Source organism: Branchiostoma belcheri, unplaced genomic scaffold (assembly GCF_001625305.1).
Source record: "Branchiostoma belcheri isolate BF01 breed outbred unplaced genomic scaffold, Haploidv18h27 scaffold17, whole genome shotgun sequence".
In the NCBI taxonomy this organism is placed as follows: Eukaryota; Metazoa; Chordata; class Leptocardii; order Amphioxiformes; family Branchiostomatidae; genus Branchiostoma; species Branchiostoma belcheri.
The window spans coordinates 3,065,677-3,199,212 of record NW_017803157.1 but is presented as its reverse complement, the minus strand read 5'-3'; the positions used below and the strand labels follow the sequence as shown (position 1 = coordinate 3,199,212).

The following is a 133,536-nucleotide window of genomic DNA, read 5'->3' as shown; positions in this document are numbered from 1 at the left end:
GCTACGGGGCATGCTACTGTTAGAGAGTTTATTCCACAAAACAGGCCCGTGAAACTGCAAACTGACTCTGAACGACTGCCTTTCTTCTGCAAACGGCGTTAACCTTCGATCACAGGAAAGAGGACACCGTCCTACCACAGCTTACACCATCAGTGGGATCAATACAGTCATGAGTCCAGCCTGCAGCAGCCCCGGATCCGGTCATGAAACATGCATACCGGCAAACCGTGGGGTACAGGGGTGGCTGACGAGTCTTACTGGAGGTGAGGAGGCGTAGGAACGAGCGTAGGAACGTCAGGAAGCGGACTGTGGACTTAAGTAACCTTTGTTTCGTCCCAGATTAGCTTCAGCGTGACGTAAGGAACGGTAGAGAAAGACGGAGAGAGTGCGTGCCGCGCGTACGTAGATGTGAGGAGGCGACCCGCGCCTGATGCCGGCTAGTGCCGCGGCTGAGTCAACCATATGGTGGGTTGAGACGTAAAATATCTATGATTTCGCTGGCTGTGTTCAGTGGGCTCAAACGCTTTCATGCTTCACAGAATATGTGGATTGTAGTGATGTGTCTTGCTGTTCTGCTGTCATATGACACTAGTGCTATTTCAAATGGGATTTTACTAAAATATATCAGAAAATTTGAAAGTTGCAAAGTCGAATTTCATCTTGAAGACATCACCTACGTTCTATTATTTCACTGGCTGTGTTTTGTGGACTCAAATGCTTTCATGCTTCACATAAGACGTCGATTGTAGTGCTTTCCTGTTGTTCTGTTATTGTACCATACTTATAATACGTCAAATGACATGTTGAAAGCAACACCCACATTCACGTATGCGAGAATTACATTAAATGGAGGTTATGAGACGTAAAATATCTATGACTTCGCTGGCTGTGGCTTGGGTTCTTTCATGCTTCACAGAATATGACAGAGTGCAATGCTGTCTTTTACTGTCCTGCTTTCGTATACGTAGCATACTAATACTACTATACGCTCAATGGGATTTGACTTAAGTATATTGCAAAATATTTGAAAGTTGCGAGGTCAAATGACATGTTGAAGGCATCACCCACATTCACGGTTGCGAGAATTACATTGAACGGAGGTTATGAGACGTAAAATATCTATATAAATATTTCGCTGGATGTGGCTTGGGTTCTTTCATGCTTCACAGAATATGACGAGTGTAGTGCTGTCTTTTCTTTTTCTGCTTTCGTAGCATACTATTACTACGTCAAATGGAGAAATTTGAAAGCTAAGAAGTCAAATGCCATGTTGAAGCCATCACCCACATCCACGTTTGCGAGAATTACATTGAATGGAGGTTATGAGATGACCTGACCTGTACATAGAGCCGCTGCAATTCTGGATAAGTTGACCCCACAAAAGGTCGTCCATCATCTCAGTACCGTAAAAGGCCCGTCGGGGGATACAAATAAGCACTTGGAAAACCCTTCGAACTATCGGCGTATTACTCTCCAAGCAGAGGTTTGGGTTTTGGCTTATTTTTGGCGTGTTTTTAGGCTTTATTATCGGGGTGTCTTTTTTGCACTGGACTCTTTTTTTCACGTTGGGTTTCCAAAAAAGAAACCCAGATAGCACACAAGCCTAAACCTCTGCTTGGTATCGGCCTATATCTGTCACGATGCTGGTAGCTACGACATTTAAAGTGGAACATATATAGCCGAGGCTTATAACAGTTGACACGGCAAGGGATTTTTTCTGTTTTGAATGTTCCAATTCCAGAGCGTTTTTAAGATGATATGTTTACCTTAGCACCGTAAAAGACCCGTTGGGGGATACACATATTAAGCACTTCAGAAACCCTTCTAACTATCGGCCTGTATCTGTACATGTTAAGCTGCTGGTTATCAAGACATTAAGTGGGACATAGTCGAGGCTTGAAATCGTTCACAAGCCCAGGGATAGGATTAGCACCTTAATCCCATGTTACAGCCATGTTAATGCTTTCGGAGATAATCATATAAGATGGCCCAAAATACTAGTATTAGGTTTTCAGATATATCAATAATATTATTTGGTCCAGGGCTAGTTAAGTACATGTGACGCTGCGCATGTTATGCTGAGGTCACATTTCCAAACCGGGGCCCGGAAAATATATAAAAGGAAACACAGAAACACAGACAAGGAAACACAGAAACGTTTTCGATAATAATCATGGGCACTATTTCTGTATATTCTTGATGTGAATTGTTAGTTTTTCGTTCATACAAACAGCCCGGCCGGGCCCCGGTTTGGAAATGTGACCTAGGCATTACCACATTTAAAGTGGGACATAGCCGAGGCTTAAGACCGTTGACATGCCGAAGGATAAGCTTAGCGCCGTAATCCAATGTTACAGCCTGAGCTTTCCTTTACTAAACGATTCTTCAGGTCACAAATCTCGTCAATATTTAGTTTTGCTTCGGTTTCTTCAACGGAATTGTGAATGAGCAGTAATATTTTTCTCTTATGAATGTTCCAATGCCAGGGTGAGATGTACTAAAAGGCCCGTGTGGGGGGTACAAATAAACACTTCAAAAACCCTGTTAACTATCAGCCTGTATCTGTACTGTACATGTCACGCTACTGGTAACCACGACATTTAAAGTGGTACATAGGCCTTGATAGCCGAGGCCTAAAACAGTTGACACGCTGAGGGATAGGATTAGCGCCGTAATCCCATTTTATAGCCTTATTTATCCTTTATTAATCGATTCTTCAGGTCACAAATCTCGTCAATATTTGAATTTGCTTCGGTTTCTTCAAAGGAATTCTGAATGAGCAGTAAATACTTTTCTCTTATGAATGTTCCAATGCCAGGGTGTATTTAAGATGTACTAAAAGGCCCGTTGGGGGGTACAAATGAACACTTCGAAAACCCTGTTAACTATCAGCCTGTATCTGTACTGTACATGTCACGCAACTGGTAACCACGATATTTAAAGTGGGACATAGGCCCAGATAGCCGAGGCTCAGAACAGTTGACACGCCGAAGGATAGACTTAGCGCCTTAAGCCCGTGTTACAGCCTGAGCTTTACTTTATTAAACGATTCGTCAGGTACCAAATCTCGTCAATATTTGGTTTTGCTTCGGTTTCTTCAAAGGGATTGTGAATGAACAGTAATATTTTTCTCTTATGAATGTTCCAATGCCAGAGCGTATTTAAGATGTACTAAAAGGCCCGTTGGGGGGGGGGGTACAAATAAACACTTCAAAAACCATTTTAACTATCAGGCTGTATCTGTATTGTACATGTGACCCTACTGGTAACCACGACATTTAAAGTGGGACATAGGCCTAGATAGTCGAGGCTTAAAGAGTTGACACGCCGAAGGATAGGCTTAGCACCGTAATCCCATGTTACAGTCTGGGATTTCCTTTATTAAACGATCCTTCAGGTCACGAATGATCGGTCACAAATCTCCCCGTCGATGCTTCGTTTTTTTCAAAGGAATAGAGATGCCTGCAACGTTTTTTTTCTCTTGAATGTTCCAGCGTCATGGCGTTTTTAAGATATGTTTTTGGTTAGCGCCTTTCGTGTATTTGTAACAGGTTGTGCGATTTTAAAATTGTCAAACGATTAAACGAGAAGCAGATAAGATGGCTATAATTCAGGGTTTTCAGGGAGATCAATAATGTTATTTGGTCCAGGGCTAGTTAAGTGTCGGCGTCTATTGAAACATCATTTTTCATGTTTCAACCCATGCCTCGATCTGCTGCTTTCAAGATGTCAAACGTTTTTTTATAGATAGTCATGTCAAATGACTATACACTTAAGGTTTTTGGGTATGTTAGCTGGCCCAAAATATTAGGTTTTCATGTATATCAATAATATTATTTGGTCCAGGGGTACTTTAAGCGTCTTTTAAAACATCCTTTTCATGTTTCAACCCATGTCTCAATCGAGCCACTTCCAAGATACCGAACGTTTCATAGGCAAGTGTATTACATGGACAAAAATATTAGGTTTTCAGGTATATCAGTAATATTATTTAGTTCAGGGCTAAAGTTAGATATCAGCGTCTTTTAAAACAACCTTTTCATGTATGTATTAAGCAACGTACAAGACACAGTGATGAGCAAATTGATGATATTAGCTATAGTCTCACCACTGACAAAAAAGACAATGGCAAATAATAATAACAAAACAGCAAATAACAAAATGTTTCAACCCCATGTCTCTGTCTGCAACATCGAGCCGTTTCCAAGATGGAAGAGCCATTAATTCTCACCCCCGCAGTCTCCCATTGTACCCATTGATTTCTGCAAGACTAGATTATTGTGTATTTGCTGCCTAATGCTTTGTTAGCACGACTTCCATTAAGGCATCCCCAATGAGATCGTGCTTTCCTAGAATTGTATACACGTACAATAGCGGGGGGGGGGGGTGCATGAGAGGCGGTTATATCTGTAAATAGTTTCATCAGGTTAGGCCACACCAAGTAAATTTTATGGATGACGTCCTTTGGAGACCCTAAATCTAATGCAAGAGGGCGAAAAAAACACAAGAAAGGCCCTAAAAAACAAGATGCCTAGATTAGAAATATACTAAGAGACGACAAATGTTAGGACACAAATTGAATGAGGTGACACAGTGTAACAAGCAAGAAGTCTTTTATTCATCATCAAAACAGCAATAAATCAGGTGGAACAGCAATTGTTGTCCTGTCCTGTTCTCGCGTTACGGGTTTCACGTCAATCTGACGATTTGTGGCACTGTCGTGACTCTTTGGTCATAGTTACAGGAAGCGGAATTTCTTGCTTTTTTTTCTAGGAACAGGCCAAAATCAATGCGCGCACGGACGTCATCCATAAAATTTACTTGGTGTGGCCTTAGTAAGTTACTGAGTAAAGAGACTCTTTTTACACAACCAAGTCTTTTATTCACAGCCAACGTTTCAGTGACCATCTGTCATCTTCCTCAGGGCAATTCTGACATTGCCTGTGGGTTTGGGACCGTGTAGATACAGTTCCCTGTACCCACGTATATGTGTAGATATGTAAATATTGTACGTTTGGGAATGCTTCTATAGCAGCATTACCTGTGCTGCTGTGCAATGTGAACCAGTCAGAATTGCCCTGAGGAAGGTGACAGACGGTCACTGAAATGTCGACTGTGAATAAAACATTTGGTTGTGTAAAAAGAATCTCTTTACTCGGCGGTTACATCCTCAGGGTAGGACTCACCAAATGTCAGAAAAATAACATATGGTTATAGAAGTAGCCATAATGCCTGAGTACTTCTTATTGATTTCTTGAGAAGAATGTCTTCGACTGTTGAGTTCTCATCCAGGTCGGCTGCCAAAAAGCGGGTTGTTTCACGTCCAAGAGGAAAATGAGCGTCAACGTTTGGGGTTTGACGTTTCAAAATGACCGTGTGAAAATGTCATCATTAGATATCTGTATCTGTACCTGTATACCCAGTATAACTGCCATTTGGTGTAACGCACCAGCTTTGCAAGCACGGTGGCAGCTGTTTACATTACATCGAACAACTTGTCACATCTAAACTTTAAACATATAAACCTAAACATCGTTTAAAGCTATCTAGTGAGGATTTCCCTACTGTGCTTGGTGACAGCGAGTTCCACTCTACGATAGTTCTAGGGAAAATGAGCTTTTGAACACCTCAATCCTTGGTTGATACATCCGTACATGAAGGCATGACAATTTCTTGTTCTTTTTTTTTGAGCTGGTATTAGGTAGTCAGTACTTGGTACATCCACCAGTAGTTGGTTCTTCTATTTCTGTGTATGGTACAACGTGAGCTCCATGCACCACGTTGTTAGATTTAATAACAGAACGTGCCCAGTAGATTGTAACCACCTCTGCCCTTCCACACAACACTTTTGCCGAAGAACAGATCGCGAGGATACGGCAGAATACCAGTAGCGAGACTCTGCGCGATCGCGAACTGTTGTTGCTTGAAATTAGGTCCACTTTAATGAAAAGGCGATGTGGCGGGAGGTCACGTTCTGGCTCCGCCGGGTCTTGGTACGCTGAGCGCGGGGCCCCACTTCAATCCGCCTGCCGTGCCCGCGATTGGAATTTGATAACTCCTTTATATCAGTGTCACGTCTTCAGGTCTGGAGTTTCACGGCGTTTCCTAGGCCCTGGAAGGAAATTCGTTGTTGATACGGGCGATTTCTTCCTCGTCGGCCGTTGGGGGATACAAATAAGCGTTTCAAAAACCTTTCTAACAATCGGCCTGCATCTCTCCAAGTAGAGGTTTGAGTTTTGGCTTATTTTTGACGAGTTTTTAGGCTTTTTTATCGGGGTTTCTTTTTTACTGGAATTTGCGTTAGGTTTGTGTGAAAAAAGATTCAAGTTCAAAAAAGAAACCCCGATAAAAAGCCTAAAATTGGAGGACCCGCGATTGGAATTTGATAACTCCTTTCTATCAGTGTCACGTCTTCAGGTCTGGAGTTTCACGGCGTTTCCCAGGAAGGAAATGCGTTGTTGATTTCTTCCTCGTCGGCCGTTGGGGGATACAAATAAACGTTTCAAAAACCTTTCTAACAATCGGCCTGTATCTCTCCAAGTAGAGGTTTGAGTTTTGGCTTATTTTTGACGTGTTTTTAGGCTTTTTTTTATCGGGGTTTCTTTTTTACTGGAATTTGCGTTAGGTTTGTGTGAAAAAAGATTCAAGTTCAAAAGAGAAACCCCGATAAATAGCCTAAAATTGCAGGACCCGCGATTGGAATTTGATAACTCCTTTATATCAACGTCACGTTTTCAGGTCTGGCGTTTCACGGCGTTTCCCAGGAAGGAAATGTATTGCTACGTCGACAGGTTAGACATCCAGGTAATACGATACGCCAAAAAGCTGCATTTCTCCTCTGGTCTCTCAGTCAATGAAGAAAGCTAGTGGATACTAGCTGAAACGTCTGACCGCTTCCAAAATCATATCCAGTTGCTTGAGTAACTGTTTTTTTGGCGAAATGCGTTATTGATACGGCCGATTTCTTCCTGAGAGGAGGACATTTGAAACATGGTTCGAGTCCTGACATGTCACCGATCTTGTGGCCTTAGGAAAGACACTTTACACGACTTTCCCCACTTCGCTCAGGTGAAAATAAGTATTGTATCGTCTCCTGTGTTGGTGGCGGCATTAATATAAGTTGAAAAAACTTGAGTGTGCCGTCACCACGTCTTGTGATTACATGATAGAATATAAAAAACCTGGAAGTGATGAGTTGGAACATTCCGTCTTTGAGGCAGGCGGAAGTGCGTACACATCCGGACATTGCTCACTTTAAGGCGGCAATGACAACACCAATATGGAAGAGAAAAAGTGCCGAAGGCAGTGAGAATTTTAAAGATTTCTTGATCTACAGTTACATGACTTATGTTCAGAAGTAAGACGTATCATTTGATGTGATGTCAGTGTTATACAAGCTTGAAGAGAATACAATATTGAAGAGAAAAGTGCCGAAGCAGTAAGAATTTCAAAGATTTCCTGATCTAGAGTTACATGACTTATGTTCAGAAGCAAGACGTATCATTTGATGCGACGCCAGTGTTATACAATTACAAGCTTATTGGATGTTGTTTCCTATAATTTTCAACAAAATGTGACGCTGTGCATGTAGGAGATATGTCAAAACCATACTGGTGTTGCCAAAAGCGTAAAAATATTAAAATATGGACGTGATAAATTAACACTTCGAAAATCTGCACCCTGTAGGCTTCGAAGTAGACTTTTTCCAGACAAATTCGGTATCTATCTAACACTGCATGAAGAGTTTAATTTACCAATGGTAGTAATGTCGGGTAATGCTTACTGTACAGGACTTTACTATGGTAGTAAATTAAAGTCAAGTTCGGTAAATTCGGACTCAACAACTGTAGTAAAGTGAAATTACCAATCTTGATTTTTGTTTACTACCATTGTTACGTCCGGTACTACTTTACAAAATATGCAATACCTATTGGTATTCACTGCTATTGGTAAATCAAGCTTTTCGTGCAGTGCAGTGCAAGGTGTTCACATATTGTTTGTTTATAGAATTCTTTTATGATTCTTTCAATAATTATTTGCAAATGTTGATATGATAAATAGGAAGCCTTCGGGGCTTGTACAGGGCCCCCTCCTTGCTAACTTAATTAACAAATGATAGTCATAAAATTAATATGATAATTGAAAATAATTAAAGGATATATAAAAATATAATTACAAAAACTAATACAAATAAATGAATATCATGAGAATATCATATAATAGTAGTTGAAAATGAATTAACAGAAACAAAAATATTGCACAGGAAACTAATACAATGTATGAATGAATGAATGAATACATTTAGATATTTAGATATTCCCTTTGGTGGGAAGTTTTCTAGTTCGGAGACACACTTGATAAACGCCCGAGGTCGCGGCAGGATAAAAAGGATTTCCTCTGATCGATTTCTTGTACAGCAGCACTCACGAGGGTCGATCTAATTTATTTGCTGTTTTGATGACACGGATTTTCTGGCAATTGATGCCCTTAATGGCGCGCTTCGCTTTCCTTACGGATTTGGAATTTCTTTCACGTGAAATTCTTCATGACCACAAGACGGGTCAAGGCATCCCAAAGCGACTTCAGGGCTTCAAAACTAGGTTTCCATAGTCTATTTATGTTTACCGAAGGAAAACATATTGTTTTTGCTCTGTTTCCCCTTTTTCTCAATGACCTGAACCAGACGTCTATCACCATGGTAACTAGTGTTGGGTTACATCATGTTGCAATTTTATGGCAGGAGGATTTAGACTCTTGTCACCATATGAGTGAATGTGGTTGAAGGTAAACCTATGGAATTGCTTCGCAAATGTTACATTTCTAGTTTCTGATACTTTTAAATGTGGTGAGTCGAATTAACCATATACCATAGAATACTACTATCTGTGAGGGAAAAATGCGATCATACTGTCGGAAAACGGTTGCTTATTTAGTATCATAGGCTGGTTCTAGCTATTTATTGGTGGTACCCCAAAATAAGAGAGCTTGTTCGTGGTCTATTGCAAGTATGAAATGGTGGCAAAAATGAACAGCTGAGAAATGGCAGTAAATGTCAATATCAGACAGATTTTCTCGTCCAGAATATTTTTGTTGTTTTGCCACCCTGAAATATTGCATTGAAATTGCCTATAAATCTAAGGATGTTACATTATGTGGGTGGTTAGAGCACGTCGGCAGAACGTACTGCGCCTGCGCAGAACCCCACATTTTCACGCTTTTCGGTGGATTTTTGGTCAACGTTGCATCAGAATTTTGCCTGTTGCAGAGGACATCTTTTCCAACATAACATTTGGAAACTACAGACAGGATGTTAACCTTATATGCGCTATTACGACCTTATATGAGACGTTCTGCCGAAGTGCTATGTATAATACATTACGGGTTTCGTGCAGGTGGTTAGCTGGTTACAGATGTATACGTTAGGGCACAGTCACATTTCCAAGCCGGGGCCCGGCCGGGTTGTTTGCGTGAACAAAAAAAATAACCGTTTGTACTAAGAGTATACACAAATAGTGCTCGTTGTTAATTTTCTAAATTTTGTGTGTGTGTTTTGCTGTCTTATATCATAATTTTCTTTCCATACAACTTCCCACCCGGGCCCCGGGTTGGGAAATGTGACCGCGCCTTTAGATCATGTTGACGTCATGACTGAATTTTCCCTGCACTATAGAAAGACTGCTTGGCAACTTCCAGTCTGATGCTGTACAAAACTTAATTCTTCACGTAATACTATTAAGCCCGAAGGAAGAGAAATGGATTATACTCTGTTTAATTGTGTTAACGGGGGGAGGCCGGCATAATCAATCAGCTATAACATTAGGAAGTGTGTCTTGACCGAAGGCACTGCACAGATCTATTACGTGTTCTGCATACAGACCTCTCTCTAAATAACAAAGGGATAGGAACTTATCTAAGAATAGCGAAAAACTATGAGAGCTAAGGCTGATTGCAGAGGACAAGACACAGAGGAGCGAACTGAAGAAATTCCGATAACAGCCAGTAAGGTTAATATGGAAATACTAGTAAGTGAAGACAATTTTTTGAGGCCCAAAAGGAAATAAAAGTTAAAAGTCAAGACAAGGATCATGCGAATTAGTCAAATAGCTCCTGTTGCTCTTCACTTATGTGCATATCAATCAATCAATAGTTCGTGCTTATAAACCTGCCTTAAGCTTTCTCCTGCAAGTCTCTAGTGTCACTGACGAGTAGTGGATGCTACCTGAAACGTCTGATCGTTTCCAAAATCATATCCAGTTACTTGAGTTACTGCTTTTTGGCGTATCTTATTATTTACCTGGATGTCTAACCTTCACTGACAGAACACATCGCATCATCGTTCTGACGGAACTCCCCCCCCCCCTAGAAGTCGAATCTCTGTATTAGAGTATTTTGGAGCTAAAGTGGTTATATTAGTATCAGTAGTCCTGTCTGTACTACAAACATGTATATACCTTTGCATCTGTTTACCTGTGCTTAGTCCGATAGGGCATGAATATTACGACCAGTGGGAGATTATGCTGAGGTCACATTTCCAAGCCGGAGCCCGGCCGGGCTGTTTCGATTAACACAAAATCAACAATTTTTATGAAGCATATAGGCAAATAGTTCCATTAGTATTTTTTTCAACTTTTTGGGGCGTTGTTGTCTTTTATACCATATTTTCGTTCCATAAGACTACCACACGGTTTGGAAATGTGACCTCAGCATAAGCTATTCAGTGAAAAAACTGGTCCGAGTTCACTTTCTTTCTTTACAATAAAGGTTATCTGTATCGTCCTGACAGAGTTCCCCCCTCCCTCTCGCACAATGAGATGTAAAATCGACAAATGGCCTGGGCAGCACGCCCGCGGGGGTTAGCACTCATGGGAAACTGGACATGAAATCAAATGAAAAATCTATAGTGGAAATATAGAGGCGGGCGGGACGGCCCTCCAGAAATAGCGGTCCTGTCAAGCCGCGTTCTGGGGAGGATTCGTCTTTCCTATCTCTGTTGGAGCAAGAAATCGTAGATTCCATACCTCCAGGAAATGTTGAAAGTTTTGGTTACATTCTTGTTATGTTTACCGAAGGAAAACATGATAGGATTCAAACGTTTGACATCTGAGTTTTATATTTTTCTTGTTATGTTTTACTGTTTCTTCTTCATCGACTCAATTCTTCTTCTCCAAGTAGGGTCAACGACCTGAACCAGGCGTAATCACCATGGTAACTATTGTTGGGTTACATCATGTTGTAATTTTATAGCAGGAGGGATTTAGACTTGTCACCATATATATGAATGTGTTTGAGTAACAGAGCAGACCATATGCGAGGGTGAACATTATGCATTTGCTTTGCAAATGTTACCTTTCTAGTTTCTGTTTCAAGTTTCAAGGAAATATTTTTCAGTACCAGACGCAATGTCCATTTCATTACAGACGCCAAGGAGAGAGATTATCCAGACCACACCAAGGTCAACGCAATTTCTTTACGCAAATAGAATCGAATTTTAATCCTGCTTTCCCCGATGTGAAAAGAACGATACGCCTGGGTGCCACGAGTGCACAAAACATAAAGCCTTTACTTCAATGTCATCATATCCATATCGGAGCTTTGGTTTGCTGCAAACATCAATCCTGCAACACCAATTCTTATCACTTTACGCACATATCTCACTCCGTATACTCCGCTCTATAGTACAGCAGGGCTCGAAATTCATTTTTGGCGACGTCTCAGGGAGGAGCCTAATGGTACAGTATTGTGTGCAATTCGCAAGAATTCTAGGAATTGTACAGGCATTTTGTCCACAGTCATGCGGAATGTCCACAGGCATTCTCTGACCCACATCTATGCCCACATTCCTGGAAACCCTTGGGAAGACCTGTCTACCACGGATGGCCCTACTTTCTTTGACCCCGGGGCTCGTTCACTATACACTCAGGGGAGGAGTGCACTGTATCTGTCTTGCTCAAAATCATGAAATGATGGCAGTGCCATGCAAACAATAACCCTAACAGCAACCACCGTCGCCATGGCAATGTATGTTTTCATTGCCAGTCTTATTGGGAATAGGTACACTGGTGCACCTAACCTAAAAAAATGGGTGCACAAAAAATTTTGTGTGCACCATGTAAGATAAATTAAGAATTAAAAACTATTTATGTTTTATTTCTTAAGAAATTGTCATAACAATGATTTTGTTATTTTTCTAACACTTAGATGTTACGAATATGCTGTATACTACAATACATTTAACATTATAATACGTAAACCAACGAAAATATTTGGGTGCACTGGTGGTGCACCCACAGAAAAAAAATTGGGTGCACAGCTCCAAATTTGGGTGCACTAAGGTGCACATGCACCCAGTATTTCCAGCCCTGTACAGGGTTAATATTGATTACAAACGGACGTGCTTCTCCATATTTGATATTCCAGAGGGCATTCCAGAGTCAATACTCCTACTTTAGCATTCCGCGCGTTGACGTTGCCGTTGGCCTTGACAATGATCCTATTCGATTGTAAACCCTCTTTACGGGCGTTTTTCTATAGAGGAGGTTGTCGCATGTGCGCTCACTGTGGTGGTACACGCTTCTTAATAGATCTATAAAATCTGAATCTAACATTGCAACCTTAGAGTAACTGGTAATGGCCACGGTGACAATGGTTTTGAACGGATGGATGTTAGAGAGGAGGGTAATCAGATGCAACTTCCGTTACAAAAAAATGGCTGATCAAATAACCGAACCGGAAATCGGAGAGGTTTGATCCTGATACCAACGTAATCGGTGTAACAAGTCGTTCGGTGTGATACAGCCAGCTGGTGTGACCTAACTGCATTGACCCATGTCAGACAGAATACTCTCGTGGGGGGTACAACGCTCTCTTTTTGGGTTCATCCATCCAAAACGAACAGTTAAACGAACAGTTAAACGTTAGATTGTATTGTTTACCTTTGCAGAAGGAAACATATGGCTTTGCCCAGTTTCCTCCTCCTCTTCTTCTTCTCCAAACAAATAATGTCAATGACCTGGAACAGACGTCTGTCACCATGGTAACTGGCGTTGTAGCACACACCCTGTGGTGTAGGGTTACATTTTGTAACTGGAGAGAGTTTGAGGGGCTGCTCACAATATATGTATGTGTGTTTGCGTGTGTAAATGTGTTTTAAAATAACAGAAATAAAACAGAGCAGTAGTTTTTTTTTTACTTATTTTAGGCTAGACCATGTAAATGTTAACATTGTGCATTTGCTCTGCAAATGTTACTTTTCTACTAGTATTGATAAGTTGTATTTCTTTGTATTCTAGTCATTCGCATAGAATAGCTGATGAAGGAAAATTGTGATTCATCAAAGTAGGGTCGTTACACATAATTTGGGAAAGGGTCTGTTGACCTATTAATCAGCGGGGCTCTTTGAATGATTAATTAGCTTCCTTGATTGGCCCCTGATTTCCCTCGACCATTGACCTGTGTGTTTACGACACAAATCCTTTGAACCCCCGTGAACCGACATGTGTTTTATGGCTTACGTTGTATGTGGTGACTCGCGACTGATACTTTTTGGACAAACATAAAAGCCTGAAACAGATCAATGATTTAAATCGTTGCATTGAAGTGCAATAATTCCATTGCAATGGCTTATCTTCCTTTTTTTATATTCCAACATGTAATCACAAGACATGGTGACGGCACACTCAAGTTTTTTTCAACTTATAGTTATGCCGCCACCAACTCAGGGGACAACACAATACTCATTTTGTAGTGGAATACCGTGTAAAGTGCCTTTCCCAATTAAGGGCATGCACAAGATCGGTGGCATGTCAGGAGTCAGGAGTGGAACCCGGGGCCTCTGGTTCCGAGTCGAGAACGCTGCCGCTGCGCCACACGACCCCACGATACTTTTCTCCATGTGTAACTGCACCATTGTTCTTAGGTCAGGTAGAATTAGCTTAAAACTCTGTTACAGTGTTCTTTCCTTTTCCTTGATCCATCGGATATGTGTTGTCCTCTCTGTCTGTTACCATGGCCCCCTTCTAGTCTACTACACAGTTGTTCCAGGCTATGTGGTTCGTCACTGCTTATTTTTTTTCCTTTTTCTACAGTGCGTGACGTTTTAATTCTGAGATTTTGTGCTTTTTTGTGTTCTTCCATCCAACCATTGACGAAAGGTCCTTCCAGTTACCCCAATGTACACTTCCTCTGCACACAACGGTTAAGTCGAATGATAACATACATCAAAAAGCGACAAAAAGGTCGTTGCCCTGATTACTGTTATAGATATTACATACTTTTTATACCAGTGGGACAATAAAAGACGCATTCCGGAGACAGACTCGGGCATTAACCCTATATCTAATCAAACTAAAAAATAATGTATGATCTCGTTAATTAGTTATTGCCAATAGACATTGCCTTGATGCCTTCAGTCTCATCAAACTGATGATCGTAACGTTCTAAAGTGTCACTTTAAATGGCAGTTTTCTTTATCAGTGGCAGTCGCGTCGGCAGTTTAGTATAGCCTCCATTGCAGGCTTTCCTGGTGAGTTTTTTTTTTGGGGGGGGGCGGGCATTGATGATGTTTTATGTAACAAGCTGTTCACATTTCTCGAATCAGAATCAAGTACCACAGATTTCAAGAGACTCGATGCTGCAGACGGAGTTGAATGTATCTTTAAATTCCACAATGCAAAAATAGGTAATTATCTGTTTGTGGCTAGAAAACATATCGAAACAAATTATTATATTATACATATACTAGGCCTTCCTGTCTTAGTAATTAGGATGCTTTATACCTTTGGCTTTTTGCTATGTTCAATAGTTGCTGTGTACCTTGTACAATTGCCTTGCAATTAAGGTGTTCTTCTTCTAATTTGCACTATTTTCTGATTGACCAAGTTTTTTCACCTGACAGCCTCCCCTGGAACGTTTCAGAGAAGCGCATCCGTTTCAGAAAACCTGGCCAATCAGAAAATAATGCAAATTAGAAATCAGCCCCCCCCCCCCCAAATCTCCCACCACACCATGAACGCCTGCGGAGGAGGCTATTGAAGTTTAGTACTGGCCTATGGGCATACTGGCGTCATGTGACGCCGTCATCACTTGGATTGTTGATTTTCACGGCTCCAGGGTGTCGCTTGTAACGCACATATAAGGCTGTGTTGATTTAATTATATGGATGACATCCACGCGCTCTTGAATTTTTGTTCGTTTCAAAAGAAAAAAAAGTTTTTCGACCATACTGTAAATTGTACAAAGCAGCAGCAAAATGAGCAAAAATATGCGGTCAAATAGAAAAGTAAATAAAGTTTCAAATGATAACGATACTAATGTCATAGAATGCCAAAATCAATTCCAAAGGAAAAGAAGAAAATGTTAAGAAATGGAGACAACTTTATTGCCAAACGTTTTTATTCGCACGCTCGCATCAGTTTTGGGGTTGGTTCCCAGAGGAATAATATCCAACTGGTAGTGACAGAGAAGACAGACGCTATGTACAGCATTCGAACTCCCAGCCTCTTGGTCCAGAGACAGGGTCCCTAACCACTGGACTATGTACGCTAATGAAAGTCAGGTGAGCGACAATAGCCAGAGGATGGCATCCACATAGTCAAATCAGCATGGCCCTATGGTAATGGCATGTTGCTACAGCTGGGTGTTTGTTTACGCTCGAGGGGAACATGCCGCTATCGCAGCACGCCCAGGAGTAGTTATCACTTCAAACTTTGCGGGTGAATAATAATGATAGTTTTTTTTCCAACATCACCCGGAGGCGAACTGCTTGTATGGTGTCAAAGAAAGTAATGTAAAGCAATAGGAGACATAGATTATGTAACGTTTCTGCACTAAAAACTGAAATATTTTACTTAAATTATCCTCGTGTGATTGCAGTATACTTCAATTGTTCAACATGTTTGTGCAATTATTTCACATATATGGCAGTTATGGTTTGCGCTAAAACAGCCCACATTTGGTGCACTCGGTTTGCGGTACCACCAGAAGGTAAACAAACATGGCTACTGCTGTGTTTCAAGCTATTAAATGCATTCGTAGGGCGTCATATTTTGGCACCTCCACTTTCTGAATAATAGCACATAATATACGCAATGGAGTAGGGTTGACTCAACTTATATACTTTGTAGACCAGAAAGTGGTGTCTTACTCGTTGTGTTGGAATAAAGTTCAAGATTTTACCTTGATTACTACCAACACAGATAATAAATGACGAGAAAATGTACCTTTTGCATAGTCTTAATGTTACATATTGTAGTAAAAAGTTTTTTCCAACACACAGTTTACAGAGAGATCAAATTTTTAGCGACCACTGTCGCCTTCATCAGGATAATTAATGACCAATATCTTCACAGCGTGATGAAGGCGACAGTGGTCGCTGAAAATTTGATCTCTCTGTAAACTGTGTGTTGGAATAAAGTTAAACTTTTTACTATGATTACTACCAACACAGATGAATTTTCATGGATACATATTGTAGCTTAAAGTCGTAAAAATGTACACCCACTTGGTTCATGTTTCATCACAATTTTCGTGACAAACATCCCAGAGAGCCAATTAGACATGCTTGATGCACGTTTTTACGGCCATTTCTTTCATTACGTTTTTGTAGGTTTCCGATGTCGTATGGGCGTATCTACAGGTGGCCATATCAGCCCACTGATACTGTAATATCGTACTGGGTATATATTTTCCTGTCATAAATCGTAAAACCCTGTTAACGTGAGAGCTAAAGTGGATGTGGTCGTCACTTTAGTTTGTCCCATAAAGTTTAATACGTCTCTCTCCCTCCTCACGTGGGTGTGCATTATTATAGAGGCGACAAAATATAACCAAAATTGTGGTCTATAAAAGTTCTATGTCCATGCAAAGATGAATGACGTTTTGTAAAAGACAGTCGCAACATGTGGAATACAGATGGATTTGCTGTGTCCAACTGCGTGTCGAAGTTTGCTAAGTTTTTTTATACAGTCCCTGCCACACATTCAGAACCTTGTAAGCGAATGCATCACTGGATATTTCCCAACATAGAATAACACCATAGGAGGCACAACATTTCTAGCCTATATCAATTCTATGCCGTTTTATACAAGAGCTTCTTCAAGGCAATGCGGTACGTATTTCCTCAAACACCATCCGACCAAGGTTGGATGAAATTCGGGAGGAGTCTGACCGGATTTATAGCCTCCACCAGGCCATTCTACGGGAATACGGATCGTAGAATTCGACAAAAAAGGAGAGTAAAATTGGCCAAAGAAGTCCGGCCGAAGCCAGTCAAAACTACAAGGCGGCCAAACTCCCTGGCAAATATTCTCCCTATGTATAGCCAGCGTAGTTAGTCTGGTAGAGACTACCGGATTTAGGCCATGCCTACCCTTTTATACGAATCGAATCAATTTGAATTGAAAGATCACGTCCCGATCCACTTTCAAACCTCAGCCAACCACCAGCCAACCACCAGCCAACCATGGCCGAACCTCCCATCCACACCCGGTTGATGGAAACATTTAGAAACATTCGGCTGGCGCAGCAAAACAGTTGCCGACCACCAGCCGACCTTGCCCCCAACCTACTCCTAACCATGGTTGGGGGGAGTTCGGCAGTGTTGGGGAGGCCATATTTGGCTATATGTGACAGAGGCTTAAAGATATCTGTCATTATTGCAACACACATACAGCACTACTCATTGGTAGTAGCGTTACTACTGTCTGTACATGTATGTGTAAATGTTATGGCATGTAACACTTATGTACACCATAGAGTATGGCGCCATTGAAAATGCTACGGATCGTTACACATGCCTCTCTACCCTACCCTTGTCATTGATGCAGTGACGGCAGGATAGAGTTAGGTATAAAAACCTATACGCTGTGCCAGATGGCTTAACGTTACTTTCAACAAGTCTAGCGTTACAAATGCTAGCCAAATAGGATAGATAGCGACACAGCGATTTACTGTTGAGGTGGCGGCGCGGTATTATTCGGCTGTCACCGTATTCTGCTCTTCCACAGCCTGATACAGCCCACGTAATCCGTACTAATGTCAGATAGGGCAGAATGTATGACGCTGCATATCGTGATGAATTGGTCATACATTAAACATGAGGGGTAAGGTAAGGCGAGCGGGCGGGCACACGGTAGCTTGCGCGGCGGCTGTACTGATACTAGTGATAGCCGAACTCCCCTTACACCTAGCCAGAAAGGACGTTCAGAACACATGAATCTTTACCAGATAGACTTCTCTTCCAACAGACATGCCTGTCTGGAACACTGGTGAGTACGTATTAAGTTTTCCACAGATTCCTCTGTTTCTCGAATAGTGAGAAAATATGGTGGGTTACGAAATAGCTCGATAGGAGGAAGAAAATCGCTACAAGCAAGCTGCTATGTATGTAGAGTAAAACAAACATCATGATTCCAAGGGGAAATGCTGTATTGCCTTCAGCAATTTTTATACGAAATGCCTTAGAATTGATATAGGCTGGAAAACGCAGTATGATGAAGGTATTTGGTAATGCGTATTTCATGTTGGGATATACCCAGTGATGCTTTCGCTTGCTGAATATGCCTCTAAGTACCCAGGTTGGATGCCATCCAATTATTCGCCTTGTTAATGAACGTAAATCGTATGAAATGGCCCGCGCTCCCTTCGTTAGTTAAATAACGCGTGTATTAATTTAATGGCTTGGAATTAATGACAAGTGAATGCGCGAATATGCAAGGTAAACATCGTTACCCTATTCTCAGTCCAAACACGTTGTATAGTACTTTCGCGGCAGCATTTATCGTAGATTGGTACCTTTTGTTGAATTGAAAATCATCGTCTCTTGTGGGAATTTTTATGGGGCGAAGATTGCGGGGTTGGGATGGGTACAGGGTGTTATTTGTTTGCTTACAAAAATTGCAGTGAAAAAAGTATCAAGAGAAAAAAATGGCCCGTCATTCGATGCTGTTTTCTCCAGTGCACAGCAGCTACCGTTCTATGTGAAATCCAGTGCCTCGAAAGAAGAAGTCAAACCCAGCAAATCTAGTAACATGTATATTGTAGAATGTAGTATAATGTTAGACGCAGTCTCTCTTACCATTGTATTTTCTTTTGTTCCTACATGTTCTTTGTACTGGCAATTAGCCATTGGCTATGTATTTGCAATAAAGTTTTTATCATTATTAATTCTAAAAAGATAGTTTGCATGTTCTAGAGTCACAATAGACAAGTGGCTATCAATCTATCAATTTATTCCATCATCTACTCCAATGACGAATGGTTTTAATTTAAGTTTTACTCCAATTTCGCTGATTGCTTCATAATGGTAAGGTTGTTGACTCCCGTGCATGTTATTACTAGGACGTAATTAATGAGCATTTTCTGTTAATGTTCAGAAATATTGATAACAAGGTTTCCCTGAAGTCTCACAGGGCCATATTCTCGGAGAAATTAGATTTTATGACCGTAGCATTCATCAATATTAAGAGTAGTCTAATGAGTCAGCGATACGGCCCCGGGCGTTTTTATACGGGGGATACATTACAGCTTTCATAGTTCCCATCTATGGGTTTTTATAGGTCTTGCCTTTTTACTGGGTTTGTTTGTTTGTTTATTGTTTGTTTATTAGATCTCCATTAGATTTACATGAAATCTATTCTTCCTGGAGTCACAAAATTACACTGAAACAAATGTACAGAACAGAACAAAACAAATGTACATGAAAGTAAAACCAACATAACAAAAGGTGTGAGTCTTAATCAAAAAAATAACATAACGCACACAACATTAACTGAAATCTGAACTTAAGTGAAAGGGGAGAGGTGTCGTTTTTCGAGCGTGCATAACTTGACAGCCTTTGTAAAGCACCAAAGCTTCGCCAAATTCTGTTAGGGATGAAACATCGCATTGCCTCCGGCTTATCAGTCATTTCCACATGTGGTTCCTAATGCAGTGTGGAAAATTAATGTTCACACAGCGAGCCGCGAGGCTTCGGTGGTAGGAACCTCCGACTCCTCACATAATCTCTGCTGTAAGGCTGTGTGTGTTTTTAAAAGTTTACCGAAGGAAAATATATTGTTTTTGCTATTTTTCCTCTTCTTCTTCTCTAAACCAATAAGGTCAATGACCTGAACCAGACGTCTGTCACCATGGTAACTAGTGTTGGGTTACATCATGTTGCAATTTTATAGCAGGAGGGATTTAGCCTCTTGTCACCATATATATGAATGTGTTTGAGTAAGAATTAATAGAGCAGGCCATCTGTGAAGGTAAACAGTATTGTAAACAGATTGTGCTACGCTTACTGTCAACTATAACAGCATCCATTTGTCACCGAAAAATAAACAATGAATCAGAGCCTTGTCTCCCCTTTTCATATTTATCTGCCATCAACGTTCCGGCATGGCAACAGACGTCTTTGTCCAATATCGGCATGTTGATCACTGTCAGAGGGCAACAAAATATTTTTTTTTTCCAAATCAGGTGAAAATTAATGCGCGCGCTGATGCCATCCATAAAAATTACTTGCTGTGGCCTAATCTCCGCTGTTAAGGCTGCGTGTTTTTATTTTATTTTATGGTCCAGACACAGAAGCCTGTCCGCCTCTGACAGCGTTTCCGAACTCGGACTTGTAAATGGCGTTGATCTCGTAAACGACTCGTCCCAAATTACGGCGATAATTACCGTGGCAGGACTCAATGGAGGTAATAATGTGAACCTCTCGTTTCGGCCCGATAAACAACGTTGGTAAGTAAGGCCTAGGAAAAAAAACGTTGTGTTTCCTGTTTCAGTCCTGAGGGATTATCTTTTTTTTCCTTTTTTTTTTAGACTTCAGTGATATCTGTATAGGAGTCAGGGGTCCAACTTATACAGTACAGTTTAACAAAGTAAAACTTGCATGCGGACACTTTTTATTTTCAATATCAATGTTAGAAAACCAACTGTACAACGCTTTGTCAGTAGCACTAGTATAGCATGGAGCGTCATGGAGCTAGAAAAGGTTAACCAGCTCGAAAAATGTATATCCCTTGCAGGCGTCCACCCCCCCCCCCAAATAGAAGTCTAGGGTAGGCAGGTTTTTCTAGGGTCGGTCGGGAAACAGGAAACACAACATTTTTTCCTAGGCCCATATGCCACACGCTGATTGATTTTTGACCTCCGTGAGATATTGACATTTGATACTGCAGTATGAATCTTTCTAAGGCATTGAGCTTGAGGAAATATTAGGTAATAAATGTACCTCACATGCTGAAGCTGATTCATGCACAGTGGCAATGATATATTGGCCTGCCATTACAATGTGGCTTGCCATTGCAACCTACAGGGGGTGTCGCTGGAAGACAGACGGAAAATGTCCAGACTGTGCATGATGTACAAAATGACAACAAACTGGTGGACGTACCAATAACTAATCCAGTCCAGAACACCAGCCGACCAAGATTGGCTGAAGTTCGGGAGCAGTCTGACCAGATTAAGACCTCACCTACCTTTCTATATGAATCAAATCGAATTTGAGTCAAATTTGACTTCAGGAATATCCTCTCTTTCCCCCCGCAGATAGAGCTATCATGTGATCGACGATGCACCGAGACCCCCTGATGTTTAATCATCACGTGACCGAGCACGTCACCGAGCACCCGGATGTGTCATGGCCGCCACCCCTGGCCACGACCTTGGCCACAGTAGAGAGGCCCAGTCGTCCGACCTTGGACATCTTTGGGGGAAGATGTCAGCCTCTTAACCCCAGGAGCCTCATCATAAGGTTTGTTGGTCAGGTTTTGATGACTATCAAAATGCAAAAATAAGTAAACAAATAAGGAAGTTTATTTTGCACTAACTTCATGCCCGGAGGCTAATTGCAACATGACAATTGATTATTCTATTCAGAATACAATCTTAACTTTTTTGGTTTGACTTTTTGGAAGCTGTGGCAGCCGACGTGTCCCACAAGCGAAATATTAGGAAGATTCAAATGTATCTGGAACTCAATGGTGAGTTAACTGTATCATAAATGTAGCGAGGAAGGCTCTGGGTGAGGGAATTCCCTAACCACAAACCACAAAACGTCAGACACAGGAAGTAAGGTCCTAGAAAAATCAAAACGTTAACGTTGGTCGTGACTCTAGCCAAAGGGAAAATACATATTATATAGACGTAAAAAAGAAACATTAGGTATGTAGTTTCAAGTGCTACCAACTGACTAGTCCAATGGGTCACGAACCTTTTAGCCTAGTGGCTGTATGTCCGCCAGGAATTTTCGTGTTTCTACCCGCCCGTAGTGTTGCAGTATGTGAAAATTTCCGATTTCTTGTTGGATGTTTCAATACTGTTATTCTTCTGATCGTTCCAGCACCCCGGAGACAGAGGACGTGCCGTTGACCAACATCGGCAGCCTGACACCTCTGAAGGAACAGAACGAGCGGGACAGCGGGTTCCCCTCCGAGTCCGACATCTCTCTGTCGTCCTGCGCCACTCCGCTGTACCCTGGCATCTCTCCATCCTCCAGCACTGCTCCTCTTCTCGGGGACTTCTCAAGGTCATCCACCTGTCAATCACTGGGAGAATGCCTCTCAAGGTCGTCCAGTTCCACGCCTCTGATTGGCGGAGAGAGCGCGTCGAGAGTCGCGCCGCTATTGGGAGAGGTCGCGCCTCGGTCGGCGAACTCCGACTGCGACATCGCGACGACCGCGCAGGACAAGTCGTGTTTGCTGCCGAAGTCGTCTAGTACGACTCCCCTGTTGACGGATCTAGATCGGGACGATTCGGGATACTCTCTTGACTGCCAGCAGACATATCACAGCCAAACGTCTTCGTGTAAAGGTGCACAGGTGAACCTCGGACAGTCGGCGTCCTGCGACGCCATAGAGGAAACCTGCGGGAAGGAAGAGCCGACAGACTTCACAATACCTCCAGGTAAGATACAGATGTGCCTGAAGCCCCTGTTTATACACATAGCCAAATGTGGCCTCCCAAACTCCCCGTTGTCTAATCTCCGAGCAGATCTTTCGGTGAGGGTAAGACAGTGTCAAATTGGCCAGTCTGTATCCATTTGCCAGACAGTATCCATTTTCCCACCGAAGCTAATGGACACTCCTCTGGCCAATGGATACTGTCTGCCACCGTATGATCTGCTTGGAGATTACCGTTGTCCGGTTCGCCAAATAGATACAGGTTTCCTTTTGTTTCTGATATTCACGATAGCCACTTTAGAGGCTTAAGTACCCTGCCATTCATGTCTAAAACTCAGATGACTTTTGATACTTTTTTCTGGCATAATTCCATGTTATAAGATGCCAAGGCAACCAAGCCGCCCTATTACTAGTACTGTCCTTTGCTATACACACCATCTGTTTCTGCCCCCCCTCCCCCAGACTTCGAGCGAGTGTACGAGGAGTGGCAGGGCTCTGGAGGCGCCCCCCAGCGGGAGTACGTCAACAACGGCTTCGACAAGGTTTACGACCAGGTATATGACATCAGCAGTATCGTCACGGTTAGTGAGGACGTCATATACTGTAATTCCTGATTTTTTCACTGCACTGTTATGTTGACTGTTTTCACTGTCACTTCTGTACCGTGATCTTATCATTACAGTTACCAACTTTTCTTTTTCCTGCACCTGTCGCCACCGTGAATATATAGTTCCGTGGTCAGCATGAAAGTTCATCTGAGTTGGTCAGCATGAAAGTTCATCCGAGTGCTGCATATACGTATACAAGGCCAGGGCGAGTAGGATATTATTGTGAAAGAGACAACCTACTATCATCTTATTTTTCCGATTGTACCAAGAATATTTCTGTTTAATAGCGTGTACCATTGAATCCGAAATGTTCGTTGTCATTCTGGCCCATTTATTCATTTCTTGGGCCCTTTTCAATTTGCTCTGAGGCGTATAGAAACACATTAGTACTGTTTCGTCCTTCCCGTCCGCCCATGCACATAATTTATCTCCCAGATGCAGAAGTATGTAAGTTATAAGTTGTAAGACTGGGGGCTAATTCTGTTGGATACGTGAAAAGAAGCAGACATTCATCATATATTAGCCTGCAGGGTTTGGAACGAAGAAAACGGTGGTTGATGAATGTAGCGTATCTTCGGTAGTCCCGCCTGGGGCGAATACTGACTTTTACCCTTTCCTGGCATCTTATCACAAAATAAAAGCTGACATTTACTCAGTATGGCTTCATTTCCAAAGGAAAAAGGTGCGACGTACAATCCTACATCGCTGTCTCATAATTCACTGCGCTACTCGGATATGTTCCGAATTTCTATGAAAGGGGTGCAAGTGTTACGGGAATGATAACAAACCTACGGTAAATGTCGCTGGAAGACAGACGTAGAATGTCCAGACTGTGCATGATGTCCAAAATTACTTAATATAAACTGGTGGACATACTACTAAGTATGTAATACCAGCCCAGAACATGAAACAGCCATGCCTTCAAGATTTCAGGTGATAAAAAAAATCGTATTTTCCAAGAACTATTTGAAATCGTAGAGTGGAACTTGTTGTCACCACTGCACGAAATGTCGAATTCACCAATGGTAGTAATTGCCAGTAAAGTCTGGTGATATTTACTCTGTAGACCGTACTGGAACTAACATTAGTACCGTAGTAAATGAAACTACCGGACTTGAACTACCAGGATGGTTAAGTTTGGTACTATGTACCAAAGTAAGAATTACCCCACTTCACTGGCATTGACTACCATTGGTAAATTCTAATCTCCAAAGCAGATCCCTCTCGGTGGCAAAAAGACAGTATCAAATTGGCCAGGCAGTATCCATTAGCCAGAGAAGCTCCGCGGCCACCGACGGGTGGTGGGGATCAGGACAAAAAAACGGCCAGAAATAAAAAGGTAACGATTATTCCCCCACAACCTCTGCTTGGAGAGTAGTAAATTCGACTTTTCGAGCAGAGCACCAAGTTCAGATTTTCCATGCCGAACGAATTTTTCTGACGCGCGCCCGCTCCTCTAATTCCCCACAGCGTACATATACTTGACACAGGCATTGACACATGATCAAGTACGCTAGAAATCCTATGAATAACTTGTGGCGTCTGGAAAGAGTGATCTCGCCACGAGAGGTGCATTTTGCCTGTAAGGCCACACCAAGTAAATTTTATGGATGACGTCCACGCGCGCATTGATTTTGGCATGTTCCTTGAAAAAAAACAAGAAATTCCGCTTCCTGTAACTATGACCAAAGAGTCACGACAGTGCCCCAAATCGTCAGATTGACGAGAAACCCGTAACGCGAAAACAGGACAGGGCGACAACTGCTGTTCCACCTGATTTATTACTGTTTTGATGATGAATAAAAGACTTCTTGCTTGTTACACTGTGTCACCTCATTCAATTTGTGTCCTAACATTTGTCGTCTCTTAGTATATTTCTAATTTAGGCATCTTGTTTTTAGGGCCCTTCTTGTTTTTTTTTCGCCCACTCGCATTAGATTTAGGGTCTCCAAAGGACGTCATCCATAAAATTTACTTGGTGTGGCCTAAAGAGCGCCGCGTATCTTGATGTGAGAATTGCCGGGTTGATGGATTTGTTGCTGGCCGAGAGGGGATTAGCGTTTGATCTCGCGCCTCTGATCAGATACATCCTTGAAAGCCCGCTAAAATTGCATACATCTATCACGACACACCACGCAAATACAGTAATAAGAAGAACTTTATTGCACGACAATTGCACATGGTACAATGTATGGCAAACTACATAAAGAGAGTAACAACAATAAAATAAGTGTGTTGAATAAGACCTAATGTCGAATAAAACCTAACATATCTATATCATAATCATTCAAATAATAAGGGATATAGTCTTTGATAAAGTGTTACAGTCGAGTGGGCTAATCACAAGTTTCGGTATTTTTTCTAATAGCAAAGCATTCCTTTATATATATATACTTTTTTTGCGTTGTGGGGACCATTACATGTAAAGATATATTCAAATCTGTCTCCAACATCGAGACTCTTAAAATCTTATATATTAGTGTCCTCTCACATCGCCTCTTTAGTGTGTAAAGGCTCAATGCATCTTGTTGGTGCAAATTTGGAAAACGATACCCCCAGAGTGAATACGATTTGTTTACTCTCCTAGCAGAGACTTAGGTATCGGCTTATTTTTGACGTATTCTTGGCATTTGTATCAGCAATTACAGCTTTATGTTGTATCATTAGTGTCCTCAGATCGCCTGTTTAGTGTGTAAAAGGCTCAGTTCAAAATCTTGTTATTGCTTCCCTGTCACAAACTTAGCAAATAATACAAACGATGACCCCAGGTACAGTGAATACAAGCAGAGGTTTAGGTTTCGGCTTGTTTTTGACCTGTTGTCAGCCATTTTTATCACACTTTCTTTTTTGTACCGGTCTTTTTTTCGCTAGGTAACTGCCTGGCAAATGGATTTTAATTTGCTGTTTTGACGATAAATACTCATGAAGTATAAAGGAAATAATAGAATAAAGTTTCCAGTATGATCTTAAATATTCTTAGTGCAGGTAGAATTTGTCTGGTGCAGGATATGTATGCAGAAAGAGTGTTTGAGGCCCGGATGAATGACTTTTATCTTCTATACCCGCTAGAAGAAGCGAGATGAAAAACATCATCCCAAGTCCAATAATCCACCCGTCAAGTGTGGGTTTGCTGCCGACACTAACCTTTACCTTTCCCGTTTCGAAATAACACCGCCTCAGACATTTAGAGATTGGCACACTCGAGTATATAAGGACACAGCAAGTAAATGTAATGGATGACACCCTCTGCAGACTCCAAATCTAATGCGATAGGAAGAAAAAACAAACAAGGTGGGTCAAAAAACAAGGTTCCTACATTTTCAAATTTTGACATCATAAACCTTGTTAAACAAGAAATGATACCTATATTGTGCTAAGTTTACTGCCAACTATTACAAAATCCATTTCTCACGGAAAAACTATGAAAAATAATTTCAATCATTGTACAAATGGTTTTGATTCAGTCGGAAGATCACATATACACAGCCAACAAATATCTTTCTCCACTTTCGGCATGTTGTCCACTGTCAGAGGGCGACAAATTTCTTGTTTTTTTTTCCCCAAAATCAGGCGAAAATTAATGCATGCGCTGATGTCATCCATAAAATTACTTGCTGTGGCCTTAAGGTGAAGCTAACGCGGCGCGCACAGGTAAAATGTGTCTGTGAAAGTTTGATTGCACAGCTCGCAGCTAGAGCTAAGCTCCGTATCCACCTCAAATGTCAATTCGTGTCCTGCATGCAATACAGTAATTCTGAGGCTTAATTCAAACACCACTACAATAGATGACACTTGGCAGGGCACTACAGCTACTGTGTACAAGATAGCGGTGCTGGAATAAACTAATTTGCTGAAGTACTGTACTGTACTTTACCTTTATGGATTAGGCCTTTGTAACTTGTATAACACATATATCTGCAACCAAACCACGTACGGTTGACCTGATTAGTTTGGTTACAGGCACAGGCCATACATGTATCAAGACTAAAATACACCTTGGATTTGGAATGTCAGTACAGACATCAAATACGGCATTGTATCTTAGCCCTTGTCCTGCTGTGCGCAACATATGTTGCGCGGCACATTCAGTACCATCTATATAACACCCTGCATAGGTACGATTTGGGGCTACTTCTCGTGCAACGGATTACACCGCTGCGAAACGCAACGAATACGGAAGTAACTATGCCACTGCAGGGCAAAAAAAAATTGTTTTTTTTTATCTAATTAAGACATGAAAATATTGAAAAATATTGTGCCAGGAATGCCAGCAGGACAAGGGTTAGGCTGTATGTTGAAAACAACTGTGTTTTTAAAAATTCACGATTGGCGATCAAAGATGGTGGTTAGCTTGAATATGTATGGCATCATTTTATGGCATGGTCGAGCGTGGTTGGCAGTGAAATTTGACTCAAATTTAACTCAAATTCTATTCTAGTCGAAATGTATGCCTGTTTTAAATCTGGACAGACTGCTCCCGAACTTCAGCCAACCTTAGTTGTTTTTTTGGTTGCTAGTCGGGGGAAGGTTCTGAATGTGTGACAGGGGCTTAAGGTTCCCCATTGTTGACTGCTGTCTGTGACTGTATATGTCCACGTCACCCAGGCTAGTGTTCACCGTTATCGTGGCGATAGTAAAACTAGCGTTACTAGCGTTTCTCTCAGGATGTGGAGAGGACATCTCAGCCCGGTAGATACTGACTAACGCTGAACAGAGTTATCTATTTCAGCATGAAAGTTCATCTGAGTTGGTAAATTACATTATTAAAAATTTAAACTGTTCTCCAACTCATAAATTTCACCTACCGAAATTTTCGACTGCATCACTCAGTCTTCCTCAGCTATCTATTAACTACTGTATAAACGCTGTGTGTATCGTGTGTGTCCATACAGGTTGAGAGAGGCGGCACGTTACCCCGATGGTAAACTGTTACTAGTGTTTCTCTCAGGATGTGGAGAGGACATCTCAGTCCAGTAAATACTGACTAACGCTGAACATAGTTACGTTTATCAACTACTGTAAACGCTGTGTGTATCGTCTGTGTCCCCACAGGTGGAGAGAGGCGGCACGTTACCCCGAGACCCTAGCACAGTCTTCCACCAGGGCCTTCCCCCGGACTACATGGGCATGTCCGTCTTCTCCACCATTTGTTGTTTCGCACCTCTCGGAATAGCGGCGCTCTACTTTTCTCTCGAAGTGAGTATCAAAGGCATGCTCATAAATCTGAATTTCTACACAAGCTCTCTAGTGGCACTGATGAAAGGTAGCGGATGCTACCTGAAACGTCTGACCGTTTCCAACATCATATCCCATTGCTTGATTAACTGTTTTTAGCGTATCTTATTACCTGCACCGACGTACCAAAGGCATGCTATGCAGTTTCAGGGTGGCAAAACAAAATATTCTGGATGAGGAAGTCCGTCTGATATCGACATTTATTGCCATTTCCTAGGACATTTTTTGCCACCCTTTCATACTTGAAGCGTTTGAAATAACCTCCAAAAAAACTACGTGAGTAGTGCCAATTAAGTCACTAAAAGTCTAAATACTTCCTAGAGCATTGAAATCACCGAAGTTTCCCGCCTAGCACGGAGTCGTTTACGTTTTACAATAACTAGTGAGAGGGATTGTTGTTACCGACGATTGACGGCGGGACGCTTCGTTTTATAGACTCGAAAGAACATCGAACATAAATGTTTACGGTTGTTTCCCATTTCCTCTGCGTGTGCAAGATACGGTTAGCTTGAGGAATGAATCCCCTCTACTATATACTGCATACTTCTCAATGGATGGATCCTCTACTGTAGTATCTTCTAAGGGACGACTGCGTATGCGAGATGTTGGTTAGCTTTGGAACGAATCCTCTGTACTATATATATAGTGAGAACATTGTTGTTAGCTACGATTGACGGCTGGACGCTTCGTTTTATAGACTCGAAAAAACATCGAACATGAAGGTTTACGGTTGTTTCCCATTTTCTCGATCATACACGACTTCTCCCATTGGCACCCAGCCCGCCCACACAGGCAGAAACACGTAACATTAACGCGAGAAAGGCGATTAGCGAGATAGGATGTCTTTTGATGAGGAAGCAGAAACGAGTCAATGAAGCCCTGTCGTCAATTAGGTGCCGGTAAAGGTCATTAACTAAAACACCTCGTCTATTTATAACAGGCTGTTGAATTCATCAACAGATCATCCTGTCAAAGCACGTACCGTGCAGAATACTGATGAACAGCGCTTTTTCTTATCACACTGTAGTTCTGAGTTTACTGGCAACGTTGTCAGGGTGTTTTGTGGAGATACATTGCATCCATACTAAACACTTTATCAAAAGAAGCACAAAGTTCGTGCTTTTAATAGTCCCTGGCAAAATAATCTTAAAGCGTTTGATAGCTTGAGCATGCTTCTATATCATTTTCAGAGAATGACATAATCTCCAAGCAAATCTTTTGGTGGCTGTGACAGTATCAAATGGGCCAGGCAGTATCCATTTACCATGCAGATACCATTTGGCCGGCGTAAAAGATACCGGTACAAAAAGGAAAGTATAAAAACGCATAAAACACATACGAGTAAACAAAAGAAAGTCCGATATAAATGTCTAACAACACGTAAGAAAAATAAGCCAAAGCCAAAACCTCTGCTTGGAGAGTAAGAATGATGTGATATGTTTGTGTTTGCTTAGATATAGTTTTTGCCATAGTTACTAGATTGCACGCCGATAAAGGTTAGACCTCCGGGTATTAAGATACGCCAAAAAGCAGTTACTCAAGCAAGTGGACACATCACACATCCTTGAGTAACTGCTTTGTTGGCGTAACTAGATTACAGATTACGGTTTTGTTAAGAATGTTTTATTAACAAAAGTTGAACTAAGATTCTACTAATAATTTTGATGCTGTTTTATTTTTTGCCAGACGAGCAGCTCAATAATACTGGGTGACTACCACATGGCGAGCAAGACTTCCCGTCGTGCCCAGCTCCTGTCAATCATGGCCATCATCCTCGGAACGCTGGCCTACACGGTAGCCTTGGTTGTCGTGGCAACGCACATGACCTGACCAATGGCAGCACATGTAACAAAGTTATCTTATGACCTGACCAATGGCAACACATATAACAAAGTTATCTTATAAACTGACCAATGGCAACACATATTACCTGACCAATGGCAACACATGTAACCTGACCAATGGCAACACATATAACCTGACCAATGACAACACACATGACCTGACCAATGGCAACACATATAACCTGACCAATGGCAACACATATAACCTGACCAATGGCAACACATTTAACCTGACCAATGGCAACACACATGACCTGACCTATGGCAACTCTCATGACCAGTGACCAATGGCAACACGAATATAACCTGCCCAATGGCAGCACACCTGACCTGACCAATGGCAACACACTTGACCTGACCAATGACAACACACATGACCTGCACCTGACCAATGTCAACACATATAACCTGACCAATGACAACACAGATGACATGACGAATGGCAACCCACATAACTTGACCAATGGCAACACACATGACCTGCACCTGACCAATGGCAACACATATAACCTGACCAATGACAACACAGATGACCTGACCAATGACAACACACATGACCTGGCCAATGGCAACACAATATCTGACCAATGGCAACACATATAACCTGACCAATGACAACACACATATTACCTGACCAATGGCAACAACATTACATACAGATCGGCCCTTGGTAGACAGGAGTAACTTTGACAATTGTGTTGTAAGCATGACCAAACCCTAAATGGTGCATGCAGACATTTTCAGGCAGCACGTCATTTGGATACGTGATTCTTGACTCTTGAGAATACTGAATCATCTTCATCACAAGAAATCATATTGCGGAAGTCGTCCTGGCTATTGAAAGAAGATAAAGAACTGAACAATGGTTTTACTTCAACAAATGAGATACTTGAAACTCTTATCTGAAGTGAGGACAATGTGTACATATCTGCATGTGTACAGACTCTTATAATTATTATCGTAACTAAAAATAAGCGTCGCTCCAGGCTGTCGTATCATTGCTGTTGTATATGCGATAAACTGGTAGGTAGCATATATTACACGTTTATCCATGACATGATACGACATGAATAACAGATCATAGATCCTTTTAATTCAGTCTTGAGAGAAAAATATGTGATACTTGTAGCGTGCATGTGTCTCTATCTTCAGCTTTGAAAGAAGCAACTTTTACTGCTCTAACTCTGACTATATCACTGCCCAAATGTACAAGTATCAGTTTTATCAAGCTCAGTTAATATGTAAATAATGTATAAACAGGTTCTTAAGAAGATTACAAGAAATTTATAATTACGATAAGCGGTCCAATTATTAAAAGTACGTACTATACATAACTCTACTACACGTAATTGGGAACAAAATTCCACAGGGAAAGTGAAGAATATGGTGATATAACGTAAAAACTAGCATGCGACATGGGACTATAGTTGTACAGTTGTATGTTTTACACAGACTTAGTGCATTATACATTCATTTGTTAATAAGTGGTTCGTATGGATTCATATTGATTGTCTTCTACTCCGTACATCTAATCTACTTTTCAGTAATATTAATTTCTATTCTAAGCTTATATTAAAACTATTACGCAAGGATACTTAAGCACTATGGCCCGAGAACACAAGGAAAATACTCAATCATGCTCGATAATCAAAATACCTGACCATGAAAGCATGTTAAGTCGGTGTGGGTACACTTTGCTTTTGTTTTCCTACATCTAGAATGTACATACATGTTAAAAAATTCATTTGCTATCGCGTAGATGCCTCGAGCGTTTATATGATGATTTCGTAAATTTAAGTGTCGATCAATAAAGGATGTCAAATGTACCTCTCACTTTTCTCTTGCGTCCTCGGCTAATCAGTCACCATCATCTTTCCTTCAACAGCTTTTCTTTACAAATACTTCTTATCGACCATTCATCTAAACCGTTGGTGTAAGTTGCCTGGAGTTGATTGATACACGAGTCCGGTGTTGTGAGTAGGTTCATCAGAGGTGTAATGACTTTCGTATCGATTTCCGTAAAGTCAGATACAATATAAGGCATGAATAGGCCGACATCATGTGTCTGGGATGTAGGATGGATGTACAGTGATCATTCATTGTATGTTACATGTCTGTTACATGTGTAGGGAGGTATTGTTTTGTGTGTGTGTGTGTGTGTGTGTGTGTGTGTGTGTGTGTGTGTGTGTGTGAGTGAGTGAGTGAGTGAGTGAGTGAGTGAGTGAGTGTATGTGTGTATGTGTGTGTAGGTGCGTGCGTGTGCGTGTGCGTGTGTGTGTGTGTGTGTTTGTGTTGTATGTATGTGTGTGTGTGTGTGTGTGTGTGTGTGTGTGTGTTTGTGTTGTATGTAGTGTGTATGTGTGTGTGTGTGTGTGTGTGTGCTTGTGTGCTCGTGTGTGTGAAACTCTTAAAAGTAATCTGTTTCTATCGGCCTAGTAGTGAATACATTGACGGAATAACATTCACGACATAGGCGAAATATGCATGGAATAGTAGAAATATTGCATGAAATAAGCGAAATATGCATGGAATAAGCGAAATATTGCATGAAATAAGCTAAATATGCATGGAATAAGCGAAATATGCATAGAATAAGCGAAATATGATAAGCGAAATATGCATGGAATAAGCGAAATATGCATGGAATAAGCCAAATATGCATGGAATGAGCGAAATACGCATGGAATAAGCAAAATATGCATAGAATACGCGAAATATGCATGAAATAAGCCAAATATGCATGGAATAAGCGAAATATGCATGGAATAAGCGAAATATGCATGGAATAAGCGAAATATGCATGGAATAAGCGAAATATTCATGGAATAAGCGAAATAGGCATGGAATAAGCGAAATAGGTATGGAATAAGCGAAATATGCATGGAATAAGTGAAATATGCATGGAATAAGCGATATATGCATGGAATAAGCGAAATATACATGGAATATCGAAGCGAAATCGGCCGGCTTGTTTTCCGTTTTAGCCCTGATCTTGTAAAAGCAAATGGTTCATTATTTACAGCCTGCTGCTTGCTACGTCTCCACGCGTCCTGCGGTGTTGGCGCCCTCTTCAGTACATTGGGCCCGCGAAGGGTCCCGCTAAAGACCAGGGGTTAACAGCTTTTCACGGCAACACGGCGTTCATAATTGAAAAGTCGAGTTCCCGCACCACTTCGGGGCAAAATATGCATGTCGGGCTATCTATCAACATAAGCCATAACGTTACATGGGGTGAGGTTGTGAACATTAAAACGGACAGGTTGCACCTGTGCCGAAGTTGCGCCCTGGCGAGGCAGGAAAACGACGGCAAAATTCAGGAAGTTAAACAACACATGATTAAGGTGCACAGACAGTAGCTAGCAAAATAGGGGAGCACATTTGGAGACAAGAGTCATTTTCAAGAATTATGACTTTTATTTCATAAGATATGCACAATTTTGATCGTTGAAGTTTACTTAGTATTTGGACCGGTGAAGTTTGTATCCCTCTCGCCACAAAAGCGCCACCTACATCGGCTACGTTTAACGGCAAGAAGCAGTACTCCAGTCAGAAGCTCTGAGAAGGTGTCTGATAGACATCAAAACGTAATTAACGAGGTAGGAAGAAGCCCTGCTTGTGTATAAGAAAATCCCAATATCCCATGTTCACCAACCCAGTACCTGATGAAATTATTTTTGGAAATCAGTCTGCAATATTTTCAAGAGGCCTGTACTTTGATTTCTGAGTCCGTCGTCCAATAACCCCAGCCACTGCAATCCCCACTGCTATCACCAACAGCACAACTCCGACAACTACGATCAGTATTTCATCCTTGCCGCCTTTGGAGTCACCTACACATTCCTCTGCCTGGGAAAAGTTTCCGGATTGCACGTCAAACGGCTGGACCTGAACTTGGTAGAACGCTACGGAAACGTTTTTGGTAAGAGCGACACTGATGACTTTAGAACACTTGTAAGAATGTCGGGCGTTTGTTGGGAAGAGATTGAGAGTCGTGTTTGAGATCTCTCGGGGTTTGTTCGGCGTTAGCGTGTCTGAGAAAATGGCGGGAACTTCCTCGAAGGAAAGGCGAGCGGCAGTCCCGCGATACGTGGTCACGTGGTCGTCGCCGCGTTCTCGCGAGAACGAGAGCGTCAGATTAAACATGGCGTCGTAGAACGTCAGGGTCAAGGTCGAATGCGAGTTTCCGCAAACTCCTGATACCTGGGCGTTTGGAGGCACGTCAAAAATGGCAGTCCCAAGCATATCACTCTCTTTGGTGTAGTTGATATGAAACCGTATGCCCATATTTGCCAGTAAACATTTCTCGCCTGACGTATTGTAAACAACGAAATGACCTTGTGTTACGGGAGGGTACACAGGCGATGAATATGGCGGCATCATTGAAGTAGTAATGACTGGTCTGGTGGTGTGGTTAGTAGGAAGTACTGTAGAGGCTGGACCAATAGAAGAGTAGTTACCGACAGTAGCTGGTGTAGTAACAGTACTAGTCACCGTGGTAGCATTTTCGATAGGGTACATGGTCACTGTCGTGGTGAGTGGCGGTTCGGTCGTACTGTGATGATCTCGCGAACACTCTCTAGCTTCCGAAAACTTCCCAAAACGGACTTCGAACGGCTGTACTTGGATGTAGTGAACGGTTAGGTTCGCAACTGTGCCGCCAGGATTCTGATTCAGAAAAAGGTTAAAGTCAGTCTTGCACAGATATGAATGGGGAAGCAGGACTCCAGACGATGTGTTCAGCCGCACGCCCATGCTGTAAGGGTACGCCGTCCCGTAGGCGTATTTTGCATCTGGGAAGATTTCAGGAGTTAGGGTATGGCTTGACATGATCTCCCACAGGTGAAAATGCTTCATAACGAGAGAATCCCGTCCGAAAGTCATGCCAAGTCCAAAGTTTCCACGGAAGACCCGACCTCTAGATTCGCAATTGGTGAAGTTCAGGTGAATGAACGAGTCAGGTCCAATACTAGGGCACTCACCGGTTACTCGACTTGTGGTAGGCAAGTCGTAGGACACGGTTGCGGTACTGTTGTCAGTCTTGGTGTACTGAACATGAAACGTGGCTGACAGGTCCAACAGAAGGCATGTTCTACCGTGGCCGTGTTTTTTCACCGCAAAGCGTCCTATTGCTGTTGACCCCGTGTTGTCAACTGGCGCTCCGTAACAACATTTGAAGATAACAAGGACTATCAAACGACCCACAGACATCGTCGGGTACTTTTTTGCTGTCTAACGCCGAAGTTCTATTGTCCTGCTTGCTATTAGTCCAGAAAGCCACAAGTAACTCTCCCTGTGTCCTCAAATACTTTCACTAGAACCTCGTGACGCAATAAGCATAGTCTCCAACGGACGTCTTTGCAGGCTGTAGAAATAGTAGAAATCTGCTTAAAAAGTATGTAGCTGGCCAGGAGAGTTAGTCGGCCATGGGGGGCCCAATTTGCAAATCGGATCCTCTATGGCCGACCAACTCCCCTGGCCAGTTACAATGTTCTTTTAAGCCGATTTATATTATTTATTTAGCCTGCAAAGGGGCCTGGTGGAGACTATAATCAGGGGACGATCATATGGATTACAAAGTCCGCGGAGATGGCAAACACATTTAAAGCAAGGGTCACTCGTACTGTACACTCTATCGGGTCAAAGTACGTCTTCGAAGGTTGGTCCAAAAGCGACCATGGCTTCTTTATTTTGCCCTGTATCCGTTCAGTGGTTTACCATAATGATCTTTATTGCTGTACTCTGTGTGGTTAACTCAACTGTGTCTGCTGACTCGTCGACCCACATAGGGCACTTCTCACTCAAGGAAAACGACAAGCCATGCTTCCTGCTCGACCTGTCGGCCACCTGTCACGTACAGGTACGTTCAACACGTAATTCCCTGTAACTGGACATTCCACTATATGTAGGACGAACAGATACAAAACTCTCCTATCCCTTACTTGGTATACGAGTTAGACGAGTGATTAGCCCATTGAACTGATGGCATGTAAATGTATTCACAGTAAGACAGAATGTATTTGCATTATGCCCTAATAATGATTAGTACATGCGTTTCTAGAAAATGAAGCAGTTATTATAAGTGTATTTTAATGTGTATAATTGATAATGTTTCTACTACTTTGTATGCAAATTAAAAAAAAACTGCTTGTAAATCCAACAACATTCAGGCTATTTGTAAGACTGCTGGATTGATAAAGTTTCATTCATTCATTCATTCATTCATTCATTCATTCATTCATTCATTCATTCATTCATTCATTTCCTTTCCTTTCTTTATTCCTCCACGTTGGGAGAGCCATGGTCGTTAAAATACAGGGATATTACAGTTTAAAAATAGTTTGTTTTTTCACACAGACACATGATTAAATATAAATAATGGATATCGTCTATTCTATGGCGATCTGTCCATTTCTATTTCGTCTTTCTTAGGCATTACAGTTCTTTACTATTCCTGAGTGTTTAACACTCGACCGCTCTCTTTCTCTAAGTCCTAAATGTAAACACATACTGTCCACTCCTCCACAGGTGTTTCACTCTGTACTCTCTGTCTCTTTCTGTCTCTTTATCTCTTGTAAACGCACTGTCCACTCTTTCACAGGTGCTTTACTCTGTATCACTTCTGTCTTCTGTCTCCTTCTGTCTCTGCATCTCTTGTAAACACTATACACTCTTCCACAGGTGTTTCACTCTGCATCACTTCTGTCTTCTGTCTCTTCATTCATTCATTCATTCATTCATTCATTCATTCATTCATTCATTCATTCATTCATTCATTCATTCATTCATTCATTCATTCATTCATTCATTCATTCATTCATTCATTCATTCATTCATTCATTCATTCATTCATTCATTCATTCATTCATTCATTCATTCATTCCATACAGTACGAGAAGACAGACGGGAGTGTTGCCACAGTGTCCTACCCTGTCCCTACCTACAGCCAGGCTACCGGATTCTGCGCAACTGACGACCAATTCGACGAACTATCCCAGATTGAACTGAACTTCGGCGACCGCGTTCCAGGTAGCCCAATTTATACACAATTCGCTGACAAAACGAGAAAATGTAATACATTCCTGATGATACTACTATCAATAGAGTTAGATTAGTATACTAATTATTAGTATCTTTTACTATCATGAAAGTTCATCTATGTTGGAAGTTACATGTTTAATTTTTTGTGTTGGACCAAAAGTTTTAACTTTAAACATATTAGTATCTTTATTGTTATATATGAAAGTAGATCAGCTTCCTAGAACAGTTAGAATTGTCACCTCTTAGAACTGTTAGATATTGTTAACATCACCAACTATGTATGTACATTTTGCCATACGTAAACGTTGTACCCGTTTCTGTATCTGTATCAGTATAGCCCTTCGGCGTAACACACCAGCTTCGCAGGCACGCGGCGCGGCGGCAGCTAGCTATATCGCACCGAACGACTTGTTACACCCGTTACATCTGTTGTGCAATAAAGCTCTTCTTTTTCTTCTATGTTCTAGGGCACGGATTTGAAGGGACGTTTGCGTTGATACTAAAGTTTCAGCGGGACATCCCCCTTATGACACACTTCTGGCTAAACGAAGTGGTCAGCGTCCATACTCTGTTTCCCGGGCTGTTTCCTGATGCTAAGTTTGCCAACCAGGTAGTGACGACGTACAGACTTGCAAACCATCTCAACACCAGCGCCTTTCTGTCTCCACGTTCCTACCTGTGCAAGAAAGACGAGCTTTTCCCCTTGGATCAGTACGTTGAAGAGCTGCCGACAAATGTCACAATACACTACATTCATGTTCAACCGTTTAAGGTTCGTGTTGGAGGCAAGTTTGCAGAAACAGAGGAATGCCCGCAGGACTTTCTAACTACAACAACAGAACCACCCTACCCGGTTACTACCGAATCACCGGTTATCCCGGTCGGCCATTTTGTTTTGCAAGACGACAAAGGTCAGACCTGTTTGTTAGCGAACTTTGGCGCCATGTTTCGCGTGGAGTACGACCTGACGTCACAGGGCATGATCCGCAACGCCATCTACGTTCTGCCAGCAAACTGCAGCGTGTCCGGCTTTTGCGGAGAAGAAGCTGTTCACGTAACATTGAGTTTTGACACAGCTTTTAATCTTAGCGCTTCTTTTTCGTCCGACGGTAAGGTGTTTAAGCTGGTGTCTTTGTCAGTAGGATACGTGAGAAGTCCCGACCACTTTCCAGATGCTATGTACCCAGATACAGGCGACATTGAAGAATTAACGAACTTAACGTTAGTGACAACCGATGTTGGGAAGTCGTATCTTTGCAAGGAGGCAGGAGTGATCAAGGTTGGTGCTAGTGTTGTGCTCGAAGTCTTGGAGTTACAAATCCAGCCTTTCGACGTGAAGAACGGGCGTTTTGGTGAAGCGAGCGAGTGTAACAATGACATTCCAACCACCAATGCAAGTTACACCGTTGTGCCAGCGTCCTCCGTTCTCCCGACCAACCCTACAACAAACATGCCGACACTACCGCCCCCTAGCGGCCCCACCGAGCCACTGCAGGGCAACTACACAGTGCACGATGCGGAGGGGAAAGTCTGCCTTCTCGCAGACTTTGGCCTTCAGCTCAGAATCAACTACACCCGACAGAACGGAAAGATTGCCACGGGTGTTGTCAATGTTCCAGTCAACGCTGAAGTTTCTGGTACATGTTCTAACACCCACTCGTCGCTGACTCTTTTATTCTACGACGAAACGTTCAATCTGACCATCTCCTTCGCGATGAGCAAGAACAAAGCTGGCTCAAAAACTTCTCACTGGACAGGCCTTCACCTCTCGTTTGAAGAAGCGCCCTCTATCTTCCCCGGAACGAAACGCATCAACGACCCTAGGCTCATATCTAACACTAGTCTCGATCTACTTACAACCAGTGCGGGTAAGTCGTACAAATGTAACGCAGACGTGAACACGACAATAACCAAGGACATGGCGATACTAGTACGACTCGTTCACGTGCAAGCTTTCGACGTAGAGTCTGGGCAGTTTTCAGCCTCAGAAGAATGTGTCCAAGATTCTAAGGGTTCGGTGGATAAAACTGCGATAACTGTTGTTGGGGTTATTCTGTTTATCATAGCCCTGTCTATAGCTGTCGTTGGTGTTGTCGGTAAGAGGAAAGCGCAAAAGATGTACGTTCGTCTGCCATCATTATTGGACTGATATGTTTACCTTGTAATCTTGCCTTTGTCTTGTAGCAAGTTACCATATTACAAACATAATAGATCACACACGGGCATTTAGTGGTTGACAAGCATAGATATGATACACCAAATAAAAGTTCACTGGGATACTTCATATACATGTACAAGTCTGCGTCGTCCTTTTTTTGTTGAGATACCTAGGTACAATATATAATAATAGCAGCATTATACATTGTTGTTTGTACATATACATGTAACGCACATGGATATCATGTACTCGTAGTTTATATGAATAAACTGATGATGAAAAAAAAAAAGAATAATTGATTCAGCAGACAGTAACAATTTGTCCAGGCCATACATGTATGTATAGTACCAGCATTAGCAGCCTTAGAACTTCGTCGTCTTGTATACGATTGAGTACTATCACCTTAGCCTCTACCAGGCTTCGGGAGGCGACTAGAAATGGTACAAACTGGTCAAATAGAGAGATAATATGCCAGGGGAGTTTATCTAACTACACTCACTAGCCGACCAACTAGTTATCTCTCTATTTGGCCAGTTTCTTCTATTTCCAGACGCCTCCTGAAGCCTGGTAGAGGCTACTATCACTCTAGAGTGACGCAGTCAAACTGTAATTTAGAGCATCAAGTTGTCGTTCCCAGTCCTCCAAATCCTCGTCATCATAATCATCATCATCATCCGCTCTCGTTCCCTGCTTTTCGAAATACGTCACCAGCCTGAGCGTGTCTCGTTCCCGCTCCTCCTCCTCCTGTGCCACGTACTTGTACCGCGAGGCCACGCCGCAGAACGCCACAAAGTTCACCAGGCCCAGGGCGGCCAGCAGGAACAGATACGCCTCCAGATAGCCCTCGTTCGGTTCGTCAGGGTACCACTGTGTGCCTGGGAGGGAAAATGTACTACGTAATAGTCAACGTACAGTGCATGGATTTGATTTGATTTACTAGACTGTATAAACAGATATATACAGCCAGGACTGCCCAACTAGCCGGAGGCTATTATAAGGGGCTAGCTCTTACGACAAGAAATAAACAATTAGTAACAGGTATAACAGTTAATAGTACCAATAATGCGGAAATTTGATAAATATGATTCGTTCGATAATAGGACTATAAAACACTTTTGATATCAGCAGACATCGATTATGTAAATGAATTACTAATTTGCATAATTAATAAAACATTGCTATAATCTAATAATGGTAACTGCCGGAAATTCAAAATTTGCCCCATTTGGAAGTTAAGGGAAGGTGAACATCATTCAGCATATTTAAATCCACATGGATAAACAGTCGGCTGCAGTACCGTAGGGAAACGCTAGGTGAACCATTTTTGAACTTGACCTTCATTTTTACAACCGCTACTCACCTACCAATTAATGTTCATCTACATCTTCTCGAGTTATGCTGTTGACATACATAACGTTATAGACCCAGACCACAGCCGCCCCACCATGGCAAAACCGAAACCATAACCTTCTTGTCGAAGGTAATAATACAACGTCTGTTAAACATGTTAGCCTGGATCTGGCAGGCTCCTGAGGCTCACCTGGCGTAGCAGCGTTCACCAGGTTGATGAGGACTGCGCCTGTGAGGCTACCCAGCCCCATGGTGATGCCCACCAGCCCCATAACCACTGTACTCAGCGGGGCGGGCGCCTCCGTGTAGGCAAACTCTATACCTGGGGAGGGGACATCAATCAATCAATCAATCAATCAATCAATCAATCAATCAATCAATCAATCAATCGAGCGATCAATCAATGAATCAATCAATGAATCAATCAATGAATCAATCAATGAATCAATCAATGAATCAATCAATGAATCAATCAATGAATCAATCAATGAATCAATCAATGAATCAATCAATGAATCAATCAATGATTTTGTTGATTGAATAATAAACTAATGAATCAATCAGTCAATCAATCAGATTTGAAAACGTAAGATTTCTAAAATACCTTTAGAACTATAAAAGTAACATTTGCAGAGCAAGTGTATAATGTTTACCTTCACCTGGTTTAACTCAACAAACTACTGCTATGTTTATTCTTACTCAAAGTCAGATACATTCATATGTATGGTGAGCAGGCTCTGTCTTGCTACATAAGGCCACACCAAGTAAATTTTATGGATGACGTCCTTTGGAGACCCTAAATCTAATGCGAGAGGGCGAAAAAAAAAACAAGAAGGGCCCTAAAAAACAAGATGCCTAGATAAGAAATATTGCACTGCTGACAGGACCATCCTGTCTGTTAATAGTTCCAAAAACGGCACTGTTTTGGAACTATTGACAGGATTTTTTTCAGTGCCATTTTTTTTTCATTTTTTAACCAGGCACAGGCTTTCGGCGTTACGGGTTTCACGTCAATCTGACGATTTGCGGCACTGTCGTGACTCTTTGGTCATAGTTACAGGAAGCGGAATTTCTTGTTTTTTTTCTAGGAACAGGCCAAAATCAATGCGCGCGCGGACGTCATCCATAAAATTTACTTGGTGTGGCCTAATGTAACCCAACACCACAGGGTGTTGCTACAGCACAAGTTACCATGGTGACAGACGTCTGGTCCAGTCATTGAATTGATTTGTTTGGAGAAGAAGAGGAAGAAGAAGAAACTGAGCAAAAACAATACGTTTCCCTTCTGCGAATGTAAACCTGGAACACCTTACCTGATGACATGACGAACACCTCTCCCGTGCCCACCAGCATGTACTGCGGACCCAGCCAGAGAGCGTTGACGGAGGAGGCGTTGAAGGGAAGACCGCCCAGCCACTGTCTAACAAAGTAAGCATTACCCGACTATTTTACTACCATTGGTAAATAATACAATTTTCTGTCCTTACCTGACGACATGACGAACACCTCTCCCGTGCCCACCAGCGTGTACTGCCGGCCCAGCCACAGAGCGTTGACTGAGGAGGCGTTGAAGGGAAGACCGCCCAGCCACTGTCTCACAAAGTAAGCATTACCCGACTATTTTACTACCATTGGTAAATAATACAATTTTCCGTCCTTACCTGACGACATGACGAACACTTCTCCCGTGCCCACCAGCATGTACTGCGGACCCAGCCAAAGCGCGTTGACGGAGGAGGCGTTGAAGGGAAGACCGCCCAGCCACTGTCTCACCAAGTAAGCATTACCCGACTATATTTACTATATAATTTTTAATACAAATTTCTGTCCTTACCTGACGACATGACGAACACCTCGCCCGTGCCCACCAGCATGTACTGCGGACCCAGCCACAGTGCGTTGACGGAGGAGGCGTTGAACGGAAGGCCGCCCAGCCACTGCCTCACCACGCCGCCATCTTCGATCACGTTCTTACGCGCGATCTCCGCTCCAGCCGCCACCAAGATGGCCAGCAATCCGAGGAAGTGGCCAGTACCTTTTAGGGGAACGTGAAATTGTATTATATTTCATACACTTAAGCAATGTAGAAAATTTGATATTCCTACTGCAACTTGACAAATCTTCAACATCGAACTGCTCGGCCAGGCCCCGGCTTTGAAATGTGACTCCATCCAGCCGCGACCAAGATGGCCATCAGTCCGAGGAAGTGGCCAGTACCTTCAGGAGAATGGGAAATTGTAGTACATGTCCCGTCAGCAAGGAGCCTATATTTGTCAGACACAGTGTGTGGGAATGGTGTATGTCTGTGTTAGTGGACAGTGTTCAGCACCAAGGACAGGGATATGTATGTGTTAGTGAATAGTGTTCAGCACCAAGGACAGGGATATGTATGTGTTAGTGGATAGTGTTCAGCACCAAGGACAGGGATATGTATGTGTTAGTGAACAGTGTTCAGCACCAAGGACAGGGATGTGTATGTGTTAGTGGATAGTGTTCAGCACCAAGGACAGGGATGTGTATGTGTTAGTGAACAGTGTTCAGCACCAAGGACAGGGATGTGTATGTGTCAGTGGATAGCGTTCAGCACCAAGGACAGGGATATGTATGTGTTAGTGAATAGTATTCAGCACCAAGGACAGGGATGTTGATTACAGATCAGAAAAGCTATACCATAGTCGAAACCTGGAAGATAGCAGGTTTCGACTATGGTACAGCTTTTGACATAGGGTATATTTTTTTTAATCCCTCTTGCTTTCATATAGCTTTTGATTTTGGTATCTGGTACAAATTATGCAGAAAAATCTAACTTTGTCAACGTAGCTTTGTCAACATTTGTTCCATGCGGAATCATAATTTTATAAGATAAGGACCTACCCATTCTCTTGAGTGGACTCGGCCGAACATTGCACATTTCCAGCATGGGATATACCACTCTGTCCATGAGGGGGACCAGCAGCAGGATGGGGATGATAGCGAACAGGTTAAGAGCGGCGATGGGCAGGACTATGCCGGTGGAGCCCACGTCCAGGTTCAGCCGCATGGCCTGTAGGAAGAACGTCGTCGGCATCTGTGGAGGAGTGTTAGGTGTTAGATCGTCGCATTTTACATGGTTGTCATCATGAGAAGTAAACGTACACAGCAATGCCTTTAAGGAGTAAGATACAGCATTCCTTCCTTGTGGGTTATGGATAGTAGAAGACGGTAAGTCACAGTAAGGACAACATTTTCGTTTTGTAGACCTGTGTAATGTCTCTAGGAAACCGTCGGAAAGATTTAAATTCACTACTAGTATTTTCCCTTGGCGAATTTCCTCTCAAATCGAGTTCCCATTACGTGGGCAGCAATGCCTTTAAAACTATTAAATAAAATACAGTTGAGTTAGCCTCCGGGCCTTCTCGAGGTTTTATGGATAGTAGAATTCGGCAAGGGTAGAGTCAAGAATTTGCGAACGAGCCACGGTAAGGGAAACATTTTCGTTTTATAGACCTGTGTAATGCCTCGTTGTTGTTATTGTTTGAAGTCCCTAGCAAGTAACTCTCCCTATAGCCAGCATAGTTAGTTTAGCACAGACTAGTAGGCTCTTAAGACCATGAAGAAGGATCTTCTTCTACACCATGTATTCTTTGTTTTACGCTTAGAGCGTCTGAGTTCTGATGCAGAGACTACAGTCAGATTATACTAGTTACCTATAATTGTGTTGATGGATATCCTACCTGATAGAAGACTGTTCTGTTCAAAATTTGTACCAGGAACACGGGGACGATTCTCTCCAGTTTCTTGACCATCTCCACGTGCGTGTCTGAGTAAGACCCCCCGCAGCTTTCCTTGGCTCTGTCCAGCCAGGAGTCCACGTGACCGCCCAGGCGCCCTCGCCATCTAACGGTGTTCTTGGTCGCTTGGAAGACGATTCGAAGTGTCGTGGCGAGGGGGCTCACTGTAAAAAAAAAAAAATAAAAGATAAGAAATCGAACAAAACTAGAAAGGTGACATTTGCAAATGCAAATGCATTATGTTTATATTCACATGGCCCAGCTTAGCAAACTACTGCTTTGTTTATACTCAAACACATTCATATATATGATGACCATGCAGCCTCTCTTGAAGTCAGTTCTGCATGGCACTTGCAACATGATGTAACCCAACAACAGTTACCATGGTGGCAGGCGTCTGGTCCAGGTCATTGACCTTATTTGTTTGGAGAAGAAGAAGAAGATGAAAAAGACGAAACAGAGCAAAAACAGTATGCTTCTGCCTTCCCCTGGCATGTAATCTCTCTATTTGACCAATTTCTACTCTTTCCAGTCTGCTACCAAAGCCAGGTAGTCTGGTAGAGGCTATTTTTACTGTGTACCACTGACCTTTACTGGGCGGCAGGTGGACGAAAGACTTCCTCCCCAGGTACAGGGCCAGCAGGGCCAGTAACATGGCGACTGTGGGGATCAGGTAGCCGATGTAGAAGTCCACCTCCTGCTGGATGTAGCAGATCGCCAGACACGCCATGGCCGACGCCACGTTCATCAACCAGATCCACCTGCACGTGCGGAAAGTATGGTGAATTCTTTTCTCCCCAACTTTATTGAGGTATACACCAGCCTGGTTACACAATCCTGGCTAATACATAGCTAGCGTAGTAGTAGAAGTAGACGTTTTTTCCCAGACAGTTGTTACCTGTCTCCTGTTACTGTGTAATGAGTATTATACTTGTATTATAATTATACTAGTATCGTAAAAGCAATTAGCCTTCGGGCATGATTTTGAAAGTTTCTATAATACATATACACTGGTCAGAACTAGTACACAGTGTATTAAACATAAGTCTTTTTTACCTTAACATTATTGTTCAATGCTATTACATCGAGACAGTGAGCAAAAGAAACCTTTTTCTGTACCATTTTGTTCACATTTTATTTATCGAAGATAACGCAAAAATGCTTACAAGAACTCCTCCACAAAAACACAATTATAACCAAACTACGTATTTACATTTCATAGGAACACATTTAAACAAAATTGTGCATACATTTTCTGTCTATCACTCACCAGTTGAAAAAAGACTGCAACTCTTGCTCCCCCAGATCTCTGAGTTGGTACGCTCCAAAGGCACTAACGTTAGCTTTAATGCCGCCGATACCAACTGAGATTAGGAGGAGTGCCAAGAGGAAGATCCCCTCCTTCTGAGGGTCCGTCAGGGTGTAGGGCGGGCTTCGGTGGTGTTCCAACAACTCGTCAAATGGGAACGCCATCACGGGAAGGAGGGCGGAACCTGGTAAGTCATGAAAAACGTAAATAAATTCCTTCTTTATCTATGAAATTCATTGAGCCACCTGTCAAATGTTTGGCCGGTGTGACCTGTCGCTGTCAGTTCGAAGCTTTGACTGTAATCATTCATTCATTCATTCATTCATTCATTCATTCATTCATTCATTCATTCATTCATCCATTCATTCATTCATTCATTCATTCATTCATTCATCCATTCATTCTCTTTGTAAATCATAATCACGAACTAAATTTATAACAAAGATACATCTTTAAAACACTGATTGTCAGAGGTATTATAGACATTATAGTGATATGACGATATTGATGTCTTATTACAGCTGACAAATTATTTCTGAGCAATATTGACTGTCTTACGTTTCTTCCTGTGTGGTGTTAAACTGACACAGTCAGTCCCGTGACAAGTGTGTCTATAGGGACAAGTGTAATCTTACACCAACACCAGTAAGGCCGAGCAATCCTAAATATAGTATACTCTTTATTCTTAGCTACTTAAGAATATTAACCTAAGACATGTCGAACAAGGATAGTCATCCAGTAATGAGATACACAAGAAAATTGTTACTCAAGAAACTGGCTAGGCTTTGAAAACTGTCAGACTGATAGCTTTAAACAATATTTAGAGTTTGAAGTCGATCCGGTGTATAGTCAGCTGCCGCCGCGCCGCGTGCCTGTGAAGCTGGTGTGTTACACGAAGGGCGGTTATACCGGCAGTACCGATACAGATACAGAAGCTGGTGTGTTACACGAAGGGTGGTTATACCGGCTATACAGATACACATCATACAGAAGCTAGTATGTTACGCCGAAGGGTGGTTACAGATACAGAAGCTGGTGTGTTACGCCTAAGGGTGGTTATACCGGCTATACAGATACAGATACGGAAGCTGGTGTGCTACGCCGAATGGCTGTTTTACCTCCTATATACATGTAGATACAGGTAGTCATACAAATACAGGTAACTTACCTAAGAAGTGAATTATTGCACTTATGACGATAACCTTCCACTTGCCCAGGTAGGAGTCTGCGACCCAGATCCCCAGCAGAGGCACGATCAGACTCATGCCGATAAACACATGACTAATGCTGACAGCCGTGGCACTAGTGTAGTCAAGTTCAACCGTACAGAACAACACCATGTTGGCAATGACACTGAAGAACGTGATCCTCTCCGCTAGTTCTACAAGTAGGATACAGATCGTCACTTGAAGCTTTGACGGTGTTGCCCCTGTTGTTGAGAGAGATCGGTCTAATTTTTTCGTCGCCCCTCCCCAAGGAAGGAGGGGTATTTCCTCTAGTGCTGAGCCTTCGCGTTCTCTTGTCGTGGTCGTCATGTCTAGAGACTGGCGATATTTTCGGTAAGTTTCGCCGCTCGCAAGAAATCCTGCCGACAAGCCGGACCGAGCCATGTTTTCTGCGACCCGTGAACAGTTTTTTAAACCAAGGATTAGCGGTTAATTCTCTTGCTCCTGTGGCCTACATCCTACATGCAGAGTGCGTACATGTTATGTAGGGAACGTTCACAGAAAAGAGGACAATAACAGCTAAATACTAGTAGTAACCTATGAATGGTCTTCCTGTATGTCAAAGTCGCTGGTGGACAGTCACGTTTTCCGCTGCACCTGTTCCGTCGAGGATCGAGGATAGCTGCAGAGCTTTGCGTTCAACCATGTCCACGGCTAGCACAGCTCACCACGCCATGAGTCCACCCAACATTCCTGCACGGGAGACTAGAGACCAGCCGAATCACAACAACAGGCGACATCCGCTCTTAGAAAAGGCAAGAAAACCGCAAAAAACGTCCAGGTTTCCTCTTGCTGCTACCTTTCAGTCTTTTCTGAAGCGGTAAAGTGTCGGTCAACAGCGTATTTGGCGGAGAAACATGGCTATCTCAGTATATGTATCCGCGACACAAGCGTACGTGTAACAGACGAGCCAGTATGTAGCGCGAAGACGTGTTAGGTTTTCCCAGGGAGGGTAGGAAGGATCAAGTTGGTGTTTTCTTCGCACTCAGCCGATGTTTGCCTAAGCCGGGACACGCGGTGTATGTAGTAAACCGTGCACGCCTAGCTTTTACAGGGGGCGTGAGGCTCAGTGGAGGGTCTGTACCTTGCAGTATCACTTCGTTTTAGCTACAAGAATAAGAAAGAAATACAGTACTAGATAGCACAAAAGATAGCTTGTATATCGCTAGTGTGTGTGTGTGTTATGAGTAAAGTTTGCCTAAGCTGGGGACACGCCTGGCAGTAAACCTTACACGCCTAGCTTTTACAGGGGGTGTGGGGCTCAGTATAGGGGTCTGTACCTTGGAGTATAACTTCGTTTTAGCGAAGAAAGGAAAGAAATACAGTAGATATCACGAACGGTAGCTTGTATATCGCTGGTGTGAGTGTGAGTGTGCCTCCCGGTGCCTCCCGGCGCGACGCTCCAGTGGTAAGGCCTGTGTACACTTCCTGTGTCCGCTCGCGTTACGCACAGGTCGGGTTTCTGTCGCACAAACCGGCATTGTACTACTCTCAAAGCAGAGGTTTGGGCTTTCGCTTATTTTTAGCGTGTTTTAGGCTTTTTTTGTCGGGCTTTCTTTTTCTTTAGAATGGTTTGTTTTTTGTGCCAGCAACACGCAAATAGACACCAGTACATAAAAGAAAGCCTGATAAAAAAAAGCCTAAAACACGCCAAAAATGAGCCAATAAGCCCAAACCTCTGCTTGGAGAGTAGCATTGTACCGGTTCCGAACTAATCTCCAAGCAGATATGCGGTGGTTGGGTCTTGGTTGTCCGTCGGCGTCTTTGTCAGCGTTTTGAACACAACATTATTGTATGTACACAAAGTTTAAAAGATTTTTCAGTAGCATCGCCTCTCCTAATAAAAGAACAACTGTCACAACAATTTATTGCAACAAGTCGGCATTTAATACCCCGTGGGTTGTGTTCAACCTAGTGTGATATAAATACAACGATGCAAGTACATACACACCAGGTCCTACATTTACTGCGTTTCGGCGTTTCTCTCTAAGAACATTTACGTACGAGTAACTTTGATTTTTGGCGCATAAACCAAGCCTTGCAACAAAATTCTCGTAAACTGTGCAACTTTCCAGAAGGAAAGTAGTCGACATGTAAGCCATGCCGATGTTTTTCTGCTGTGTCGCCAAGCTGACAATAGGCCAGACAGCGATATAGCTTTCTTCTTAACTCCTTATAGAATAAAACCTCTATAACACGACCATTGTACACGGTACAATATATAGCAACAACTATTGAACAAGTACAAAAATATTAGCCTCTACCAGGATTCACAGTTTGTTTGCGGAAAACTGTACTTTGTATTTGGCAAATTTCTACTCTTTCCAACCGCCCGCCCCCCACGAAGCCTGGTAGAGGCTAAAAAAATAAAATCAGGTCTGCTCCGCTGCAGTTCCGATATCGGCCAATAGGCATCGCTATTTGTATGATATAGCTTTCTTCTTAACCTCCTTACACTTAGTTATAGACGAACTTTATAGCATGACAATTGTACACAGTATAATGTATATCAACAATAACTTAATATAGTACAACCATTATAATCAGGTCTGCTCAGCTGCAGCTCCGATCTCGGCCAAAAGGCGTCGCGATTTGTATGTCTTGCAATATAGCTTTCTTCTAAACCTCCTTATACTTAGTTATAGTTACAGAAGAACTTTATAGATTTATTTATTTATTTCTGTTTTATTTAAACAGGGTAGAGACCTCAGTGCTATTTAAAAACACTGCTTTTCAGGAATGCCCTGTGACAACAAGTTACGAAAACAATGAAACCAACACATTAAACAATACATACCGTTACAAAACAACCAAGCGTCAAAACAAAATCATTAACCGTAAATCAGTGTCGTTAAGCCAGGCCAAGGTCAGGAGGTTAGAGGTCAGCAGTGTTGTTTCAGGTCTGCTCAGCTGCAGTTCCGATGTCGGACAGTAGGCGGCGCCTTTTGTACGTCTTGTACTTGTACCGCTGTGCGAGGAAGACGAAGAACAGGGTGTTGAGGAGCATGAACACGGCCAGGAAGAGGAAGAACCATTCCGCACGGCCGTCATTCAGTTCCACCGGGAACCACCGCTTTCCGGTCATCCTGTCTGCAAATACAGAAACAAGAATATATATATTTTTTTATATATCAACATTTCATGACTAGACAGGGTGGCGGCACACTCAAGTTATATCAACTTATTTTATGCCGTCACCAACGCAAATAGAGGACAAATACCCAACAGGACAATCCTCATTTTCACTTAAGAAAAGCCGTGTAAAGTGCCTTTCCCAAGGGCACAAGATCGCATGTCATGTCAGGACTCGAACCCGGGACCTCTTGGTTCCGAGTCAAGCACTCTGCCGCTACGCCACACGACCCCACGAACAAGCATATTTCCTAAGAGGGCTGAAAGAGGCTATTTACATCAGGGCCCACCACCCTTCACTCAACCGCGACGGGGGCCGACATCGTCTACCAGATACCTTTGACCCAATGTTGACGTCACACATCAAAGAAGCCACGTGACAAGTCTCACTGGGTCATACTACTGAGGGAGACCAGAGTGACTGGTCAAAAGCTCTAGGTGAGAGAACTTTCTTGTGTTGGATCTAAAATTTCAACTTTAAACAAGACTTCATTAAGCTTACAGTTTATAATTGGACACACATTATAATACATAATATAAACTGAAATAAATAAGTAAAATGTGCTATACATAGCTACTCACAACTGATGGCGTTGAAGAGAGAGGACAGTCCCAGGCTGACGTAACTTCCCAGTCCCCACATAAGTAGCAGTAGTCCCATCACAGTACCTCTGGCCCGCAAAGGAGCCTGGGTATAGGCGAAGTAGTACCCTGTAGAGAAAACGAAGAACTTCAGAAGAACAAAGATGTACAGTATCATTTTATAGCTACTAATAATGAACTACTACAAAATGTAACCCAACACTACAGGCTGTCTGCTACAATGCTAATTACCATGGTGACAGACGTCTAGGCCAGGTCATTGACTTTGTTTGGAGAAGAAGAAGAGGAAGAAACAGAGCAAAAACAATATGTTTTCCTTCTATACCTGAAGTCAAACAAAGCAAAAGGTGAATAAATGAAAAAAGTGAATAGACAAAAAACAAGTACCTGTAACCATAGTCATGACTTCGCTCATGCCGCTGAGTAAAAACTGCGGGATCTGTACGAACACAGTCATGTCTGCAGCCTGTATGGTGTGTCTGCTGATGTGCTGGGTCACGCAGTTCCCTTCCTGCACCTGGACATATCAACTTCTATACGTTAATCAAATAGATATATTTTTGTTAGTAAAATGTTGAACTTTATACCAACACAAATAGTACACAGAAATCAAATTTTCAACGACCACTGTCGCCTTCATCAGGATAATGAATGACTAGATATTTTGTTGTATCGCTTGTTGTTTATTTGACTTCAATTATTTTGATTATTGAGTTCCGTTTACGTTAGTCTTATGTTAATTCTATTGATAGTGCATTCCGTTGTTGTATTTAATTGATATAGCGATAGTTCACTTTCTTTTTGTATCTGTTAACTGTATCCGTTCATCTTGTTTTGATGTGACCTGTACTTAGCCCAGTGTGGCATGTGCTAAAAATGTGCAATAATGGTCATTCGTCATTCATTCATATATTTTGTATTTTTTGTGTGGACTCCAGGAAGTATAGTGAATGTATTCACTAATGGAGATCTCAATAAAAACAAACAAACAAACAAACAAACAAACCTGCTGACGGCGGTAGACTTCCACCAGAGCGGCCGCCACGATAGAGCCTACAGACAGGAGCATCCCGATCCCTGGACACGCAATTAGAAAATTTAAAAAAAATCAGGTCGCATAATGTCCATGTCCATCATAGATGCATAAAGCCCACTCATGTAGAAAATGTTTGGTCGCATAACATAACCCTGAATGCATAGCGTCCACTCATTCAGTTGTTATAAGCAGGATAGCATGGTTATAGCATTCAAGGACAAAATGCGTTTCCATGTACATGTATATGTGCTCTAAGGCCTCTTCTTGCACATCTATGTTTAATGCGTTTCTGTTAGGTTTATCACACCAAACTTCAAACACTAAAGCAATGTGCACCCACCCATGCGCTCCAAAGACGTGAGTTCGCGACCCATCCGTGCCATCCAGGGGTACACCAGCCAGTGCATGACGGGAATCATCAGCAGAATGGTCGCGGCGTTGAAAACATTCAGGAAGACGCCGTCCATCCCTTCAGTACCGCCGAACTTCGGTAGGCGGAGCCGCTGGCTTTGGAACAGGAAGGTGGTGCGCATCTAGAATAACGAAAACAACAGTTACTATAGATAATATTGAAATATTATAGATAATATAGAAAGGTAGTATTTCCAAAGCAAATGCACAATGTCTACCTTCGCATATGGTCTGCTGTGTTAATTCATAGTCAAACACATTTATATGGTAAGTCTAAATTCTTCCTGCTATAAAATTGCATTATGTAACCCGACACCTGTTACCATGGCGACAGACGTCTGGTTCAGGTCATTGACCTTATTTGCTCGGAGAAGAAGAGGAAGAAGAAGAGGAAACAGAGCAAAAACAATATGCTCTTCTGCGAAGGTAAACATAAAAGTTGTCAAGGCACACTATAGCAGCCCGATGCTGCGAACGTCTTTTCAAGCACAGGACGTGCCGACAAAACCATGGATGACAACATCTCTATCATGCTACGTAAAAACATAAAATGAAGGTAACTATAAAAGGAAAACTAGAAAGGTAACATTTGAAAAGCAAATGCATAACATTTACCTTCACCTGGTCTAGTCCAACAAACCACTACTCTGTTTATTCTTACTCAAAGCCAAATACAGTCATTCATGTATTCCAATCAGGCTCTCCAACTCTGTTCTGCTACACAATGTAACCCAACACCACAAGTTACCATTGTGACAGACGTCTGGCCCAGGTCATTGACCTTATGTGTTTAAGGAAGAGGAAACTGAGCAAAGGCAATATGTTTCTCTTCGGTAAACATAACTAACCTGGGAATACAGTGTAAAGTACAAGATGAGGCACAGAAAAATCCACAGCAGACTGAAGAGTTGTTTTACGTCATCCACTTCCTCTACTGCGCGACTTTCGTTTGCCCTGAAAATATCATCAGTGAAAAGATAAAAATGAGTGAAGAACAGTCAGTTCACAGTCAATTTTTTTCTGAAACAAAGACGTAACAGTATTGATGATCTTTCAGAATGTTGACCCCCTTTCTAGACACCGGACGCAACTATTTTACAAGAGGAGTGAAGGAGGCCAGGGCACACCTACCGAGACGGGGGCGGGACCGACTTCCAACGAACTTTGACCCAGCGCTGACGTCACACGTGTCTACAGCACTTGGGTCAGGAAGTTGATGGAGACCGAGAGATTCGGTCGAAAATTCCGGTGAGTCAAATTCTTTAGTTTAATTTTCATTGTGTAACTTACCAGCTCAGATGAACTTCCATACTACCTGAATTTCATTCTTCGCCAAATCGTATTGTTCAATATTTCCTTCGTTTGTAATATTACCATTTAATTTTGCTGTGTTTACTTACTGTTATTTTTCATATGTTCTCTAGATCTTTTTACCGTTCTTCTTCTTCTTATTATTATTATTATTATGCTTTTAATTGAAATGGGGGAGGACTAGGATAAGCCCTTAGGCTTCTTTTTCTCCTCCAGCACATTCATTTTGTTTAGGTTAATTATTCTATATTCTGTTTCGTTCGATTAGTATATTCACTTATACTGTATTGTTTTTGTTTAATGTATGTGCACATAAAAATGAACGAAAAAAAATAAACAAATGCTGATATAATGTAAGTACCTGTCGAGCCAGCGCTCCATCCATCCACCGGAAGCACGCTGCCGGGGCCGCTGTGCATGCCGGGAGGCGCGGAGGATCCCCCCTACAATACTCAGTACCTCCTCTGGAAGGGGGGGAGGGGGCACCAAACATATTTATGACAGATGCTGTAGTATATGGTAGAGGGGATTAATTTGCATAACCAGCAAGCATTGATTATGCAAATTAGAATTTCATTTGCATAATTAGGATCTCAATATTTTTTTATTCCAACATTTTATGACCAAACATGGCGACGGCACGCTCAAGTTATATCAGCTTATTTTATGCCGCCACCAACACAGAGTACAAATACAGGACAGGACAATACTCATTTTCACTTAAATAAGTCTAAAGTGAGGAAAGTCGTGTAAAGTGCCTTTCCCAATCTCAATATTATCACGAGCATACCTTTCTCTTCGTCCGGTGCGTACCATCGCTTCCCGATCACAAACACGACTCCGGCTAGGAATACTGCCAGGCAGATGACCACATAGCCGTGGAGGGAATTGATTTCTTGTAGGTAGGCCACCCCTAAATCAGCGATGGCAGCTCCCACATTGATGCACCAATAGTACCTGACAATGACATAACGTAATATCACATGTATGTATTGGTCAACTTTCAGACAACACTGTAATACGTCTGTAATGTTGATACGTCAGTAAAAAATGAATTTTGAATTTGAAATGTGTGTGTGTTGGTTTGCTTTTCTGTTCGTAAAGGTTTTTAAAAATATTCCAACATGTAATCACAAGACGTGGTGACGGCACACTGAAGTTTTTTTCAACTTATGTTAATGCCTCCACCAACACAAGGGACAATACAATACTCATTTTCACCTGAGCGAAGTGAGGAAAGTTGTGTAAAGTGCCTTTCCCAAGGACACAAGATCGTTGGCATGTCAGGACTCGAACCCGGGACCTCTTGGTTCCGAGTCGAGCACTACGCCACGCCACGCCACACGACCCCACATAGGCTTGAAGTTAATTTTGAATTAAGATTTGAGTTGATTTGAGCCCTAATTTCCTCACCAGTGAAAGTACGCCTTGAGTCGTCGGTTCAGGTTCTCGCTGAAGTCCCCCAACTGTCCGGCACCGTACAGACCCAGGTTGGACTTGCTTCCTCCGGTCCCCACGGCCACTAGACACAGACCCGTCACGTACAGCGACACAGGTACAGCCGGCGGCTGGTCGTGTCCACAGAAGTACGACGATAAAATCAAGAACACTGTTCCTGTGGAATTATGATCAAGGCGTTGTGAGCGTTTAATTTGCACACAGAAATATTCTGGATGAGGAAATCTTTGATACTGACATTTTCTTCCACTTCCTAACACATTTTTTTGTCATCATTTCATGCTTCAAGCGTTTGAAATAACTTAACCCCGAAATAAGCTAGGGAAGGAGTCTTTTACTTTTGGACCCACCCATAAATAGCAAGAACCAGCCTACGATACAAAACAAGCAACCGTTTTCCGTCAGCGACATCACATTTCTGGCTCAGAAATATCAGTATACTATGAGATGCTACGAGATTAAATCAACCTGTATACTGTCTTAAAAGATTGACCAGAAAATTGACTCTGGTTTGCCGCCCTGAAATTGCATTGGATGCCTTTATACATCATTAAGACACGAACCCTTCACAGTACGCCCACGGAAAGGCGTAGAGTGGGTGGAAGTTCCTCAAACTGCCAGAGATAATCAAGTCTTCGTGCCGCATGGATCACATTAGCTAAGTTTAACCACCCGTCTCATTTGGGGAATTAGCGTTCCTTCATCACGCGATGAAGTTTTGTACATGAATAATCTTGGTCTCCACCAGACTTCTTTGCAGGTTGAATAAAAAGTAGAAATCGGCCTACAACGAATATAACTGACCAAGGGAGTTGGTCGTGCAGGCATATTGGACCCTCCATGGCCGGCTAACTCCCCTGGCGAGTTATATTCCTTTTTTTTTTGCCGATTTCTACTATTTATTAGTCTGCAAAAAGTCTGATGTAAGAGACTAGAATAATCGCACAGGTGCGCAAACAAATGCGACTGTGTGAATCCGATATCAGGTGTTTGCAATGGGTTAATAAATGACATGTTGGCTGAAATGCAAAAGTGAAAGGGGTCTGAGGCCGTTGAGGGAGAAATAACATGATCATTTATGTTGTGACATGCGATAGTCCATGGCCTTAAGCCATTGGCGCCCACGCACATCAGGTTAGTCACAATCACAAGGCCACACTTCCTTATCTGCTACAATGCATTATGTACATGTAAATCCCTGTCACACACTCAGAACCTTTCCCCAAACACCAGCCGACCAAGTTTGACTGAAGTTCGGGAGCAGTCGCATAGACCATATTTAGGCCACGCCTGCCTTTCTGTACGAATCGAATCAAGTTTGAGATAAATTTGAGTCAAAATTGGACTGCCAACCATGCACGCCCCGACCTACCGAGTCCCGACCACCAGCCAACCACCAGACAACCATGAACAGATACAGCTTTATAATATAAACAAAATGAAACCAGATATCGTTACATAAATTCAACTTCTCGCTTTTCAGTTATTGTAGAAATAAAAGAAGTGATCTGTTTTTTCGAGGGAACGTTTGTCTAGTTGCATAAGGAATATGAATTTTTCTACAGTGCGATAACAATGTATGGATGAATCAGTGACATCTCCCGCCCTATACCAGTCATAACATCATGGCGGCTTAATTTGTCTGGGAAAAGTTAGCCTCCATAGCATGCCCAAAACTGGGGGTTTGGGGGGTCTTCTGGGTCTTTAGGAGCTTTTATGTGCCATTTTCTGATTGCATATAGACAACATAGCCGCCTGGTTGAATCACCCCCGTTTTTTAGAACCGGGATGATCAGAAAACAGCCGAAGATCACCAAACCCCCAGTTCTATAAGCCTAGCGCCTGCAACGGAGGCTATGGAAAAGTGTGAGGCAACCACTCACCCACAAAGTACACCCCCAGGCTGCCTAGAATGGTCCAGAAGCGACTGAGTACGGCGTCCGCCAGCCAGCCTCCGACAATAGTCAGCACGTAGGCGAAACCTAAGGACAGGGTTATAACAGGACTACTGATACTAATCTAACATTTAAGGATGTTAACATTATTTCTTGTTTGGTACTTTGCAGTTAGGTTTCTTTATCTATGTGTGTATAACGTCTGTATTTGTGGGTCATCTACTGCCAGTTTCGACTGCCTTGATGACCCGTGTACTGATGTGTTGTCAGTCCCCAAAAGTAAAAGTACAGTAACATCAGTTCTAAAACTACTCTAATACAGAAGCCGAACCTCTGTATAAGAGTGGTTTTAGAGCTAATATTGTTAGATTAGTATCAGTAGTTCTGCTTGTACTACAACATATACCTTTGAATCTGCTTGCCTGTACTTTGCCCGATAGGGCACAAATGTACTCGTACAATAAAGGTTATCTGTCAAATGTCGGTGGAAGTTCCAGGGCAAGCTAGCCATCAAAGCTTTTTATCTTCCCCCTCTGAGTATATCCACGTTTGCTCAAACTACTCTCTTTTGTTATGTTCATACTAATTTTACTATATTCCCAATTTACTACATGCTCATTATTTACTCTTTGCAAAATAAAACAAACAAACAAACAAAACAAAACAAGCCGCCAAAAATCTAATTATTTCGAGGTCTCATTTACCCACCAAATATCAGGACAATCCATCCAAGCCTTCTTCAGTTATCTTGTTTACAGACGGACACACAGACACACTCATACACACAGACACACAGACACACACACACACACACACACACAGACACATACACACGCACACACACACACGGACACACACACACACACACACACACACACACACACACACACACACACACACACACACACACACACACACACACACACACACACACACACACACACACACACACACACACACAAACTGACACGCCACCGAAAACATAACCTTCTTGGTAAAACAAACAAACAAACCCGTAAAGATGTAGGTGAATGTTGTGGGCTCGTGGTACAGCCGGGGGAAGCATAGTGAGGTGGTAAACAGTGCCATGTTGGACACTATCCCGTAGTACGCCACCCTTTCGCACAGTTCGCTCAGGCCGATGATTAGACTCGTCTTGTAGAAGCGGGGAAACCGCCCGACATTTTGCTGATCATCTTGTTGTACCGTCGCCATGTTGTTGTTTGATCGGGCGCTATAATAATCCTTCCCAGAATGCGAAACTGCACGATTGTGAAAGTGACTGGCTGCCGGCGAAACTGTACTGCCGGTTTCGGGCGCTGGCAGGGTTTATTGGTGTTTCACTTCCGGTGCGCACGCCAGTCGTGACGTTGAGATTTTTACTCAGCAAAACAATTTTAAAGACGACGGCCTTGAGCGGTGGAAGTATAGTACAGTTAACGTTTCCTCGCGATGACTATGTTTTATTTTTGTGTGTGGGTAAGGCCATGTTGATTTGATTATACGGATGACATCCGCGCGCGCATGAATTTTCGGCTGTTTAAAAAAAAAAAAGAAGTTTTCAACCATACTGTAAATCGTAGCAAGTAGTTGGAAAATTAGTAATATATACCTTAAGTTGCACAAAAAAATTGGAAAACGATACCAATGTCGTAGAATATCAAACAAAAAAGACGAAAATGCACAGAAATGAATTTGAAGAGTAGATTATCCGCCATACCATACTCTTTTTTTTATTCGCACGCTCGCGTTAGTTTTGGGGTTCCCAGAGGATGTCATCCATATAATTAAATCAACATGGCTTAACAGGGGATAAAGGCAACAAATATCTACCAATAATAACCCTCCTGAGCAGATATAATTGCCAATTTTCGGTATCTTGACAGCTGCCAAACTAACAAAATTACTTTTTTTTCCAAAATTAGGCGAAAATTAATGCGCGCGTTGATGTCATCCTTAAAAAACTTGCTACTACCCTCTTGCCACTCGCCAATTGACCTTTTCCCCCGAATTCTACCATCCAAAATCCCTAAGGTTTAGGCCTGGTGGAGGCTAGACCTAAGTAACATTGCATCACGTGCGCAAAGGTGAGGAGATAAAAGATAAGAGCCGGTGGTTGCCATGTAGCCTCTGCCAGGCTTGGGGAGGCGGCTGGAAAGAGTAGAAATCGGCCAAATAGAGAGATAATTAAAGCATGCCAAGGGAGTTTGTCCGTTGAGATAACAGTTCGCCGCACCCCAAGCCTGTCGGGAGTCGCCATTTCTTTGAAGTCTACTAATCGCTATCTTATAGGTGCCACGTAGCTAAATTACACTTTTGAAGTCTACTAATCGCTATCTTATAGGTGCCACGTAGCTAAATTACACTTTTATTGCTTGGCGACTCCCGACAGGCTTGGGGTGCGGCGAACTGTTCTCTCAACGGACAAACTCCCTTGGCATGCTTATCTCTCTATTTGGCCGATTTCTACTCTTTCCAGCCGCCTCCCCAGGCCTGGCAGAGGCTAGTTGCCAGGCACACGGTCGTCATGTGACTCCTACTCACGTAGTTAGGAGGGGGAGGGTCACCTAATGTTATTAGAGAATGCCTATAGGTAGCCGTGGCGACTCTTGACTCGGGCTTACATTGCATTACCCTCAGCAAGAGTCGTGGAAAGATCCATTGGCAGAACTGCACATTTCCCGTTGGCTGCTCGATGCTCCGTTTTTGACCCGTTTTTTTGCTGTCCCGAGCTTCCCTACAATATAACTCCACAATTGGCCGGGTTGCCGATGTTCAGATCGGCCTAAATATTCCACAGCGCGACGGGAAAGTACTAAAATAGCTAGTCGGTACATCCGCGCCGCCATTTTGGATATAGTCGGGAATGTCCGCTACCGCCGTCGGGAACGCTCGGTAGGCTTTCCGGTTATGATCGGAGAGTTTTCGGTCCCGCTTCGGTAATCGTGGCGCTACCGAGCGTTCCCGACGGCGGTAGCGGACATTCCCGACTATATCCAAAATGGCGGCGCGGATGTACCGACTAGCTATTTTAGTACTTTCCCGTCGCGCTGTGGAATATTTAGGCCGATCTGAACATCGGCAACCCGGCCAATTGTGGAGTTATATTGTAGGGAAGCTCGGGACAGCAAAAAACCGGGTCAAAAACGGAGCATCGAGCAGCCAACGGGAAATGTGCAGTTCTGCCAATGGATCTTTCCACGACTCTTGCTGAGGGTAATGCAATGTAAGCCCGAGTCAAGAGTCGCCACGGCTAGCCTATAGGGTGTGCTGCGTATTCCGTATGCTTTATTCCCGTCCCTAGTGTAGGACAAACAAACACTGTAAGTGCCTGTTCAAGTCGGCTTAGTGCGAAACCCAGCAATGATTGATTGATTGATTCTTGTGCAATGTGCATGCCCTCCCCCGGACGCACAATGTACCATCCCTCACGTGAGGTCAAAGGTCCCAAACCCGGAAGTCTGTCGAAGTGATGAGATGCTACTCCCACCCGGATTCAGTTAAGACGTTATAATTCTCAAACCATGGCTTGACAAGGGAAAAAGATGGACTTTGCTGATAAATAACTGTGCAAACGTTCGTTTTTAACCTGTTTTCCGCCACTGTGAGTATCGAATCGAGTTGTTTTTGTTGTTCTAATGTTTAACGTCTTAATATCTTGCTTGACGTGGTCTCTTGGTGCTGGTTTGGGCATGGTTCAGCTTTAGTTCAGAGTCAAATTGTATCTCTAGATTGTTCTTATCCCTGTTTTGACGTCTATTTTTTTTCGGTAGACCAGGGGTGCCAGACTATACAGTGCAATTTTACTAGTATACAGTGCAATTTAATATATTAGTAAAATTGTATACTAATACGATTGCACTGTATTCCGTAAAATTGCACTGTATACTAATACATTATTGTACTGTATTCCGTAAAATTGCACTGTATACTAATACAGTTGCACTGTATTCCGTAAAATTGCACTGTATACTAATACGATTGTACTGTATTCCGTAAAATTGCACTGTATACTAATACAATTGTACTGTATTCCGTAAAATTGCACTGTATACTAATACAATTATACTGTATTCCGTAAAATTGCACTGTATACTAATACGATTGTACCGTATTCCGTAAACTTGCACTGTATACTAATACGATTGCACTGTATTCCGTAAACTTGCACTGTATACTATATACGATTGTACCGTATTCCGTAAAATTGCACTGTATACTAATACAATTGTACTGTATTCGGTAAACTTGCACTGTATACTAAATACGATTGCACTGTATTCCGTAAAATTGCACTGTACACTAATATACGATTGTACTGCATTCCGTAAAATTGCACTGTATACTAATGTATTCCGTAAAATTGCACTGTATACTAATACGATTGCACTGTATTCCGTAAAATTGCACTGTATACTAATACAATTGCACTGTATTCCGTAAAATTGCACTGTATACTAATACGATTGTACTGTATTCCGTAAAATTGTACTGTATACTCTGGCACCCCTCTTTAGACGTGGACTTTAATATACTAGTAAAATTGCACTGTATACTAATACGATTGCACTGTATTCCGTAAAATTGCACTGTATACTCTGGCACCCCTTTAGACGTGGACTCTCGAATAGACGCATGGAGAGCCAGACGCCCCTCCTACCGCTACCAGCGACCCTCCAGCCCGGCGCTTCGGCGTCCAAATGGGCGGTGGCTTGCGTCATGCTCACCGAACTGTTCGAACGCGCCGCGTTCTTTGGAATCTCGGACAACATGGAGATCTTCTGCGAGCTGCAGTGTTTTCCCGCCAAGTATCACGATCCCTTGAAGTTCACCTGGATCTTCTCGGGTTTCGCCTATGCCATGAACATAGTCGGCGGCTGGCTGGCCGATACCACTTTGAGGAGGTTCTCGGCGATACTGTCTAGTCTTGTCTTCTACACCGCAGGTAGGTTTTCACTAATAATACTATGAATAGTAACGTTACTCTCTTAGTTCGAGCTCCCGGTCCAAAAAGCCTCCTCCATAGCACTTTGTGCTCCATGGCTCTTCGTAACTCGTCGGTATCATGCAGGTTTGTATTGCTGCATGTACTGAGATTGTCTAAGTAGGTGAGAGTCACCTACGTAGACAGTCTATTAAAGTCTTCCCTTACGCGATGAACATAGTCGGTGGGTGGCTGGCCGACACCACACTGAGGAGGTTCTCAGCGATACTGTCCAGTCTTGTCTTCTACACCGCAGGTTGGTTTTCACTAATAATAACGTTACTATTAATTATAACGTTACTCACTTAGTTCGAGCTCAAGTCCAAAAAGCCTCCTCCATAGCACTTAATCCTCCGTGGCTCTTCGTAACTCGTCGGTATCATGCAGGTTTGTATTGCTGCATGTACTGAGATTGTCTAAGTAGGTGAGAGTCACCTACGTAGACAGTCTATTAAAGTCTTCCCTTACGCGATGAACATAGTCGGTGGGTGGCTGGCTGACACCACTTTGAGGAGGTTCTCAGCGATCCTGTCCAGTCTTGTCTTCTACACCGCAGGTAGGTTTTCACTAATAATACTATGAATAGTAATGACGTTACTCACCTACTTCGAGCTCCGGGTCCAAAAAGCCTCCTCCATAGCACTTTGTCCTCCACAGTGGCTCTTCGTAGCTCGTCGGTATCATGCAGGTTTGTATTGCTACATGTACCTAGATTGTCTAAGTAGGTGAGAGTCACCTACTTAGACAGTCTAAGTCTTCCCTTACGCGATGAACATAGTCGGCGGCTGGCTGGCTGACACCACTTTGAGAAGGTTTTCTGCGATACTGTCCAGTCTTGTCTTCTACACCGCAGGTCGGTTTTCACTACTGTGTGACTAGCCTGCACCAGGGCTGAGAACTTAATTGACACAACAAAAGTACACGACTTATGTCTATAACTGAACCTAATAGTATACAGACAGACAGAAACGTGGGTAACAAAAGAATTGACCTACGTACAAGACTATGGATGAAGGAAAGTTATACTACTTGTTCCAAGGTCTAAACATTCTCTGATATATTTACCTATTTGTAAGGGTTATTGCCTTCTGGAATGAAGTTGAATTTATATAACATCTGTGTCCATAATATCACCAGGGTCCATAATATCGCCACCTTGAGAAAAAGTGTGCTTAAAGATATTTTTACTGCAACATACCCTAGGTATGTACATTTGAGGTGTGCAGGAGTGCATACCAAAAGTATGTTACAGTAAAATATCTTTAAGCACACTGTTTCTCAAGGTGGCCATATTATGGACCCTGGTGATATTATTGACACGGATGTTATAGCATGAAGTAACAAAGGGGGTTAGATGGTGGAATTCGGCAAAAATAAGGTCTGACCACTAGAAAGGCTCAAAACGTCAGTATTTTTCTATAACACAATAAATTATTGTATAATCCATGATACACATGTGATTCTAGGAACCCTGTTTCTCGTCGGGTCTGCCCAAGCGTGTGACGCCACTAGCCATGAAGAGACCTCGGTCCCAGCTCTATACGTCACGGGGCTGTGCCTGGTGGTCCTGGGAACGGGAGGCAGCCAGTCCAACCTGGGCCTATACGGAGCCGAGCAGTTCAGGGACACTGGGGACGAGACTGAGCAGGAGAGAAAAGTCCATCGGTACTTCCTTTGGTAAGAACATGTCTGTGTTTGAAAATTTGTTTCTTTTCCTCCTATCTTTCCTGTGTAGTCCTTTCAACGCTCGGTAACAATATGTATGAATGATTCCGGAAAAAAAAGAGAAATATTGTTGTGCGATAAAGTGTTTCTTATGTGTGTGAATGAATGAATGAATGAATGAATGAATGAATGAATGAATGAATGAATGAATGAATGAATGAATGAATGAATGAATGAATGAATGAAAGGGAAATGAATGAATGATGAAATTTTATTATCGCGTCTTGCGACAAGTCTTTGTCGCCCAGCCTATATGGGCTTATAAGACACCAGAAATCACAAAAATATAAGTACAGAAGTCACCAACATTAATCAAATATTATGTGTGTTTGCAGGTACTACTGGTGCAGAAACTTTGGCTCCGTCATTGCCTACACACTAGTGACGTACTACCTGTACCAGACAGACCACCACGTCTACGGCTACGCAGCTATCAGTGTGGCTGTGGCTCTGGCCGCCATTTTCTTTGCGTCAGGATACAAGCGTTACCGACAAGAGCCGCAGAAAGGTTCGTCTACTGAACTATATGTTCTGCCGTATCGTGATCTACTACTAACCTCTTTCGCAGACTTCTGATGCGGCGGCGTTACTAGTAATTTTTTTCGGGGAGCGACGCGAGTTATGCCGCTGAGGGACGGTTTTGCCGGAGAGAGACGGTTTCTTCGCATGCTTTAAGGTGTGCGTAAAAAGTTGGATTTGTGCAGTGTAGATGCATAGCTTCTAGACGTATTCAGTGTTATATGCTTAATATGTCAAACTCAATCATTATAGGAGGATTTCTTTCTGTGCAATGCTTACAGGATGCATCGAGTGGTTGGATGGATTTTCTGAAGATTCGTCCGAGAATTTATTGCCTGGGTTATTTTGTATCACGTAATATCTACTACACGTATGTCTAACCTTCATTGTGAATAGTACTAAATGTATTTTCCAGTAGGCGCAGAAAAAGCATACAAAAATTATAATTTCCTTTTTTTTTTCAGAACAAGTGTTTAAGATCTTAATCGGGATAGTGAGCAATCGACCAGACACCAGTCAACAGAACAGGCACGTGTCTAGAACGAGGGACGAGTCCTACAACAATTCCGGATCCGGTGATAACAACACACAAGACAGGGATCTGTTGAGGTGGCTGGACAGGTAAGGTTCTTCCTGTCTTACCGAGCGCAATGTTGGTGCTTAATGACTCTATATATCATTGATTAACTTATTTTTTCGGTAGCCCTTGTACTGTGTATATGTGAGTCTGCGTGCGTGCGTGCGTGTGTGTGTGTGTGTGTGTGTGTGTGTGTGTGTGTGTGTGTGTGTGTGTGTGGTTCTATAATTCGAAAAGCTTTGGATGGATTGTCATGAAACTTATTAGGTGATAAGGTATTGATGAGACGTAGAAATATTAGATTTTGGCCCCCTTGGCGGCATGTAATCTCATATTTACTGCGGACTAGGCCGAAGGTTTAGAAAAAAGCCAAAAAAGTTGCGTACTGAGCATTCAATATGTAGAAAATGATCACAGCTCTTCACATCATTGTCCTGGCTTCTTCCAGGGCCAAACGTAGCAGAGGAGGAAGATACCCGGATGAGGAAGTGGACGACATAAAACAGCTGCTGAGCATCCTGGGAATATTTCTCACCATGCTGGTGTACTTCACCCTCTACTGTCAGGTACGTTTCGACTTTCTTTCTCCATTTCCTTACAAAAGTGAATTTTGGAACATCTCAATCCTGTGTTGATGCCTCTGGTACTTGAAGGCATGCCTATTTAGACGTTAGAAATTCCTGCAATGAATTATTGTAGAAGCTCATCCTATACTAGCCGCACACTCTTGTATTAGTTAGGTTAGCCTTATGAAATTGTAGTAACCCCCGTTCCAGTAGATGCCATTCTTTGTACCCTGTACAAATGGTGTGCAGTCATTTTACTCTCAAAGTTTATCCGTGTTGGTAGTTACATGTTTAAAGTTAGAACTTTGGATCCCTCACAAAGAATGGTTCTCACCTAGAGCTTTCGACCAGTCACTCTGGTCTTCCTCAGCAGACTGACCCAGTGAGACTTGTGGCTTCTCTGAAATGTGACATCAACACTGGTCAAAGAAGCCACGTGGTGAGCCCCACTGGGTCAGTCTACTGAAGAAGACCAGAGACAGTGACTGGTCGAAAGCTCTAATTAGCTAAGTTAGAACTATTCTTTGTCTTGGATCCAAACTTTTCACAATAAATATTTCATATTAAATATTAAAATTTCACATATTATTTTATTCTTCAGATGTCCACAACATACCGGATCCAGAGCCGTTACTTGAGGCTCCCGACGCTCGACAAAGACGACTATTTCTTCTCCACAATCATCGTGTCCCTGATCAACCCTGTCAGTATCCTGCTGATGGTGCCGCTCATGGACCTGGTGGTGTACCCGTGTCTCAGCAAGGTGGGCTGGCGGCCCACATACCTACAACGCATGGGTACGTACACGTAAAATTATGATCATTATTATAACTAGAAATATTATTATAACGTAGACATAAAATTATGATCATTATAATAACTAGAAAGGTGCCTCCTGCTGATGGTGCCGCTCATGGACCTGGTGGTGTACCCGTGTCTCAGCAGGGTCGGCTGGCGGCCCACCTACCTGCAGCGCATGGGTACGTAGACGTAAAATTATGATCATTATCATAACTAGAAAGGTGCCTCCTGCTGATGGTGCCGCTCATGGACCGGGTGGTGTACCCGTGTCTCAGCAGGGTGGGCTGGCGGCCCACCTACCTACAGCGCATGGGTACGTGTACTTTAGGCCACACCAATTTAATTTGTTGGTTCTCAGCATCCTGCTGATGGTCCCGCTCATGGACCGGGTGGTGTGCCCGTGTCTCAGCCGGGCGGGCTGGCGGCCCACATACCTACAGCGCATGGGGACGTACACGTAATCTCCAAGCAGATCTTTCGGTGGCAAGACAGTATCCATTGGCGCGTGGCCAGAGGAGTGTCTGTTGGATACAGGACGGCCAATGGATACAGGACGGCCAATGGATACAGGATGGCCAATGGATACAGGATGGCCAATGGATACTGTCTTTTGCCACCCAACCGAAAGATCTGCTTGGAGATTACGTACATGTAAAATAATACTGTATAGCCATTTAATATTGCAGTTTAAAATCATAGCGGTCGGATGAAAATGGAGTACACCATAGCACTTAATTTAAGCGGTATGATTGTGGCAGAAAAAATACATGAAAACCCTGGCCCCTGGCCTTTTCTGTACTGATCGAATCGAATTTGAGTTGAATTTGGGTCAGATTTGACCTCCCAAACACGCCCCACGATGATGTTCCTGTACCTTTCAATGATTATCCTGATGAAGGCAACAATGATCGTTGAAAATTTGATTCTTGTGTACCCTTTGTGTTGGAATAAAGTTTATCATCGTACTTTCCCCACCTTAGGTGTTGGGATGTTTCTGTCCATGTTATCCGTGACTGCAGCCGGAGCGGTTGAGGTGTACCGCGGGACGGTCCACCAGCAGGGCCGGGTGGTGCACCAGAACATCAGCGGGCAGGTCTGTACGCTGTACCTGTATCTGTATAGCCGGTATAACCGCCCTTCGGTGTAACACACCAACTTGACAGGCACACGGCGCGGCGGCAGCTTTCTACATTACATCGAAAGACTTGTTACACCTAACCTGTGTCTGTAACTTTATAGCCTGTATAACCGCCTTTTGGTGTAACACACCAGCTGGGTGTTACCCTTGAACATCTACCTCTAAACATTGTTCAAAGCTATCTAACGGTAATGCCCATACTGTACTTGGTGACAGCGAGTTCCACTCTGCGATAATTCTAGGAATGAATGAATGAGCGCCTCAATCCTTGATTGATAACTCCCAGACTGGTACTTGAAGGCATGGCTATTTCTTGTTCTTTTCCACAAGGTGTACAACGCCACGGACCTCTCCGTCTTCATACAGGTACCTCAGTTCTTCCTCAGCGGCCTCAGCGAGATCATGGCTGTCGTCACAGGTGGGGTTTAAGCATAATAACGATAGTGTGTAACGATAAGGTGTCAATGTGTTTGACTTTAATGTGTTTGTAACTTTTATGACTCCAGGAAGGCTAGTGTAATACACGCTGTACTCACTAATGGAGATCTGTCAAATAGGCTTCCAGGCGCATAAAGGGCACGTGCACAGTGATGGGGTTAAATACGGCAGGAATATCTTGAAAAGTGGAAGGAAATTACAACCACAAGAATATTTTTGAATAAGATATCTCAAATGTCCAATTTCGTCTTTCTTTCCCTGCCAGGGTTCCACTTCGCCTACACGCAGGCTCCCCGGCGCATGAAGGGCACAGTGATGGGGTTATTCCTGCTGATGTTCGGTCTCGGAACCTACCTCAGCATCGGGATATCATCGGCGTTTAACAGTAAGTATCAGCACTTCTGTCGAAAGCGTTATAAACTCGTGCATATATCAAGCTCAATGATTACAGGAAGCCCTTTCTGTGCAATACAACAAAATCAGTGCACGGATACTTAAACGTACACAGACACACACACACACACACACACACACACATTGTGTGTATTCTTTTAATGTACTCAGCACAGGGGCTTTGTTATTTCTATTCATGGTTTTTGTTAGTTACTTGCTTGTGTATTTTACTTTGTATTGGATTTCATTATTCATTTAAGGGTTAATGACCCGCCCCGAGGTGAATATAGTGTGATAAAGCCTTGTCAGTTGCTATAACCACCGAATCAAGCCACCGAGTGAGCGCAGCTTTATGAGGTGGTTATAGCAACTGACAAGGCTTTATCACACCATATTCACCGAGAAAGGGCGGGCCATTAACGCTATTATCATATAGCCAACATGTGTTCCGTATGGAGTCACCTGAGGACACTGGAGCAGGGTCGTGTTCTATTTGGTCAAATAAATAAATACATGCAATAACCATGCCTTCCCTCTCTCCCTAAGTCACGATTGAAGGCATCGGCAGTCCTCGTGACCTGAACATCAACCTGAACAACAGCCACGCCGAAAGGTCTGATTTTTTTTATCTATTTTGAATTTAGAATTATAATTTTTGTTTATTTGCACATATACAACGAAATACATATTTTAAGCAAATAATAAAAATGCACAAATATGCCGGGGGAGGCCTGAAACCTTAGTAGTTTCCTTGTAACGGCGTCAATTCCAACATCTGTATTCGGTGTTCGAAGTTTCGAAAGCGGCGCACTCGGTGCGCGCGAAACGCGTTCGACGTATTCCATGGAACATATGGAAGCCCGTAAGATAAAAATAGAACCCCGGGCCGTACCGCTAGTTATCACACGGGCCGGAACACCCGTATCGAACGTTATCGCGGCCCAGGTTTGACATAAATAAATAATGGTAATTACATTAGCAAGAAATCAAATTATGATTTCACTTTTTTCAGGTTCCACTTCTTCCTAGCGGGGCTGATGTTCCTGGACCTGGGTCTGTTCTGGGTCCTGGCCAGCCGATACAAGTACAAGACTTACCTGACAAAGGCCAAAGATTTTGAAAGAAGTACGAGTTGTAGCTCCCCTAGGGATTACGGTTCAATAGATCCGAGCTTCAATTCTATACAGTAGTAAGAAGTACATGTAGTTTTGTTAGTCTCCACACCAGACTCTTTTGCAGGCCGAATAAATAGTACAACTTGGCCTAAAAAGAATGTAGCTGCATGGCCAGGGGAGTTGGCCGACCATAGAGGGTCCAGTTTGCCAGCATAGATACTATACTTTTGTATACGATTGTATTTCATTCGACATGTGCTTCGTTTGTCTAAGGCAATGAATACTCAATGTGTTGCGATTTTCTTTGAGTCTAGTGGCAAATTTCTAGCTATAGGTTCAGTTATCAATGATATTTACATAATTACACAATGTATGTATTGAGTAAAACAAGTAAGATTATGTGCTGTGCAATGTGAACCAGTGAAAATTGCCCTGAGGAAGGTGACAGGCGGTCACCGAAACGTTGGCAGAATAAAACACTTGGTTGCTTAAAAAAGTCTTGTTGTTCAGTTTTTCTTCGGTAAACAAATATGGCGATTTGATATTTCATTCATGTACCATAGACACAGAGTTTGGGTTTTGTGTAACTATATTTCACGCGAAAAATACATGGAAGGCGAGTACTTCGTAAAATTCATACATAAAGTACAAGATTATCAAGTATACTAACATCCAATGGCTTTAATCACTCTTTACTCCTGTACATTACGAAATTTCAAACTTTATTTCGTATAGAAGAAACAAGGTATATAACTAATCGTTGAAATAGTCGATACATTTACTTATTACATTTCGTTAAACATTATTTCTATATCACAGCTACCGCTGCTACATCTTCCAACAAAGACGAATTTACTCAAAGCATATACATAAGGCCACACCAATTTAATTTGTTGTTTCTCGGATTTGCCCTGTCCATTTTTTCTGATTTGCAAAAAGAAAAATCTTTTTTTAGGTTCTAAATCAACTGTAAAATGCTCAATAAAAGACATATTTTGGCCCCAACGATTGAAGAAAGTCCTTTTCTTCCTAGTTGCTAAAGTTTTTACAATGTAACAATGCAATTTTGTTTCATTAAAAATTCAAAATCTATTGTTTTGATTATGAACCAGCCTGGTATGTTGACTTTATGACTCATATCGTAACATTTCGGCTATCATGGGGTGCCTTTTTTCGCCCTGTCGCTTGATATTTTTTCTAAAAAATCCGAGAAACAACAAATTAAATTGGTGTGCCTTTTACGAATGTCTGTCTGTGATGTCAACTGGCTTTAAGATGCTTTTCATCCTTAATACGCTAGGTGTCGTTGCTGGTCAGTTGTTGGCAATTCAGAAGCGATCTGTAAGATATCGGAAACAATTAGTCAACATTTAGACATTAGACATTATCAGATGGGCTAGCCTGATTAAATCGCTTTACGGTTGCCGGCCGCCCAACATCCAGCCGCCCCCCTGTGGGGAGGGGCCAGTAAAGCCGCGGACGACAAAGTTTGCGTGACACAGACTACAAATCGGCCAGGCAGTATCCATTCGCCCGAGAGGGACCACACGAATGGATATTGCCTGGCGAATTTCATACCGTATTTTGCCACCCTAGGATGTGCTTGGAGATTAGGCTGGTAGTAGTACTTACGGAGCTGTTTCTCTGTGTTGAAGGCGTTGTGGTACGTTGTCTCCCACATAACCGGCATTCCGTACACATCTCGCTGGACCTTGTGCAGAGTCGGCGGTTTGGCGGGTCTGGGCGGGTCTGGGTCCCGGTATGGCGCCGGGGGAGACTCCTGCAAGTCAAACAGACTTTTATTTTATCCGTAAATTCATAAACGTGGGGTCATGTGGCGTCGCGGCAGAGTGCGCGACTCGGAACCTAGAGGTCCCGGGTTCGAGTCCTGACATGCCACCGATCTTGTGCCCTTGGGAAAGGCACTTAACACGACTTTCCTCACTTCGCTCAGGTGGAAATGAGAATTGTCCTGTCATGTATGCGTGCATCAATATTCTTCTTCCTAGATGTCATCAGACAATGACATCAACATGGCCTTAGTGATGATTACTGAAAGTTTATTACAAATACTTGCCGGAGGGCTAATTGCAGTTACAAACAACATAAGAAATAAGGTATTGCCAAAAAGCAATTCCCTTGGGAATGCATTGGTGGAATATTTAGAATATTTTCAACTCAATCGCAATACTATACCAACGGCTCCGTCCCTGAGGCGTCGCCAAAAAAAATACAGTGGTATGTGAGACTTTATCTACGTCTAGCACTATACTATATTCTACAACATACATGGTACTAGTTTTACTGGGTTTGACTTCTTCTTTTCAGGCAATGGAAGACGAATTTACCCACCTTTTCTATAATATGTGGGTTCTTTGATTTAAGTAGTAAAATTGTTTTTTTGTGGTAGGGAATGGTGGGGAAGTAAGGGAGCATTTTACTAAGAAGTAGAGAAGCGTCCTTACCCCCATGGCTACAGGTGGCTTCCTGGTATCTTTGACTTGTGCCATGAGTGCGGCGTCGGGAAGTAGCGAGCTCAGATCTAGAGCCGTGCCGTTAGATATACTGTAATTGGAAACAGGGAAGAATTGGTTAGAAACTTGAATGAAAAGTTCAGATTGCAGCCGCTTGATGTGTATAATAACGCGTACTTATCATTTTCTGATTAAAATGATAATCCCATGGTTGGGGACGTTGGCACACTTAAGTGTTCTTGTCTTACATGTTTGTATGTATTTATTTATACATGTTTATCTATTGTCAAGTGGCGCTGGCAAAATAAGTTGCTCAACTTGAGTGCAGCGCCACTTTGTCTTTGTAAATAAAACATCTGAATATATAAAAAAAACGCGTTTTATAGCGTATCGCTGAGGTCATAAATGAATCTACATCGTGCGTCATAGTGCTTCTCCACAATGCTTCCCAAATGGGGCGAAAAAAACCCCATAAAAACAGGCCTAGGCATCCTATTATGGCTCAAAATGGTACGATAGGAGCCATGAAGTCAACACACCAGGCTGGTTCAAAATTTAAACAATGAATTTTAAACTTTTAATGATACCACTGCATTGAAAGATGGAATAACTGTAACAACTAGGAAGAAAAGGACTGTTTTCAACTGTTCAGGGCAAAATATGAGCATTTTACAATTCAGCAGTCCTTTTTACTGCTTTTTGTACTGCTTTTTTGTACTGCTGCTATGCTGACCACTGTTTTTGAATAAAGAAGATGAAAAGACTCGCTTCATGTATGGGTCTACGGATACGATACGGTGTACTGTGATAGGGTGCATATGGGACGCCAGGAGTCATATTTACAGTAAATATGAACTAAGATATCTCTCTCAGAAAGTTGGCAACTTTCCAAAATGTTGTATTATGCACTATTTCTGTCATAGTACACATTACACAATGTATGTATAACGTTACTCACGTGGTAATCAAGCACTGTAACGTCTAATAATTGTGTTAACTTTCAGACACTTAAAATCTGTTCGAAACGTCCTGTTGTTTGTGTAGGCATCGGGAACAAAAGTTGACTAAACTTGAAGAAATGCGTGCGCCGAGTCATACGAAATGCTTAGCCTCTACCAGGCACCGCGGATCGCTGGAAAAATAGTAGAAATTGGCCGAAATAAAGGGATAGTATACCAGAGAAGTTCCAGGGCCATAGAAGCTCCAATCAGTGGGTCGCGAATTTGAGCTTCTATGGCCCTGGATCTTCTCTGGTATACTATCCCTTTATTTCGGCCAATTTCTACTATTTTTCCAGCGATCCGCGGTGCCTGGTAGAGGCTAAGAAATGCTCACAATCTCAGCGACCACACGTCAATGCGTGACCAACTTTACAGCTGCTACAAAAAGCCGGCTGCCTGGCACTTTTCAATGAAACTGTTATAAATCGCCTGAAGTAGTCACTCACATTGTTCTGCCCTACAAACGTGAAGAGGTTTGTACATTCACCTAGACGTCGCTCAGGACCCCAGATCAAATAACCCTGCCCTCTATACAATAGACTGGAATGTTTACGTCCACAATTGCTGTTCAGATTTCTTCCAACAAAAAATAAACATCTTTTAGCTTGCCCTCTTTTCATAGAAACACGCGAAATTATGATAATAAAGTGTAGAAAAATATAGAATGTTGGATACAGATGAGATTATATTATATTACAGAATGTAGCAGGCAAAGCAAATGTGTTGGTAACATTGGTAGAAAATAACGTTTGACACAAGTACATCGTATTGTTACATGTACGAGTAGCACTGCACAGACACGGTTCACTGCATTTAAGAACCTACTTACATAACTAAGTAGTAGCAACAAGAACACGTACAGTCGAAGGTATAGGACATGTAGAAGATATATACAACACTTCAAATAGAACATATAGAATACTTGAGAACTGTGATAGGAATACTTACTTGTCGTCTGGGACCACGATTTCTGGATGGACTCTGGCGAACTGGGAAGGGTACAGACCATTCACGTCCCTTCCTTTGCGGTAAACACTGTCAAAAAAGACAAAGGAGAGAGAATTACCCTTACACTTTCTCTATAATGCAAGTTCAGACAAAATCAGTTTCAGGATATCTCTATATGTTCATCCGTAATGCAGCAACATTTCTAACTTAACGTCACCACTAAGTTAAGCACAAATGTGAAACAAAATCACACCTGTGAATTCAAGCCTGCCTAGACACAGTTCTAGATGGTAACGTTACTCATTGAACTGTCCTATCACCAACGCAACAGGGTAGTGTCCTTACCTTTCAGCGAATCTTACAACTTTTAAGCGTTGCTACTCTGTGTAATTGTTGCCCCCCGCTGGTAACTTAATAATGAGTTAGCAAACAAGAGGTCGGAAATACAAGACAGGGGGACAAGACGTCATCTGCACACCGCAAAGGATGCTGGGAGCCACATACATGTAAGAGGAGAAACCCTCCGTGTATTGATTAATTTTTTAATTTTATGCTATGAAAAGGTGTCATTATTCGTGTCAGCATACTTTGAATACGTTTTACCTTTATATACTAGTACTCGTAACTTCGAATTCCATTAAAAATAGTGTATTGTTTTTGCTTTCTCTCTTTCTGTGTGTGTGTGTGTGTGTGTCAGTGTGTGTGTGCGTGTGCGTGTGTGTGCGTGTGTGTGTGTGTGTGTGTGTGTGTGTGTTTGTTTGTGTGTGTGTGTGTGTGTTTGTGTGTGTGTTTGTGTGTGTGTGTGTGTTTGTTTGTGTGTGTGTGTGTGTGTTTGTGTGTGTGTTTGTGTGTGTGCGTGTGTTTGTGTGTGTGTGTGTGCGTGTGTGTGTGTGCGTGTGTGTGTGTGTGTGTGTATGTGTGTGTATGTGTGTGTGCGTGTGTGTGTGTGTGTGTGTGTGTGTGTGTGTGTGTGTGTGTGTCGTGTGTGTGTGTGTGTGTGTGTGTGTGTGCGCGTGTGTGTGTGTGTGTGTGTGAAGCACACAATGACAACGAACTTAGTTGCTCAAAATAATGACAAAGGAACATGTTAAGATATGTTTCAGCCTAACAAGCTTATTTCCATAATCAATGAGACAAATAAATAAAAAAACAATCACAAAAGCTAAACATTTCATTGAGGCATGGGATCTCCGAATTCTAGTCTTGTGACACATCTAAACACCGACTAAATGGAAGGAATGGAATGCTTCTTACTTTTTGCCTGACTCTTCAACATAGCTGTGATGTTTGAACTCCCTCAGTTTAGTAGCAGCAGCGCTGGTCATGGTGTAAGGTTACGCTGAAAGAGATGAATTAGTTCAAATTTGCTTCATATTGTTCCTGACATTTGTTCTGTAAACGTCAGGCATGTTGTAGCCATGTGGTATCCTGGCATATTGTGAGTTTTATGATTCGTCTTTGTATTCTATATAATATTCTTGTACTTGTAGTTTTACTACATGCAATATATATTAGGATTATGTCAATAAATTTCCATTTTTCAAAATTATCTGTGTCATTCACTTATTGTTTCTTAGCAAGCAATGTTGTCTTATAGCAGCATGTTCGAATATATATTATGTTTATTGACTTCGTTCATATTACAGTAAAATACATGGCAGCTTCATTTGTATACAAAGAGGCTGAATTGCGCATTTTAAGCATGATCTATATTAGTCAAGTAAGTCAAGCATGATCTATATTACATGATCAACATGATAACAAATCTATATCTATGTTACATAATCAACATGATAACAAATTAAAAAACCTGTATACAACTTGAATGTTAGGTAAAGAGATATAAGATCATAGTTAGCACAAAGTGCCAGTGACAAAGGTCAATGAAAATAGGCTGTGCGTGACAGAGAGGTTTCATTCATTGATTGCAATTTCTGCGAGATGAATATTCTAGTGTTTTGGTCATCCCACACCTTCGCCTAGGATTAAATTTTCGAAAGATACACTGAACCAAAGAGCTTAAAACCAAGGAGGTTAAAAGAATTGACTATCAACCTCTTTGATCGAACCAAGAGTCAGGACCCTGATCAAACTGAAAAATATATAGCCAACACCAACTCGTTGTCTTAACGATATGATCACGTTTTGAACCAAGAATACAGAAAATGTACTATAATCCTTTTATTAATCTATCTATGAGCCATCTTAATCACTTGACCCGAAATTTTCAAGATAAAGGACTGGCTTGCACATCGAGCATCATCTAAACAATATCGTCACTATGGACCGGTATTTTGTAAACTATCCTATGTCAGCGCAGAAACATCGATCAAAAGAGCTACAAAACCTTAAATGAGTCATTCTTTCAATCGTTTCTTAGTTAAGACGAAACGTGTCGAGACTTACCTGGGCAATTCCTGAGAAAACGCAGACAACGGAAGAGGAAGGTTTGAATGAACGGACGAGAGTTTGTGCCGCCGACCTGGTGTAGATGTGTTGGCCAAGAAACCGGTAAGGTTATACATGGCAACGAAAGCCGCATGCGCCGACGGTGGTGGGTCTCTGTTTCGACGCTTCCCTCCCTTTGTGTTGTTGCCATGTTCTCCACAATAGCCGTCATACAATCTCCTTCATAATTCATGCGACGCATCTCTCAAAGGGCACAGTGTGTAGCACGTCTCTCTAGCCCAATCGCCATGCATGGCCGCCCTCTCCATGGATAAAACATCGGCATCCAGTCCGCTTGTCCACAATATATCTCATCTCCATTGATGTAAATTGTAAACGGTTGCATGCTCTACTCTCCAAGCAGAGGTTGTGGGGGAGTGATCGTTAGCTTTTTATATATGGCCGTTTTTTTGTCGCTACCCCCACCAACGTGGCCGGCGACCCTCTCTGGCTAATGGATACTGCCTGGCCAATTTGATACTGTCTTTTTGCCACCGAAAGGGATCTGCTTGGAGATTAGCGTGTTCTTTTTCAACACCACTTTTACTCTATTCCTAGTCAAGGAGCTTCAAAATATATTTGAAGCTCCTTGCTACATTTTACTGTGTGAAACAGTAATCTCCAACTAGATATTTTGGTGGCTACAAAGACAGCACCAAATTGGCTAGACAGTATCCGATTTGCCAGGGAATTACAGCCAGATACACGTACATGTACAATTACAAAAAAGAAAGCCACGATAAAATGACTAACCAAGGACATTATCTGTGTATAATGTCCTTGGACTAACACATGCCAAGAATAAGTCGAAGTCAAATTCTCTGCTTGGATAGCAGCAAAACAGCACTTCATGCCTTACATGAAATCACGGAAGCGAAAAGCTCAACCCAAGGAACTTTAAAAACCTTATTTAATACCCAAACCACTTCTTTTCGTGTATTAAACATTTTGTGTCGAGACAGATCTACAGCTATTCCAGAGGTCTGATTGTTAAGGGTATAGAATTTTCTTCTTACACAACCAGTAAAGGTTCTCACCTGCTTACAGTCAGAAGCACTGAGGAAGGTGTCTGATAGACATCGAAACGTAATCAGGTGAGAACCTTTACTGGATGTTTAAGAAGAAAATTCTATATCCTAGATACCTTCCAACCTGATAAAATTATTTACGGAGGTTTGGTTGTTGTAGTTCTCGTAGCGTAACGACAGTAATCGAACAACAAAGCTCAAAGCACAGTTTGTAATGGCATCCTGGCCCGCCTTTGACCGGCTGAAACAGTAGCCGCTGCGCTTGAATGACCCTCCTCTGAATGAACTGCGTAACCCACGCTTGCAAGCCCCAAGCAGATGTTAGGGTGAAAGATTTTAGCATGCTCCTTTGTCATTATTTTGAGCAACCATGGAGTTAAAATCCTCTCCATGGAGCAACTAAGTTCGTTGTCATTGTGTGCTTTACACACACACGCACACATACATATATACATACACACACATGCACACACACGCACACAGACACAGACACACACACAAACACACACACACACACACACATACACACACATACACAAACACACACACACAAAGAATGATAGAAAAACTAGACATGAGTCGTCTTTGCTAACGAAGGTGATAGATTTAATCTACATGCAATATATGAAGTGCACATGTAGTATGCTCTATATAGATAGTCGATAATATTGTCCACATAGTGGATAGCGTAACAAATTCCTAACTATTTCTAATGCACATCAAAATGTGTTAATTCTAATTACCCTCCATGAAAATGGGGGTATTGTTTTTACTCCGTTTCATGTTTGGTCTGATATCTGAAGATCGGTGAGACGGAACTGTACGATATTTGGCAGATTGATGGATGGGGCCTTGGAGATTGTGTAGGTTGACTTTGAGCCCCTGGTGATTGACCTTGGTACTGCAGTTTAATTTTTTTTATTCTGTTGTTTGCGCGTTATGGACTGTTTGTGCGATATTAAGGTAGCATGTAGTTGTTATTACCATGGTTTAGTGGTTTAAATTTGGGCTTCCTAGCTGTTTGCGTTTGATATTTACAATATGTTTAAAGTTGGTCTTTTTGTGTTGAATGTTTGGAAAATCTGGTGGGTCGTTTGGTATAATATTTGGTATGTGGGTAGCTGTTGAGTCTCTTTGCGTTTTAGAGTGCATTAACAGGTTGTCGTATATTTGTATTGCTTAATTTAAAAGGATTTCTACATTATCACCCCTATTTTATAGTAGTGTGGTCTGTGTTGACCCCAATTGGGATACAGTGCATCTATTTTTACCTCCTGTTTGACAGGCTATATATTTTTTTGGTCTGGTTGTTTTTGGGTCTGCCAGCCTTGCTAATGGGGTGGTTTGTTTGTGTTGTGATTGAGAGGTCAATGACCTCACCTCTGCAGGATTGATTATGATTATCTTTGGTTCGTGGTATTTTTTTAGTTTCTGTGTTTTAGTGTCCATAATAGTTGGTGGTTGTAGATCTGTAGTGTAGCTTATTCTGCAAGGTATGCTGTGCATTTCTTATTGATTATTTGCTGCCATAGACTGGCCATAGATAAGGACTTGAGACCTGTGGGGTTAGGTGGGTTTGGGAGCTTGGGTGTTGTGCATTCGTAACTTGACTCCTTGCACTCCTACCACCAGGAAAACAAATGTCTCTCAGGCTATTAGGAAATACCATTATTCATGGTGATAGTCTGCATGTCACTTCTGGTAGTCTGTGAAGCCGACAGGAGGCCACTGTAAAACTCGCTTGAAAGTTTATCTGGGTTGGTACTTACATGATAAAAATTAAAATTGTACCAACACAAAGCAACTCCCTCATTATTCATGGCCATATAACGTCCAATTAAATTTAAACCCAGCTGTCATGTTTTAACAATCAACACATGCGATAACATAAAAAAGAACCCTAACAACACCAACCTCGTTCATGGAGGGAAGATGTCTATTGCTTGTTATAAACTTGAATGCGATATATCTTACACACCTAGTGCGATATTAACATGTGGGTCACCATTTAGGAATCGTCGTCAAATATTCTTCTAAGTTCATCGCATGGCTTCATTGGTGTATACATATATATATATTCTTGGTAATATTCTATAAGTAAAGTCAATGACAACATATGATTATGAATTTTTTGACCTGAGAAACATAAAAGCGCGTTTTACTTTGCACTTTCCACGTTTTTTTTTGTAAACTGCATGTTGTTATCGCCAAGAAAATTTGAAAGGCTGGTTGTACGCAGATCCGTAGGTCGTCTCGAAACGCATTCTGTTGCCGAAGATGTCTTTCCTAGTGGGGACGTCAGAGGGCGCTGTTTCAGGTCGACGATATAACCGTCTGTCGATGTCAGGATTGGTTGTTTTGAACTCCATAGGACTGGACCTGAAATATGGAGTGCAACGCTCAGTTTTGAGGTACTTTAGTGAAATGTGGTGGATATCATATATATGTAGTGGCCTCGACAAAAATACGTAAAAAAACTGAGCCATGAAATAATGAAAACCTAATCTCCAATCATCTATTTGGCAGCCTGGCGAAAGAAAGATAGCAGTACAAAAACAAAGTCTAATAAAAAATGTCTAAATCACGTAAAAAATAATAAATCTTTCATTGCAGAGTAATGAAAACCATATCATTATCATTATCTATAACGAAAATATCATACCATCGGTATCTTAGACCTTTGCAGCAAATGTACTCGATGCCTCGCAACTTGCGATATTGACATACTACTCATGTAGGATCCCCATACATATGCCCCCTCCCCCGTTGAAGGTTTACATCGATAGATACACATTGATATTGCATTGTATAGTAGTGATGTTTAATGTATTACATTTGATGTTTAATGTATAACATTTAATGTTAATGTTCATTATTGCAATTTGTTTTGTATTCAATAATGTAATCTGTATTCATATTGTGCATGTTGTGTTTGGGAGGACAACTTGTAAAGGTGTCAATGCACCTGTTTTGTCCTCCCTTCCACTTGTATATCTGGTGGTAAACTCAAGTAAACAAATAAACAAACATTTTAAGTACTACATGTACTTACAGCGCCTTCCACATGTAAGACTGGAGGGTGGGAGGGGGAGGCTTCATACTCATCATCATCTCTCGTAACTCAGGAGGGTGACCTGGAGGGAAAAATGTCACGTTTTGAATAAATAAAGAATAAAGAATGGTTCAAAACAAACAAACAAACAAACAAACAAACAAACAAACAAACAAACAAACGTCCCAAAATTAACTATTCTTTCCTGGAAATCTTTTTAATATCGTATGTACCTATAGTATATCAGGAAAGTACATCGAATTTTCTTACTTCGTGAGCAGAAATAACAACGATAAAGCTCTTAGAAACCGCTTTGTCGACATTAGTCCCTTTACTTCCCAAGAGAATTGTCGCCTATGGACACTTGTATTTAATCTGCTTCTGTGCAATGTATTGTGAATGTTTAAAAGTGTTTAAAAAGAATTTTTAAAAAAGAAAGGAAAAAAAAACTTACCGAAAGCCCAGCGTCTGTCGTATGACGCTTCGTACGTAGACTTGGCCGGGTACTTCTGTATGGGTACCCCCCACACGTCACGCTGTACAGGCGGCCTTCCCCCGGAGGCCGTCACCGGTCGTCCGGTCCTCATCGACTCCTGGGCTCTTTGCTAATGACGAAAAAAATATGATGTTTTCCCTCTTGTTTTTTTTAATTACTAGTATTATTCCAAGATGTAATCACCAGACGTGGTGACGGCACACTCAAGTTTTTTTTCAAAGTATATCAATGCCGCCATGCACCAACATAGGGGACAAATACATGACAGGACAATACTCATTTACACCTGAGCAGGACAGATGTTTGTTGACCTTAGACTTGAAGAGTTTAAGGTTATACTCATAGGGGAAGCAATCACATGGTAGCTTATTCCAAAGTGATGCTATTCGTGGAAAGAAGCTTTCAGCGTGGAACTTCCTCCTAAGAGGTGGTGAATGGATGAAGAAAGGGTGATTTGCTTCGGTGGAAGTGGCAAGACGTGTCCTTGTTGAGAATTTTCGAAGTGGGGGCACTTCGCAAATCAGTTTGCAATTTTGCAGCTTCTTTAACTGTATTTAAGTTCCGTTTCCGTATACCCTACCTGTGCATGTTTGATCTGTGCCGGCGCTGTGGTCGGTCTCTGAGCCGGCGCCGTCTGAGGCCGAGGTGTGACGCCCTTCCCCAAAGTCAGACTAAAAGTAAGAAACAACAACAGAACAAATAAATTTTCGGAACATAGATAAACAGCTGCACAAATTTAAATTCCAGAATATCCAACTAAAATCCAATTCTTTGTTTTCTTAAAAGGTTATAGAGTTCATTTTAGGAACGCAACATTCTTCGATATTGAATAAAATTGAGGACGTCCCGAGTGAGCGAACCCTTGCGAAAAGATCTAGTACTACACGGATGACCCCTGCACGTATAAAAGACATAAAAAGTTGATTTTAACTTCTGGAATTGTATATTATCATACAGGTACGCTAGCAATAGCACTGCGTTAGCAGTTAACAAGTCGTTCATATTAAGTCAACCTTTACCCACTAAAATCATACATATTCTACCTCACACTACAGAGTTATATTTCCCTCCTGTCATGGGGGAAATATATTGTTTTCTCTATAGTCTCACTTGTCTCTCGGCTTGGGTGCGTGCATACGTCCGTATTCGCCCGGCCACACCGCTGTTACAGGCTTGCCTTCACGTATAGGGCTGGAACGTGAAGAAAAAATACATTATTTTACTGTCTTTACACTGTCTTCATTTTATTTATCACTAAGACATGACAAAAGTGCTACTACGATACACACAAGTACATGTACTTAATAGATATGACAAAGTATATAACAGCTTGAGTTGAGATATACAGGGCTTAACCCACAAAAAGTGGGATTTTATTAACACCGGAAACGACTGATACACACACTGGAATGCAGTATACACACAAGTAATAAAATACTGCGAAATGTCACTCATATGCACACAGATACATGTACAAGTACATGTACTAATTAGATATATGCGGTAAAGTACATACACAAAGGTAATTAGATAGTGAAAAATATCACTCATATACAAACAAGTACAAGTACTTATTGCATACAATATATATATACACACAAGTACCAAGATACTGTAAATTTACGTACTAATCATAATAGATAGAACGTTATTGCACGACAGTTGCACATGGTACAATGTATGGCAAACTACATAAAGAGAGTAACAACAATAAAAGTCTTTGATAAAGTGTTACAATCGAGTGGGCTAATCACAAGTTTCGGCATTTTTTCTAATAGCAAAGCATTCCTTTATATATCTACCTATTTTTTGCGTATATGCACAGGTACTAAGATACAACAAAGTATCACTCACATGCACACAGATACTAAGATACGTACGACAGCGTAACACTCATGCACACACATGTACTAAGAGACGATGAAGTATTACTCACTTGTGTTGCACATTATGGCCCTTGAATTCTCGTAACTTGATTGATATCGCACTCATTGTATCGGATCTGCATTCAACTCTATTGAAGAAAAATTGATAGATTCAGTGAAACAATATGCATGCATAACTGTAGTAAATGATAAGTACCTATTTCTGTGGCTACTGTCCCATATACTTTGTATACAACCAATCAAAATAAGGGCATACTAGTATTTCATGGACACCATTTGTCATCCACATTTTCCTGTTAATGAGGTATGGTCACTATAGAGAGGTATATAAAAAGCGGTGGAAAGAGTGGGTTGGGCTCCGCCTTCCAATACTGTGCCCTTGACACAGTGGATTAACAACCCACTGCCCCTACAGCCTCAAGAAGGCTACGGGACTACCTTTACCTTTTACACGGTTTGTCCCACAATCAAAGATTAACCGTAAAATGTCTAATCTCCAAAACAGTTCATACGGTGGCAAGGCAGTGTCCATTGGCCAGAGGAGTGTTCATTGGCACCTTCGGTGACCGTACAGACTCCTCTGGCTAACGGATACTGTCTTGCCACCGAAAGGGATCTGCTTGGAGATTACATGTATAAAAGAAGTGGGTAAATTCGTCTTCCATTGCCTAAAAAGAAGTCAAAGCCAGTAAAACTAGCACTAGTACCATGTATGTAGAATATAGTATAATGCTAGACGTAGATATAGTCTCACATACCACTGTATTTTCTTTCTTATGTTGTTTGTAACTGCAATTAGCCCTCGGGTAAGTATTTGCAATATCCTTCTATAAAATATCGCTATATATAAGACGTCCTATGAAAATGATCAATGCCCGTATAGTAGAAGACATGGTCCCCTGAGCAACTTATCGTGTCAACAACTTGACCTTCCGAGCAAGAAAAACACTCGGGACAAAACGCCTTGGTGGCAGGTCGTCGTCTGAAAACACCTCCAGTGTTTTTGTAGTCCCTTTGTTTACCACGGTGTGTTTACACTGTACGTGGTAACGCTTGGTCTTAAGGTGGGTGGACTTCCGGGTTGGGCTATTTCGTGCTATACATGTACGTGTGGTCAAATTTTGGTGTGAAACACTTTTCTCGTGACCTTTTAAATGATAACTAGAGTCATAAAATGACACTCTTTCCTCCATGAATTGTTGATAAATAATGTTCATTTTAGGTCAATATTTCTTGCATATTCTGGTACTTATAAAACCCTTCGAAGTTGTCGAGTTTACGACAAAAATATGTAGACCTTGCTCTTGATCTGTCCCTCAAAATGTTTCTTAGTAATTATCTAGAGCTCGTAACTGGGCATTATATATTTATGTACACCCAAGGGAGTGATTAATGGTCTTATTACACCGCACAACTGGTCATTTACCAACATAACTCACCTGTGGGGGTATAATGGCTTCCTTGCAAACGACACACTTGTCGTATTAAATATAGATCCCGCTTTGAAAGAAACGTTCCATGCGAAAGTGCCAAGTGGTTTCCAAACGCTTTTGAATCACCGAAAGTTGATTTAAGAGTTAAGTAAGGCCTACGTTGGCTGCTTGTTCCCTACGTTTCATATACATGTATATAGGCACAGCGACGACATGTTGCAGAGTTTTAAAACGACATATTTTGAATGAAATGTATAGGCTAAGCTGCCCCTGCTTTCTGTAGAGACAAATTTCTTTTAACACTTGCAATTGCTTTCTTGGGTTGGATAGCAAACACGGTAACTAAAAACATATCAGTTGGTCGTAGTTAAGACAACATAAGGATGGGTCTTTGATATCTGGTTATTTACAATACACGTCCTCAATTGTTAAGGCTTTTAGCGCTCTGTGTACATTGCAAATCCCCAAAGCACAACACGTTTCACAAACTCTAAGCACGCAGGGAACAGTTTGCAAAACCAGCACAAGTACAAAAACCATTAAAAGGGGCAAATTTACAATATATACATATGATGTTACAGTAGGAATTGTTGCTCCATATGGCCAGATATGACCGATTGTGGACATCAACAGAACGAATGAAATTCCTGACAATGTTTGGAAGTTTCTGTCGATTTTATCACACCTTTAACAGTACCATGACACACTATGACAACACATGCTAGCGATGTCTGTGTTTTTGATAGTTGTAGATTCGGTTGTTTCTCACACATTCTATTCAACAGTCTTGTGTGAATGAAATATATTTGTTTCTTCCGAGCACTTATTTATATCATCGAGTTTAACGATAAAATATTCCCTAAGTTACTTTTTTTGAAGCCATACTTACCAGATCAAAGTCTGTACTTAAGAACTTACCTTAACTTAGAAAGTGGGTGCGAGGTACCATTGCCTTAAGTCATTTTCTTCACCGAATGTCTTGGCGGAGTGAAGTTTCTTGAAGGCAGTCCTTCCCCCTGGTTTCACCACGCTCTAGTGAGCACGAAAATCCCTCTTTGAGTAGTCTGAGTACACATGAATCAACACTAGGGTTGAGTCACCTGGGGGACAGTGCATTATATGTACACTACGCATCGTAGCTGGTCGAATTGCGACGAAAATTTACGACAGTAAATACATGTAATGAATCTAAACGCTTCTCCCGATGTCGTGAAAGCATTCTACGTAAAGTTACAAACATTCGCCGTGGAGTTCTGCTGAAGAATGATACCATTCCGGACCCCCACCGGGAACAGTAATGGTTTGCCCCGCAGACGACCATGTTCGGTAGCAGGACGCGGAGAGGTAGCCATAGCAACGGTTGGTTTGGCGCATGCCCAGGCCTCCCCCACGTTGCTCTCGGGTTACCGTTGCTGGAAAGGTCACAATTTGTCATGTCTTTGTTTCCAGTACAAAAGAAGGGGAGGGTGGTGTTTAAATTAGGGACGTTTCATGTAAAATGGGGGGATGGCATATATTCTCCAAGCAGAGGTTTGGGTTTTGGGTTATTTTTGGTGTTTTTAGACTTTTTATTGGGGTTTCTTTTTTGCACTGGGATTTTTCTTTTATACAACCCAACTGTTCTTTTTTCTTTCTTTCTTTCTTTCTTTCTTTCTTTCTTTCTTTCTTTCTTTCTTTCTTTCTTTCTTTCTCATTCTCTTCATTCTTTCTGTTCTCTTTATTCTTCGCGTTTTATTTATTTGGCTGGATATTTTCACCAGGTCCTGTAAGTTTAAAAGAAGTCGATAGAAGTCGCTTTTTTTCGAAGTGTACGTGACGACACTGCTGAAACTTGGTAGCCTCTACCAGGCACCGCGGATCGCTGGAAAAATAGTAGAAATTGGCCGAACTAAAGGGATAGTATACCAGAGAAGATCCAGCTTCTATGGCCCTGGATCTTCTCTGGTATACTATCCCTTTATTTCGGCCAATTTCTACTATTTTTCCAGCGATCCGCGGTGCCTGGTAGAGGCTAGAAACTTGGGGCATGTGTCTTGCATGTCCCGTCTTGTTGTGGCTGGAAGATGCATCATTCGCCAAATTAGTACAAAAAGGCGGGGCCTGCCGACGTTTTCTGCTCTCTGATTGGCTCAAATCTGGAGCAGCTTTTACGTCATCCGGTAGCTTCTGTATTAGCGCTCCCTGTGATATAAAGCTTAATCCTATTTTGTGGACCACCAATATCTTATGTGGTCGCTACTCTTCGCAATACCAGTGATAAAAAATTAATTCAATACTCTAAATAGTCTAAAAAGCTGTTCACAGAGGAGAATTTATTTATTGCACTGTTTGATTTGACGGTATCGGGGGAGGGACGCCACAAGACAGCACAGCCGCCAGCAGGGCTCACCTTTGATACAGACCTTGTTTTTAGATCGAAGTTCTTCCGATCATCTGCCATTTTCTCGTCTGTAGCTCGACATATTTCGGTTCTTTTCCCCTGTGCACGTTCCTCGGCGACATGTCTGCCCGTGGTGGGAAGAAGCGAGTCAAGGCAGTCTCCCGGTCGGCGCGGGCAGGGGTTATTTTTCCCGTCGGTCGGATCTACCGGTACCTTCGGCGGGACACTCACCACCTGAGGATCGGTATGGGAGCCCCGGTCTACCTGGCCGCAGTCATCGAATACCTGAGCGGTAAACAAAAAATCTATCTCGTGCAAAAAATAGCGTATAGTGTGGTTTTGTGTTTGAGAAAATCATGAATGTGTATGTATATGACTTTGGCAGCCATTTTCCTTTACTGAAATCATTGCCATCTTGTGATGTCACTGAATGCATAAACAAGAAGGGGGCGTGGCACCTGTTTAAAGTTCCTGACCGTCATTCATTCGATATTGGCTTCTTCAGACCTTGTTTATGGCCGTGTTTATGTGAAGTCATCCAAACCGCGATTCGGGTAACTCGCATTCCTCACATCTGGTCCATGTGCCATACCTTCCTTTCAAACCGTGCCCGATCACGATTCTCCGAAACTGCATTCATTGTTGTTTGATGTAAACACACAAGATAGCATGTTATCATTGTCAGAGGTCAACGACCTGCTTGCTGGTGCCCCCCTCTCAGCGTACTTCGGCCGAATGCCGACGTGGTCCCGCCAGACGCGGTGAAGCTCGTCCTAGAACGGACACAATTTATTCGACCATTACTGCTCTTTAAGTTGCTGCCACGTAAAATTTAGCATTGCATATAGATAAAGAAATATCACCCCGTAATCCATGACCAGGTAAAGTCACGTTGAAATCACATTGCTTTCAAAATATCTAGAAGGAATTTTCACTTCAGCTAATAATATATTAAGTAATTCTCACTTGTGTTAATCATATGACATCAGCTGAGATTCTGGAGCTGGCTGGAAATGCTGCACGAGACAACAAGAAGGGGCGCATCACCCCCCGCCACATCTTACTGGCTGTGGCCAACGACGAAGAGCTACACCAGGTATTTAGGCCACACCAATTTAATTTGTTGTTTCTCAGATTTTTTCAAAAAAAATATGAAGCATCAGGGCGAAATAAGAAAAAAAAAAGAGCCATGAAGTGAACATACCAGGCTTGTTTATAATTAAAACAATAGATTTTGAACTTTCAATGAAGCAAAATTTCATTGTTACATTGAAAAACTTGAAGAATTAGGAAGAAAAGGACTTAAATCATTGGGGGATTACGCTCTATGAAAAAGGGCATGCAGCAGGCCCCCGTGAGAAAAAGACTCAACCGCTTTGACACAATTTTGAGCAACCGTACGGTTTTTTCTGAATGCAGCTATTGAAGCACGTGACCATAGCCTCTGGCGGAGTGCTTCCGAAGATTCACCCCGAGCTTCTTACCAAGAAGCGCGGACAGAAGCGCATCTTCGACGCGCTGCAACCCCCCATCCCTCCACCTCCTGTCAAGAAGGCCAAGACAACGACACCTGCCAAGAAGTCGCCGGGCAAGAAGAAGGCAGGTGCTGCAGCGCCCCCTGCTGGCGGCAAAGGGAAAGGCAAGGGAAAAGGCAAGGGGAAGGGGAAGAGCACCAGCACAGAGGTGTGTTATAGGTATCCTGGGTCACAGGCTGGGTGCCAGACCCACAGCACACTCAAAGTTATCCAGTGTGCAGGGCTGGATAACTTTGGGTTAGTGTGCTATGGGTCCTGCATCCAAGCTAAATGTTATATGCAGATCACAGTCACGTGCTGTACCTGGAATCTTAAAGTTAAAGGCATCAAATGCAGTTTCACTGCGGCAAAACTGCATTTCTAGAGTCAGCTTTCTGGTCATTCTTTTAGTAGATTTAATCAGTCCTATCCCATAGCGTTACATCTGTGAGTCAAAAACGCAATATTGCTGACAGAAAGCGGTTGCTTGTTTTGTTTGGTAGGCTGGTTCTAGCTATTTCTGGGTGGTACCCAAGAAATCATTGAAAATCGTAGGGCATGGCTATTTCTTGTTTTCTTCTGGGCTGGTATTACCGTAGGTACTTAATAGTAGTTGGTACGTCCACCAGTTTATTAGTCATTTTGTACATCATGCATATGTTTGGCCCTTCCAGACCACGATAAGCACGGCTGACAGCACGGAAGACGCTGCGTCCGGCGGTGAGGAGACGACCGCAGCGTCCGCAGACAGCACCAGTCCTGCCGTGGCCACCGGCATCACCATCCTGTCTGAGAAAAAACTCTTCCTGGGGCAGAAGGTAATGGTCCCATTATATTGTCGGGGCTAGGAAATCCTTTTACTGCATACCTGCCATAACATGGAGTTTGGAATACTCAGTTATACACACAATCAACAGTTTACATACATTGTTACAGTAGTTACTTGTAGATGATACTTTAGTATGCTCATATGAAAAATAGAAAAATAGCAGAGAGAAGATCAAACTATCATAGAAATCTGTTGACTATCTAACGATCTGCTGGACCGGGCGTGCGTACGTTATAGGGGTTTTTCCATTGAACATTGCCCCAAATTGGTACACTATTACAGGAAAAATGGTAATGATTATAACATGAAATAGCAGGGCTCGAAATTCATTTTTGGGAATAGGTGCACTGGTGCACCCAACCTAAAAAAATGGTAAACCTAACGAAATGGTAAACCTAAGGAAATGATAAAAACCAGATCGATTTTTATGATGAAATTGAGTTGAAATTTTCTTTCCCAGCTGACAGTGATCCAAGGTAACATTGTGAACCTGCCGGCCGATGCTGTTATACACCCCACCAACGACTCCTTCTACCTGGGTGGGGAAGTCGGTAAGTTACTGTCCTCATCATTTGATAACTGTTGTGTCCTATACCTGTATTGCAACCTGAAGACAATAAGATTAGAATTTGCTCCGTGAAAAGCATCATCAGGTTGGTGAGTCACTGAGTAAAGAGACTCTTTTTTACACAGCCAACGTTTCAGTGACCCTCTGTCACCTTCCTGAGGAGGTGACAGGTATTCACCAAAACATTGGCTTTGAATAAAACACTTGGTTTTGAAAAAAGAGTCTCTTTACTCAAGATTAGGTGCTGCAATGTGATTTTAGTTATTAAAAAGCTTCATTTTATTGTCTATTTACCAGGTGGGTATAATGTTACATTACATCTCAGGTCCAGACTGCGAGTTGTTTATCAGGTAGGCCCTGGTTAAAAACTTGATATGAACATGACAATCCACAATTGTTTGTTTCTTAAAGGTTAGCTTTTACAAATGCCTTCTGGTAAAAGGTATATCTGCTCTAAAATCCTGACTTGATAAATTTGTAGGTTCTGCTCTACAGAAGGCAGGAGGGAAGGAGTTTGAGGGAGAAGTGAAGAAACTGCTGGAAGCCAATGGTTCGCTGGACACTACTGGAGGTATGCTCTCTACTGTTACAGCACATTACACATTACACACATTAATGGTGTCAAATCCTGGGTTTTGATAGTTTTGATAGGCAGGTCTTTTCCAAACTCACTATAGCCTTTGTCAAGGATCCAATAGAACTGAATAGATTTATTAAAAATGTAAGGCCATGTTCATTAGATTACTGTAGTAAACTAGTATATATATAATATCTATTAGATGACATCCACACATGCATGAATTTTCATTTTTCGTTTCCAGAAAAAAGTTTTTGACCATACTGTAAATCATACTTAATTTTTTTTACTAGAATTAGTACTCTGACTTATTTTATTACCTCCGGGGAAGGAGATATCCTTCCGCAAGGAGGTTTTACTATGGTTCGAAACATTTCTGTCAGCAGCTGTTTCTCGCGATCGGCTGGACGGATTTGTCTGTGGTTCGGTATACGTATTGCTATTGGGCTGCAGATGATGCAGAACGTTTTTGTTTAATTGCATATGTGTTTATGGGCGTCGAAATAAAAGGTTTTTAAGTGCTCCGGACACCCCCGCCATGCTGAAAATGGTAATTACCATGTTGTTAAGGAATGGGGCGGTTGCAGTTTTGGGTCTTAGCATTCAAAAGGGGTCAAACAGAGGGGTGTCTGGTTCCGATAAAAAATTTTGGGTGACGGCGCAGCAATGACGGCGGGGGTAATGGCGCGGGTGACGGTGCAGGCTGTCAGACTGTGAGACACGTTAATCAACAGTCCATACCGAACCAACCGTCAGTAGCCATCAAACACATACAAACATATTACGCACATAACTTTCATACTACACACAAACAAATAACCTAAACCAATAGAACACAAAAAACCCGGAGGTTTGAAATCTACGATTTCCCTTGTTGTTTATGTTACTCTGTTGATGTTACCTATACAGAGTATGCCTGTAAAACAGTAGGAAGTACTGAGTGCATTCTACCCTTTATTGATAAAAGAGAAATTAATACATGTACTGAAAACAAAGTTTGCTTATATTCCAGCTGCCATCTGTCCTGGGCACAACTTCCCTGCCAAGTACGTGATCCACTGTAACGGTCCGTCCTGGAACACAGACAAGTGTCAGGACAACATGGAGAAGACAGTCAAGAACTGTCTGGCACTGGCAGACGAGAAGGACCTAACTTCTGTAGCATTCCCCTCCATTGGAAGTGGTCGGTAGGTATCATTCTGAAGGCTTAATAATGTTTACTGAAGGAGAACACATTGTTTTTACTCAGTTTCTTCCTCTTCTTCTTCTTCTTCTCCAAAGAGTGACCTATGACCTGACCAATGACATGATTTGTTGACGTCTGTCACCATGGTGACTGGTGTTGGGTTACATAATGTTGCAATTTCATGGTCTACTCTGCTCCTGTACTACTCCATATACTAGTAGTACATGTATGTGAAATGTGTTTGAGTAAGAATTAACAGAGCAGACCATATGCGAAGGTAAACATCATGCATTTGCAAATTAACCTTTCTAGTACCGTAACTGTAATTCCTGATTTTTTCACAGTACTTTTATGTTCACTGTTTTCACTGTCACTTCTGTACCGTGAACTCATAATTACAGTTAACAAATAACTCCTGGACTTTCTTTTTCCTGCACCTGTCGCCACTGTGAAAATATAGTTCCATGAACATGTTCACTTTTCTCAGACTGTGAAATTTTGTTACCGTGAACATAAAGTGAATAACAGCAACTTCTTGTCTCCCTGTCCAGTGCTGGCTGGCCGAAGCAGACCGCAGCCCAGCTGATCCTGAAGGCCATCAGTAACTACTTCTCCTCACAGATGACGTCGTCCATCAAACAGGTCTACTTCGTCCTATTCGACATGGAGAGCATCGGAGTCTACACCAGCGAACTAGCTAAACTGGACATCAACTAGGTTGTACTTTATTTAAAGTTAAAACTTTTGATTCAACACCAAAAGTTCTCTCACCTAGAGCTTTCGTTTGACCAGTCACTCTGGTCTTCCTCAGTAGACTGACCCAGTGAAGCTTGTCACGCGGCTTCTTTGAAGTGTGATCTGGTCACAAGTTTCTGGTCGAAAGCTCTAGGTGAGAGAATTTTTGGTGTTGGATCAAAAGTTTTAACTTTAAACATGTAACTACCAACACAGATGAACTTTCATGATAGGTGACTAACTTACATGGCTGATGTGTAATTATGCTCTCTCAGAGTAACTGATTTGATTTCAAATTGGCATCTTCGATGAACAGAAGTGTATTCCTTCCCTTGTCTAATCAAGTCCTTGTAAATTTCCTTAAACCATTTTAAGGTCTTGAAACCTACTTTCTTTTGATAGGATATAGGGATTTTCTTCATACACAACTTGTTTCTTACCTGCTTGAATGTATCTTATGTCCTACCAACCTGATTAAATTATTTTGGGGGGCTACTTTTCATGCTTGCATGAAACTTTAAAATCTCTAGATCTATCATCAGAAAATTTCTACTTGCACCCCAAAGTAAAATGGCCAAGCATTGAGAGATGGCTTACGAACTTGAGACCAACATGTAAATACCATACAAAATGGAAGATAATAGTTGAAATATCATTTGGCACTTCTTGGAAAAGTACATGCCAGATAGAGTACATCTTGCTGTTACAGTGAGTATTTCAAAAGAGTCTTTTATCCTTTTTTTAAAGCAGGAATGAAGGTTATACTTTTGTGTAAAGAAAGGGACAAGGAAAATGCATCTCTCCTGGCAACAACCATAGTTCTTAAAAATATTTTTTTTCTTACAAGTGACAGTGTCAAAACCTTGATTTGGACACCATGATAGTTTACAGTTATATCTGTAAGTTTATCATCCATACGACATATACTGTTAGTAACTTATTCCTTTTTATCATTTTAAAGTAAAACTACATGTAGTCAATTAAGTCAAGTACTACAAGAGAATTTTATGTGCAACTTTCAGTTTAGTTGTTTGATTTTTGTGTGATGCTTTAGCAAATTGTTAATTTAAACAATATTCAAGATTTCATAGTTAAATCAGGAAGTGTCATATCAACGTTGAATTGAAGGATCAAAGTTGAAGTTTCAGAACAGACTTGAAGTCAACAGAAAAAGGATAATCAGCATGTTTAAATTGATTCAGAGCTGAAATACTAAGTAACCAGTTACTTCATTTATGTGCATTTTTAACTTCCTTATTTGTGTTTGATTGAAATATTAGGCATTGCAACTTTGATTCAGTGGAGTACAAAAGTGAACCTATCACTAAGTTATGTGGTATAACGTTAACAGTTATAGGGGTTTCCTATACTTTACCAACCTGATGAAACTATTTTCGTATACAAAGTTATGTGTTGTTTAGAAAGATTGACTTAGTCTACATGAAATTGTAGGGTGACACATTAAGAGAATCAAACACAAGTCATGATCAGTTTAAGTGTTATGTACTTAAAGCTAATGCATAATGTTCTTGCTGTAAGGATAACCTTTTATTTCACTTGATTCAATATTTGATTGGAATTACTGATTATTATGCTATTGGATATTACTAGACTCGGATGCTTTAGATGCTGCTTGAATGCTGTGAGGTTAAAATAAATAAAGAAATAGGGACATAATATTGATTTTATGGTGATTTTTCAGTGAGCTTAGAATCTGATATTTAGTTTCAATGTTAAAGATACAGAGGTGCTGATATATACTTAGATGTTATAAGGCAACAGTCACAGCAAAAAAATTATGAAATTATTTAATACTCATAGCTGTTACCTGATTATGAGCTCACCACTTTTTTCTTAGTATTGTATAATTTTATGCACATCAAATGTGGATGTAATAGCAAAGGTGTATTTAAGTGTATGCACTTATTATGTTAACCGAAGGAAAACATTGTTTTTGCTCCATTTCTTCTTCCTCTTCTTCTTTTCCAAACACTAACCTCTGACCTGGCCAATGGCCTCTTTTGTTGACGTCTGTCACCATAGTAACTGGTGTTGGGTTACATACAATGTTGCAATTTCATAGTAGGCATTTAGGCTCCTGTCACCATATACATTGTACATGTATGTGAATGTGTTTGAGTAAGAATTAACAGAGCAGAGCATATCCGAAGGTAACATGATGCATTTGCTTTGCAAATGTTACTTTTCTAGTTCATATATTATATCAAAACTTTTTGACAGCTCTAGATCTATTCCAGTAAAATTGACTGGCTTTATAATAGCTGCAGTTGCAATTGTTGCTTGCTTCTGACAATTTTAAAGAATATTTAGGTGTTTAATTCTCTAGAGACTCTTATATGATACACCATGGCTATTTGCTGTTAATGTTGCTAATGTGCCATGAAATGTCACAATTATATTCATCATTATTTGTGAAGATTGTGTCGTGTCATTACTGCACGGATCAGTTTAAGTAATGCTGTCAGGTCACAATTCCCACATGGGGCCCGGCCGGGCAGCTTTTGGGAACGAAAACTATGATCAAAAAGACAACAAAACACAGAAAAGTTCTTAATAACAATCATGAGCTCTGTTTCTGTATATTTTTGATAAGAATAGTCAATTTTTCGTTCGTACAAACAGCCCGGCCGAGCCCCGGTTTAGAAATGTGACCTAAGCAATTAAGGAGGCTGACTTTTTTAACTTCCTTGGTTTTTAGATTGTATCAATGGGCATTGATATTTTATACTTATTCAGAAACCTAAAAACCTTCTTGCAGAAAATAAATGAAGAACTGTAATACTTACTCTGATACTTACTAACGTTACACTTATGCCAAAAACTTTCCAGGCTGGTAAAATTGGTCCAAATTTGGAAGAAAAAACATGCAGTTTATCAACCAGAAAATAAGTGAGACTAAAGGAGGTTGAAATCTATATTACCGTAAAATAAGTGAGACTTAAGGAGGTTTAATCTATATTACCGAAAGGACCTTGTTGTGGCCAAGGAGGTTTCCTTTTAAAAAGATGTGACTGAAAGGTGAAAGAAAACTGTTTAATATGCCCCCCTAGGTCGTAGTGGAACGATGGGGTAAAATCTCGTGAGAGTTGACGAGATTTGGCAGACGACGTTATGTAACTAGCAGACGACGCCCTGACTCAAGTACACAAGACCCGAACACCCGCCGCTTTTGCAGGTATTTAGGGGGGTGAAGATCAATTATTTTACCCAGACAAACTGTAACGGCAATCTGGACAAAATTCAACGCCATCCGCAGAAGATGGACAACTGTAGTCTCGATTTTTAGCCTCATCATCAGTAGGAGCCGAGCTCGAAGCCCTCGCCCCCCTCCCCAAGTTGTATGCTTGTCTTAATTACATGGCGGTTTTAGAGTAGAGTAGTTTTGTAACGAAAATGGGCTGTTACAAAAAATAAAATGTGGAGGGGGGTGGAAGAGGCTGGATTGGAGGGAGGGTAGGTGTTTGAACGTCTGGATTGGAATTAGGGCCTGGGAGGGTTTGAACAATTTTGGACGAGGAACTAGGCCTAGGGAGGGTTTGAGCAATTTTGGACGAGGAACTAGGGAGGAACAGGTTTCAGCAAAATCTGGATTGGGACTAGGGTAAGATCCAAAGTTGATTTTTTTTACCTCTTCCACCCCCCTAAATATTTATTTTTGGGAAGAGCCCATTGAAGACCTTTATTGCACATTTCTGCCACACTTGGCTAAGTACAGCTCACAACAAAACAAGATGAATGGACACGGTTAACAGATACAAAATTAACTAACTATCGTTATATAAATTCAACTTCTCCTCGCTTTTCAGTTATTGTAGAGATAAAGGTACAGATCTGTTTTTCAATGGGTGGTTAATAATTGTCCAGTCGCATTAGGAATATGAATTTTTCTACGGTACTTAAGAAATAGGGGAATAGGTGACTTGTACAAACATATAACGTTACATTGTGATTGGTCATTAATTATCCTGATGAAGGCGACAGTGGTCGCTGAAAATTTGATCCCTGTACAACTGTGTGTTGGAATAAAGTTCAACCTTTTACTATATAATGTTACAGTTCATTTCTCTCTTTGCTATACAGTTCACATTGTATTATAAAACGAAAATGGCGACCCCCGGACCTTCGGTCGCTATCGTGGGCGGTGGAGTAGCGGGGCTGGTGTGTGCAGCGCGGCTGGGGCAGCTCGGGATCACCCAAACCACCGTCTTCGACACGGGGAGGCACGGGCCCGGCGGCCGGTGCTCCACCAGAAAAATCGATGTCGGCGGAAAGACGTTCCTTTTCGACCACTCGGCCCAGTATTTTACGGTCAGCGACGACCGCTTCGCTAAAATCGTCTCGTTTTTGCACTCAAAAGGAGCAGTGAAGGTGTGGAAAGGGCCAATCGGTGTGCTGAAGGGGGGTCGGTTTGAGAGGAGTTCCAACCTGCAAGCGTTTGTGGGCACAGAAAGCATGCAATCCGTCCCAGAATGCCTTGCGACTTTGTCAAGAGTGGAGAGGCCCGTTTGGGTTGGCAATGTGGTCTGGGAACCAATGGCCAAGAAATGGAAAGTTGACAAGTAGGTACAGCTGCAGTGTGTGTGTGTGTGTGTGTGTGTGTGTGTGTGTGTGTGTGTGTGTCCGTGTGTGTGTGTGTTTGTGTGTGTTTGTGTGTGTGTGTGTGCTTGTGCTTGTGTTTTTTTTTAAATTCCTATAGCTGGATGTTAGTAGATTGACATGAAATATCATTTCACATGGCTTCTTGTATTAAAGAGACTGCAAAGTACTAGGATATGGCAGTCACTGTTGCATACCTTGCAATATCTTAACATATACAAATGTAGTTTAACGTTGTTTATTTCCCTCACAACAGGTACGGTTACTTTGACTACCTTGTGATCGCACACAACGGGAAGTGTGCGGATCGCCTGATGGGAAACTCCGGGGCTCCGAGGATCCATGATCTTCTCCGTGTGCGCTTCACTCCGAAACTCATCCACAAGGTCCAGCAAATGCAGCTGTGCTCTCTGTGGGTGCTCCTGGTTGTTTTTCCCGCCAGCCTGAAGTTGTCGTTTGAAGGGGCGTTTGTGGAAGATGCAGACATCACATGGGTGGCAAACAATACTGCCAAGCTGGGACAGAGGGCGACTGGGGACAACAGCGAGTGTTGGACTATTTTTAGCTCCCGACAGTTTGGAACTGCACACAAGGTGAGGATTTTTATAATGTGGAATACTAGTACATGTATTTGGACATCGAGCATGAAGTTGGGATCTTTTCCTTCATATTCTAATTGTGGTGTGTTCCACTACTGCTTGTTAACATCTATGCCACTTTATCTATTTATTGGTTTGGTTGTTCAACACACACAGCCAGGGCATCCCAACTGGTCTGTGGCTATTACAAAGGGCATGTCCTGCTGAAGAGACATTGCAAGAACACTATTATAATATGGACAAATTAATTAACTGTCTTGAACATTGTTCTATGTAAATAAAAGCATTGTACTTGTGTAAAAAGAACTAAATTTATATGATTGAATCTATGTGGAGACTATGTGTGGATGATGTTGATACTTTGCATTGAATGTTATTAACGTTATGTATATTTATAAAACAGGTTTATATGAGATTATAAGGTATGACACAAGGTATGACAAAAGTACATTGTCAACATATCCATTCTTTGGTTGCAGGTGCCACAAGAGAACATCCCACCAGGCAAAGCTGACGAGGTGACAAAGAGACTCCTGGCAGCCTTTGCCAGAAGTGCAGGCCTGGATTCGAGAGCTCTCCCAACCCCAACCTTCACCAAGGTTCAGCTCTGGGGCGCAGCTGTCCCCCTGAACGTGCTAGACGGAGCCGACTGTGTGTTCCAGGCTTCGCACAATGTGGGGATCTGCGGGGACTGGCTGGTTAGCCCCTGTATAGAAGGTGCTGCCGTGAGTGGACTAGCTCTTGCCGAGTCCATCCATCGCCATGTTAGGGGTGAGAGGAGAGATACAGGCCTGGGCTGTACATTCAAACCTGTTCTCGGGCCTGCTATAGGATCCTTTCCTACCAACAGTAAACTGGTTTTTAACCCTGGTGGAAAGACTGGTTAAAAGATTTTATATTCAGCCTGTGAAAGATATCCTTTTCAATTTGCCACTAGTAAAATTTTTAGCAATGACTTCTAGTAAGAGTTTCCCTTGAAAAAAGATGATCCATACTTACACTCAGTCATTCCCATCAAAACAATACACAAATATATTAAATAAGCAATATGGATTTATTTTTAAAAAAGGTACAGACTGCTTACTATGCATTTCTTCAACCTTGATAGTTCAAACATGTTCTATTCAGACTAACGGTGCATTCTACTCATAATAATTATGAACAAATTGATGTTAGACTGGATAAAGATAAAAAAGATGAGTCTATTGTAATTAGTAATCTTATTATGATGAAACAATGCTTAAGATCATTGTACTTAACTTTACAATCTTTATCACATAACATTCTTGCTAGATGATTACATTCACCTCAGTGTGTGTACTCTAATCTGCATCTTCTGCAATTCCAACTATTTACCAATGAATTGGGCAGCTTAGACATTGCAGTGCCTTGAAAATATGTAAACAAACATTATATATTATATTCTACAGCCAATAGTTATGATAGAAAAAAGCTCATGATTGGATACATACTTTATAAAGCTGATGATCTCTACTTTAATATGTCAAGGTGCATCTCACGTTAACAGTGTTTCATGTGAACAGTATGCCGTATTCCGACCTCTGCTGCTATGAAACCTGGGAATTTTCACCCCTCCATGGTGCTATGCATCCTTGGAATGGGAAAATGGTGAACTGTCATGCGTCTACAATGACATACAGATGAAACCAGGTAAAATGAGATATCACATCACATCCCAGCTTATTTTAACCAGACGCTGAGGAAGTTGAAGTGTCGTCTTCGGCCGTCACGTGCGATTGGGGCATGCAGGATGTCTGTGTCAAACCCCTCGGTGTCACCATCCTCCATCACACCTACTGCCATGCACCTAGCAGAGAGAAAAGTACACATTAGCTCTGACTGATTGTGACCTGTACAAACATCATCAGGCCATGTTGATTTGATAACAAATATGAATTTTCGTCTCTTTCCAAAAGAGTTGTCGACCATACTGTAAATCGTGCGATTAAAAGCAGCTGCTGCAAATATATGCCGTAAATTGCAAAACAATGGAAACAATACTAATGTCCTAAAATTAAAGGCAAAGAAGAAATGAAAATGAAGAGTCTATTATTCGCCGTACCAATTGGTTCAACCTACAATACTCCGCCAACATGAGAGCCGACCTTACCTATCAGAGAAGTCGACTGTGCCGGCCAGGTCGGACGCCAGGCCCGGGAAGGCGGCGCCGTGCTCCGGTCTGGGCAGCACGCCGTACTTGTTCTGATAGCACACGGACTTCTCTCCGTCCCACGATGTCACTACCACGGGGACCAACTTGTCCGCAGACGCCGGAGACTGTGACAAGTATGGCCAGTGTTAGCTCTACACATTATTTTTAATTTTAAAAGGCTAACCCTGGATACAAGGACAACACGCTACATACATAAAGGATAGGATATGACAAAAAAAGCCGAAACTCAAGCAACTGGATATGATTTTGGAAACGGTCAGACGTTTCAGCTAGTATACTAGGATACTAGCTTTCATATCCAGTTGCTTGAGTAACAGCTTTTTGGCATATCGTATTACCTGGATGTCTAACCTTCGTCGACGTATAAAGGATAGGACATTAAAATCAAAGTCGTCAACTCATTACATCCCCAGGAGTATCTATTAAAAATAAACAAAGGCTTAAACTAAGTAGCACAGTTTAAAAAATAACATTTAAAGCTTTGCACATCAAATAGTCGTTTACAGAATGAACTCAGCGCTTGGGACAGAAACCGTGTTGATGTGATGGCGTTCAGCACCAAGGAAAGAGCCTATGTCTCGTGACTGCATTCGTAATACTAGCCTGGTATCCAGCCTTGTTAGCTTTAGTCCGCTACCCAAGATCCGCTCCCCGCCAACCATCCGCGATCCGCTCTTCGCCTTGTTGGCGGGGAGCGGATCTTGGGTAGCGGACTAAAGCTAACAAGGCTGAATACCAGGCTATCGTAATGCATGTAACAGGAGTGCGTTTACTTCGGGACCGTTTTCATCACTAGGTTAGCAACATTTCCTCCAAAATACACCAGTTTGTAGAACCAAAGTAGCCCGCAAGGGTGAGCAATTTAGTCTGGTTGGATGTTGAGAACAAGACCTGGCAATTTTGGCAACACCTCTGGAGCGGAGCCACTAGTATTTCACTGATCATTAGGCTATAGATTGTCGTCGATTTTTCATGTCTTCTTCTTCTCTTTAATGCTCAACACTATGTAATGATGATTCCGGCATGTCAAAGTGCTTTCCAAGTTTGTGCTCTGCTATGCACATAGTGAAGTTAGACTTATAATTCCATAGCCGTGAAAATGAGTATTGTATTGTCTCTTATGTTGGTGGCGACATTGAAAAACTTGAGTGTCACCACGTCTTGTGATTAAATGTTGATGAAATATAAAAAAAAAAAAAGAAGAAACGTACCTGTGCAGGTCGGTTCCACAGGGAGCCTATAGTTCTTCCCTCTGGCAGCTGCCACTTCACCCAGCGGCTGCCGACACCGTGATCATTGTCTCCGTTCGACAACAAAATCTGTGGAAAAGAAGGGAAAGTGATCTTGATCAATTGATGAAGGTTAGACATCCAGGTAATACGATACGCCAAAAAGCAGTTACCCAAGCAACTGGATATGATTTTGGAAACGGTCAGACGTTTCAGCTAGTATTCGCTAGCTTTCGTCAGTGACTGGGAAGTAATCTTGATCCATTGATGAAGGTTAGACATCCAGGTAAACAACAATACTCATAGGAAATTCGAACTATACTACTGGATAAATTACGGAGATAATTTCCGGACGTTTCGAGTGACATCCACCACTCATCACTCTTCTTAGTGACGATCAATCCAGTTTTACCTCACAGAAGAGCTAATTCCCATCGGTCATGACAGAGAAGACAGGCGCTGTGTACAGTATTTACAGATTTATAAATTTCCCTACACCTTTTTGACAAGCACAATGAAGAGTGTACCACAACTTCACGTCCCGTCCTAACCACTGCAACTCTTCAGTGTAGTGTGCATGTCGGGTGTGCGACAATGGCCGGGATTCGAACCCCCAACCTCCCAGTTCTTTGGTAGTTAGGGTTAGTAGTTTGGTAGTCTCCGTTTATTCTTGACATTACAATGTACATATACTTGAAAAAAAAAAAAAAACATAGGTAGGCAGGTTCTTTAATTTACTGAAACGAAAGCGAAGGCATTTGTTTCACCTCATTTGCATGTTCTACTGCCAACACCCGGGCATCCATGCTGGCGTATGTGTCGTCTGCAGCCACTCGCGGGTACCTCAGGTCTCGCGCGTTGTGATTGGCTACGAGCCAGTTGCCATGGAGATCGCCAACCTTCCCGCCAATTTTGCCCACCATGGTCCAACCTCCATGCGTCATATCACAGAACGCCTGCACGGAGTGATTTTCCTTGGTCTTTATCCAATAGAAACCATCTTCAAGCCTAGATGAAAAAATGTCGTTAGAACTTAATAATAATTGTTTATTGATTGATCGATGAGTACAATCGCTAGCATGTGGCAGCGCCACTAAAAAAGTAGCTCTGAATTGCATGCTAGTGTTTAAAAACAGAGAGACAAATGTTGCACAGTTACGAGTAACAAATAGACAACTAAACAAGTGAGTATTTCACAGTTAATATATAGGCAACTAAAAAGTGCGTAAAATGAACTTAACAATATTCACAATATCAACCAATAAGTAATCAATATCATCAGTGTAAAAAATAATAATTTTAAAGTATGTGGCAACTTACTAGCCACTACCAGGCTTCGGGTGCGGCAAACTGTTTTCTAAGCGCGGACCAACTCCCTCAGCATGTTATCTCTCTATTTGGCCGACCTCTACTCTTTCCAGCCGCCTCCCGAAGCCTGGTAGAGGCTAAGATCTTACTCCATTAAAAGCATCTAATGCAATTTCAGGGAGACAAGACAAAAATATTCTGGATGAAGAACTCTGTCTGATATTGACATTTACTGCTATTTCTTAATGTTCACATTGTCGTCATAATTTCATACTTGTAGCATTTGAAATAGCCCAAACAAGCTACGTGAAGCGTCTCTTTATTGGGTATCACCCATAAATAAATCTGGATAATCTTCATAAACGTTCTAATATAATGTTATTCGAAAATATTTTAAATGTTTCCTTACCCCCTCTCGTACCCACGACAGGCGATGTGGATTTCTCTACAGCTGTGCGCAGGGTTGTTCTCGTTCCCAAGTTGTAGGCCAAGGGAGTCGGTGCAACTCACTGCGACGGAAAAAAAAACAGTACACGGAAGTTCATGAAAGTAGCTAGTTCCTGGCTTATTCCAGGGTTTAGCTTGACGCTTTCAAATAATATATTTCAGAAGACATTCCGGCCGTGACAATATTTCTCGTAACGCTTCAAATGTACTGTAGACATATTTGAGATGGATTCATCGCACCAAAACTGCATATATGCGCATTTAAAGAAAGCGCATTGGAAAGGCTAACATTACTACGTACCCAGTTTACCGTCCAAGTAAAAGGACGACGCCAAACACTCGGACGGGGAGTTGCTGATCTCTGTGTTCACTACAAGGGCTTCGAGAAGGTTCTTCACCTGCAGAGAAAGCGAATTAAGGTTTTTTTACATGGACAGAATGTCATTCTGTCTGTCAACCTTCCATTGTGGGGTCGTGTGGCGTAGCGGCAGAGTACTCGACTCGAACCTAGAGGTCCAGGGTTCAAGTCCTGACATGCCACCGATCTTGTGCACTTGGGAAAGGCACTTTACACGAATTTCCTCACTTCGCTCAGCTAGGTGAAAAAGAGTATTGTATTGTCTCCTGTGTTGGTTGCGGCATTAATAAGTTGAAAAAACTTGAGTGTGCCGTCACCACGTCTTGTGATTACATGTTGGAATATATATATATATAAAAAAGAAAGAAAACGTTCACCTCTTCCAGTATAGACTGGTCGCATGTCGGTGTTGTGACGATGTTGTTGGATGTTGAGACATTACACATGCAGCCCAGAGGCGGCTTGATCGCTGGGGAGATACAGATGATGCTATAGAAGAGATAATGAACACAGGATATGTGATACAGAAAACGGATAATTCCCCTCGTTACAAGGTCGATTTTGCTATTCCTTGATGCAGACCACACCTCGTATTTGTTCTGCTCTATTCTATTCTATTCTATTCTATTCTATTCTATTCTATTCTATTCTATTCTATTCTATTCTATTCTATTTCATTCTATTCTATTTCATTCTATTCTATTGTATTCTATTTTATTCTATTCTATTCTGTTCTATTCTATGCTATTCTATTCTGTTCTGTTCTATTCTATTCTATTCTATTCTATTCTATTCTACTCTATTCTATTCTCAACATTGGGGTTTTTTTGCGAGGCATTCGCACCCAGTGGACTCTAAAAGTCTACAACCTTAATCACAAGACCACCATGCCACAGATGACTTTAGCGAGCCCCGCTGATCCTTCGCAACTGTCTTAATTTGCGATGCGACTTTTTGGCTGACGACCAAAATGCTTCAATAGACAGAGTTGTCAAACATGGTCATGGGCTAGCTCAGACACAATCGGATTTGATTGGAAGAGGACTTATAGACTCTCATCCGTGAAGCGACATTTGTCAGGGGTTGATGAGATCACAGGGACTTGATAACCTGATACTACAGGCTAGGTTTGCCGCCTTTGGTCGTAGTTAGGGGAGAAAATAGCCACGTCTTAATTCACGAAGAACATAGGTCGGAATCAGGACCCCTCCCGTTACTCTCCAATACGAGATTTAGGTTTTGGCTTATTCTTGGCGTTTCACATTTTAGGGGCTCCCTTTTTGTACTGGCATCTTGGTTTTTCGCCAGCCTTGGATGGCAAATGGTATCTGCCTGGCCTGGCCAATTTGATACTGTCTTTGCAGCCACAGAAAGATATGCTTGGAGATTCTAGGTAGTGCATCAGTTGATAGACGTTAGCCTCTACCAGGCTTGGGGAGGCGGCTGGAAAGAGTAGAAATCGGCCAAATAGAGAGATAAGCATGCCAAGGGAGTTTGTCCGTTGAGAGAACATTTGGGGTGCGGCGAAATGTTCTCTCAACGGACAAACTTCCTTGGCATGCTTATCTCTCCATAGTATTTGGCCGATTTCTACTCTTTCCAGCCGCCTCCCCAAGCCTGGTAGAGGCTAGATAGACGTATGAAAATTGGACTCGCTGCGAAAGCACGTACAGAACAAGATTGAGCTAGCATCTGTTTGGAGATGAATAGCTGTCACCGTGAGGGTCATGTTTGAGGGTCAAGTTGCGACCCGTATCATGTTATGATTTATTGACACAGCACCACTCTAGACATATCTATCCCGCACCTCGCGGCTTGACGCTGTTATTCTTGGCATTGACAACTCTATCATCTCTTTGGGATTGATTTGGGGGGGTAGCTCTAGATCATCTCTAGGTCATATGTGAAGGGAAAAAAAACAACCAGTCAACCACCAACCAACCATGGCCGAACGTCCCGTCCACTCCCGAATGTTTAACCTTTTTGAAACATTCGGTTGGTAATAACAAAACAGTAGGCGACCTCGCCGAACACCAGCCAACCATGCACAGCCGACCTTGCTCGCGACCTACAAGTACAAGTAACCATACTTTTGCTTGGGAGGGTGCGTATGTGTGTCAATCGATCAATCAATCAATTAATCGATCAATAAATCAATCGATCAATCAATCAATCAATCAATCAACCGATCGATCGATCAATCAATCAATCAATCAATCAATCAATCAATCAACTGTAACCGGTACAATGTATGGCAAAGAAGAAACAACAGGAGTAGATACATGAACTACTAGTATACTAAAATAGAATTCTAACAAAGTCTATAGGGATACTAAAGCTAATCTATTGTGTTTTCTTAAGGAGGGTATTATTACATTCTGTAATTAAGGAGATATGTCAGTTACTAGTATTTACAATACGGTGTCTCTTTTGTAGCCCACCCACACGTCCACAGGATACCGGAGCGACAGTGTGTCGTCCTATGACAGATACACCAGGAAGCGGGCCGGGCCCTAGGTACAACACTAACGTCCGTCCGGAGAGGACAGCTCCTCCCCCATGTTTCACGACCTTTCCGCTTACCTTTCTTCTCCACAACCCTCCGCGGGAGATGCTTCTATCAGCGGTCCTCACTCCGGGCTTGGTGTTATCTTTAAGGGCAAGACAGCGCGTTCACAGCACGAGGGCTCTCCATGTGTGCTTGTAGATGAGATTTTAGGAGGGGGTAGGCACCAGCAAGGTGGTGGCATGGAATTTTAACCCCTGTCACACATATGCCGAATATTAAAAAAGTTAAAAAAACTTATCTTATATAATTCATACTTTTGATCAATAGTGTTGGGCGTTTCTCACAGTTAATGATATCTCGGTGTGGTTCCTCAAGCCTTACAGTTGCCAAGATCGATAAGTTATCTGTCTTGGCAACGGTGTTGGCCCGAGAAGAGAGGGCAAATTCAAACATGCACTCAGAACTGAGCCAGAGACTTTTTGCTGCGGCCTGGCCTGATATCTGATTACGCGAAATGTCTTCCAGACCCTGGAGACGCCGACACTCACCTTGGGAATGAGGACAACGATTGAAGTCCCTAGCCCTGTCACACGACGAATTTGGCCTCCCGAACACCAGCCGAATGCCCTCAACCTAGCCTCTATCAGGCTTCGGGAAGCGGCTGGAAAGAGTAGAAATCGGCCAAATAGAGAGATAACATGTCAGAGGAGTTGGTCTGATGGGAAAGAACAAAATGTTTATGGAAAATATTCTCTCCCTTCAGACAAACTCCCCTGGCATGTTATCTCTCTATTTGGCCGATTTTTACTCTTTCCAGCCGTCTTCCGAAGCCTGGTAGATAGAGGCTACCCTTAACCATGGTTGGTACGGTCGGCGCAAAATTAAAGTCGGCTCGTATTCGGCGAGTTCGCGGCTTCTGTTTGGCTGCACCATCCGAATGTTCCAAAATGTTTTCAAACATTCGTGGGTTGGCCGGAGAAGTTCGATCATAATTGGCTGTAAGTTAACAGAACGCCAGCCAACCATCTCGGACTAATTCAGCAGTGTTCGGTGGTCAAAGCTGACTAAAATTTAACTCAAATTCATTTAGATTCGTTTAGAAAGGTAGGCGTGGTATCAACCTAGTAGGACTGCCCCCGAACGTCAGCCGAATTAACCAGGTCGGCTGGTGTTCGGGGACAAATTCGGGGGAAGGTCGTGAATATGTGTGACACTGTCGTGAATGTGTTGCCACTGAAAAAAAAAAAAACATCTGGAGAGACGAACTCCGAAGGAGCAGTTGCCAACATTCCTCGATCCGCAACGAATGGACCTGTGGTGGTTGAGATTTTTGCATTCCAACATTTTATGACTAGACATGGTGACGGCACACTCAACTTATTTTATACCGCCACCAACGCAGAGGAGAAATACAGGACAGGGCAATATACAATACTCATTTTCACTTCAGTGGAGTGAGGAAAGTCGTGTCAAGTGTCTTTTCCAAGGGCACAAGATCGGTGGAATGTCGGGACTCGAACCCAGGACCTCTTGGTTCCGAGTCGAGCACTCTGCCGTTACGCCACACGACCCCACGAGAATGGATTTCCCATAGTTTGACGCACGAAATCTTGTGGGCGTGAGACTTAAAAACTGGAAAATGCGACATTAAGCCACAACTGATAGATTAACCAACCACAGACTTCAGTATTGTGGAAGGGATACTTGAAATAACATACTGCTTCTAGACCACACATAAGTACAGGGGATTCCACTTATTTGTATTTCTTATAATTGTATATTTCGGGTAATTGTATAGAATTCTAAAACACCAAACCATTTACCATTCACACCATTGTAAAAACAAGTCATGATTGTATAGCGCATTATCGTATATTCCGGCGTATCGTATAGAATTTGGTCCGACTAGATCGTATAATGACCCAGAGCTACACATTAAATGTTAGCAAAGATGGCATACAAGTGCCTGTATAAAGACACTGGACCACCAAAAAAATCGAAAATGAGTGTTTAGGGCCACAAAGAAAGACGTATTGATAAACTAATCCACAAACGTCCTTCATTCAAGACACTCAGAGGGTCTGGAAGAGACGTGTACCAGTAATACTCATATGGTTTAGCTTAGTCACAACATGATCGCCCGAAGGGCCCTAAAGGTTCTGTTTGGAGATATTGAGGTGGGGCTTTGAGTAGACAAGATAGACACTGAAAAATGTAGTTAAGAAGCAAGCCCTTCCTATGGCGACGACAAATGTATCACATCTGGCAAAATAGACAAAGTATTTTGCGAGAGGACAGTTTATCGCAGCTTATTTTTTACTGTGCAAAGTGGCATTTAGGAGTGCAAAAGAGTGATATGTTAAGGCTTTGTCGTCAAATACAATGTATTTACACGTATTGTACGTCTAGGAAGCAAGCAGTGCGATTGTATGGCTTTGTCGTCAAACACGGTGTATTTACATGTATTGTACGTACGTCCAGAGAGTAATTTTGCACTTTGCTATATCTCGCAAACAAAGATGGTGTAATTTAAAAGGCGTCAAATGCAATTTCAGGGCAGCAAAGCAAAAATATTCTGGGTAAGGAAATCTGTTTGATATTGACCTTGTAATTACTGCCATTTTCGTCATCATTTCATACTTGAAGCGTTGAAATATTCTCCAAACAACGCGTCTATTTTGGGTACCACCCATAAATAGATAGAACCAGCTGCCTATGATACAAAATAATCAACCATTTTCCGACATCGCATTTCTACCTCACAGATATGTTAACAGTTTGTTATGGGATCGATTCAACTTTAATACAACATAAAAAAACGACCAGAAAATCAAGTTTTTGCCACCCTGAAATTGCTACGAGTGCCCTTAATAGAGAGGCTTGCGAATCGCTTTTGTTGCTTCGATCCATCTGTCCCAAACGAACGCCGACCCCGAAAACCTCCCCATGTTTGTCAGAGCGACTGCCTCGCCTTGCCAAGTCCCCCTCGCCACACATCACACGTGTACTTTATCAGGCCTCGTCTCGGCCTGGCTGGCCCCTTTGAAGACGTGCCACGACTGTTCCCGTCGATTTTCCTCAGAAGCGCACACATCTGGGGAAGTCGCCAAGTTCAACTCGCCTGGCAACTTGTCATCCTGACACCCGCCGCTCTGTAGTTCAGCGCTCAGCCGTAGAGAATCTCGTTTCGCCATAGAGTACTCTCAGTATGTGGACGGGTGTTAGAAGGACAGTTGTTATACTCGTATTCTTAATGGGTGCCTGCATGGGGGTGGGGGGGGTGGGGGGTGGGTCCCGACAATGCTCTACGCTGAATCCGGAAACCTCTCGATTATGCTTTAAGATAAATTACAAGTGGCTACAACGCATTACGTAGAATTAAAACGGCGAATACGCTCTATGCAAAATGCGCCAATTACGCTCTACGTTGAATTAGAGCGACCCGTCTACGCTCTACGTAAAATTAAAACGACCGATTACGCTCTACGGAAAAGGGCTTGCGGGCCCCCCTTAATCTGTTTTCTGGATGAGATCTTGTCTCGGTTCAATCTTATACGAGACCCATCGTTAAGCCCCTGTCACACATAGCCGAATATGGCCTCCCGAGCGCTGCCGAACTCTTCCCAACCATGGTTAGGAGTAGGTCGAAGCCAACATTTCTGCTGTCCACTTATCACTGGATTTTGGCGAGCTCCTGTTTCCCACGGTGTTATAAAGACCGAGCCTCAAAATTCGAAACATTAAGAACAGGTGTTCCACTAGCTAGTTTGGATCGAGAGTTGGAAGACCGATATTGTCCTGGTCTGTCTAGCTGCCAAACTAGTTTTGGGTTCGGCTGAAGTTCGGGAGCTAATCGGACTTACCTTTCTATTTTGATCGGAACTAATTTGAGTTAAATTTGAGTCAAATTTAACCTTAAACACGCTCCGAACATTGCTGACTTTAAAGTACTCCCGAATGGTTGGCTGATGTTCTGCTGAGCGCTGACTTACCGTATCAATTCCTACACGGGGTACGGCCGGGCAGCTTTTGGGAGCGAAATGTACGATTAATAAAAGACAACAAAACACAGAAAAGCTTTTAATAACAGTCATGGGAACTACTAGTATTTTTGTATATTCTTGTGAATTCTTGATTTTTCGTTCATACAAACAGCCCGGCCGGGTCCCGGTTTGGAAATGTGTCCTAAGCATGACCATGGTTGGGGGGAGTTCGGCTAGTGTTCCGGAGACTAAATATTCGTCAATGTGTGACATGGACCTTACAAACGTACTAGTATATTTCTCTTGCTCTCCTGTATCTGTATCTGTATGGCCGGTATAACCGCCTTTCGGCGTAACGCACCAGCTTCTGTATCTGTATCTGTATAGTCGGTATAACCGCCTTTAGGCGTAACACACCAGCTTCTGTATCTGTATGGCCGGTATAACCGCCTTTCGGCGTAACGCACCAGCTTCTGTATCTGTATGGCCGGTATAACCGCCTTTCGGCGTAACACACCAACTTCTGTATCTGTATAGCCGGTATAACCACCTTTCGGCGTAACACACCAGCTTTGCAGGCACGCGGCGCGGCGGCAGCTGGCTACATTACACCGATCGACTTGTTAGACCTAACCCTTGAACTTCTAACTCTAGACATTGTTTAAAGCTATCTAGTGACAATGCCCCTACTGTACGTACATTGTACTTGGTGACAGTGAGTTCCACTCTGCGATAGTTCTAGGAAAGAATGAATTCTTGAACACCTCAATCCTTGGTTGATAACTCTGGTACTCGAAGGCATGGCTATTTCTTAATTTACGAAGTATTTCGACTTGGAACGGATACTTGGAAAGATTCCACGAGGCCCGTCTATCTGTAGCCCCCACGCACTCAGAACCTTGTAAAAACCCTCCACCGTAATTTGCCCCTCCACCTCCATATGGCACATGCAAGCCTACAGCATATGAAAAGTATTAAAGACAGGTGGAAGAGGACAAGTGGTATATATAGCTGCGTCTCAGCATGCCCGTAGCCAGGGGGGGTTCGGGGACTCGGAGAACCCCCCCCCCCCACAAGGCTCAAAGGTCCACTTTTTGGTCCACTTTTTATGTAAAGGTCCACTTTTTATGTAAAGGTCCGCTTTTTGGTCCACTTTTTATGTAAAGGTTCAAGATTTTTCTTGAAAAGATTGACTGGAATCGTAGAAAAACTGCTCCCTTTGTCATTGAATTTCTTCTTGGAAATCCTCTCAAAAATGCACGAAATGCCATTTTAGAAGGTTCATTTTTCAAAATTTTACGGGGGTGCATGCCCCCGGACCCCCCTCAAGCAGTGGGAAGACCCCCCCCCCTTCAAAATCCTGGCTACGGGCATTGTCTGATAGGGTCACAGACGGGCGAACGCTCCGTGTCGCTTCGAGTAGGTCGTGAATAAAAGGTTTAAAGGGGCATTATGTAACTTTTTGCACAAAAATTGATTTATTTTAAGAAATATTCGTGTTATTAAGTTTACCGAAGGAAAACATATTGTTTTTGCTACGTTTCTTCTTCTTCTTCCGTCCCAAACACTTACCTGTGACCTGACCAATGACCTGATTTGTTGAGGTCTCTCACCATGGTAACTGGTGTTGGGTTACATAATGTTGCAATTTTATAGTAGGAGGGATTTATACTCCTGTCTGACCATATACATGAATGTATTTGAGTAAGAATTAACAGAGAAGACCATATGCGAAGGTAAACATTATGCATTTGCTTTGCAAATGTTACCTTTAGATTGTCTCACATTTCTCACATTTATGGTTGGTGCTAAAACAGCCCACACGAGGCGCATTTAGTTTTTGGCACCACCAGAAACTGCCAGAATGTAAACAAAAATGGCTGGAAGCTGTGTTTCCAGCTTTTAAACGCACTCGTAAGGCGTCACATTTTGGCACCTCGACTTCCTAAATGACACTTACTTAGTGCGTTCATACCAGACTTTTCATGACCGGTTTTGTAAAAATCCTGTCCGGTGAATATCCAATTAATCGGCCAAGACTGCAGTTTGAATAAGTAACCGTTCCTCCCGCTCTTACGATTGTTGTCCTTGGCCTTCTTGTATGCCGTCTTCAGGTTCTTTACCTTAGTGTGGCTCTGATCTTACATGTACTTATTTGCCTGGAGTAGGGATGATTCAACCTATTTTAAAGAAATTACAAGAAAATTTACTTTTTTTAGGTTTACGATTGCTTGACCCCTGGAAGTTTACTTGATCTCAACATTGCAAGCCAGTGTGGGCTTTACAAGATCTTGATTTGTAATTTATGCGACATCAAGTCTACTTGAAAACCTCATGAACATCCTCCAAAACTTAGAATCACGCAGGACGAAATGCAGTAGTCAGCGGCACGTACTGTCTTGTCCTGAGAGATGGGTAGGTTTACTAACACTGACGGCGTACTTTTATCCTTAGGCCACAGCAAGTAATTTTTATGGATGACATCAGCGCGCGCATTAATTTTCGCCTGATTTTGAAAAAAAAAAAACACAAGAAATTTTGTTGCCTTCTGACGTCATGACAGTGGTCAACATGCCGAAAATGGGCAAAGATGTCTGTTGCCATTCCGGAAGGTGGATGGTAGATAGCTATGAAGAGAGGAGACAAGTAAAGGCTCTGATTTAATGTTTTGTTTCTTACTTTGATGCAGTGATATGTGATGCTGGCTGTCTATATGTGATGTTCCCACTGAGTAGAAACCATCTGTACAATGATTGAGTCAAAATTTTAAATTGTAGGAACCTTGTTTTATTCGGCCCGCCTTGTTTTTTTTTTCGCCCGCTCGCATTAGATTTGGAGTCTGCGGAGGATGTCATCCATAAAATTTACTTACTGTGGCCTTAGGCCACATAGCTGCAAATGGGTGAAGACCCCCAGACGATGCTTTTGCCAACAAAACGAAAACTAAAGACGGTATAATAGTCGTAAATACCTGTTTCAAAGACCCTAACACATGGTGCGCATCAAGGGCTGGTAGACAGTGAAGTCAACTGTCCAACACTATTAATTCTACCAATCATATACACCACCAGATACCTCAACAGTCTTGGCAAAGCGGAACTTCTATTTTTGGCCAAGAAGAAATAAAAAGTCGCTCATATCTAAAGGATGGATTTTGGTGAAACGTTAGTTCAATAGTTGACCAATATAAAATAGTGTCCGAATAAAAAGTATAGCTTTCTAGTTTGTTTTCGTTTGGTTATTCAGGTTGTTTACATTGATGCTACTGCCACATGTCATAACTGATCAATTTCAATTTCTTCGGAAAGGGAATAGATATAAAAAATTTCCTTACAAAATAGTATTTCTTCCTAGAAATAGGCATGTATATTTAGAGTGTTTCATACACATACAACGCAGAGCAATTTTGTCTCTGGTAGTATAAGTTGGAAATTAAACCAACATACCAAATATTATACGTCAATGGCATTACTTGAATTATTAGCGAAGAAGCCTGAAAGTGAGCAAAGATTTTGTCAACAAAAAACGATAACGTCTTCAAGTCTAGCCAACGATACCCCAACAGTATCAAATGAAGAGCAAGTTTCCGTCGTCTGCATTTCTGTGTCTCCCAACCATTTCATAGCCGACTATGAAACCCCAGAGACCAAGCATAAACTTTTATTTTCAGTCACTAGCTATTCGCAAGAAAACATATCACGCAAAATAAGGTTACTTCTCAGACATAACTTACTTGTTATCCACGTGTGTGTCTCCTAGATGGTAGCCCTTCACCGTAACCGCTAGTAGTATCACTAGTACAGAGACGACCACCGGACCCGCATTTCTTGTGTGCGCCATTTTCCTTTCTCTGACTGCTGGTTCCCTGGCGGCGGCAATGTGAACTGCAGGGGGCGTGACACCATCTTGAGTCGTACTCAAGGCTTAAATTTTGGTCAAGGTCGGTCATGAACCAAGCAAAGGTTTTGGGTGAATTAAATGTTAGTAGATGATATGATGTTGAATACACGTGAAATATATGGATGACATCCACGCGCGCATGAATTTTCGTTAATTCGTCTCTAGAACAAAATTTCACTGTAAATCGTACTAAAACAGCTACAAATGAGCAAATATATGCCGTAAGTTACAAAAATAATATTTGAAAACGATACTTATGTCGTAAAAGGCCAAATCAAAAGAAGAAAATGTGAAGAAATGAAACTGAAGAGTCTATCATTCGCCATACCATACTCTGTGAGTCTGTGTGCAGTAATTTGTTCAACCTTCGTGACCACGTAGATTTCTTAATGACGGCAACTTGCTAAACATTTTCTTTCACATGCTCTCATCAGTTTTGGGGTTCCCAGGGGATGTCATCCATATAATGAAATCAACATGGCCTTAGCTTGATTCAAGTTGTAGACATTCTCTGCTGAGTCTACTAACGAAGCCTTAAGGGCGAGTCTTCACACCATTGTACCAAATTATGCTCTACAAGCATGTTGATGTCAGTTGTTGTTATGTTCATTAACCGAATCTTCAAGTTTGCGGGATGCAAAACAGTGATTTGCCCAAACACGTTCCAGCTACGCGAATTAAAACGCGATGTTTCGATATAGGAGACAAAAAGCGATCCATCAAATTGATATTTTCAAACTTTCTTTCCTACGAACTGTGCTACGTGGGATCCGAATATTCAGCTATGCCACAAGGTAGATCACAGGTACATGTACATGTATATGTATATGTTGCGAGAGATTTTCATTCCATATATCTAACCAAGGAGGTTAACTCCATGATCTAACGGTCATTTATATTCATGTGAACCACCATCCAAGTCCCATCTAAGGTCTAGTCTACTTTTGTGCCAAAGTGTTCTGTCTTTTAATAGTCGGATAACTTTCACGCCATGTTGATTGTCTCTAGCAATCAGCGTTACTGTCGCACACTCAATTCCGGATGCTAACAGGAAAATCAGATCCAGACCGTAAGTCTAGCTCACTCCCATTCAGCCCGATTTCTCCGTCTGTGACCTCGGCACTTGATCGTGTCTCATTTCACATCAACAACAGGTTAATTTGGTGCAGACCACCAATTTGGAAAGTGTAAACTGGTAGTCAAATAATCGTAGATATTTTAGTTTGCGTACGTGGGCTGCATGGTAGCATACAAGCATACAAACAGATCAAATGCCCCCCCGAGCTGTTCAATTTTTACGAAACAAACAAAAACGCTTGATACAAACTTTTAGTAGACATCGACGAAGCCTACATTCAAGATGAGGTGTAGCCTCGACAAGGAAAGAGTAGAAATGGACCAAATAGACAGATACTATGCCGCCCCGCTTCTGAAGCCTTGTAGAGGCTAGGCAATGCGGGACTAACGGGAAATTAGGCAGAAAAGATGTTTTAAATTTAGACCTCATAAATGAGCGTAGATTAAAGAACAATCTGTTCCAGTAGGATGAAAGTGCACTAGATTGGGAGAGATTTAGTCCCACTCAAAGTATAAGTATAGGGAATTGTGAAAATATTTCCCTTGGGGATTTCTTTATCTCACTAGTAGCTAAGCAACCTCACTGTTTTCTTCTGAATGTAGAAATGGTTTTTACTCTAGACTTCGGCCCAGGTCCGGTCCTTGCGTTGTGCAACGTCCCAGATTCCTTTAATACACTTTTTGAGAAAGTTTCAAGATACTATATCTGTAATATTCTCATATGTAATGATACAGTATGCTTACCTTACAGTCTGTGCGGTAAGGCACGCTCCAGTTCCGTCACAGTTGTAGTTTTGACGTCTACTTCTCCCAACGGTTCCTCCCAAAAACTAGGCTACTACTAGTGAGGAGACCTGTAGCGACTTCTGTGCATGTGGGGGAGGATCGTTATGTCTGGCTGGGGGTGGGATAGGCGTAGACTGCGGCCTCTTACACCGTCAAATTACTCTCCAAGCAGAGGTTGTGGGGGAATGATCGTTAGCTTTTTATATATGGCCGTTTTTTTGGTCGCTAATGTGGCCGGCAACCTTCTTTGGCTGATGGATACTGCCTGGCCAATTTGAAAAAAGAGAATCAAATGGGCCGCGGGGAGGTAGTTTCTTTGCCTCCGAAAGCAAAGTCAAACCCCAAGGCGGCCAAACTCCCCTGGCAAATATTCTCCTATCTATAGCCAGCGTCTGGTAGAGACTAGAGGACATGCGTGAAATAACAACCACCTAGCTGCAATACCGGATAATTCCAGTAGAGGCGCACGTGTACGTCCGCGCTTTTATGACACTACGTTCAGATTCCATCGTGGTTACCAAAGCTATTTTAGCTAGCCTCTACCAGGCACCGCGGATCGCTGGGAAAAATAGTAGAAATTGGCCGAAATAAAGGGATAGTATACCAGAGAAGATCCCATTCGTGGGTCACGAATTGGATCTTCTATGACCCTGGATCTTCTCTGGTATACTATCCCTTTATTTAGGCCAATTTCTACTATTTTTTCAACAATCCGCGGTGCCTCGTAGAGGGTATATTTTAGCTACCGAGTCTATTTCCCCTCCGCAAATCGTGTAACAAATGCGGTGTTATAGTCGGCACATAGCCTCTACCAGGCTTGGGGAGGTGGCTAGAAAGAGTAGAAATCGCCGCACCCTAAATGTTCTCTCAACGGACAAACTCCCTTGGTATGATTATCTCCCTGTTTGGCCGATTTCTACCAGCCGCCTCCCCAAGCCTGGTAGAGGCTAGTCCGCACACCTTGTCACGAACAACTAGAACGCAACGCCTTTTCATCTGTCATTTCCTGGAGCCCTTTTCATGTCACTTCCGACTTTCTACGACTCAAAATAGTCATACCAGCAAGTATTAAACAATGAAAACCTCCTTGAATATCAGCTGTCCTGTACCCACACTTAACTCATACGTAGGGTTTCTGTGATGGTGTCGGGTCAATGTAGATTTATGTCCAGCAGAATAGTCACACTGTCACTGGCCACATTTGTAGGGTCTTTCACCAGAGTTCTTATGTGGTCACATAAATTAGACTTCCAATCTGTTCTGTACCCACACGTTTCACACATGTAGCGTTGTTTCATCTGAGTGAGGTGAGGAAAGACGTGTAAAGTACCTTTCCCAAGGGCTCAAGATCAGTGACACGGCAGTAGGATTCAAACTCGTGACCTCTTGATTCTGAGCCTAACGCTCTACCGTTGCGCCACACGACCCACGTCTTTTTCTAGGAATGAGCAATGAACAATTCTACTGAAAAGAAACATGATATGCTGTTGCTGTGAGGACAAACATTTCCCGCGCCAGTGACGTCGGGGCTTTAAACTGTGACGTCAGAACACAATTAACCAATGAGAGCCCGAGTTGTTGCTAATTTATGCGTTCCAACAAGACACGACGCAAGAGGGTGGATAGACCAAATTTGTGGAGGTTCGGGGGCAGTTGTACACCACGAAAATCGGCCAGGTAAGGCACATATTGGTATCTTAGCACATTTTTATGATATAGTATTGCGTGGTAAGCCATTAGTGTACATATAACCGCAAGATTTGGATCAGTAATTCGCGTTACTCGCGTATGACTGCCACAGCTGTTAGGAAGATTTTTCTGTCCCGAACGCGAACACTTCCTCAAGGTTATGCCAGGTTTTCGTCGGAAATACGTCACGATTTTCCTCGTATGATACCCTGCTGTGTGAAACCACTGAGGGAAGATAGCAGTAGTGAATATATTGTGTTGGAATTCTGCCAAAATAGTCGACTGTATGTGTGATATTCACGTGAAAGGTTCGTGATATGCTACGTGCACCGACCTACCGGCAAAATGGCGGACGGGGAGCGACGTTTTTAATTTTCCTTGTACTTAAAATGACAACAATTGGGCACCTGTTTCGTGTTGTATATATTCCAGCCAACTAAGATTGTTGGCATGATGTCATCTTAGAATTTGTGGGTACTTAGTTAGTACAGACTTAGTTCTGTAGCTATGTCCGCTAAAACTTGCTCCCCCTCCTAGCTATTTTCGGACAGTCCCCCTGACCATATACATATTTCCTGGGTCACGATGACCGCTTGACCACCTAGCCTCCACACCACGCCAAAAACTGGGGGTTTTGGGGGTCTATTATGTGCTATTTTCTGATTGCATATAGACAACATAGCCGGCCTGGTTGAATTACCCCCGTTTTAGAACTGGGCTAATCAGAAAACAGCCGAAGACCACCAAAAACCCAGTTCTTATAAGCCTGCTACGGAGGCTATAATTTTTGACCACCATACCAGGCCTCGTGACCACAACCAGGGACTGGGAGGTTAGATATTTAAAACCTCCCTGCCACAACTAAATTAGGATTTATACTAACTGAAAAGGTCATGGAAAGAGAACGTTCCAGTGCAAGTGCCCATTGTGCATCTGATGTAACATGTAAGAAGCTTTTGTTGATAGACAAGCTATGATTTTATATTATGTTTTACTTGAAACTCACTTGATTTTTAACGTTATCCTATAATTGAAATTTTTAAATATTCACGGGGCTCAAAATACTTTTCCATACCTGCAGGTAACCATGAAAACCACCTGCACCACTCAGCAAGTAGTGATCACAATAAAAACTGTCTGGAAATCAATTGCCATAAATATATTTTGCACAGTTGGTGATGACATTCAATATCAAATTATATTTATAGATGATGAAAACTCCTATATACATGTATTCTATGTATGTGGTTTATACCTGCATTTGTATATAAACCCAGTACATGGACTAGTGCAGGATATACATTGGAAATACCTGCATTTGCAGGTGGTACTAGGATTATGATCCCTGGCTCAGAAAATATAATTCATGAAAATGTGGAGGCAGAACTATCGAGTTTTAACCCCTTTTGGAGCTGTGCACCCAAGTTTAGAGTTGTGCACCCAATTCATTTCTATCAGTATGGGTGCCAAATATTTTTGTAGACCACATAGATTTTTGCATGGCACATGCGCAGAACATATGCAAACAGGTGCATTGTCTGGTGACCACATGTGTCAGTTTGTTGTGGATTTAAACATGGACATTGTGCCGTTTTCAAGGACAGGTTATTGCCCTATTACACCATAGCAAAATATCAACATTTCATGGTGCAACATTGCATCAAAACTTTATAGAGCGAAATGAAATCTTTTGATTGAATGAATTTTCCAACATCAGTTCATATATTTTTTTGTATTTTTTATTTTTATTTTATTTTTTTTTTTTTTAAACAACTTTATTCAGTATACAGGAAATCATACAAACAAGTCATATGCACTGTACATAATAAACAGAGATAAAGTAAGGGAAGATAAAATAACATCAGGTAATCATTCATAACAAAAGAAAGAGGTGTGTATATATATCATCTAAACAAATTACTGGGTAGCATTCATTTATGCATATATTTTTTGTATAATCGATAAATGCATATATGCCAGCAGGGATAAAATCCACCTCAAAATAAACAATTGCACGTGTACCATCCATGTGCAAGTGGAAAGAGTATCAAAGTTCAAACTACTGTACACTGATAACTGTACACAGTTCGTTTGAGAAAGCTTACGATGCAAATAGCAGTGTGAAGAAAGTTCAATAGCCCAGTTTATTTTTAAGTTACACCACACTGTTTGGATAAGCCGGCCTTGAAAAAGGAAAGGTGAAGGGAAGATTTTTTAACCTAGTACATGGACCAGTGCAGGTTAGGTGCAGGTAGACATCAGAAATACTGTACACATGTACATGTACATAGTACCAGCATTTGCTGATTTCCAGCATTAGGTGATTTTTTTGGCAGTACTTTTGTATTTTCGCCGTCATTTCTGTACCATTAACAGTTTAATAATTTGCCGACTTTCTTTTTTCTGCACCTGCCACCACCGTGAAGATATAATTTCTGTTATTTTTCTTAGGCCGCAAAAAAATATAAGTCATTTACATTGAATTTGCAAGCAACAGTCATATGCATCCAGTAGTAGTATGAGCAGGGCTCAAAATACTAGTACTAGTAGTAGTACAGTAGCACATCGGCAGAACGTACTGCGCCTGCGCAGAACCCCGCATTTTCGCATTTTTTGTTGGATTTTTGGTCAACGTTGCATTAGAATTTTGACTGTTGCAGAAGATATCTTTTCCGACACACCATTTGGTAACTACTATCGAAATGCTGACCTTATATGAGCGAATACAACCTTATATGAGACATTCTGCCGAAGTGCTATGTACAATACATTATGGGTTTCGCACAGGTGCAGTACGTTCTGCCGACGTGCTTAGTACAGTAGTATTAACTTTGAGCCCTGCTCATGTTGGATAGTAATGGCACCTGTAAACTTCATGTGACATCACTCCTATACCCCAAATTTTTAACCCCATTTCATCATGCACATCTATTGTTCCTGTACACGTGTCTGAAGGGCCACAGTCTCATTGGTTTTGAAGGGTCAGTGACCTCACGTTAAGAATCCATAATATATAGGACAGGTAAAGTACAGGTTACACAGCAGTGTTTACTTGTACCAGCAGTCCAGCACATAAGAAGGGACCTTCTCACGTGAGCGTTCCATAGTATATAGGACAGGTAAACTACTGGTCACGCAGTAGTGTGTACTTGTACCAGCACATAAGAAGTACTGTCTACCCATTTTCACCATTTGCAGGTGCTTGTACCACCTTTGCCATGTTGTTGCTGACATTTTCTGGCTCTAGACTCACAGTCAGATTTTTGTTGACAGACACTTAGAACTGTCTTGTTCGGCTAGTGCTAAAACGTTAACATTGTTTGTGTGTTATTTGCGCAGGGTCTGTATCAGCGGTAATGGCGGCACACCACTGGGAGTTACTGGGGGAACTGCGGCGGCAGATCACAGATCTGGAAAATGCCATCTCTCGCATCAACTCAGTCAAGAGGAACCTACAGGCAAACTCTGCTGAGGTGGGTGACTAGTTTGATACAAAAAGGAGATGCTTCTTCTCTTCTTTAAATTCAAAAAGTATGATAGTCTGCCTGAATTTTTTTCCGTCATCTCAATTTTGTTTGATGTAACATCATTGTTGATCACGAGGGGGGTTTGAGGGGACGTTTCTCCTTGAAAGTTTTGATATCTTGACCCCCTGAATCACTATATCTTGCATTTTTGGGGCAAATTTTCCTGGTAGACTAAGTTTTGTGACATCTCTTTCCATGACAATATTTGTTCGTCAAAAAGGACGAATTGGAGAGAGATATCTACTGCTGCCTTGCTCAGCACCTGACATCTGCGGATGATTGATTGTTTGGTTGTTTTCCTTGCAGGTGAAGTCGCAGGTGCATGCTGCGATCAGCCGGCAGCTGGAGGCCCTGCGCAGCCGCGAGGTGTGGCTGCTGAACCAGGTGGAGACCCTGCAGCACGCAAAGGAGGACATCCTACATGGACAGCAGACACAGCTCAGCGAGGTCAGCATGTTCAGCTATTATGAAATAAAGACTAAGCTTTAACTTCCAACGCTAACTACAATGAATTGGGACTTATCCCAAATTTTTTCACAGAATTGTTCACAGAATGGACCCGTCTACTCTTGGAACGTGACACCAGACTAGAGACACGTGACTGGTTCAGCTATTGTTTGTTTGGTTTTCCTTTAATGCCCACGATCATGATAATGATCATTCTGGCACACTCATTTTCACCTGAGGGAAGTGAGGAAAAGTATTGTAAACTGTCTTTCCCAAGGGCACAAGGTTGGTGACTTGGCAGGATTCGAACCTGGGACCTCTTGGTTCTGAGCCAAATGCCCTGCCACTATGTCATACAACCCCATTTGTTTGTTTAGGCCATGTTGATTTGATTATATTGATGACAAGGGCTACCAAAATGGAAATGGGTGCCGTCCTATGCACCATATATAGGTTTCAGAAAGAACTGGAAAGAACCTAACAAGAATGTTGTTTTCTTACAGGCCCTGGGTGAGGCTCGTAACTGTGCCGACCATGTGGAGGGCTGTCTGCGAGGAGACCAGGAGGAGAACTGTGACTCGGCCTGTATCGAGAGGGTCCTGGCAGACAACCTCAACAAGTACAGCAGCCATTTGTTCTATGTTGTTGTTGTTACAGCAGCCATTTGTTCTATGTTGTTGTTGTTACAGCAGCCATTTGTTCTATGTTGTTGTTGTTACAGCAGCCATTTGTTCTATGTTGTTGTTACAGCAGCCATTTGTTCTATGTTATTGTTACAGCAGCCATTTGTTCTATGTTACTGTTGTTACAGCAGCCATTTGTTCTATGTAGTAGTAGTAGTAGTAGTAGTAGTAGTAGAAGTAGTAGCAGTAGTAGTAGCAGTAGCAGTAGTAGTAGTTGTAGTAGTAGTAGTAGCAGCAGCAGTAGCAGTAGTAGTAGCTGTAGTAGTAGCAGTAGTAGCAGTTGTAGTAGTAGCAGTAGTAGTAGTAGCAGTAGTAGTAGCAGTAGTAGCAGTTGTAGCAGTAGCAGTAGTAGTAGTAGCAGCAGTAGTAGCAGTAGTAGTAGTAGCAGCAGCAGCAGCAGTCGGGTTTATTAGATCTTACCACAAGATATACATGCTTCTTGGCAGCCGTGGAGGGCTGAATTGTGACGCTATTTACAGAGGCATCAGTCTAAAACACAACAGGCTTTTTTGTTGTAGAAAAACATTGCAGTAATGCTTGTGAATGCAGGTGGTATTTCAAGCTCTGTCTAAATTTTCTCTCTAAGTTTTTATTTGTCCCTTTACTGTAGGATGAAGGAGTTGAACATGGAGCCAGAGGAGACCTCCTGTGTAGAATTCTCGGCAGACACCACCTGCCTGCGGGAGTCTATCCATCGCTTCGGCCGTGTGGACTGTAAGAACCCACGAGCTGAGGACCTGGTCTTCAGTACTGCAGGTACGCTACTGGCTGCTTTCTGCTGGTAATGTTTTTTTTATCCATGTTAAATCCCATAATTATCTATTTTGTCTTAATAACAGTCCACCATAGGTACTGCATATCAATGACTTAATGAACCATATTAAATGTGTAAACCACATTATGTAAATATTAGCCTCAAAAATTTGCCTCTCAAAATGCAGGAAATAGTGTTTCAGAGGGTCAAGATTTCAAAATTTCCCATACAGTACGAACATGTACATTATGTTATTATACATATATATAGCCCTGATGAAGATGACAGGCAGCAATCAAAACGTCATCTCTTGTAGACAAGTGGTTTTGAAGTTTGAACTTTGATATCCCATAATAAGTTGTAGTTGTTAATCTGACGTTTGTTGGTTTGTTGTGTGCAGGTCTGAAGGCGGCCAGCCTGCCCTCCCCGTTTGAGGAGTACGGAGACCAGGAGCACCACGTGTTGTACAAGACTGTGGAGGATGCACGCAGGCAGCAGGGACAGGAGGTGGTGTACCAGGTAGGTGGGACACACAAGACCTGCCAGGTCCAGTTAACATAGCATGTCGGCAGAACGTACTGCGCCTGCGCAGAACCCTGCATTTTCACGATTTCCGTTGGATTTTTGGTCAACGTTGCATCAGAATTTTGCTTGTTGTACAGGATATCTTTTCCTACGTAACATTTGGAAACTACAGAAGGGATGTTAACATTATATGCGCTAGTACGACCTTATATGAGACCTTCTGCCGAAGTGCTATGTACAATACATAACGAGTTTCGCGCAGGTGCAGTACGTTCTGCCGACGTGCTAGTTAACATAGATGAAAGAAAACACCTGCCAGGGCTTAGAATCTGACTGAGGTGCATGTGTACTTTTGACTAATTTTTTGTGCACCCGAAATTGAAACTGTGCATCAAATTTCTGTAGGTGCACCTACATGTAGATAGCTGTTAGATCATGGTTCTTAAAGTATTACAGTAGTAAACAAGCCCAACTGGCCTCTGGGAAGAGCAGCTAACGCCTACAGGGCATTTCAGTAAAAAGAAAGGTGATTCATTGATTTTATCTTGAGATTTAAGTGTCGGAAAAAAAATTAAAACGTATGTTGCATCTCTTTGAAATCTCAAACGTTTTTTGTATGTTTCCAGGCGCCTCTCCCTGACCTGAGGAAGGAAGACTGGCTTGCTCGTGGACCAATCACAACTCAGCCGCAGAGGAACAGCGAGCAACAGGACGGCGCTTCTTCCCGCCCCAGGTTTGTTTGTTTGTTTGTTTGTTTGTTTATTTCAGGAACCTACAATTAGTGACCACTACTCTTCCTGGAGTCCTCTTACATACAAACATTATTTTACAACTATTTACATTCGCCATCTAATGACAATACTAATAATACAATAAACGTGATTAGAGTAACTTCACATTTAACATCAATCAATAACCTCATTAAAACAATATTACGTAAAAATGTTGGCCTGGATTATCATTAGCTAGGTTTTGGACAGTAACATACACATTAGGAATCAATTCATAACATCAATTAATAACAATACTACAGGTTTGTAACGTATATATGTGTGTATGTAATATATGTAGCATTACTTGTTACCCCTTATGTTGACTTACGTATATCAGCCTTTGCTGCCTTTAAGACTGTGTAATGTATTGTTTGCATTTGAAATAAATGAAATTAAATAAAATATTACAGGTTCGGCTCGCTGGGGAAGGTGAACATCTCCGCGGCGCCAATGTGTATCCAGGACTGGCTGCTTCAGATCCGCCACGAGGACGGGAACGGGAGCCACGGGGCGTCCGCAGAGGAAGACGGCGACTTCGTCATGCTGGACGGGAAAATCTCCTGCTCCCAGTCCGCCACGTCGGAGTCAATCGAGATGGTTAGTACATCCGACGTGCTGGCGCCGTCCGACTGGCTGGCGAGAGACGACAAGACCGCGGCGGGCAAGCCGTACGACGAGTTTCCTTACTTCGAGGACATCAAGAAGATGAAGGATTGGATCCTGAAGTACGAGGAGGGGGTGAAGTCGTCCGGTGGATGCTGCTGCGCTTCGGACGTCTCCTCCGGTGCTGTGGAGATCGAGAACCTGGGCCGACTGTCCTGCGCGAAGGCGGCGACGGTACACAAGTACTTCCGGGACGTCCCGTCCGCTAAGGAGGCGTGGCTGATGAAGAACGTTCCGCGGGACGTCCGCACGCTCTGCCGCGCTAACGAGGTGTGCCCGTCCTTCAGCGACTGCCTCTGTGATGACCAGAACTGCCAGCAGCGGGCTTCGTTTGACCCCGGCCACGTCGGCCAGTACGTCCAGCAAGCCTCCAGTAAGATCACCGACTGGCTGCTGAAGCCCAAGAACCCCTCTCTTCAAAAGGAGTTGGATGAGTCGCCCATCTTCACCTACTTCCGAACCATCATGTCCGACCCTGCCTATTGGCTGGCCGCGGGAGCGCCGAAAGCCGCCTCCGAGCCCCCAAAGCCGTCTCCATTCGACAACGCCTTCGCTGCTATCACAGCCCAACCCTGTAGCTACTGGCTGGCCCACCGTGGGGAGCCCAACACGAACAAGGGCTGCCCTCACTTCTCCTTTAAGGATGAAGGCACCAAGAACTGGCTGCTGCCCACGGAAGGAAAGGAAGAAGACTCGACCCCCACCCCACTCGTTGCCTGTGTCGTTGGCGGCTTCAAGCAGATTGAATCCCAGCCGAAGAGCGTTTGGCTCGCAAAGAAATGTCCAGCAAGTCAGCCCGGCAAGCCGCAGGGCCCAGATGCAGTACAGTTTGTCCTGGATGGTTTGCAGCAGCTGCTGATACAGCCCAAAGAGGCCTGGCTTGCACGTCCGGCTAATGAGGTTGGCAGCACCCACGGAAGCACTGTAGACAACAAGGGATGGCTGCACAGGGGAGGGGAAGAACACCAGCTTCCAGAAACAGCAGAAACGGCAACGGAAGAAGAGCTAGGGTTTGATCCTGAGAATGCGTCAGTCCAGATGGCACTGGGGGGCCTGGAACAGTTCATGACCCTGGGCAAAGAGGCGTGGCTTGACCGCGGAGCGAAGAAACTCGCAGTAGAAAAAGAGGAGGCCACAACAACCGACACAGACAACACTACAGAAGAAGAAGAACAACTAGGATACAACCCAAACAACCCAGCAGTGCAGACTGTCCTCGGGGGTCTGAAGCAGTTCGAAACGCTCGGGAAAGAGGCGTGGCTGGAAAAGGGGAGGGCCAGTCCTTCTACAACCGAGACCAAGAAAGCCGGCCGCTCAGCCAAGGTGGACAAACTCATGAAGGAGGTGGAAGAAAAGGTGCAAGACGACTACGACCCTGAAAATGAGATGGTCAAGGTCGTTCTTCAAGGGTTCGAGCGTATCCACGCCAAGAGGAAGGAGGAATGGTTGGACCGAGGTGACCGTGAGGCGACCAGGAAGAGCAAAGCAGGGCCTTCGGACGCGTCCGTCAACAAGTCTCCCTGGCTGCTACACAGGAAGGAAGAGGGGAGCGTCCAGTCCAACAGTGATGCAGTGAAGTTTGTCCTGGGAGGACTCAGTCAGATACACAACATGGACAACAAGAACTGGCTGGACAGGTGAGTTATTATTTTTAAATCTCTATTGTGTTGACAAACTTGACAATGTGTACTTTCAATATTTTCCCAAGCTACTACATGTAATAGTAAAAGATTGTAAAAAAATCTGTTTTAAGAAAAGTCGCTCTAGTTTCTTGTAAAAAAAATCAACAAAATGTCAAGTATACTTATTTCTTTTGCATTAAAGTACGTTTATGGATTAGCGCTCTTTTGTGCTCAGCATGCAGCAATGTACAATAGTAGTAATACTATTCATTTTCCGTATCCCAGGAGTGGTGAGGCTCAGCAGCCTGTAGTGAAGAACAGCTGGATGTGGAGGCGTGACCAGGACCTGGCCCAGTGGCTGGCCAAACCTGCCTCCAAGGTGAGGCAGTCTCCTACCATGCCTGCTATAGTCCAAGAGAAAAATGAGAAATGAAGTGCGTCCTGTACACAATTTGAATTAGGCGACTGTGCTTAACAATTACTGGTACTTGAATTAATGGTGTCTGTAAAAATCTGATGCATTTCAGATTGCATTGTTCAATGTACATGCAAGTCGATTTTAAATAAAACTGAACCAAACTGAACATCTTTTTAGGTTGACCTACAACAGCAGCACTGTTTGATATGCTCTAAGTCCAGAGTACAAAGCTTCACTATGAAAAGAAAGGTACCTTACATAAATGCAGTCACTGATTGAAGAATTTCTACGAACTGTTAATTCTACGTGACTGATGAACCTCTTCAACGAAAAGAAAGTTGCCTTGTGGTCTGTATGACAATTTTGTATTTTTCTTTTTCACAGTAGTGAGAACCATGCTGCAACTGGCCAGATGGTCACACCATGGAAACCCCACCTACACCATGTTATCATCTGTAATTTACTGTCATTATATCTCTATGGCAACCATACATGTAGTTGTCCACATCTGCTGTCAGTCGCCATGGTAACATGTTACCATGGATACCAGTGCTGATGTCAGGCACTGCTGCTTTGCTGCTTTAGCACTTAGGTAGAAAAATTACGCCAAGAACATCTAGAACATTCTCTTTTTAAAGAATACCTGGTGCTTATTATCACACGGAGTAATTCACACATCAGTATTTATTATGCTATGATTGAAGTGCAGTGTTCTAGCCAGTGTCCAAATTTCCTTCATTTCTCAGACTTTTGCCAGACAAAAAATTTGCCCATCCTGACAGCTTTGACAGACAGCTATCAGCGTGTAAAGATATGGAAAGAGATGTCATCAAACTAAGCTTTGTCTACAAACAAAATTTGCCCCTCAAAATGGAGGAAATAGCATTTCAGAGGGTCAAGATTTCAAAATTTTCCCAGGGGAGCATGCCCTAAGTAGGGTGTTGCACCTTCAGTACTCAACATGAAAAAAATTGAGATGACAGAAAAAAAATTCAAGCTGGTTAGAACACTGGATTGAAGGGTTTAATGCAGTAAAGACACATGTGGAATAATCAAAAAATTGATTAAAATTTTAAAAGATGTTTTATTATGTATGATTATGGTGACATGGAATTTAGTTAACCAGCAACTCCTACTAGTACTATCCTGAACTGCTGCTTACTTTGGACCAATATTTTACAATGTCATCCTAGTACTCATATGTCAAAAGATAAAGAGATTATTGATAACCTAAAGTTGTGTCATTAATGAGAATAGTTATTAATATGAACATACTAGCTGTCTTGCACTTTCTGTTGTTACTTTTTAGATTATATTCAGAGCATCAAACATAACACCACACCACTGACAACAATAGCTTGTATTAAATTCTAGATTATAAAGCCTTTTTTGGCAGAAAAAGTTTTGATTACATGCATTTGAAATGATTGCCTATGCAGTATACGGATGTATTCTTTCTTAGAAAAATTAAAAGGATTGGTAAAATATCTTGCATTTCACTTGGCTTACTACATGTAAGGTCTCTATGTCACATAAAGTCTTTGCTCTTAGTAATTTTAGGTCTTGTTTAAAGGATAATGAAGAAGCCTGAATAATCTATTGGAAAAAGCAATAAATGGTGTAAAGGGATTGGTGTCTGGTGATTTTATTTTGTGTGTGTGTGTGTGTGATTGGTGTATTTTTATGTCGAATTTGTGTTTTTATGATTGGTGTTATTGCAATTTTCGGCATATATTTGCTCATTTTGCAGCTGCTTTGTCCGATTTACAGTATGGCCGATAACTATTTTTGCTGAAATGGAAAAAAAATTCATGCGCGCGTGGATGTCATCCATATAATAAAATTAACATGGCCTACATTAGGTCTAAAAGTATTTTTGAATAAAAGCATTTATGGCATATATTTCCTAATTTGCAGCTGCTTTGTCCGATTTACAGTATGGCCGATAACTATTTTTGCTGAAATGGAAAAAAAATTCATGCGCGCGTGGATGTCATCCAAGTAATAAAATTAACATGGCCTATGTTAGATCTAAAAGTAGTCTTGAATAAAAGCATTTATGGCATGTATTTCCTAATTTGCAGCTGCTTTGTGTGATTGACAGTATGGCCTTTTTCTCCAGAAACGGACAAAAATTCATGCGCGCGGGGATGTCATCCATATAGTCAAATCAGCACGGCCTACATTAGGTCTAAAAGTATTCGTGAATAAAAGCATGGTAAAAAGAAGTGGCGAGTGTCGAATTAGCACTAGTGGGGAACCCAACGGCCAGGGAGTTTCGATCCCTGGCCGCGCGGAAGGGTATGAGTTTATATGCTTTAGGCTCATAATATCATATAAAGAACCCACTAAGCCGTGGCTCGCCGGGTGTGTTCAGGCACGCAACCAGCCTATATACCTGCACCTGGCGTGACGCAAGAGTACGTCATCAGTCGATTTGTGTGAACCCTAGTAACCTTTGTCTAAGAACGCTACCTGCACTACAAGTCAGCCTCCACCAGGCCTTTCTACGGGAATACGGATCGTAGAATTCGGCAAAAAAAAAGAGAATCAAATTGGCCAAGAGAGTCCGGCCGCGGGGAGGTACTAGTAGTTTCGTGCGCGGCATAGTCAAACCCCAAGGTGGCCAAACTCCCCCGGCAAATATTCTTGCAATATAGCCAGCGTAGTTAGTCTGGTAGAGACTAACTACAAATACTGTAAGGGACTATGTGGTAGAAAATAATGATGCTGCGTTGGCAATTATTATGTTTAAGGAATGAAACTGACGTCGAAACTCAATCATATGCCAAAATGATTTGTCTGTTACTACCAGGAAGTGCAGTACCGCGGATTGCCGCTACAACCTTAAGGCGCTGCTCTTTTGCAGTGCCGATTGTCAATGTTGCAGCGCAAATATACTAGTACATGCTACTGCGACTAATAAATATACAAGCTATAGCAGTTGTTCACTGTTTATCATTCAGAAGCATGGTTATTGTTGTGTTCAAAACTAAATACAAAGCTCTGCCACATCGAGTAACTGTATGTACTTTTTTTTAACGGTGTCGCTCAATGCAAGGCCAATTATTTTTGGCCACCTCTCGGCATGGAGCTAGAGCTAGAGTTATTGCGCCTTCTGTTTGGTCGACGTTGCATCAGAATTTTGTACGTTGCGTATGACACAACCTTTGAAAAGACAGGGGTATCATCTTTAAAGATGCGAACATGACTTTAAATGATACGTTTTGTAGAAGTTGTGACATTGCCAGTGTAGGCCTCAAAATCATTATCTCCAACTCCTATTTAAAACTGTTCAAACCAGTCAGTGCTACATGAAGACGACCACACTGATATACAGCCACGTCACGAATGTAAACTTTAGCACAATAATTTATTCATCCATGGTGAAAGAGAACACCCAGAATTGTAATTATATCATAACTACATATAAGTTTCCTCTTATACTCTTATGTATACATGTAATGCTAATTTCAAGAACGCCCTTTTAATCCAGACTTCACTACCCAAGGGAGAGTTTGAACGACAGGTGCATACGTACAACTGTCTACTCGGTCACGCCCTCTGGCGATTGTAGAATGTGTGTGCAGTTACCTGCACTCAATGCAGCTAAGCGAACAACCAGAATAGTGCAACGGAGATTTCCAGTTTGCCGTAATGTCCGGTTACACCTGATAAAACGTCCTCCAACGACGCTATCTAGAATGTTCATGCAGCTGTCTTTCTGAATAGAATAGCTACATGACCAATACAATCACTATGTTCATAGAAGGCGCCCTCATTCAAATTCCATTCAAACTCCATTTACGTTCACCAGGCTTTGCTGTAATAGGGTTTTTACGCCATCACTGTTCACTTTCATAGCGGGTGGCCGGTGGCACCTGTACGTAGCTTACCGCTCAATGGCGCCACATTGCGGTTTTATATTGTACCGCATGTAGATGCGTTGTAACTGTCAGACGGCGGATTGACTACTTGAGTACTTCAACCTGTCGCTCTCCTTCAGTACAAAGAGGTTTAAAAGAGACCTCCTTGTTCAGTACAAGAACGTTGCACGTTTCTCCCTTTCACCACACAGATGTCTCTCTTGTGTTTCCCTCCGCAGACATCTCTATTCCTGAGTAAAACAAAGATAACATAACGACATTATCATGAAAGTTCATCTGTGTTGGTAGTAATCATAGTTGAACTTTATTCCAACACAAAGACTGCACGGAGATCAAATTTTCAACGACCACTGTCGCCTTCATCAGGATAATGAATGACCAATCACTTCACAACGTAAGTCTCCGTGTAATTTTTGTGTTGGATTAAAGTTCAACATCTTACTAACATAACGGCATATTATTGTTGACTTACTAAATGATATACAGTTTGATTTGATAGACAGTTATTATGGGAAATTATCAGGGGAAACCCCAGAGTGCAAAGACGCCCCGTTGCAAAACTGATGATGGCACCCAGGCTACCATGACTTGTGCGGCGAGAGTGGATATTTCGTAGCCTCTAAAAGAATTGAAATTGGCCAAATAGAGAGAGATAACATGCCGGGGAGTTGGTCCGCTAGAAAGTACACTATGTCGCACCCGAATGTACTTTCTTCTGCCTTAAGAGCCATGCTGGCTCAGAAGAGGACTAAGTAGTAGTAAGTAATTATAAGAATGTATTTCTAGCGGACCAACTCTCCCGGCATATTATCTCTCTCTATTTGGCCCATTTCTACTCTTTCCAGCCGAAGCCTGGTAGAGGCTACCAACTCCCTCGGCATGTTATCTTTCTCTATTTGGCCAATTTCTACTCTTTCCAGCCGCCTCCCGAAGCCTGGTAGAGGCTAAATAAGCCGAACCCTGCTAAGTGTCTACCCTACGCGTGCCCCAGGAAATCCTGCTAAGCCCAGCTGGTTCAAGAGTCTCCCATCCCGGCAACAGCTGCCGCTTTCCGAGTCAATGGTCGGGCTGGGAGTAAACAAGTTCGCTTCCGCGTCAGAGCGGCAGAAATTCACTCACTGCATACAGTGGGTTGGGTACAGATTTTTGGTGTTCTGGGATCATAAAGGATTGATAAAAGAGGTTACAACTGTCATCCCTTTTTTTAACCAAAATGGCCTAATACATATCACACCTCAAACGCGTTAAATCAGAAGATGCCAGCCGTGGGTAGAAATTTCTTACTCTCCAAGCGGAGATTTGGGCTTTGTTTTATGTTTGGCGTGTTTTAAGGCCTTTTTTTTAAAATCGAGGTTTCTTTTGTTGCACTGGGATTTTTTTACGCCAACCCAACAAATTCCAGTGCAAAAATAAAGAAACCCCGATAAAAAAGCCCAAAACACGCCAAAAATAAACCAAACCCCAAACCTCTGCTTGGAGAGTAAGACATTTCTACCCACGGCTGGCATCTTTTTAGGTGTGATATATATTAGGCCATTAACAACTTCTAATCAGGGGGGTTAAAATGGAAGCCCATTGTAGCCTCCTTTATCAATTCCAGAACACCAAAAATCTGTACCCAACGCCAGTCACTGTGTACGCAGTGAGTTATATAAAACAGAAGTATACGCTACTATTACTGTAGTCCTGCGAGCTATATAAGCATTCACAACACATGTTATGCTTATATAGTTTGATTTAATGATTTAATTATATGGATAACATCCACACGAGCATGGATTTTTTGTTAAAAAGTTTTCGTAAATCGGACGAAGTAGCTGCAAAAGGAGCAAAAAATATCTGGCAACGGTACTAACGTCCAAAAATGCCAAAATTAATTCCAATGAAACAGAAGGAAAAGTAAACCTTCATGACCACGTAGATTGAGATTTCATTTCATGATGAAGGCAAGTTTTTTTGCCCCAATTTTTTACTCGTATGTTCCCAGAGGATGTCATCCATATAATACAGCGGTCGTGAACCATGTAGCGGGCTTCGAGGCGCCCGTACGTGTGTATGAATGACGCATGTCACGTCCTGCGCGTATAAACAACTCCGGGAACAGGTGGTCCTGGGATAATGGCGGGCGGATTAACCAAGGCGGGGGAGAGTCTCAGAGATCTATCTACAAACAAAATGAGAGTGGGATCCTCTAGGGTTCGTCTATATTCACTAAACGCCCTGCGTACGTAGATGAAATTGAAGTATAAACGTATCTGTTTTAAAGTATAAACTTATGGATCTGTTCTGTGTTAAAGACATACATTTGAGGTCTTTTCTGTTTTAACTGTCAAGACATGAACAGTTACATCGAATTTCATCACACTACGTACACTTTCCTAGCTATGTGTCGCTGCCAAATCACTGGTGAATATCATCTACTTTGACATTGCGCTATTATATATACTACTATCAAAGCAGAGGTTTACTTTTGGCGTATTTCAAGGCGTTTTTATTGCGGGCTTTCTTGTCTCTAATGGTATCTTGTTTTCACGCCAATCCTTCGAGTAGCAAATGGTAAATGACTGAATGGCAAATCATACTGCCTGGCCAATTTGATACTGTCTTGCAGACACCGAAAGATCTGCTTGAAGATTACATATATACTGTACTAGCTAAAGTAACAGCGCCACTATTAAGTGACTGGGAATTTCACATCGGGAGTTGTATTTCCTTGGCCTTCGACTCCTCTAGTATTATATCTTAATTCATTCCCTGAATGTACGTCTTTATTTTCCTTTTCTTGTCTGTGTATTTTCCCTCCTTGGACGATCCTTCGTTTCCCCTTTATTCTGGCATATCAAAAACCCTTCAGACAGAGGCACAGGGAAACATCTGTGAAGCCGCAGTCGGCGACAGGAAACATCCTGACCACCCCCATCGAACTCCTTTCAAGCCGTACCCGGAAATTCGTGCCGTACCCGCGAAAATTTCAAGCCCATACCCGGTAATTCGTGCCGTACCCTGATTTGTACGACGCCATTCGGCAGATCGGTGGCAAGGAATATTTACCAGAGCATAGGCTATATGAGGTTGTGTATCGTTGCCGTACAGGGTATAAAATTTAGACACGACTTCCGAGTGACTACGCACCGGGGCTGAGCGATATCCGCCATATTGGGTACGGCGAAAAAGTACAGGGTACGACACGAATTACCGGGTACGGCTTGAAATTTTCGTGGGTACGGCACGAATTTCCGGGTACGGCCAGAATTTTTGAGCGGGTACGGCTTGAACTTCCGGGTACGACTTGAAAAGAGTTTGATGGGGGTGCTGACTTGCACAACGTAAGTCGCGCGGAGGGAAATTTTTCGCGAGCCTGAGTCGAACCTTTGGCTTCCCCCTTGACCCTAGCCTCTACTAGGCACCGCGGATCGCTGGAAAAATAGTAGAAATTGGCCGAAATAAGGGATAGTATACCAGA

The 133,536-nt window shown here is 42.3% G+C and overlaps 11 protein-coding genes, 2 long non-coding RNA genes and 1 pseudogene across 13 annotated transcripts in view; 6 read left to right on the top strand and 8 right to left on the bottom strand.

Moving 5' to 3' along the window:
• The first annotated feature begins 22,289 nt into the window (after nt 1-22,289).
• LOC109466618 lies at nt 22,290-30,833 on the top strand. Its single transcript, XM_019764349.1, has 4 exons — nt 22,290-22,887; nt 23,346-23,464; nt 28,544-28,687; nt 30,413-30,833. Exons 1-4 carry the CDS (start codon nt 22,290-22,292, stop codon nt 30,554-30,556), a joined length of 1,005 nt encoding a protein of 334 aa, XP_019619908.1. The 3' UTR covers nt 30,557-30,833.
• Nucleotides 30,834-34,251: 3,418 nt separating this feature from the next.
• On the bottom strand, nt 34,252-34,854 carry LOC109466617 (lysosome-associated membrane glycoprotein 1-like). The gene has a single exon (XM_019764348.1). It carries the CDS (start codon nt 34,852-34,854, stop codon nt 34,252-34,254), a length of 603 nt encoding a protein of 200 aa, XP_019619907.1.
• Nucleotides 34,855-38,081: 3,227 nt separating this feature from the next.
• LOC109466616 (lysosome-associated membrane glycoprotein 1-like) lies at nt 38,082-39,757 on the top strand. The gene has a single exon (XM_019764347.1). It carries the CDS (start codon nt 38,135-38,137, stop codon nt 39,755-39,757), a length of 1,623 nt encoding a protein of 540 aa, XP_019619906.1. The 5' UTR covers nt 38,082-38,134.
• A 594-nt stretch (nt 39,758-40,351) lies between these two features.
• LOC109466652 (solute carrier family 15 member 5-like) lies at nt 40,352-47,926 on the bottom strand. The gene is made up of 9 exons (XM_019764384.1): nt 47,364-47,926; nt 46,157-46,379; nt 45,430-45,647; nt 45,256-45,268; nt 44,830-45,058; nt 43,991-44,183; nt 42,951-43,103; nt 41,307-41,438; nt 40,352-40,641 (listed from the first exon to the last, which is right to left on the bottom strand). The coding sequence occupies exons 1-9, from the start codon at nt 47,803-47,805 to the stop codon at nt 40,352-40,354; spliced, it is 1,893 nt and encodes a 630-aa protein (XP_019619943.1). The 5' UTR covers nt 47,806-47,926.
• A 2,243-nt stretch (nt 47,927-50,169) lies between these two features.
• LOC109466653 (solute carrier family 15 member 4-like) lies at nt 50,170-58,571 on the bottom strand. The gene is made up of 11 exons (XM_019764385.1): nt 58,281-58,571; nt 57,256-57,354; nt 55,328-55,529; nt 54,705-54,871; nt 54,276-54,378; nt 53,452-53,557; nt 52,533-52,725; nt 52,163-52,233; nt 51,544-51,673; nt 51,136-51,264; nt 50,170-50,511 (listed from the first exon to the last, which is right to left on the bottom strand). Exons 1-11 carry the CDS (start codon nt 58,480-58,482, stop codon nt 50,318-50,320), a joined length of 1,596 nt encoding a protein of 531 aa, XP_019619944.1. The 5' UTR covers nt 58,483-58,571; the 3' UTR covers nt 50,170-50,317.
• A 6,026-nt stretch (nt 58,572-64,597) lies between these two features.
• Nucleotides 64,598-69,598, top strand: LOC109466615 (solute carrier family 15 member 4-like). The gene is made up of 9 exons (XM_019764346.1): nt 64,598-64,613; nt 64,960-65,116; nt 65,521-65,638; nt 66,240-66,435; nt 67,420-67,532; nt 67,908-67,995; nt 68,281-68,400; nt 68,955-69,021; nt 69,421-69,598. Exons 1-9 carry the CDS (start codon nt 64,598-64,600, stop codon nt 69,596-69,598), a joined length of 1,053 nt encoding a protein of 350 aa, XP_019619905.1.
• Nucleotides 69,599-70,692: 1,094 nt separating this feature from the next.
• On the bottom strand, nt 70,693-72,064 carry LOC109466736. Its single transcript, XR_002140034.1, has 3 exons — nt 71,989-72,064; nt 71,156-71,303; nt 70,693-70,862 (listed from the first exon to the last, which is right to left on the bottom strand). It is a non-coding gene; the product is annotated as an uncharacterized LOC109466736 (long non-coding RNA).
• A 3-nt stretch (nt 72,065-72,067) lies between these two features.
• On the bottom strand, nt 72,068-76,611 carry LOC109466735. The gene is made up of 4 exons (XR_002140033.1): nt 76,353-76,611; nt 75,201-75,285; nt 73,947-74,033; nt 72,068-72,088 (listed from the first exon to the last, which is right to left on the bottom strand). It is a non-coding gene; the product is annotated as an uncharacterized LOC109466735 (long non-coding RNA).
• A 2,763-nt stretch (nt 76,612-79,374) lies between these two features.
• Nucleotides 79,375-85,390, bottom strand: LOC109466644. The gene is made up of 7 exons (XM_019764376.1): nt 85,208-85,390; nt 82,907-82,984; nt 82,081-82,161; nt 81,551-81,641; nt 80,929-81,079; nt 80,475-80,556; nt 79,375-79,801 (listed from the first exon to the last, which is right to left on the bottom strand). Exons 2-7 carry the CDS (start codon nt 82,960-82,962, stop codon nt 79,624-79,626), a joined length of 639 nt encoding a protein of 212 aa, XP_019619935.1. The 5' UTR covers nt 82,963-82,984; nt 85,208-85,390; the 3' UTR covers nt 79,375-79,623.
• A 1,046-nt stretch (nt 85,391-86,436) lies between these two features.
• LOC109466844 (core histone macro-H2A.1-like) lies at nt 86,437-92,094 on the top strand. The gene is made up of 8 exons (XM_019764702.1): nt 86,437-86,961; nt 87,659-87,765; nt 88,089-88,352; nt 88,858-89,001; nt 89,473-89,563; nt 90,062-90,151; nt 91,170-91,344; nt 91,895-92,094. The coding sequence occupies exons 1-8, from the start codon at nt 86,790-86,792 to the stop codon at nt 92,058-92,060; spliced, it is 1,209 nt and encodes a 402-aa protein (XP_019620261.1). The 5' UTR covers nt 86,437-86,789; the 3' UTR covers nt 92,061-92,094.
• Nucleotides 92,095-96,203: 4,109 nt separating this feature from the next.
• LOC109466655 (renalase-like) lies at nt 96,204-98,217 on the top strand. Its single transcript, XM_019764386.1, has 3 exons — nt 96,204-96,658; nt 96,952-97,288; nt 97,774-98,217. The coding sequence occupies exons 1-3, from the start codon at nt 96,204-96,206 to the stop codon at nt 98,179-98,181; spliced, it is 1,200 nt and encodes a 399-aa protein (XP_019619945.1). The 3' UTR covers nt 98,182-98,217.
• Nucleotides 98,218-98,648: 431 nt separating this feature from the next.
• LOC109466660 lies at nt 98,649-113,201 on the bottom strand (annotated as a pseudogene).
• A 3,473-nt stretch (nt 113,202-116,674) lies between these two features.
• Nucleotides 116,675-127,268, top strand: LOC109466796 (nuclear receptor coactivator 4-like). The gene is made up of 10 exons (XM_019764625.1): nt 116,675-116,762; nt 120,114-120,247; nt 120,608-120,748; nt 121,252-121,367; nt 122,042-122,187; nt 122,586-122,704; nt 123,337-123,443; nt 123,894-125,783; nt 126,054-126,147; nt 126,571-127,268. Exons 2-10 carry the CDS (start codon nt 120,131-120,133, stop codon nt 126,571-126,573), a joined length of 2,733 nt encoding a protein of 910 aa, XP_019620184.1. The 5' UTR covers nt 116,675-116,762; nt 120,114-120,130; the 3' UTR covers nt 126,574-127,268.
• Nucleotides 127,269-129,616: 2,348 nt separating this feature from the next.
• LOC109466641 (protein atonal homolog 8-like) overlaps nt 129,617-133,536 on the bottom strand; it is a 9,584-nt gene continuing 5,664 nt past the window's right edge. Inside the window, exon 2 of the mRNA XM_019764373.1 lies at nt 129,617-130,303. Within this exon, the coding sequence (XP_019619932.1) occupies nt 130,298-130,303 (6 nt within the window). The 3' untranslated portion in view covers nt 129,617-130,297. The remainder of the gene's footprint in view (nt 130,304-133,536) is intronic.

Excerpts from the sequence above, each read along its gene's own strand:
- LOC109466618 (XM_019764349.1), top strand. The coding sequence starts at position 22,290 with ATGTTTCAATACTGTTATTCTTCTGATCGTTCCAGCACCCCGGAGACA. Across the intron at positions 22,888-23,345 it reads AGACTTCACAATACCTCCAG|ACTTCGAGCGAGTGTACGAG; the intron begins GTAAGATACAGA and ends CCCCTCCCCCAG. Across the intron at positions 23,465-28,543 it reads ACATCAGCAGTATCGTCACG|GTGGAGAGAGGCGGCACGTT; the intron begins GTTAGTGAGGAC and ends GTGTCCCCACAG.
- LOC109466617 (XM_019764348.1), bottom strand. The coding sequence starts at position 34,854 with ATGGGCATACGGTTTCATATCAACTACACCAAAGAGAGTGATATGCTT.
- LOC109466616 (XM_019764347.1), top strand. The coding sequence starts at position 38,135 with ATGACACACTTCTGGCTAAACGAAGTGGTCAGCGTCCATACTCTGTTT.
- LOC109466652 (XM_019764384.1), bottom strand. The coding sequence starts at position 47,805 with ATGGCTCGGTCCGGCTTGTCGGCAGGATTTCTTGCGAGCGGCGAAACT. Across the intron at positions 46,380-47,363 it reads TGCAATAATTCACTTCTTAG|GTTCCGCCCTCCTTCCCGTG; the intron begins GTAAGTTACCTG and ends ATGACTTACCAG. Across the intron at positions 43,104-43,990 it reads GAGTCCACTCAAGAGAATGG|CGGAGATCGCGCGTAAGAAC; the intron begins GTAGGTCCTTAT and ends TGGCGGCTGGAG.
- LOC109466653 (XM_019764385.1), bottom strand. The coding sequence starts at position 58,482 with ATGGCGACGGTACAACAAGATGATCAGCAAAATGTCGGGCGGTTTCCC. Across the intron at positions 55,530-57,255 it reads CCTGGGGGTGTACTTTGTGG|GAACAGTGTTCTTGATTTTA; the intron begins GTGAGTGGTTGC and ends ATAATTCCACAG. Across the intron at positions 53,558-54,275 it reads ATGGAGCGCTGGCTCGACAG|GGCAAACGAAAGTCGCGCAG; the intron begins GTACTTACATTA and ends TGATATTTTCAG.
- LOC109466615 (XM_019764346.1), top strand. Across the intron at positions 66,436-67,419 it reads CACATACCTACAACGCATGG|GTGTTGGGATGTTTCTGTCC; the intron begins GTACGTACACGT and ends TCCCCACCTTAG. Across the intron at positions 67,533-67,907 it reads ACCAGAACATCAGCGGGCAG|GTGTACAACGCCACGGACCT; the intron begins GTCTGTACGCTG and ends CTTTTCCACAAG.
- LOC109466644 (XM_019764376.1), bottom strand. The coding sequence starts at position 82,962 with ATGAGTGCGATATCAATCAAGTTACGAGAATTCAAGGGCCATAATGTG. Across the intron at positions 82,162-82,906 it reads GGCCATAATGTGCAACACAA|CCCTATACGTGAAGGCAAGC; the intron begins GTGAGTAATACT and ends TTCACGTTCCAG. Across the intron at positions 80,557-80,928 it reads CGACAGACGCTGGGCTTTCG|GTCACCCTCCTGAGTTACGA; the intron begins GTAAGTTTTTTT and ends TTTTCCCTCCAG.
- LOC109466844 (XM_019764702.1), top strand. The coding sequence starts at position 86,790 with ATGTCTGCCCGTGGTGGGAAGAAGCGAGTCAAGGCAGTCTCCCGGTCG. Across the intron at positions 88,353-88,857 it reads GGAAGAGCACCAGCACAGAG|ACCACGATAAGCACGGCTGA; the intron begins GTGTGTTATAGG and ends TGGCCCTTCCAG. Across the intron at positions 90,152-91,169 it reads TTCGCTGGACACTACTGGAG|CTGCCATCTGTCCTGGGCAC; the intron begins GTATGCTCTCTA and ends CTTATATTCCAG.
- LOC109466655 (XM_019764386.1), top strand. The coding sequence starts at position 96,204 with ATGGCGACCCCCGGACCTTCGGTCGCTATCGTGGGCGGTGGAGTAGCG. Across the intron at positions 96,659-96,951 it reads AAGAAATGGAAAGTTGACAA|GTACGGTTACTTTGACTACC; the intron begins GTAGGTACAGCT and ends CCCTCACAACAG. Across the intron at positions 97,289-97,773 it reads AGTTTGGAACTGCACACAAG|GTGCCACAAGAGAACATCCC; the intron begins GTGAGGATTTTT and ends CTTTGGTTGCAG.
- LOC109466796 (XM_019764625.1), top strand. The coding sequence starts at position 120,131 with ATGGCGGCACACCACTGGGAGTTACTGGGGGAACTGCGGCGGCAGATC. Across the intron at positions 120,248-120,607 it reads TACAGGCAAACTCTGCTGAG|GTGAAGTCGCAGGTGCATGC; the intron begins GTGGGTGACTAG and ends TTTTCCTTGCAG. Across the intron at positions 121,368-122,041 it reads CTGGCAGACAACCTCAACAA|GATGAAGGAGTTGAACATGG; the intron begins GTACAGCAGCCA and ends CCTTTACTGTAG.